This window comes from Tasmannia lanceolata, unplaced genomic scaffold, assembly GCF_043159265.1.
Source record: "Tasmannia lanceolata isolate RefF3 unplaced genomic scaffold, GAP_Taslan_0.1 ptg000018l, whole genome shotgun sequence".
In the NCBI taxonomy this organism is placed as follows: Eukaryota; Viridiplantae; Streptophyta; class Magnoliopsida; order Canellales; family Winteraceae; genus Tasmannia; species Tasmannia lanceolata.
In genome coordinates, this window is record NW_027518695.1 from 71350894 (window position 1) to 71495072 (window position 144179).

The following is a 144179-nucleotide window of genomic DNA, read 5'->3' on the forward strand; positions in this document are numbered from 1 at the left end:
GGAGATAGGAATGTACACAGAAAAAGAATCCTTTATTTCATTGAATGTTGAATCAAGTACATCAAACGATGAATTACCCACATCGGGCTTTACAGTATACTCTTGAGACACATTTACAGACTCAACAAATATGTCGACTGACTCTGGACTATGTACTGAAATAACATCTGAATCAATGATAGAAACAACATCTGACTCGATCCCGCTGGAAGAAGGGGAATCACCATAGACTTCAGGAGACTCAACCTTTATAGTACCTGCATCAAAAGAATTGTTAGAATAAACAGACTCCGAATCAGACTCAGAGACTGACGCATACTTACGGACAATCGACTCTTTTGAAGGGACACGACTGTATAGGAAAGTAACCTGAGGTATGACCTGAGAGGTCCAGTTAGTCAATGGTTCCTCTTCCGGAGTGATTAAATGAGTAGGGTTCAGAATCAAGGCCCTCCGATCAATTACGACAATAGTCTGCGAATCTTCAAGGAACATTGAATTCAGCAGGCTTGGCTCAATATGTTCTGCCCAATCAGCTTCTGACTCAACTTCTGTCTGCACACCTGTCTGCTTGTCTTCTAACTGCAGATTAAAGAAAATTTCAAAGCCCGGCAACCTCTGTCCTATACTCTCATCCATCCAAGTCTCGGCAAAGCCACAGAAAGGGAAATCTGCACCCTCTTTTCTGAATCGGCCGTTCATTGTCAAGTTAATTGGCGCCATCGGTAATTCTAATCCTCTTCGGCGACATTCAGCCCATTTCCGCACCAGATGTTTCATCACTTTGACCTCTTTCTTTGTGGGTTTGTACCCCAGCCCAAATAGACCATTGAAGGATTTAAACTCAGGGAACTCAGTCAAACCCTAATGGTATTTACCCAGCCCTGCACCTGGTATGTACCCCTGTTGGCGGATCATCTTGACGTCATTTGAGTTTGTGCTGGTCAGGAAACAAATTTCCTCATTCATAGCTTCCTCAAAGGTGATGGCAGTCACCTCTAGTGAGAACCCAGTTAGACTTATATCATCGGCCATTTCCACAGTCAAATCATGAGTAATAAGCCCTACTTCAAGGTCTGGGTCTCCCTTTACAGTTATCATTCTGTTTTTGCGAAGAAACTTCAACTTTTGATGAAGAGAGGATGGGACAACTCCGAACTTGTGCAACCAAGGGCGGCCATGTAACAACAGAAATGAGGCTTTAATATCTAAAACCTGAAACTCTATTTCAAAGTCTTCTCCTCCGATTTGTATTTCGGTTACCAGGGTTCCGATTACGTCTCTGCGAGTACCATCGTACGCCAGAATACCCTGTTCAGATGGGATGAAGTCCACAGGACCAAATCCAAGGGTTGTCGCAGTACTTAATTGGCAGACATTCAGAGCAGAGCCGTTGTCAACCAACACCTCTGGTACTCTCTTCTTGTTACAAACGACTGTGATTTTCAGAGATTTGGTGTGGTCTCGGCCCTCAGGAGGCAAATCATCATCAGTGAAAGATAGAGTCTTAGACACTTTTGTCATGACGACCAAACTCACCAGTTCATCAGGAGTAGTGTCAACAGAAACTTGCGCGGAGTTAAGCTCTCGAATGACTAACTTTCTGTGCTTAGATGAGGCCAAGAGTAAGCCCCATACTGAGATATTAGCCTGAGTCTTTTTCAACTGCTTCAGCAAGCTCTCTTCTTCTTCATCTACACTGACCTTGTTCTGCTTCGGATTCTCTGCATTTCTCACAACCTCTGCTGGATTTTCTACACTCAGCTCCGGAGGTTTGAATACACGCCCGCCTCGGGTCATGTGATGCATCTCGTCACAATGGTCATCTAACAACAGTAGCTCGTCTTTTTCCATTCGGACAACATACGGCTCTCTACTGTCTTTTTCTTCAAAGTCCTCAGCCAGCTCAGCGTCGTCAAACGAGATTACATAAGGCTGCTTCTTTTTCATTTTTTCAAACTCTTCTTCGTCAAACTTCATCACATCGGTTTTTTCTGGGGTAATGGTACAAATGAGAGTTGACGGATCAAGCGAAGGTTCATTAGTAAAGATTGCATTGGTGGTAGGAGGAGGCATGGCATGATGGTTAGGAAGTGGGTTCCGAGTGACGTTTGGTCTCTCAACTGCAAGCTCATCCTTGTCAATCATGTTCTGGATTGCATGTTTCAAGGCCAATTTCCATTCATCCGAAGAATCAACATTGCATTCTTCATCCAGATCAACAGGGCAAGTTGGTGGACCAACTGCAATCTGCAATCAAGGATGGTATGAATTTGAGCATTCATCACAAGTAAAACCAACATACAGCTGCCAAAGGGAACAGATTCAAACAAAGGAGTAACACCAAAATGTCCTTAGCCTCCATTTTCTACTTCATGCAAAGGACCTTTGGAATATAAATATAGAAAAAAAATGAATCAACTCTAAAAGCAGATAGCAGGAAAGAAATCTTAAATATTAACCATTCAGTATAAAAAATAGAAAATTTTAAGGATAACCCATTATCAAATACTTGTCAAATAAGTTCTTAATAGCGAAAAAATAGTAACTTGTTACCAAACACTTGTGAAATAAGTTATTATTAGCGAAAAAATAAAACCCTCTTTGCTGTAGAAAATGACAAATCTCTACCAGAAGACTTCATCTTCTACTCCAACAAGAAAAATAAAATAAAATAATGCAATTCAACTTAAAACCAATCGAATTTCGACATTTAACAATACCATGTTCATATGATTTCCAAAAGATCAACAGAAAAAAAAAAGAAAGAAGGAAAAGTATGAGATACAACATCATTAAAACCAGATATATTGAAAAAATCGCCCCTCTAATTGAAACTTTTTATCTATTTTATTTCATAATTTTACTCGAATGATAGAGAATATGATACATTCGAACTAAAATCACAAGTACAAGATAAGATCAACTAATAGCTAAAATATCAAAAGCAAAAACAAAAAAAGCAAAGTCGATACAAGGAAGATACTTTGTTAAGAGGCGAAAATAACAGAAACCCACGTAAGGAAATAAAGAGAAGGGATTAATGCATGTATTACCGGTATAAGAGTTGTAGATAGCGGGCGTCTGAGAAAGAAGAGAGGGGACAAGGAGAAAATAATGGAGTCCCTTTTCTAATCCAAACACGCTTTCCACCACTGTATACATAGAAAAAGTGGAGAGGATATATATTAAGAGTTAAAAATGAAGAAAGATAAACTTTTGAGAGAGGAAGGAGATGAGGAGACTAAAAGTATATTTCTTTTTCTCTCGTTACTTTTTTTGATTGCCATACATGGATATAAATAGAAGACATGAGAACATTTAGCTAGGAGTGTAAACGAGACGAGCCGAGCCGCGGCTCGGCTAGGCTATTTAAGCTCAAAAGCTCGGCTCGGGTTCGAACCAGGCTCAGGCTCGGCTCGGCTTGGTCAGGCCCGGCCATGCTCGTGAGCCTTATTGAGCTCGGGTTATATTAAGTTCACACCCCTCATCTTCTCTGGACAGCTCAATCTAATGTAATTTGACTACGCTTTTTACACTACGGGGGTGGTCCAAGTAACAAATGGGGTTCCAAAAAAGAAGTGACATATTTTGCCTCCCCCTTTCACTCCCAGGCAGGGGCGATGCCAGAAATTTTGCACAAGGGGGGCAAAAATTATAGTAATTTTTTTATGTATCTTAAAATTAAGATAGAAAAAATTTCTATCTGAAATTTTGCACAAGGGGGCAAAAATTATAGTAAATTTTGCAAAAAAAGGGAGATAAAAATGGTAAAATTAAAATTTTAAACTTATTTTCTATCTTAGGATGATTGGAAAGGGGGGCATATTTTTTTAAAAAAGGGGTAAAGCTAAAAAAATATTAAAACATGAATTAAGGGGGGCAATTGCCCCCCTTTCCTCTCATGTGGCATCGCCCCTGCTCCCAGGACAACCCTTTTAGTGTATATATTAATATATAATATATATTTAAGTATATTAAATTCTTAATGAGCCTTAACGAGCATGGCGAGCCTTTTTATATGGCGTTATGAGACGCGTTACAATAAAGAGAAAAAACCCTAATTCATGAAAGTACGAAACTACCCCAGTATAAAAATACCCTAAAAAATTAGGGTCAGGCTGCAACCCTCTTACCCGCTCAGCGGCGAGCGGGACCGCCGCAGTTGAGGTAGAGTATACAGTACTTTTCAGATTAGACTGAGATCAGGCTTCACCAATAACAAATACAATAACCCAAAGAAAGTCAAAATAAATATAGACAGAGGTTGGGTTGCCAAGGCCTCAACCCTAACCCAACCTGAAATTTAATCAGGTTAGCTTTTCCCAATAAAATCAACCATGCTCGGGAATGCCAACCTAACCCAAGCAGAATCAGGTGAAAACCGTCAGGTTTGGGTTGAACCCCCAAAAACCCTCGTCAAGTATGTGCTCGAGCTTTTTCATCTTATCACATGTACGATCTACCTTGGGAACAATATGATCAAAACAATATGTATGTCTAATCAGAAGATGATCTGGTTAGGCAATCCATATCTTGGCCTCATGGCGAATGGACATCTCCTCCGTAAGTAGGGGTGGCCAGAACCGAACCAGAACCGAAGAACCGAACCGAGACCGAAGAACCGAACCGGAACCGAACTGTAAAAAAATATTTTTGGTCCGGTTCGGTTCCACTGATGAAGAACCGAAAAATTTCGGTTCGGTTCCGGGTCTAATGTTCTCGGTTCGGTTCCGGAACCGAAGAACCGAACTTTGAATATATATATATATATATATATATATATATATATATATATATATATATATATATATATATATATAATATTTTTATATTTCTATTATACATATACTTAATAATATAAATTACTTATAATATTAATAAGTAATAGTTAATACTATTCTTATAATAAGAAAGTAACTTATATAATAACTTTAATTAAAAGTTTTTATAAATTATAATTAATAATTAATAATTAATAATTACCCATTAGAACCGAAGAACCGAACCGGACCGAACCGATTATGTTCGGTCCGGTTCGGTTTGGTCCTACTGTGTAGTACGGTTCGGTTCGGTTCTTACGGTTCATGGAACCGAGAACCGAGAACCGAAAAAAAATGAACCGAGAACCGAGAACCGAACCGGTTGGCCACCCCTATCCGTAAGATAGAAGATTGTAAAAATCAATGATTGAGTTTCTCTTGGCAGGAACCTAAACGAGGTTGATGGATCAAGTGCTTAGGATGATCCATTCAATGTCAGGTCAGTGACACTTGCAGATTTCTAGGCCGACTGGACCATTGGATCACAAAAATCAATGGTTTAGATTTTCTTCTAGTCATCTATGCATAAAGTATGGGGAAATTTGAGGGGTTGCACAAGGTTTGGTACACCTAAGAAGAAAGGAACCAGTGACCAAGACCAACTGACCATCAACTGTGAAGATGTCCAACTTGGGGTGTGATTAGATTGGTGTCTAACTACTCAGGACCACCATCACTCAAAAAACAAAAAGACTTACAGCCCTGTTTTCTTTTTCTTTTTTTTGAAAGAATAACAATTCTGATGAATTTTTTTTCCTAAAAATTATTTATTCTTTCCACAATTTCGAGGGAAATGATATGATTATAGTTAATTTATAGTTATAATCATAAATTGAAGGTCCATCTAAGTAAAACTTGAATAGGGTTGGTCCGAGCTACCTTTCTTCATGTGTAAAAAAAAGTAGAAATATTTATATATTTTTTCCTTTTCCAGAAAATTCTTGAAATCCAAACAGGGCTTGAATATGGTTGATTCAAGTCATCTTTTTTATTTGTGTACAAAATTTTAGAAATATTTTTCATTTCCAAACTTTTCCAGAAAATTCTTGCAATCCAAACATGGGCCAGATGCCTCCGATGATCGTTTGCAATCTAGTAAAAACTTGTAAGCCGATGAAATCACTTTTTGAGTCTCTATGCATTGATTTTTAAAGTGGTGAAAACACAAGAGACAATGAACACAAAATTTGACCGGAAATAAGGACTGTAATATAATGGAATGAAGTTGTCTCCTTTTGTAATCTTTCATTCTTTTGTTCCCTTCAACCAGATAAAACATACTTCCTTACCATTATGTTTTCCTCAATATGGAGTTTTTAGAAGTGATTATGTCTCTTTAGTCAGTTATAGACCGGAAGACATACGAAAATTTACCCCAGTAATTTCCATCTCCATTGCAGATGTGTAAGCCTGTCTCAAAATTTTGGCTGCAGCTTGAGCATTTTATCAAATACTTGCTGCTCCATCTCCCTTGGCTCAATGGGCCTTGAAAGAAAACTATTGACTAGTATAGAACAGAATAGGGTACTCCTCATATTATCAAATACTTGCTGTTTGTGAATTTTAATAGCATTGGCAACCATGAAAAATTACTCCGTGCAATATTTGTAGACCCAACTGTGAAAGGTTTTTTTTTTTCCTTCTGTTTTTCTAGGCTTTTCATGCTCCTCTCACTCCCACCCTCTCAGGTCTCTCCCTCTCAGCCTATATCTCAAAACTACCCCCAATAATATTCCATGGAATGTTTTTTCATGGTTGCCAAACATGCCCTTAATGTCTAAGTAGAGACGTATAACTAAACATGGTTCAAAAACTCAAGACCCAACTCAACTCAAAAGTTAGCCCGAGTCAGTTAACTTTATCAAGTTTACAAGTGAAACCCAACTTAGTTTGGCACCTTTTCCTCCGTGTTGGAGGCCATTTCTTCAACTCTCATGCACATCCTTGAATATTTTGAACCTCCCGATTCAATCCAGCGAGTTGACTCGTTTTATTGTAAACTTAGTAAACTCATCTGAGTTTTAATATTAAAAACTAAGGGGAGTGTCAGTTTTTAAAAAGAAGGGAGTGCATATATCATCTCTCCTTAGTTATTTAATCATTATAGCTCAGTTTTCTACTTAAACAAGACAAATCCAGCAAAGAAATTTCCACTGATATGTTGGCCAAAACTAGTGGCTCCACAGCGAAATGGTCGTAGCAGAGTTCTCACGGCGAGATACCAACAAAAGTTTTTCAGCAACAAGACTGACCTGCTGTCATGTACATTCTGGTTCTTATCAACGAATTCTGTTACATTTCAGAAAAAAAAGACTGACCTGTTAGAGATTTCAGGCACTACAGGCTGCAGCATCAGCATTCCTTGATCCCCCCATTACAGAAAGAAATTGCACCCTGTAGCAATTATATCCAGCTACCATATCATTTCCACTTGTTCCATTGGTGAAACTTGCCCATCACCATTCTTCTTCACTATAATGGGTCACAAGGATTAGGCCATGGCTCATAGTCATTTCTCGTGTCGGCTTCAAATGACATCAAAAGGTTAACAATGTTACCAATTAACAGCCAAAAATTGCATATATTGTTCAGTTGAGACTGTATGATTTAAAGACTTCACAAGTATGCATTATACAGATAATTTTATGCATTAACTGATTATAGTTACAGAGACGAGAATGGCATTCGAAACGACTGTTGATGAACATTCAGAGGTAAATATTGAGACAATTCAAAACTTAAAATTTGCTCATTACAGTTAATCTTATAGGAAAGCAATCACGGGGCAGCTTATTAAGAGCACTTTTGTACACTCACCCCAAGTGCCTTTCAGGATCCAAGTTATTCAATACCTCTCATATGTAGTAGCAGTTGAAAATACAGAAACCCAGAAACCTTTTCAGTTGAAACACTAACCAAGTTCTATTTATGGTAATGGACGACATCTTGATCAGTGTCATTGTTCTGAAGGGTTTCTGAGTTTGAATCCGAATTTTCTGTTGTAACAGCACCAGTACCATCATCATCTTGGTTATGAAAGAACGATGCAAAAGATAAAGGGTTGTAGGTGGAACTTGCTCTACGAAGGCCCTGTATGGTTCTCATTGCAGCCAAAGTGCTTCGATAAATGTCCATTGTATCCTCTTGAAGAGAGGGCGTCTCATTAGTACTAGTGCCATTATGCAGGTCCGGCTGATTAGGTGGAGTTGGTTCAACGACCTCGGCTTCTGATGGAAAAAGGAGCTCCAGATTGGCTTCACATTCGCGGACTAACCTCGAAAGGGGCTCCGTGGTAAAAAAGGGCTGGTGAAGGGCACGCTGTGTGAAAGGCATGCGCAACAATCCTCCCGTTCTCTTATCATACTTTTTAAGGATTTTGATGAGGCCTATTCAAATAAATGGAATGAAAGTTTCATTAATTAGCAGTTATCCTATTCAAATCTCAAATAAATGCAGAAGATTGACAACACAAAGGTGTGTGTATACCGGCAAAGTTAAGGGAGCTATAGTTTTTCAGAAGTACCATCTCCCCATGAATGGTAACAAAGTCCTTCCTGATATCCAACATTTCTTTACTGAACTCACTTTCAGATGTGGAAATACCAATTTCACTGCTCTTCTCCTTAACTCTCTCAATTTTTTCTTTCAGCTCCTGTATTAACGCAATAAGCATAAATGGAGTACAATTGTAACGACAGGCATGCCAAATAAGAGGAAAACTCAAAGTTAGGTTCGCCACATATGAAATATGTGAAACAAGAATATGAGGAAATCAATATTTTTCTGTTAATCTAAGACAAACAAATATAATGATTACAATGGTTAAGCAGCTCATAAAAAAGATACACATAATTTGACACTCAAAAGTATAATAATTAAAAAAAATCAAGCAACCTAAATCAGACTTTCCAAAGAAGGGTTACTGATGATGAAATAACTCTCTTAGGCTGCTAGGGAAGTAAACTTTCAAATATTTAAACAAATGATTGAATTTGAATCAGTTGTTCTCTGACATAACATACCACCAGTCTGAAGCCCAAAAAAATATGAAACAGAAGCGTATACATGTGCATCAATAGAATGTAGCAATTTTAATGGAGAAGTTCAACTTGGTATAGGTAGTAGCGGGGACTAAACAAAATATAAAACTAAACCATGATTGAGAAAAATCTAATACTTTACGGTGCCGTTAGGATATGCGGATTTTAGAATCTTGGATTTCCTCAAAATCCTGGGTGGGAGACGAGAGAAGAAGAAGACCGCCTGTCCTTTTCTGACTTCTTGCCTTTCTTTCAGTCGAGCAGGAGAGGAGATCGTCCCGTGTTTTCAGGTTTTAGAAATCTCAGCAGCCTATACAGGAAATTGTCAAAAGATAAAGATTGTCTTAAAACGTGCTGATGGATGTCAACTTTATTCATAACTAGGAAGTATCACCAGCATCTTCTAATTTCTAAAGGGGATTAACATGAACTTGCCGCATGCTTTTCCCAGAACAGCATTTCGTAGGAACTATGGTGGTAGGTGAGCTGTTGAATAACCAAAGCAAAGGCTGATCATGTCTGGCAAAACCATCTTTACATGACCAAGTCTGCATGACCTTTGCGTCTACATCACTTCTTTGTAAAATGTAACCAAATGTGATTACAAGCTGGTACTGTTTAGCCCTTGAAGAAGTCACATTATTGTATTCTATGATATGGTAAGATGGTGACAACCAAAGGATAAAAAATGCAAGAAACTATATAGCCTAGATATGCTGGATCATGATTACAGCACCATAGAACAGAATTTCTCATAATATCTTCACTAATATCTTCACTACGAGCTTCAAATGGCCACAACTGTTTGACAAATAAAATATTCCAAGCTCATTTTGGCAATGCAAGGATCACCTAGATAGCAGAAAAGATGACTGAAGTTTCTTCTCCTATAAATTAGATAGAATATGGGGGAAAACCAGCTGATGACCAAAAACACCTTCCTAACAATTTGATCATATAATATCAGAAGCAGAGTCTCACTCTTACCACAACAATATCCAAAAGCTCATGCGCAATAACCACGTAAATAAATACAATGAATATACAGAGACTGGTTAGAAATAGAAGCAAGAGAAAAGTGAAAGGGATGCTAAAGGTTTCACGCGGTTCACATTTTTGCCTTTATAATGAATGTTACTACTATTAATAGGGCAGTTACTATAACTCCAAAAGTGCAAAACACTGTTTAAAAATACCATAGTCGACTAGCTCAAGTCACCTTGCCGGTGTCTCGTCTGGTCAGAGTTTGGCCCTCCTAATGACTCAACCAAATCCTCCTTTGGCTCATCCGGGTTAATGAAAAATTGACCATGTATATGGGGGATGATGTATTGGATTTTTTAGCTTTGGAATAATATTACGTGCATTTTCTCCTCCTCTTACTCTATTTCCCTCTTATTTCTCTTCTTCCCTTCCCTTTCTTCCTTCTTCCCCTCTTTCCCTTTTTCCTTTTCTTCTGCCTTCCTCCCTCTTCCCCTTTTTTTTGAATGGTCCTTCCCCCCTCTTCCATTCTGCCCTGTCCTACATCACAAATCCTTGAGTGGGTATTATAGTACCCTTAAGGGCCGTGGGAAGTACACAACATATATCAAGATCTTTCTACCAACTTGGAGCTACTTAGGAAGCAGCGTGAAGAGAATGTTCCAGTTAGCTAAATTCTTATCATCAGTCGGTGAAAGGACAACTTGTGGCCAGTGACACCAATCCATATACGCATAATGTGTATTTACGTCTGCAACATGTTGGGGTGAATTACCAATCCTCCTCATCAGATTCTATCACAGCAAGGGAATCTTCAGTTCTGGTTTCTTATCTACTAATTATGGTTGTGGGTGTGTCTCTAATGGTCGTGGCAAGGGCAGAGATCCAGGGAGAGGCCGTGGTAGAGTGAGAAGCATTCGAAAATGTATTAATTGTAGGAGAACAACTCATACTGTGGATAAATGTTGGGACAAGTTTGGAAAGCCGGAGTGGGCTAACCACATACCGGTAGCGATTGGTGCTGACTCAGAATCCATTGATAATACAACACAGCCTACCTCTGGGGATAGTAGTATTGTTGTTCTTTCACAAGAGGAGTACGAGAAACTTCTTCAATGTCCTTAAGTTGCACATACCGCCACTCTCACTCACTGAGCTACTACTACTCTTCAGTTTCTCAATCCTTTTTTTTTTTTTTTAATGATAGGCAATTTGCATTAAAAATATCGGAAAGACCGACATGGTCAGAACTAATATTAACAAAAATGGCCGCAATAAATAACATAACAGAAAGAAGAACTAAAAGAGAGATAAATATCAAGGGGTAGGGAGGTAATCGAACATCTCTAGCCCCGCTTTTCTACCTCCCTCCCTAGCTAGACTGTCAGCCATCCTATCAGCCGACCTCCTGATGTCATTAGAAACGATTGAAGACGGGAAATGATAAATGCACCCCTTTTCATCACTTGGGACACACAGCTGCATTGTACGTGGCAATCAGGTCACTTCATTCCTTCAAATGTGAAGTACATCAGCCCCTTTGCAGTCATAGATACACTGTCGCTGGGTGTCCCAAGTGATGAAACGGGGCGCATTTATCATTTCCCTTGACAACCCTCCCACTCTCATCTTGGATCTCATCAAAGAACTGTGTGAATCTCCATTGGGGGATGAGGGAGGCTCTTAGCCAATGGATGACATTGAGGGAATCTCCCTCCACGACCACCTTATCCCAGCATTCTTTGTTAAAGGATTTTATTCCCTGATGAACTGCCTGTACCTCTGCCTCGATTGCATCTGCAACCCCTATGGGCCCTGTAAACACCCATGTGACTTGAATGGGATTTGGAGAGAGGAAACTGGGCCAGCTTGTTCCTGTATCCATTACAGAAGAAGATCAAGTTCTTCTTGCAACAATCTCTGTGAATCCCCAAAGCTTATAGGGCCTCTTTCACATCATATCCGCCTTGCAATAGATCTTGATATATTTCATTCCATTGTTCAATCCTATATCCACAACTGCAAGCACGTTGACGAGCTTCAATCCCAAGTATCAACACATCCCCTGGGTTGTCTTCTACCACTGCTTCTCTGTAGCTTTTCTGAGAAACCCTCCCTTCTTCTCTTCCGGCTGTGACGAATCGCCTGTTGTGAACCTCCTCATTCAGCTTTTCTTCCATCATGCTGAAACCACCTTTCAGTTTCTCAATACTCTTTTCATGGGACATTCATTCTGGGGCATCCTCACACGTGACTAGTGAGTCAAGTATTTTCTCTTCTTTTTCAAATTCAGCATCTATTACTTCTGTTACACTCTCTGCTGGGTCGCATTCCAGAGTATCTGGGCAATGAATAATTTATCCCACTACCTCCTTTTCTCTTTCCTGTATTTTATAAGTCCCAAAATTTCCATTTAACTCAATTCTTAAAGTGTTTTGTAACCTTCTATACAACAAACTATGTTTTCCAGGATTTACAAACGATGAAGAAGATTGGTGGCAGGTATGAACGGTACTACCTGGATGGGTCGTTTCACTCATCCACTACTCTAGGATCATTGGCATCTCATTTACAATCACATTCTCATCTTGGGCATCCATCCTTGGAAAAGTTGCAGCAAATGGTTCCTTCTCTTCGTCCTATTATTGTTCTAGGGCGTGACTCGTGCTAACTTGGAAAGAACCAATGGTCTGTTATCCATCCTTGAGTTGAGAAAAGGAGTCTCATACCTTTTTCATTAGTCCATTTTGATATTTCAGATCCATGTCGTGTGTCTAGTTGTTTTGAGTTTCAGTGTTTTTGTTACGGTTGATTTCCCACAGCTGACTCGGGTGTTTTTACTTAAAGACCATACTGAATTTTTTTCATGCATTCAAAGTGTTTCATAAAGAAATAATGGTGCAGTTTAGAGTACATGAAAAATACATCTCATTATAAACACGTCAAACTTCCTGCATTAACACTCCACAACAAACGGAGTTGCAAAAGGAAAATAGACATTTGATCCCCTATGATGTTCCATATGCACCTACCTAAAGGTTTTTGGGGATATGTTGTGCTAACCACATGTTATTTGATTAACTGTATGCCTTCATTTGTTTTGGACAGTCAAGTTCCCTTTTCCATATTACTCCCTTAGTCTCCCGTATGTCATCTCCCTCCGGGGATATTCGGATGTGTTTGTTTTGTCCATAATGTTAGTAGTCTTCCTAATAAATTGGCTCATCATTCTACTAAGTGTGTGTTCCTTAGGTACTCTCGCACCAAAAAGGGGATAAGTGCTCCGACCTCAAAACTAGAAAACAAATGGTTACTGCTGATGTTATCATTTTTGAGAGCATACCGAGGAAGTGAATATTTCAGATTACAGCTGCTCATTTGTCGTGATAATAAGGAATCAGAAATTGTGAAGGGAGAGGCAATTTCTGTTTCAAAAAGATTCCTAGCAAATTTCATCTTCTAAATAAACAGAAATAAAGGCCCAATTTACAGAAAATCAGAGACTGGACAAGGATAAAATGAAACCCTAAGCAGATGAGTCTGTCAATCCCATAGCTAAATAAATCACATAGACTCGACAATAACAAGATCAGAAATAATTCAATACCCGTTAAAAATCCGAAAAGAAAAAGTTGGAAGAACGAGCAAAGAAGAGGAAATTACCTGCAAACGAATTACGAACTCCTCCTCTTTGTCGACATAGAAATCATTGAACTTTTCGAGTTCCTCGTCAAGAATCCTAACAAACCATTCCTCAAGACCAATCCAAGATCGGGTTGTAGGAATGTCTGAGAGAGAGAAATCGGGGGTTTTGTATGAATCGGCAGTAGAGATCTGCTTGAGAAGCTTTTTCAAGGGTTTGTAGCAGAGGAATTTGTCTCTCCATTCCGGTAGGGTTTCTTCCAAATGGGTATTGAATTCTTTGCCGAATTTCATGGTTTTCGAAGAGAAAGAGAGAGAGAAGAGAGAGAAGAGAGAGAAAGTTGAATGGGGACGAAATGAGAAAAGAGGAGGTGTCGTTATTATGAGAGAGAGAGACGTCGTTAATGTGGCATCCCTATCCAGTCTCGCCGGCACAAAGAGGAATATTTGTGGGGTAAAGATAAGAGAGTACAGCGGTAATAGAATAAAGGGCGAATAGTTTTTCGCCCCACTTCTGATTATGCGCCCCACTCTTAACAGAATTGTGAGCAGACTAACGCTTTTTGACGTCAAAAGTGGTTAGGGGGGCGCATAATCCTACAGCGGGGTGAAAAAATCAGCTCCCAAAAATATATCGGAGAAGGCATTTCGCGATGGTCTATCACATGTCAAAACAGCCAGGCAAGTGTTTTCGAGATACCTTCAAATTATGATGACAGTTTTGAAAAAAACTCATAACTAAACCGACAAATTATAGTGATCAAGACCAAGATGATCAAAAGTAGACGATGAGCGTAAAGAGCAGAAAAAGTTTTTCCACCCATATGCTTGCCGGGTTTTTTTTGTGCCTGGGAGTTATGTGGGAGAAAAAAATACCCTGGGAGATAGGGGGAAAAAAAAGTCCTAGAAGTATCCTGGTAAAATAAAAATCTCATGTTTGGTTATGTGGGAGAAAAAAATACCATGGGAGATATGATGGGAAAAAAAAAACCTTTGTTTGGTTGCTTGAACTGTTGGGTACAAAAAAATTCTTCTCAAGCTTATTTTTGGTTCCTGAGTTTATTTTTGTTCCTGGGTTATCTTGGGATGGGATGAAAAGGCAATCATTACAAAAGTGGGATTAAAAAATTCACCCCACAAGTAATCATTACAAGAGTGGGATTAAAAAAAACCTAGTGCTAAAAGGCAACCAAACATGGGATGGGACCAAAATTTAACTTACTCTCCCACAAAACACCCAGGAACAAAAAAAACCCGGCAACCAAACAGAGCATAAATGTCTTACTGCACTTATACCGAAGGGCGAAGCCAGGAATTTGGTCCAAGGGGACAAAGAATGGTTGTTATAGCGCGTTAGGGCCTACACTATTTTACACCAATGCATAGCATGACCCAAGATCTACAGAGATATCTACACCAGCAATCCCATTGTAGATCGGACGGTTAGGATCATCTTATGGAGATTTTTCGGGAGATGCGGCCTATTTACATTCTGGCCCAGCAGACGAACAGTTTGGATCATCCTATGAAGTGGGCCCAGTACTTTTTGAAATATACTAGACTTCATGTGCACACACGCATAAAGTTGTCAAATGTGTATTCCCTTAGGCCCTTTTTGGATTGCAAGAAAAACACTCAGACATAAATCTTTTTCTTGGTATTTTTTTTTCTTTTCACGACTTAGAGGGAAATGATATGATTATTGTTAACTTAGACGAATATTATTATAAATTGAAGGTTCCTCTAAGTAAAAATTGAATAGGTGGGTTCAAATTATCTATTTTCACGTGTAAAACAAGTAAGATATTTTAGAAAAAATTTCCTTTGCAAACTTTTACAAAAAATTCTTACAATCCAAATAGGGCTTTAGGTTAAGTATAAAAGATTAAAATAATGCTTTCTCCAACAGGTTAAGCTTTTGGAGAAATCCAGGATTTTGCACTCCCGGATAATAAAATCCGTGTATCCAAACGGTTCCCTTTGTATCTTGTGAGAGAGATGATGACTGTGATCATTTTCATGTGCATTTGCTATTATTAGCATAAGAGGAAAGAGATGATGGTGATTTGATGCTAGCATATTCATTTGCATGTCCCATTATCATTAATTGAAAGAACAAAAACAAAAAAACATTCGTTGTGCATTAGTCTGACATATGCAGAGAGAGAGAGAGAGAGAGAGAGGGGCATTACCTGTGTGCGCGTTTGGGGGGGGGGGGGGGGGGGGTTGGTAATTTCATTAAGGAAATCTATAACAAGCATTTTAAAATGTTTTTTTTTTCAAATTTCAGAGGGGGCTCAGAGGGGCCAATTGCCCCCGTCGCCTCCTTATGGCTCCGCCACTGCTTATACCTATTAACATATAATATGGCTAATGGGCCCACGTATACTAACGAGTCAAATATCAGCGGGGCTTGCATATATGGAGGTTCTAATGACCAAATATGATAGATCCTATGCGTATACTAATAAGTGATCTACTACTAGTGGACTAAGATGAAGGGCAAATGCCCAAAAAACCAATAGAGCCAACATATAAAGTAATGAGTTGTTAGGCCGATCTATAGAGACTTAAGGCCAAAAAGACAGTGGATCACACATGCATGCTGATCAATGATCCCCTAGGAGTTAATGATCTACTAGTAGGATAAGGATGGAGGCTTCAATGACCAAAACCTAAAGCTGTTCACATGTACAATCATGATTATATACCAAGAAAGCTTGTATAGAGATCCTTATGGTGAAAAAAGTAGTGAAACCCAATGACCAAAAACTAATGAAGCCTGTGTATAGCATGGTTTTAAATTTCGACCAAAATCCGAAATTTCGGTGGAGACCGACACCGAAATCGATGGAAACCGAAACGGTTTATTTCGACTGAAATTTCGGTTTTCCGAAATTTGGCCCAAAAAATCTTTTTTTTAATATTAATTTAATATTTCACCGAAATTTAATATGGAATAAAATATTAGTTTCAGGTTTTGTACCAGATTTCGACCGAAATTTCAAAATTTCGGTCGAAGTCAGAAACCGGTACTGAAACCGAAATTTTAAACCTTGGTGTATAGTAGGTTTTGACTGGCAAAAAAATAATGGACACCACATTATGAGAAATCATATGGTGGCCGTCGTTTACATATAAAGGGCGGAGAGATAAAAAATCAACCTAGTTGATTTTTGACCCGGATAAAAAATCAAGGGGGGGAGGGTTTTTCTCTCTCTCTCTCTCTCTCTCTCTCTCTCTCTCTCTCTCTCTCTGCCCTTGTTGTTTGATGGTTGGCCACCATATAGAAACTCCCACATTATACTACTCAGAATCTGCTAGTGGTGCTTAGATGCCCAACGAGAACGAATAAGGACCATATATATTAAAGTGTTATATGCTAGTGGGGATTATGTAGAGAACCTAATGACTCAAAAATAATGGACACCATGTGTCAGACCGAAAATTGGTAACATGTACGGCAGTGACGTAGGAGCTGAGCTGGATGACCAGAGGAGCTGAGTCCTGATGGACCGGAGTGAAGGGAGTGAATCCTGCTGAGAGAGCTGAGTCCCATTTGTTTGAGCTTTGAACCCCTTTTTATAGAGGGAAACTCGATGACGTGTCCAGGACAGGTGGCGGCCTGCTACAGGCTGGAGTTCACCTACTCCAGGACATGTGTCCAGGACAGGTGGCGGCCTGTGATAGGCTGGAGTTTACCTACTCCGGGACAGGTGTCCCAGACAGGTGGCGGCCTGTGATAGGCTGGAGTTCACCTACTCCAGGACAGGTGTCCAGGACAGGTGGCGGCCTGTGATAGGCTGGAGTTTACCTACTCCAGGACAGGTGTCCCGGACAGGTGGCGGCCTGTGATAGGCTGGAGTTCACCTACTCCAGGACAGGTGTCCAGGACAGGTGGCGGCCTGTGATAGGCTGGAGTTCACCTACTCCAGGACAGGTGGAGGCCTGTGATAGGCTGCTGTTTTGACACCCCATCAGTCTGTTAGACCAAAAATTGGTAACAGGTATGGCAGTGACGTAGGAGCTGAGCTGGATGACCAGAGGAGCTGAGTCCTGATGGACCGGAGTGAAACGACTGAATCCTGCTGAGAGAGCTGAGTCCTGCATAGAGGCAAGCGAGGTCAGAAGACCAACCCGGGCGTTACTCCGGACAGGCCCTTCGACACTCAAGTCAGTATGAGCAGGAGTGCAGAGCTAGTTTAAGAGTTTTGGGTGGAGAGGAGGTTTTTCATTACCCATTCATTTGAGCTTTGAACCCCTTTTTATAGAAGGAAACTCGATGACGTGTCCAGGACAGGTGGCGGCCTGCTACAGGCTGGAGTTCACCTACTCCAGGACAGGTGGCAGCCTGTGATAGGCTGGAGTTTACCTACTCTAGGACAGGTGTCCCGGATAGGTGTCCCGGACAGGTGGCGGCCTGTGATAGGCTGGAGTTCACCTACTTCAGGACAGGTGTCCAGGACAGGTGGCGGCCTGTGATAGGCTGGAGTTCACCTACTCCAGGACAGGTGGAGGCCTGTGATAGGCTGCTGTTTTTACACCCCATCACCATGTGTGCACCAATCAATGCTTTAATAGCAGGACTAGGATGGAAGACCTACCAGGCTACTAGCCAAAAGCATGTGGGGCCCACATATAAAGTAGAGAGGGCTGGGATGGATGACCTACCAGTCAAAAACATGTGAGTCAATATATACAGTAGCGAGTAATATATCATGGCCATACGGCCCATACTACCCAACATTTCTTTCCAGTAGGGATGGAAAACCGCATCTGGGGTTTTAATTAAGTTAGAGAACTTTAAGTATGGCAACGAGTATTTTCCTTTCGAGACGTACATCTATTTCTACCTTACAAAGCCTCTGTCACATTGCACAACCAAAAATGGAAAATGGTAAAAACTTGGAAAATGTTTTCTTTTTCATTACTTTTCCACCATTTCCTTGTCAACCAACCAAATCCTAAGGATCCGTTTGGAGGTACACAATATAGAAGTAGAAGAAAAGGAAGATAGATTCATGAGATTTTATACGGTGCAAGCCCATATAGTCCCTTATTTTTCAAAAAGTATTGTACGGACCATACTGTACGATGATCCAAACCGTCCATATGATGGGCCATAATGTAGATAGGTTGTGCCTATAACATAATATGCAGTTCATCTATAGATCGGAGAGCTAGGATCATCCTATAGTGCGGTGTGTACAGTACTTTTTGAAAAATAAGGGACTATAAGGGCTTACACCATATAAAATCTCATAGATTCATCTCTTTACTTTCTTTTTTCCCTTAGTGAGAGGAAAGTCAAACACGGCAAAAATGGCTTGAATCTGGAAAGTTTCCTGCAGATAATTGTCCCTATTTTTGAAAAATTTACCCTTCTATCAGCTTGTTTATTATTAAATGGGTTTTGTTAACAAGTGCCACTCGTTAAAGTGCATTGAAAATGTAAATCTGAAATAAATTTAGGGCGATGATATTTTCACACCCCCCTGCGTTACGCATGCGCCCCCATTATAACTGATATGACGTAAAAAAGCGTTAAAGTTGCCCACTTTTCACGTCGAATCACATTATGAGGGGAGCGCATGCGTAATGCAGGGGAGTGAAAATATCATCTCCCTAAATTTGTAATAAAATGTAAATTTACAATAAATTTGCATGGATTTTGAGTTTTTTTTCTCAAACAAGGTGTAGATTTACATTTTCAATGCACCGGGGGCACTTGTTAACAAAACCCTTATTAAATTAATAGAAAGGAAAAAGATATAGGCACAAACATGTTTTGATAATTGGTGTGAAATCACCTTGTCTTATATGCTTAAACAGCAGTTACAGCCCCCAAAAAGCTGTAAGCAGCATTGTGGGCTGGTTAAAGCACATGGGACAATTTGACTACATGCCTATTATCAAAAAAATCATGTGAAAATGTCCAAATCGTCAATTTTCACTCCCCTCTTTATTTCCAGCATTGAATCCCTTTTTAGAACTGGTTTCTTTCATTAAGAGCTTGGTGGCTTTTCCATAATAAATGAGGCCCTGTTTGTTTAACGTTGTACCAATCGAGACGAAAACCAGACTCAAATTTACGTTTAATTTTGAATCCAATAATTGGTTTTCGACTAGATCGGTTGGCATGATCCCAAAGTGACAAATGTACCCTCATTTAAGGTACGAATGCCCCAATCTTAGGATGGGTTACACTTGTTTAAGGTACACAAGGGACATACCGTACCTTGATTTAACGGTCCCACTATCCCCCATGACACAATTGACATGATATGGATCCAATGGCCCAAAATTCAAGACACGTGTACTAGTGTCCAAGGTCCGAATATTAACGATCTAGGGTCATTTTCGTCAATTCATGTCCATAGGTTCCTTTCTCGTGATCTTCCTCGGAATCATATAATTTCCTTATCCGTGGCGTTGCCACATATACACACGCGTCAGGCAGCTGTACATCCGGCCCGTCGGGCCTAACCAATCATCAGTAATAATAACTTTTATATATGGGACTGATAAATTCGCATCCACTGTAGGATAATTCGCATAACTTTAGTTGAGTTATGTCATTTGTGGCAGACTTTAATGGTTTTTAACGTTTACAGTGGAGCGAATTATCCTACAGTGGGTGCGAATTTACCACCGCCCACTATATAAGGCAAGTAGATATTGAAAGGAAAGTGAAAAACGAAAAAATATAAGAACTGCTAATTTTACTCCATGTGGCGGGCTTTTTGTATACAAATGCTTTGTTCGCTTCGAGCGACGATCCGAAAGTCCCAGTCTATATACTCTTTCACGAGAACAAATCGGGAAACCTCTGAAACCCTTCTTCTTTTTTCTTGGCTCTTCTTTCCCCTTTCTTTTTCTTTTTTCTGCCCTTCGATTTCCGCCATTAATAGCCGCAGATTAAAAAACAGCGCTCTGAAAATTCATGACTTTTTAATCTCTCCGATCTGATCCGATTCGATCCGTTTTTCGTCTATTAATAGTAAGTATATCACATGATCTGTTCTTACTTTTTTTTTCCGCTAATCCAATGGAGAAGATCTCTGATTTCAAATCTCTCATAATCTTGTTTCTGTTCTTAGATTCATCGATTTTGTGGTTTTAGATGGTGAGATCGAGGAGACAAGGACAGATTGCAGAAGATTTAGGTAACTGTGATTTTCTCCGGCATGAAGAAGCTGAATTCTGTTAAATCAATCCGCGAAGAGGCGGAAGTCATGGAGAGGAAGAAATATCCGATCCGTGCTGAGGATTATAAGCTCTTGGAGGAGGTAGGGCAAGGTGTTAGTGCCTCTGTTCTTCGCACCCTCTGTATTCCATTCAATGAGGTTGTCGCTATCAAGATCCTTGATTTCGAGAGAAATAACTGTGATCTGGTAAATTTGCATATACTTTTTTTTCCCTTTAATTTTCGACTTATCGATCTCCTGCAGTTTTCGTGTTTCCTATCTGATTATGAATGTCACAGGTTTATGTTAGAATGTAGAGATTTATTTTAATGTTGCATTGAAGATTTATCTCAAGCAAACCTAAAGAAAAGTTCTAGCATTTCTGTAGATTTAATTTTCGGTAGATTTGGATTGTCATTGAACGTGTCTTGGAATTACTTTGATTTGAGCAGTTTCTTGTTATAGATCGTAAAATTGCTATGCTTTAGATGGCGCTCATGGTTGTAATTCCCGTTATGGAGTAATTCTGCAGGTTACAACATTTGGCCAGTACATTTCATGGTCAGTTTGCCTATAATGTTACTAGAATTTATTATGACGGTTAGAATTGGAACATTTTTTTTTTTTTTTGATTAATTACCAATGGGGGACAAACATTAGGCAAAATTATCAAGAGGACCCATGCTTTTCAAAAATTATCAATGGGGGACAAAAGAGGTCTTGTCAGTAAAAGCTAGACAAAAATGCCCTTGGCATTTACAACACGTTTTGACCTTGGTTTTTCCTTCTTCCCTCTTCTTTTACTTTTCCATTATCACCTTTTTTATTTTTTACCCTACCAGTCATCTTCCTCCTTGTTCAGTCACCATTGTTGTTGACAAATCTTGAAAACTTGAATGTTCAGTTCTTGCCATCTATCTCTTTGTATTTAGGTTTTATTATTATTAATTTTTTTATGGTTTGCACTATTTTTCATTCCTCTGTTTCTGATTTATCTTGTTTAGGGTTTAAGCTATTTTTTTTAGGGTGAATTCTGGAGATAATGCATGGATGGCTTCACTCACTTTTTTGGAAGACAAGTGGTTGTATAAGAAAAAGTTGATGTAATACATGAATGGATGGCTACACATTTTTTGATTTACTTAATTTTTATTTTTTTTGTAATACACAAATTGGGATGTAATACATGAAGCACATTTAATGAAAACAACATCCATATCTTTTGTTATTTCTATCATGAGCAGAATTGTAATGCCATTAGAAGAGTTGCTATAGCAGGGGGTTTTGTAGCAGAAGGGGTTTATCAACTCTCTGGAAGGGGGTTAGTAACTCTCAAAAGTAGGGTTACCAATTTCCGAATGGGCTTATCAAGTGCTTGAAAATTGGCCGAGAGTTCTGGAGTTTTGGAAGAGGGTTTTCAAGTCTCTAGGAATGGGGTTATCTAGTATAAAAAATGGGGTTACTAATTTTCGAATGGGGTGATCAAGTCCCTGAAAATTGGCCAAGGATACTAGAGTTTTGGAAGGGGGATTTCAAGTCTCTGGGATTGGGGTTATTTAATATCAAAAATGGGGTTACCGATTTCTGAATGGGCTTATCAAGTCCTTGAAAATTGGCCGAGGGTACTGGAGTTTTGGAAGTGGGTTTTCAAGTCTATAGGATTGGGGTTATCAAGTATCAAAATGGGGTTACCAATTTCCGAATGGGCTTATCAAGTTCCTAAAAATTGGCCGATAGCACTATAGTTTTGGAAAGGGGTTTTCAAGTATTTGGGATTGGGGTTATCTAGTATCAAAATAGGGTTACCAATTTACGAATGGGCTTATCAAGTCCCTTAAAATTGCCCAAGGGTACTGGAGTTTTGGAAGGGGGTTCTCAAGTCACTGGAGTTGGGGTTATCTAGTATCAAAATGGGGTTACCAAATTCCGAATGGGCTTATCAAGTCCCTTATGAACACGTTTTTACTTCCTGTTTTTTTTCACCCATTCATTTTCACGTTTTTTTCTTTCTACCGTACGATTCATCTTCCTCATTCTCCATTGAAAGGGAGAAGGAGATATGGAAAACCCTAAAATAAATGAAAAACAAAACCTAGATATTGAGAGATAGATGGGAATGAACTCACGTTTCAAATTTTCAAGTTTTCCCGCCTCCAATGGTGGCTAAATGATGAAGAAGATGACTGGTAAGGTAAAAAAAACAAAGTTGAAAATGAAAAAGTAAAAAAAAAAAGAGGAAAAGAAGAGAGAAGAGGGAAAAGTGGAAAAGCAAAACGTATTGCTTAAGAAAAGGGCATTTTCGTCAAGCTTTTAATGACAAGACCTATTTTGTCCCTCGTTGATAATTTCTGAAAAGCATGGGTCCTGTTGATAATTCCACCTAATTTTTGTCCCCCATTGGTAATTGATCATTAATTTTTTAATGCAGCCATTTATGTCCACATTTTCAATTAGGCGATCTAGTGCCAAACTAGTACTCACAGGATTACGAAACAAATAAGTTTCTGGCCGTATGCATTTGTAATTGTGAATCAAGAGGTTTTAGGTTATGATAGTTTTTGTTGCAACTTGTGTTATACCCTTGTTCTGTTATCTTAGTTTTTAATTCACAGTGTTTCTTTCTTATGTTTGAACTCTTAGGTTTAGTGCTCTGTCCGGAGTCTATTCTAAGTTTTGAGTCTCCCACTTTCATGTGTTCCGAGTAAGGGATCGTGTCTTGTACCCATGAATGTAACATATTTCACTGTAGGATAATTCGCACCACTTTAGTTGAGTTATGTTATTTGTGGCAGACTTTAATGCTTTTTAATGTTTACAGTGGAGCGAATTATCCTACAGTGGGTGCGAATTTACCACCGCCCACTATATAAGGCAAGTAGAAATTGAAAGGAAAGTGAAAAACAAAAAAATATAAGAACTGCTAATTTTACTCCATGTGGCGCGGTTTTTGTATACAAATGCTTCGTTCGCTTCGAGCGACGATCCGAAAGTCCCGGTCTATATACTCTTTCACGAGAACAAATCGGGAAACCTCCGAAACCCTTCCTCTTTTTTCTTGGCTCTTCTTTCCCCTTTCTTTTTCTTTTTTTCTATTTCTTTTTTCTGCCCTTCGATTTCCGCCATTAACAGCCGCAGATTAAAAAAAAGCGCTCTGAAAATTCATGACTTTTTAATCTCTCCGATCTGATCCGATTCGATCCGTTTTTCGTCTATTAATAGTAAGTATATCACTTGATCTGTTCTTACCTTTTTTTTTCGCGAATCCAATGGAGAAGATCTCTGATTTCAAATATCTCATAATCTTGTTTCTGTTCTTAGATTCATCGATTTTGTGGTTTTAGGTGGTGAGATCGAGGAGACAAGGGCAGATTGCAGCAGATTTAGGTAACTGTGATTTTCTCCGGCATGAAGAAGCCGAATTCTGTTAAATCGATCCGCGAAGAGGCGGAAGTCATGGAGAGGAAGAAATATCCGATCCGTGCTGAGGATTATAAGCACTTGGAGGAGGTAGGGCAAGGTGTTAGTGCCTCAGTTCTTCGCGCCCTCTCTATTCCATTCAACGAGGTTGTCGCTATCAAGATCCTTGATTTCGAGAGAAATAACTGTGATCTGGTAAATTTGCATATACTTTTTTTTCCCTTTAATTTTCGACCTATCAATCTCCTGCAGTTTTCGTGTTTCCTATCTGATTATGAATGTCACAGGTTTATGTTAGAATTCAGAGATTTATTTTAATGTTGCATTGAAGATTTATCTCAAGAAATCCTAAAGAAAAGTTCTAGCATTTCTGTAGATTTAATTTTCGGTAGATTTGGATTGTCATTGAACGTGTCTTGGAATTACTTTGATTTGAGCAGTTTCTTGTTATAGATCGTAAAATTGCTATGCTTCAGATGGCGCTCATGGTTTTAATTCCCGTTATAGAGTAATTCTGCATGTTACAACATTTGGCCTGTATATTTCATGGTCAGTTTGCCTCTAATGTTAATAGAATTAATTATGACGGTTAGAATTGGAACATGTTTTTTTTCTTAATTTTTTAACGCTGCCATTTAGGTCCACAATTTCAATTAGGCGATCTAGTATCAAACTAGTACTCACAAGATTACGAAACAAATAAGTTTCTGGCCGTATGCATTTGTAATTGTGAATCAAGAGGTTTTAGGTTATGATAGTTTTTGTTGCAACTTGTGTTATACCCTTGTTCTGTTATCATAGTTTTTAATTCACAGAGTTTCTTTCTTATGTTTAAACTCTTAGCTTTAGTACTATGTCCGGAGTCTATTCTAAGTTTTGAATCTCCCTCTCTCATGTGTTCCGAGTTAGGGATGGTGTCTTGTACCCATGAATGTAACATATTTCACTGTAGGATAATTCGCACCACTTTAGTTGAGTTATGTCATTTGTGGCTGACTTTAATGCTTTTTAACATTTACAGTGGAGCGAATTATCCTACAGTGGGTGCGAATTTACCACCGCCCACTATATAAGGCAAGTAGATATTGAAAAGAAAGTGAAAAACAAAAAAATATAAGTACTGCTAATTTTACTCCATGTGGCGCGCTTTTTGTATACAAATGCTTCGTTCGCTTCGAGCGACGATCCGAAAGTCCCGGTCTATATACTCTTTCACGAGAACAAATCGGGAAACCTCCGAAACCCTTCCTCTTTTTTCTTGGCTCTTCTTTCCCCTTTCTTTTTCTCTTTTTCTATTTCTTTTTTCTGCCCTTCGATTTCCGCCATTAACAGCCGCAGATTAAAAAAAAGCGCTCTGAAAATTCATGACTTTTTAATCTCTCCGATCTGATCCGATTCGATCCGTTTTTCGTCTATTGATAGTAAGTATATCACGTGATCTGTTCTTACTTTTTTTTTCCGCTAATCCAATGGAGAAGATCTCTGATTTCAAATCTCTCATAATCTTGTTTCTATTCTTAGATTCATCGATTTTGTGGTTTTAGGTGGTGAGATCGAGGAGACAAGGGCAGATTGCAGAAGATTTAGGTAACTGTGATTTTCTCCGGCATGAAGAAGCTGAATTCTGTTAAATCGATCCGCGAAGAGGCGGACGTAATGGAGAGGAAGATATATTAGATCCGTGCTGAGGATTATAAGCTCTTGGAGGAGGTAGGGCAAGGTGTTAGTGCCTCTGTTCTTCGCGCCCTCTGTATTCCATTGAACGAGGTTGTCGCTATCAAGATCCTTGATTTCGAGAGAAATAACTGTGATCTGGTAAATTTGCATATACTTTTTTCCCCTTTAATTTTCGACTTATCAATCTCCTGCAGTTTTAATGTTTCCTATCTGATTATGAATGTCACAGGTTTATGTTAGAATTCAGAGATTTATTTTAATGTTGCATTGAAGATTTATCTCAAGAAAACCTTAAAAAAAGTTCTAGCATTTCTGTAGATTTAATTTTCGGTAGATTTGGATTGTCGTTGAACGTGTCTTGGAATTACTTTGATTTGAGCAGTTTCTTGGTATAGATCGTAAAATTGCTATGCTTCAGATGGCGTTCATGGTTTTAATTCCCGTTATAGAGTAATTCTGCAGGTTACAACATTTGGCCTGTATATTTCATGGTCAGTTTGCCTCTAATGTTACTAGAATATATTATGACGGTTAGAATTGGAACATGTTTTTATTTATTTTTTTAATTTTTTAATGCCGCCATTTATGTCCACAATTTCAATTAGGCGATCTAGTGCCAAACTAGTACTCACAGGATTACGAAACAAATAAGTTTCTGGCCGTATGCATTTGTATTGTGAATCAAGAGGTTTTAGGTTATGATAGTTTTTGTTGCAACTTGTGTTATACCCTTGTTCTGTTATCATAGTTTTTAATTCACAGTGTTTCCTTCTTATGTTTGAACTCTTAGGTTTAGTGCTCTGTCCGGAGTCTATTCTAAGTTTTGAATCTCCCTCTCTCATGTGTTCCGAGTTAGGGATGGTGTCTTGTACCCATGAATGTAACATATTTCACTGTAGGATAATCCACACCACTTTAGTTGAGTTATGTCATTTGTGGCAGACTTTAATGCTTTTTAATGTTTACAGTGGAGCGAATTATCCTACAGTGGGTGCGAATTTACCACCGCCCACTATATAAGGCAAGTTGATATTGAAAGGAAAGTGAAAAACAAAAAAATATAAGAACTGCTAATTTTACTCCATGTGGCGCGCTTTTATGTATACAAATGCTTCGTTCGCTTCGAGCGACGATCCGAAAGTCCCGGTCTATATACTCTTTAACGAGAACAAATCGGGAAACCTCCGAAACCCTTCCTCTTTTTTCTTGGCTCTTCTTTCCCCATTCTTTTTCTTTTTTCTGCCCTTCCATTTTCGCCATTAACAGCCGCAGATTAAAAAACAGCGCTCTGAAAATTCAAGACTTTTTAATCTCACCGATCTGATCTGATTCGATCCGTTTTTCATCTATTAATAGTAAGTATATCACGTGATCTGTTCTTACTTCTTTTTTCCCCTAATCCAATGGAGAAGATCTCTGATTTCAAATCTCTCATAATCTTGTTTCTGTTCTTAGATTCATCGATTTTGTGGTTTTAGGTGGTGAGATCGAGGAGACAAGGGCAGATTGCAGAAGATTTAGGTAACTGTGATTTTCTCCGGCATGAAGAAGCTGAATTCTGTTAAATCGATCCCCGAAGAGGCGGAAGTTATGGAGAGGAAGAAATATCCGATCCGTGCTGAGGATTAGAAGCTCTTGGAGGAGGTAGGGCAAGGTGTTAGTGCCTCTGTTCTTCGCGCCCTCTGTATTCCATTCAACGAGGTTGTCGCTATCAAGATCCTTGATTTTGAGAGAAATAACTGTGATCTGGTAAATTTGCATATACTTTTTTTCCCTTTAATTTTTGACTTATCAATCTCCTGCAGTTTTCGTGTTTCCTATCTGATTATGAATGTCACAGGTTTATGTTAGAATGCAGAGATTTATTTTAATGTTGCATTGAAGATTTATCTCAAGAAAACCTAAAGAAAAGTTCTAGCATTTTTGTAGATTTAATTTTCGGTAGATTTGGATTGTCATTGAACGTGTCTTGGAATTACTTTGATTTAAGCAGTTTCTTGTTATAGATCGTAAAATTGCTATGCTTCAGATGGCGCTCATGGTTTTAATTCCCATTATAGAGTAATTGAAATTCCAAGGGTGGTCCCGAGATGGCAACTATGAGGAGTGAATATTAATTAGGTTTCTGCCAAGTTTTAACCTTTTGAAAACTCAAACCCAATTATGAAAGATTAAGAGATCAACAATGAAATTCAAGCACACAAGTTAAATCTAAAGTGCAAATGCAAATTAAGAGCAAGAGTAAGAGAGATTGCACCCGAGATTTAAAGTGGTTCGGTCCTCAAAAAGGGAGGCCTACTCCACTCCACCAACCAAACCCGTTGATGGCTTCACTATGTGATCTTCTTAACTTCGGCGAAGATCAATTCCGATTACAATTCCAACCGCCTTTAACCTTGGTGGCGATCTTCACCGCGGAGAGTGGGCTACGCTTCTCCGAACACTCGCCCGATACAAGTTCTTGAATAAGAAAGAAAGAACAAAAAACAATCCCTCACAAGGGTTTACAACTTTGTAGAAGATGTACAAATTGAGCCTATAGATCCAAATCCTAATCTTAGAGGATGAGAGACAAAAACAAGCATTGATCACTCTTAGGATGTTCAAGTATAGTTTTAGAGTGTTTGGGTTCTTTGTTAGAATGTTTGGAATGCCCATATATAGGAAAAGCCAAATATGACCGTTCAAGGGCATTGCTGTAATTCCTGAAAAATTCCCAACGGCTAAAAATCCGACCATTATAGTGTTCTCGGAGTTCCGAGAAAAAATCTCGGAGTTCCGGGAATACAAACAGAATTGAGAAAATGTCTACTGGACCTTTTCTCGGAGCTCCGAGGAATGTCTCGGAGTTCCGAGGTCGGAGCTCCGAGAATTCTCTCGGAGTTCCGAGAAGCCCATGTCAAGCAGTTTTTCAATTCATGTTTTTAGGCTTCCAACTTTACACCAAGTTGGGATTGCTATGAGGGTTCCAAGGTGTTGGAACACCACAAAGGCAATCTCTTAAACATTTAGGGTGTGTGAGATTAACTTAATTATGCCTCTTAAAATCTAAATTAAGATTGGATCTTTTACAATCTAAATTGACTTCAATCTTCAATGCGCTTCTTCAAGTCTTCATTTGTCTTGGACTTCGATGATGTGGTCCAATGAGATCTCCTTTGGCCTTAATCCAAGCAATGTTGTCTTAGCACCAATGTGATCTACAACTGTGGACCCCGATCCGGGAGAAAGGTGGGGGACGAGCCCCCAGCGGCCTCTTAGATCATCCACACGTGAAGGAGAGCTCTACCAAGGAACTCTCGAAACAAAAACAAAACTCAGAGTCGCCATCCATGGTATACGGTCATGGATCCCTAAAAAAAATATGCTCTGTATACCACGGATAACCAGAAATGAATGGGTTCGTGCCTGATTACGAATGGAGAAGGTCCGAAGAGCGCCTCCAATTCGTCCGAGTGCAAGCATTTGGTCTCTTATGCCATTTATTATTAAATCCAAAGAATTTTGGGTAAAAATCATATGAAATAGGAACAATTCTTAGGAATCGTCTACCTAAGCATGCATTTCCTGAGGATAAAGAAATAAGCATACACAAAATGAAACAAAAAATGTGTCACCTAAGCAAAGCTAGGTTATGAGTGACATGCCTAATGGGTGTCTAAGTTCTGGTGGACATACACATGCAGGCTACAGCTAAAGGTATAGTGTCAGTACAAGAAAGTAAGAAGACACATCAAAACATAAAGCACAAATCAATCCTATATATATGACAGGACAAGACAAATCCTAACTCTAATGCGACTTGACTCGGACCAAGATGGCCATCCATCTCAGCTGCTACGTATCCCGGCCTCGGGAAGAATCGGAGTCAACGTAGTTCGATGCTCTATTCTAAACTACGATGCCTAACCATCTAGAACTACTATCCTAGACTCGATCCACTAGACTCGATTGATTTTTTTTAAAGCTTTTTATATGACTGCTTAAATTCAAGTGAATTGTAATTTTTAGGATTCTCTATATGTCCTAAATAATGCCAGTTGATTAGCCTTAAGCTAATGCAGGTAGGTCCTACATCCTATGTGTAACTAGGCTGTGCAACCTAAGGAAAACCATGGGCTGACTATATGCTCCCTAGTCTAGCCATCGGTTCGACTAAATGTCTAACCGATCGACTCGAGGCCTCCTAACTCTAGGGACACTCACACGACAGGACATACCATATCAATACAAATCAAGACGGACTCCTAACTCTAAAACACCCCAAATATCTAGGACAAACTCCTAACTCTAGGGGAAGATCTTTTGAAAAGGTTTTGAAGAAGTTTTTTGTATTTTTGGAAGGTTTGACAAATTTACTTTTAAAGGTTTGGCTGGACCTGGGGATGTGGATCCCAAGCTGCACTACGTACCTCTTGAAAGAGGATCAAGCCAACGTAGTTCGAAACATATTCCGAAATAAAGATGCTAAACAAGTAAACAGGTGTGATTCACAAACAAGTAAACTAGCGTGCTCACAAACAGGTACACCAGCGCGGTCACAAACAAGTAAACTAGCATGATCACAAACGAGTGGAATGCCAATCAGATAAAAACATGTCAAAAGGAAAAGACACGCCTAAAACAAATGAGACAAATCATGTCTCCTATGGGGCTCCAAGTAACCTTATCATTGCCCTTGCAATGAGGGAAGGGTTCTAAATGTGATTAAAACATCTAAAAGGCTGGGTAAGCCTACTAAACAAAAGAGGGGAGTGCTACTATGACCGAGCAGGTCCCTAAAAGATGGGCTTGGGATATCACCTTCATCGCCCGATAATTCCTTAAGGCAAATAATTCAATTTAAACATGAATTCCTACAGGGCATATCAGTTCTACATAACATGCAAATTTACAAAGCAAATTTTCTTCAAATATTCAAGTAATCTATGAGACGCATCATTGTAACTACAAAAAATGGATCCAAAACAACTAAGAACGAAGATGAACTAGAGCTATTGTGATGCATGTCATCATAATTATTTTACCCTGAGATCATGTTCAATTCAATGGATGGTAAGACATACACAAATAACCACAAGAACACAAGCACATTCCTAACAGCAAATAAAGCACCATAAGAAAGAAAAAAAATCAGAAGTGACTGACCTCTTATCATCATCTTCACATGTCACAAAGACAACCTTTTCTTGCCGGGCCCTAACATTAAGATAAGACAGGTGAGGCAGCTCCTGTACAAGGGTTCCCTGAGTCGTTCCGGGGACGAGAAAATCCCAACACTGTTCTCAGGAATTCCAAGAGCTTTCCCCAGCTTCTCGACTTTATGTGGAAAAATTTGAAGAAGCACTTCAGAATATTCTTCAATCAATCTCCTGGATCTATCAAGAGTAGCCTTGAGCCTCAATCCCCAAATAGTCTTGCCTTCCTCATCACCTTCTCTTTCAGATAGACCTTTTTCTTGCCATGTGTAGACACCCCATTTTGACCGGACCCAAGTTCGTGTCGCTGGTGCGAAACCTCGCCAAACCAGTGAGTTAGGGCCTCAAATTGCACCCTAAGCTAGGTTAGGGTCCCCCATAGGTCCCTGTAAAATTTCGTCGAAATCCGAGTTGGTTTGCCCTGCGAACGGACCAAGTCAGTGTCGTTGTGTAAATGTAGAAGGGGGGCAAATTATCCGCACAGGGGGGTGTCTTTTTGTAAAATAGCTGAAGTTTTGCCTTTTGTCTAATAAGACAAAGCGGCGGAGGTGCGCTTACAAATTCGCGCGCCTTATCCGTAAGAGTAGTGCCGTTATCAACAGCATATTTTTTTTTATATATAAAAAAAATCAGAAAAATCAAAAACACTGTTCATTCTCGTTGAAAAAAAGAGAAAAGAGAGAGCGAGAGCAGAGAGGCCGGGTTTTTCTTTTCTCCGATTGTCTTTCTCCGGCCACTCGCCGGAAATCCTTCCTCCGATCGTTTGTCGGAAATTCCTCCTCCGATCCAAAGCAAAGAAAGGAGAGAAAATCATTATCGTGGAAGGCAGAAAGAGAGGAAGATCGAGATTTCCGTATTTGTTTTCTCCGATCGATTTTCCGATCGGATCGTGGTCACCGATATATCTCAGATCTAAGAAAGAGAGAAGGAGCTGGGTCTAAAACTCTTTGTCCGAAACCCTAAATTTCCGAGCACCTTGATTTTCCGATCATTTTTCCGATTGGACAGATTCCGATCATCCTCCGATCAAGCTCCGGTCATATTCCGGCAGATCTCTAACCATTTTCCGGTGAAATTCTTCTTCTCAGGTCAGATACTTTTTTATTTTTTTTTTCTACTAAATGATTTAGTTCTATTCTTATTCTTGTTCAAAACCCTAGTTAAGAGATTTGAGAGAGATTAAAAGAGAGGGAGAGAGTAGATCTGGTTCTGGAAAATCAAATTTATTATTGATCTCGCCTGAGATCCGGTCCAACCCTGATCTATTATTTTTCCCAATTTTCTACATTTGAAACCTTAGATCTGACCAATTCTCTTTTAAATCTTGTATGTTCCTTGGATTAATCATTGGATCTGTTAATTCTCTTATTTTTCTTAATTTTCAAAGCTAGCTTCATCTCAAGCTCTGTTTTCTCGCCATGTAATCATAGATCTGAGAATTTTTAAACCCTAGCTTAACCTCCCGATCATAAATCTAGGCTAAGAATACTAAACCTTGCTAATTTTTCTGTAAAATTGTGTTGCTGGATCATAAAACTGGTTATCTTCTGGTTTAGATTTAGCTCGTTCCATTATTTCAAGCTTCGATCTACCTGTTAGCAATTTGTTTGTCTGATCAAAATAGTGAAATCTAGTGGATTTCATTGTTTCTGCAAATTTGTTCACGGATTTCTTATTTTAGAGAATTTCATCGTTAATTTTGATCAATTTCAGTCGGGTAATATTCTTTCTTTCTTTAATTCTGGATTTAAAATTAGTATATTAATTCCTGTTGTAATCTCTTATTTTGATGAAATGATGTTGATATATGAAATGATTTTAAGTTTATCTGTTATTATTAGGTGATGCTAATTTTTGTAATAAAGAAAATAGGACTGGTTAGGTAGCTTGTGGTTGTTTGAATGCTTAACAAATGATGTGAATGCCTTATCACTTGAAGGAGATAAGAACAGTTTTTCATCGTTCATTGGTGTTTGAGAAATTTATTGTTTGCAAATTACTTTGGTTCGCTCAATACCTGCTGAAATGAAGGTTACTGGCATGTTCTTATACCCAGATAATCTAGTCAGATATTCTTTTATTTAGATATTTTGGTAATCTGGACATGTGGATGATGTGCATTCAATTTATCTTGTGTGAATGTGCATGACTGCTGATATGTTGATGAAAGGTTTGATATACAATTTAAGTCTAGGCCATCATGTTGTTGAAAGTTGTTTTGATCAATAATTTCTTGTGGAATTCTCTAAAATCTTTTATAATTTCTTGTGAAATTCTTTGTGGATATTTCATAAGGCAATAGCATATTGTGTCATAACAGTCATCTCAGGAATAGAACTCAAGTTCGTGTCCTTAATAAGAAATAGCCTGTTGAGTGTTCATTGATACATGATCATTAACTAAACAACCTTCAAGTTTTTTTATAGTTATATCCTTGAGATTCTATATCTCCATTTTCAAGAAGGAAGCGATAAAGTGTAGCATCTTATATTCTATTATCTGTACATAGCTATTATCCTATAGGTTGCCTGCTTTATTATTATCTTTTTGGTTGAGATAAAGGGTACATAGCTGTTGTCTTCTATAGTCGTCCATGCTAGGATATCAACTAGTTGTTTCAACCCGGCCTAGAAACTTGATCAACCAATCGATTTCTACTATGGATCAATCGTGAGATAGTCTTGCATACGGCAAGAAGGAAATAAGATCTAGCAACTTAGAACTCATGCAAAATTCTGATGTTTCTATAGAAGAGTCATCCAATGTTAAGACCTAGGCAAAAGATGAAGTTAATGGACCTGGAAGATGCTAAATTGCTAATATAATTGCTGAAATTCAAGAGAGGATTGAGATCATTACCTCATTCCATAATGAAGACAGATAGGAGCAAGAGCAACTGTGGAAGACCCTGCTAATTGCTGTTCAAAACTGGAGGTGATGGTAAAGTGCATTACAGCATTCCTCATCCAAGAATGATGAGCTTTTTCACTTCCTCTGTTCGCATATATTTTGTAATTATGATGAGGTAATATATCAGAGCAGTGCAGATCTGAATCTGGTTTGCTGAGGGCTTTTACAATATATCTGTAGCATAGTAACTTGCACTATTTGATCCGGCTATTTCTCATTATGCTCTGCATGGAATGGGTTGGACTATAATGGGTGTTTTTACTCTGCTATAATGAGCGAAAGATTACAAATCCCCATTATGCTGAGAGGGTCCAGTTTATCTTCAAAAGCTGGTTGTTAATTGGCGCTGGCCATGGGCCTCCTTATCGAGAGATTATTTTAGTCTCGTATTAGTCTTTTTTTTTTTTTTTTTTTTTTTTTTTTTTTTTTAGGAGACTAGCTAATTCTCATAGCCTTATCCTCTTTCCAGCCTTTTAGGGGACTTGCTTAGTCCGAAAAGCATTCCTCTCTCTTCTTTGGCAGACTTTCCCAGTCGTGTTGGTCATGTAACCTTATTCATTAGCTTTCTTTCATCACTAGGGCGATGAAGGCGATAGCCCAAGCCCATCCTTAGGGGACTTGCTCAGTCCTAGTAACGCCCCCCTCTTTTATTTAGGAGACTTTCTAAGTCTCTTAGATATCTTTTAGATAGAGGAACCTTTTGTTTAGGAGATCACTGTGGTCTCGATAATGAGTTGCACTAGGAGACATGCCTTGTCTCATTAAGGTGTTTCTCCCTCGGAGACAAGCCTTGTTACTTAGAGCCTCCCTTCTAAGAGTCCTTTTTAGTTTGGTAGAGAGTTTGTCCATAGGAGACAGGCTTTGCCTCATTTACCGAGTCCCTGTTTGGAGACAAGCCTGGTCTCATTTAGAGAGTTCCCCCTTTAGGAGGCTTACTTACCCTCATATTGGACCCGTCTTTGTGTTTTGGGGCTCACCGTTCTTTTTGCACTTGAATCTGCACAAGTTTATGCCACCCTGTTATGCATCAAAATTTATAAAAATCAGAAATATCATTGCATGCATTTGTATAATCTATTAATTTTTTTTTTAATATTCTTCTCTTGTACTAAACTTTGAGTTAGGTTCTGGAGATGAATGGATTGCCCAGGTGAGACTATTTTGAAAGCTTATTTTACTTAGGCTACCCAGCGGCTGGTCTGGGCTAATTAATTTTATTTCAATAAATTGTTTAATTAAAGGAGGAAATCAGATGACTACTCTATTCGATATTATCGACATGAGTACTGTCTGATTTCAAGGCGGTTTGTAGGAATATTATCCTGTGTATTTGTGATATCAGATGATTACTTTAGCATCATCTGATTTCACCCCCATATCGGGGCAGTGGTACTTGTGGTTGGACATAGAAGTGTTTAATGTTGTTTCTTGCTTTATTAGGCTATCCAGCGGCTGGTCTGGACTAATTAATATTGTTTATCATTGTATGATTGCTATTATTACAGATTGTGCACTCTTTAGTTGTAGATCATATTTTGCTGATATTTGACTTGTTTTTATAATAATTGATTGGAATTTGCGATTATCTGGTAGTATTTTCCTCTCTCTTTGATTAGACTAGCACAGTCTTTTAGATTGCTGTTAGATTTCTTTAGATACTATAACCTGTGCTAGGAGACATACTCTGTCTCGTTAGGCAATCCTCCTTTGGAGACAAGCCTCATTTGTAGGATCCTCTCTGAGATTACACCTCAGTTTGTTCATTTGTTAATTAGAGATCAATTTGGTCAATTGGTTGTCTTAGCCTTGCTTCCCCCTTTTGCAAGGGCAATGATAAGGTTGCTTAGAGCCCATCTTTGTGTGTTTAGGAGACCCGTCCGGTCTCATTCTCTCGTTAATCCTCTTTGTGCGTTTTTTTTGGTTTTGGAAGAACACCCTACTCGGCTTGGCTTCATACCCCTACCTTTATGGGTATTGGGTTACACATTTGTTGCACCCTGAGGGCTAGGTAGCTGTCCGGCCCGGTTGAGTGTTTTACCTTTGCCAAATATACACAAAGTCTCTTATTTCCTTTTAGACTCGCCCGGTCTCATTCCCTTGCTAAGCCTCCTCTTAGTGCGCCGTTTGGTTTTGGAAGAACACCCTACTCGGCTTGGCTTCATACCCCTACCCTTATGGGTATTGGGTTGCACATTTGTTGCACCCTGAGGGCTAGGTAGCTGTCCGGCCTGGCTGGATGTTTTTACCTTTGCCAAATATGCACAAGGTCTCTTATTCTTTTTGCTTGTGAGTCTCTCCTTATTCGGTAGTCCTTTCGCATAGGAGTCAGCCTTTGATTAGAGAGTCTTTGACTCATTCGCCTTTTAGGTGGTGTTATTAGGAGAGTCTTTGACTCATTTGTCTTTAATGTAGTGTTATTAGAGAGTCTTTGACTCATTTATCCTTTAATTAGCAATAGTGGAGTCTTTGACTCGTGTTCCTTCTCTTTTAGAGAGTCTTTGACTCATTTGTTTGTGTGATGTTATCAGTGGAGTCTTTGATTTGTATTGTTATCAGTGGAGTCTTTGACTCGTGTTTCCATCTCTTTTGAAGAGTCTTTGACTCTTGTATCCCTCATTTGCTATCTTTTGAAGAGTCTTTGACTCTAGTATCTCTCAGTTGCTCTTTTTGAAGAGTCTTTGACTCTTGTATCTCTCAGTTACTCTGTTTGAAGAGCCTTTGACTCTTGTATCTCTCAGTTGCTCCTTTTGAAGAGTCTTTGACTCTTATATCTCTCAGTTACTCTGTTTGAAGAGTCTTTGACTCTTGTATCTCTCAGTTACTCTGTTTGAAGAGTCTTTGACTCTTGTATCTTTCGGTTGCTCTTTTTGGAAGTCTTTAGCTCTTTTATCCTTCAGTTGCTTTTATTAGAGAGTCTTTGATTCATTTATTCGTCAGTAACTGCTATTAGAGAGTCTTTGACTCATTTGCTCTTATAATAGTACTATTAGAGCATAGTTTCCCCTGTTAATCCTAGGGTTCGTCCCTAGGGTGTTGTTGTGTATATTCCCTCCGGTCTTTGGCCAAAAAGGTGAAAACATCAGAAATTTTAAAATCCATAAACATTGAAATCATTAAAAATCTCAAAAACACTAGAAACTTAAAGCATAAAAAAATAATTGATTTGCTGTAAGTGTTTGATAGGTAGAGAGTTCGATTTTTGAACTACGTTGGCTTGATCCTCTTCCACGTGGTACGTAGTGCAGCTCGGGATTTTTATCCCAAGTCCAGCCAAACTTTTGTAAATAATATTTTAAACCTTCTTCAAAAACCTTTAAAACCTTGTTTTCAACAAGATCTTCCTCTAGAGTTAGGAGTTTGTCCTAGATAGAGAGTTTTAGAGCTAGGAGTTTGTCTTTGATGTGTTGTGTGGGTTGTTTGTGTTTGTGTTAGAGTTAGGGTTTGTCCTAGAGTAATAGGAGCGCCTCCGTCCGGTCAGTTGGCGATTCACATCGCCGACTGATGACTAGGTCTAGAATGCGCTAGTGATCCCATTGTTTTCCTTAGGAAATACAGCATAGTTACACATAGGTTGTAGGAACCACCTGCATTAGCCTAGGGCTAATATGCATTTTAGTTAGGGCATATAGGGTGTCCTAAAATCCACAATTCACTGGAATTTAAATAATCGTACAACAAACTTTAATAATTGGTCCGGTCTTTTAGATCGAGTTTAGGATAGAGGGCTAGGTGTCTTAGGCATCATAGCTTAGAATAGGCGCGAAGAACTACGTTGCCTTGATTCTCGTGGAGGCGGGGATACGTAGGCTTCTTTGGATGAATACCAGACCATCCGAGGACTCGGGCTAATAATTTAGAGTCTTAGGATTTATTATGTTGTTATTATATGTTTTGATGTGTTTTCTTACTTTCTCGTACTGATCCTATACCTTTTGCTGTGGCTTGCATGTGTTTGCACATCAGAACTTAGACACCCTTTAGGTTTGTCACTCATAACCTAGCTGTGCTTAGGTGGCACATTTTTCATTTTATTTTATGTGTTTATTATCTTTATCCTCAGGAAATGCATGCTTAGGTAGACGATTCTTGAGGATTGTTCCCATTTCAGATGATTTTTATCCAAACTTCTTTGGAGTTAATAATAAATGGCATAAGAGACCAAGTGCTTGCACTCGGACGAATCGGGGGTGCTCTCAGACCTTCCCCATTCGTAACCAGGCACGAACCCATATATATTTCTGGTTATCCATTGCACAGAGGATTTGATTTTAGGGTTCCATGGCATATCCATGGATGGCGACTCTGAGTTTATTTCAGGTATGTCTCGGTTTCGAACCTCGGTTCCGGATTGAGACATATCTCTTTCTTTTATATCGCCACTCGTGCTATGCTATGAGGGTGGCATCCGTTTTGAGAGTTCCTTGGTAGAGCTCTCCTTCACACGTGGATGATCCGGATGGTGTGAGGACCCGTTCCCTCGCCGCCTATCTCGGATCGGGGTCCACAGGCTGGCGACTCTGCTGGGGATTTCTTGAAACATTGCCTAACTCTATAAAAATGCCATTTTTACTAACTTTGGAGAAATTTGAGTTAAAATCATTTTAAATGGGAATTCTATCGTTAGAATCCAGGGGCACCAGACAGGTGCGTAATTAAAACGAGGGATTCACACACTACACATCATGCATTATCATATTTGTTATTTCTTTCATTGTTTTTCCTTCTTGGCTCCACGGGATAGATTCAATGCGTACCCGACTGGGATGTCTTCACCCTGATGGTACTGTTGAATCTATTTCCAAGCTATGCGCCAGCGCTGCAGCCGTAAACACTAGGTGTACTTGTGTTTACAGCAGCCGATGAGCAATGAAACATACTATGTATAACACTAGGTGTACTTGTGTTATATATATTAGGTATGTTTCATACGCATAGTACCCAGTAGATTGAGTCCGGAGCTCTCCTTTGTTTTATATATTATGTATATACTTACTGACCTAGTGAAATCCAACTAGGAAGTATCCTTGTTTATATGAGTATATTACATTCATATAGGGTCGAACATGTGTTGCTCACACATGTGGAGCCTAGAATTAGGAGCTTTGCCCCATTTATAGACTAGGGTAGCTCATTTTATATGGCTACAACACGGTCCTAGCACACTCATCAGTCTGTCTTGAGTCGAGATTTTCTTGACTTAGCTAGATTAAAATTAGGGCTGGTGCCCCTGGTTAGGATTTGTGTGTATATATATATGCTTATATATACTGATTATATGTATATTAGGGTTCTCCTCTTAGTTAGAGTTCCTTATTCATTTCAATTGGTTATATCCCTTCGTTATTCAGATCTAGATCTAGCCAGTGACTTTTGATCGCCATTACCTTGGCCAGGTTTAGTCCCTGATCTGTTGATTATAGGGTTTTGACCCGTTGTAGTATATTTTCACCGTTGCTCAGTCCATCAGTTGATTACCTTTTTCTGGTAACCATTGTTCATATACCTTTGGTTAAGTTATGGGGATCCCTTGTCTAGCGTCGTTATGCTGCCGAATTTTTCGCAGAATATTTTGAGCATAACCGCTATTTCTTAGAGTTAGGAAAACCGTGAGTTTGCCTTTTCTTGACTTCCTTGTCTAGCGTTGTTATGCTGCCGAATTTTTCGCAGAATATTTTGAGCATAACCGCTATTTCTTAGAGTTAGGAAAACCGTGAGTTTGCCTTTTCTTGACTTCCTTGTCTAGCGTCGTTATGCTGCCGAATTTTTCGCAGAATATTTTGAGCATAACCGCTATTTCTTAGAGTTAGGAAAACCGTGAGTTTGCCTTTTCTTGACTTCCTTGTCTAGCGTCGTTATGCTGCCGAATTTTTCGCAGAATATTTTGAGCGTAATTGCTATTTCTTAGAGTTAGGAAAACCGTGAGTTTGCCTTTTCTTGACTTTCTTATTTAGCCGTTATGCTGTCGAATTTTTCGTAGAGCATTTTGAGCATGACTGTTACTCTTTAGAGTCAGTTTACTTAGTTTAGACCTTGACCTCCTCGTATAGCCATCATGCTGCTGGATTTTATCCAAAAACATGTTAAGCATGGTTGCTATCCTTTGGAGTCGGTCTACCTTATCTGGATTCCCATGTATACATCATTCAGTAGGATTAGATCCTTATTTGTCTGTCTACTTGTTATGTCTTAGATCTGGTTGATGGCTTGTCCGTTGTCTCTATGACCATGGTCTATCATTTTGATCCTCTTGATCGCACAGTTGATGATATTCATCGCCAGATTTGGATCCGGTTAGCGACCTACTTTGTCATTTTATGGCCGTGGTCTATTGTCTGATCTCTTGATTATCTCTCATCTTTGATGAAAAATTCAAATGTCTCAGATTGTATCCTTCTCCTGTAATTGATCAGCAAATTTATCCCTTTCATTTGTTTATGGGTATCTCCTTTTTCTCATAATTTTGTCTTGTCTGGATGATTAGGTTTGATCATGGCCAATAATGTGTTGAAGAATTGGATAAAGGAGACTCTTAAAACTCTTCCTCGTGAGCATTCAGAAAGGAGTATGGCCGAAAAGTTTATCAGTACCTTCAATCATCTGAGCATACTCGGTGTAGACTGGAAATTTCTCCAAGCAGCTGCCAATCTTTGGGATCCTGATCTTCATGTCTTTAGATTCGGTTCCTTTGAATTTTGTCCCATCTTTGAGGATTGGTGTGTCCTATTAGAGCTCCCATTGGAGGGACTTTGGGTCCAACCTTTGAATCCAGATGACCCTCATTATCTTTTCTGCAAATTGTTTAAAAATTCCACGGTTGATGCTCTGTCATGCCTCACAGACACAAGCGTGCGAGTCCAGGACCTAATCAAACTTTTTTCCACAAATGTCAACCCTACCGACTCCCGCTTTCAGAATTGTCGGCGTAATGCCTTGATCTTTGGTGTCTTCGCACGTTACGTGCTTCGTAGTGATTCTTATAACGCTCCTTTGGCCCTGTTAGCTGTGGTGGATCAAATTAATGAAGGGAGGAATCTTGTTCCCACCATACTCGCAGAATCTTTCTCCGGACTGGATCTTATTGCTCGTCAGGAGGTTCATGACAATTTTTTTGGGTGTGTCAAACTCTTGTACGTATGGCTTTGTGAAAAACTCACTATCCTCCAGAGGATAAGCCACAACAAGTACACCTTGACAGATTTCTCATCTTGGCAACCAATGGCCAACCGACCACAATCCATTGATGAGTGGCGTAATTGGTTGCAGCATGTGGAGGAAACCCAATTTTGTTGTGTGAGTCATTCTTGCTTGCGAGTTATCACTAGCACTTACCCATATCCCTTTGTATATCTTATGGGGTTAGAAAAGTCAAGCTTTTATGCACCAATCCGTCTTCTTCATCAGATCACAGGGCGCCCTTGTCCCCCTGGAGCTGTAACACCTCCTTTGTGTGAAAAATTGTCTCCTGATCTCATTCAGTCCATCATAGCTGCTTGGAGAAATAAGGTCATGAAAGAGAGGTTTGCTTTAACATCTAAGGTCCGACGTGGAGAGTTACCCGGAAAGCTTGAGGCCAAGAGAGCTAGGATTACAGAATCTTGAGGATCTTCGACTTGGAATTATCATTTCTTTATCATCTTCATTTGTTTTACTTGAATATAATCGGAGTCAAAAATTGTAAATCTGATTTCATTATAGATGAAAATTTAAAGAAAGAAATTTTACTTGATACATGTTATAGACAGCTGGCAATTCAGGGTTTCATCATTTTTTTCATGTAACCAATCGCTGGTGTTGTAACCTGTCAATATAATCAATACAAAGGATGTTTGTTTTTCTTTTCTCTCTATTGGTGCAAACTATCTTATTTCATTTGTCAATCATTTAATCTAGTTTGTTAACTTCCAATCAGGATTCTGAAAGATAGCAACCATCGCTCCCAAAAAGGACTCCCAAGCTAAACCTGCCTGGTCTAGACCTACTTCAGTGTCTAGACTTGTTCGTCACTTTGATTCTCCTGTGTCATCCGCAGTACATTTACCTCCTTCACCAGAGTCTTCCGGTTCCTTTGAAGTGAACCAGATGACTGACTCGACTGACCTTCTGCTCAGTATGCAAGAGATGATGAAGAATCTCACCCGAGACATGGCGGGGATGAAAGAGGAGATGGCATGTATGAAGACCCAGATAAGTGATAAGACTTCCACCTCTAGACCGGTACTTCAGCATACTCGTGTTGCATCTCCGGAAGCGCGTAGACCTGATATCTCGCCCTTTGAGGCTGATATAGATGATGCCCAATACGCCGCAGAGTATTGCGCTCCGGGGGTTGATAGAGAAAAAGAAAAATTTGAAAAATTTGAAAAAGAGATGTCTGAGAAATTCAGTAAGATGGCTCATGACATGGAGCAAATGAAGGTGCAGGGGCCAAAGAAATTTGATGTCTCCGAATTAATACTGTCTTCAACAGTATCTCTGCCGCCCAACTTCAAAGCTCCTGATTATGATAAATATGACGGAACCGGGTGCCCGCGTAACCACATGAGGTGGTTTATCATTTTATCCCAGCAGTACGGTTTGAGCCGTGAGCAAATGGGCCAGTTGTTCCCGATTTCTCTGACAGGAATCGCAAAGAAGTGGTTCTTAAGGTTGAAACCTGAAGAAGTGAGAACCCTAGAGGACATTTCTGAGAAATTGATAGAGCAGTTCTCGATGGAAGAAGGTATTGAGGTCACAAAGAGGGACCTAAAGCAGTTGAAGCAAGGTCCTCAAGAGACCTTTACTTTCTTTATCAGGCGTTGGAGACGCAAATCTGCTCAGCTGAGCCAGAGAATGTCTGAAACAGAACAGATAAAGCTGGTTCTGAAAAGTTTGTCTCCTCAGTATTTCCATTTTCTGGCACCTCAGCATTATCCGAGTTTTGATCATCTAATCAAGACTGGTACTCAGACTGAAGATGCTATAGCAAAGGGTCTGAGAGCAAAGGTTTCTACAGAGATCCGAGATGGGAAAAGACCTATGGTCCAGCCCAAAGAAGTTCATGCTGTCAGTTACACCAGGCCTGTGGCCAGAGTTGCTGCAGAAGCTGCCAGAGCGCCAAGGAGAGGTACCTTTGACAGAAAATTTGATCCTCTTCCATATCCTATAATAATGATATTCAAGAGGCTCATGAAAGATAGAAAAATCCGGCTCCCAGACATCAAACCTCCACCCAATCCTTTGCCCGCATTCTGGAAGATGGACCAATATTGTGAATATCATAGAGGTCCAGGGCATTTGACTGAGAATTGTTTGGCCTTGAAGCACGCCATTCAAAATCTGATTGACAAAAATGAATTGGCAGTGGAGAGACCAAACGTCACTCAAAACCCACTTCCCAACCATCATGCCATGCCTCCTCCTACTATCAATGCAATTTTTGCTAGTGAGCCTTTGCTTGATCCATCAACCCTTATTTGTGCCATTACCACAGAAAAAACCTATGTCGTGAAGTTTGATGATAGGGAGCTGGAAGGGGCAGAAAGGAGAGAGCGTTACGTGATTTCCTTTGATGATGACGAAGTTGCTGAGTCATCATCATCTCAGTCTTGTGTATTTCAGACTGACAATGTCAGAAATATGAGAAGAGCTCCATATGTCCTACGGGCTGAGGATTTTGAAGAAGATGAACTGTTGTTACTAGATGACTTTTGTGACGAAATGCGTCATATGACCCGAGGTGGGCGTGTATTCAAACCTCCAGAGCTGAGTGTAGAAAATCCTGCAGAGGTTGCGCGAAACGCTGAGAACCAGAGACAGAATAAGGTCAGTAAGGTTAGCGCCGATGAAGAAGAAGAGAGCTTGTTAAAGCAGTTGAAAAAGACTCAGGCTAATATCTCAGTATGGGGTTTACTCATGGCCTCGTCTAAGCACAGAAAATTAGTCCTTCAAGAACTTAATTCAGCACAGATTTCAGTTGACACTACTCCTGATGAATTGGTGAGCTTGGTTGCCATGACAAGGGTATCTAAGACCTTGTCTTTTACTGATGATGATCTGCCTTCTGAGGGCCGAGACCACACCAAATCTTTGAAAATCACAGTAGTTTGCAACAAGAAAAGAGTACCAGAGGTGTTGGTTGACAACGGCTCTGCTTTGAATGTCTGCCCACTGAGTACAGCAACAACTCTTGGATTTGGTCCCGCAGACTTCATCCCATCTGAACAGGGTATTCTGGCGTACGATGGTACTCGCCGAGATGTGATCGGAACCCTGGTAACTGAGATACAAATCGGAGGAGAAGACTTCGAAATAGAATTCCAGGTCCTGGACATCAAAGCCTCATTTTTGCTGTTACTTGGGCGCCCTTGGTTGCACAAGTTCGGGGTTGTTCCATCCTCTCTTCACCAAAAACTGAAATTTCTTCGTAAAAACGGAGTGGTGACTGTAAAGGGAGACCCGGACCTTGAAGTAGGACTGATTACTCAGGACCTGACAATGGAGAAGTCTGAGGATGTTAGTTTAACTGGATTTTCACTAGAGGTGGCTGTCATCACCTTCAAGGAGGCTATGAATGAGGAAATTTGTTTCCTAACCAGCACAAACTCGAATGTTGTTCGGATGGTTCGCCGACAGGGATACATGCCAGGTGCAGGACTGGGTAAATATCATCAGGGTTTGACTGAGTTCCCTGAGTTTGAATCATTCAACGGTCTATTTGGGCTAGGGTACAAGCCCTCAAAGAAAGAGGTTAAAGAGATGAAGCAGCTGATGCGGAAATGGGCTGAATGTCGCCGAAGAGGGTTAGAATTACCAATGGCGCCAATTAATTTGACAATGAATGGCCGGTTTAGACAAGAGGGTGCTGATGTCCCTTTCTGTGGTTTTGCTGAAACTTGGTTGGATGAGAATTCAGGACAGAGGTTGCCAGGTTTTGAAATTTTCTTCAATCTGGAGTTAGAGGACAAGCAGACTACTCTACAGATTTCAGAAGTTGAGTCAGAAGCTGATTGGGCAGAATATGTAGAGCCGAGCCTTCTGAGTTCACTGTTTCTCGAAGATTCACAAACTATTGCCGTAATTGATCGAAGAGCTGTAATTCTGAATCCTACTCATTTAATCACCCCGGCAGAGGAACCGTTGACTAACTGGACCTTTCAGGTCATACCTCAGGTTACTTACTTAAACAGTCGTGTCCCTTCAAAAAAGTCGGTTGTCCGTAAGTCCATGTCAGTCTTTAAGTCTGATTCAGAGTCTGTTTATTCTAACGATTCTTTTGATGCAGGTACTATAAAGGTCGAGTCTTCCGAGGTCGATGTTGATTCTCCTTCTTCTAATGAGGTTGAATCAGATGCTGAGTCAGATATTCTTTTAATGCATAGTTCAGAGTTAATTGACACAAATGTCAATCTATACGTTGAGTCTGTAAATTTGTTTCAAGAGTCCATTGTAAAGCCCGATGTGGGTAATTCTTCATTCGATGTACTTGATTCAACATTTAATGAAATACAGCATTCTTCTTCTGTGTACATTCCTGCCTCTACTTTTACTTCTAATGTTTCTGCTTCAGAATCTGATAAACTTAATAATAACAATCAAGACTCCCCCTCTGATGAGGATGCCGACGACACTCCTCCTGAAATCAAATACATGATTCAACAGGATGAGAGTCGCCGAGCAAAACCACTCGAAGAGGAAATTGAAACTGTGAATATAGGTGATGAAACCTTGATTCGGGAGATTCGAATTGGCAAAATTTTATCTCCTAAAGAACGTGAGGAATTAATCACCTTGCTCAAAGAGTTCAAGGAAGTTTTTGCTTGGTCATATGATGACATGCCAGGATTAAGTGAAGAAATTGTTCAGCATCGCTTACCCTTAATCCCTGGTATTAAGCCAAAGAAGCAAAAACTCCGAAAACTCAAAACTGAATGGGAGTTAAAGGTTTATGAAGAAGTAAAGAAACTGTTAGAAGTAAAATTCATTCAAGTGGTTGAATACCCAGAATGGCATGCGAACATTGTACCGGTGCCCAAAAAGGACGGAAAAGTTCGAATGTGTGTCGATTTTCGAGACTTGAACAAGGCAAGTCCTAAAGATGACTTCCCTCTTCCAAACATTGATCTCCTGGTTGATAATACAGCTGGTCATGCTCTTCTATCCTTTATGGATGGATTCTCAGGCTACAATCAGATTAAGATGGCGCCCGAGGACATGATGAAGACAGCGTTCATTACTCAGTGGGGTACCTACTGCTACAGGGTGATGCCTTTTGGTCTGAAAAATGCTGGTGCTACATATCAGAGGGCTGCTACAACTCTTTTACATGATATGATCCATAAAGAGGTCGAGGTATATGTCGATGACATGATTGTAAAAGGCAAGACTCGACCTGAGCACACTGTTGCCCTGAGAAAGTTCTTTGAGCGAATCAGGAAGTATCAGCTTCGCCTAAATCCGAATAAGTGCGTCTTTGGTGTTACATCAGGAAAGCTCTTAGGGTTTATGGTCAGTGAAAGAGGGATCGAAGTAGACCCGCAAAAGATTAAGGCGATTCAAGAAATGCAGCCGCCAAAGACAGAGAGGCAGATCCGAGGTTTCCTTGGCAAAGTTCAATATCTGAGACGATTCATATCACATCTGACGATGACATGTGAACCTATTTTCAAGCTTCTGAAGAAGAATTCCTCGAAGAAATGGAATGAAGAGTGTCAGGAGGCTTTTGAAAAGGTTAAGCAGTGTCTATCCTTGCCCCCTGTTCTATCACCTGTCATTCCGGGTCAGCCGTTATTGTTGTACTTGTCTATCACAGATACAGCCATGGGTTGCATGCTTGCTCAGCAAGATTCAGAGTCTAAAAGGGAGAGGCCCATTTACTATATCAGTAAGAAGATGCTGGAGTACGAGTTAAAGTACACGGTGTTGGAAAAGACATGTCTAGCATTAGTTTGGGCTACCCAGAGGCTTAGACATTATTTGCTTTCGAGCAAGATCTTTTTGCTTTCGCGGATGGATCCGTTAAAATATTTGTTTGAGAAGCCGGCCCTTACAGGAAGAACCGCTAGGTGGTTGTTGTTATTGTCTGAGTTTGACATCACCTATGTCACTCAGAAATCGATTAAAGGGCGTGTCGTTGCTGAACAGTTGGCTGATGCACCCGTTGAAGAGAATGCTTTTCTGAAGGCAGAATTTCCTGACGAAGAGATAATGGATATTGAAGAAGAAGCGTCAAGTATTAAGTGGCTTATGTATTTTGATGGAGCTGTAAACAGTCGAGGACAAGGAGTAGGAGCTGTGCTTATATCCCCTCGGAAGGAGTATATTCCTGTTTCTATCAAGCTACAGTTTGAATGTACGAACAATATGGCCGAGTATGAAGCTTGCATCGCCGGGTTAGAGGCAGCCTTAGCTTTGGAAATTCAAGATATTGATGTGTTTGGGGATTCTATCTTGATCATTTGCCAGATTAATGGGCAATGGAAAACTCGAGAAGATAAATTGATCCCTTATAACACTTATTTGGAATCTTTGGTCAGAAAGTTCAAGAACATTACGTTCACTCACTTGTCAAGGACCAGAAATCATTTTGCTGACGCTTTGGCTACTTTGGCCTCGATGTTAGACATTTCTGTATCAATGGAGGTTCAGCCGCTAGTTGTCAGACTTCAGTGGGCCCCTTCGCATGTGAATGCAATAGAGATTTTAGCCAGGTGTCCAGATGGGAAGCCATGGTATATAGATATCAAGAATTTTATTGCTGGTAAAGGGCATCCTTCAGAAGCTTCAAGTAAAGAGAGGAAGACTCTTCAGAAGTTGGCTGCCAACTTCGTTATTTGTGGTGAAGAGCTGTACAGAAGGTCATTTGATGGCATACAGCTTCTCTGTGTTGATGAAGACAAAGCCGCAGAGCTTATTGAGCAGACCCATGAGGGAGTTTGTGGACCTCATATGAATGGCAAGATGTTGTCTAGAAAGATTTTGAGGCTTGGATTCTATTGGCCCACAATGGAAGCAGATTGCTTCGCATTTGTGAAGAAATGCCATAAGTGTCAAGTCTATGCAAATCTTATTCATGTTCCTCCTTCGGAGTTGCACTCTATGACTTCTCCATGGCCGTTTTCAGTCTGGGGAATTGATATAATTGGGAAGGTTTATCCGAAATCTTCGAGCGGGCATGAGTATATACTGGTCGCCATTGATTATTTTACGAAATGGATTGAAGCCGCTTCGTATGCTTCCATAACGTCGAATACAGTTGCGAAGTTCATTCGTGCCAATATTATTTGCAGATATGGAGTGCCTCATGAGCTGATTTCAGATAATGGGTCGCATTTCAAGAAAGAGGTGTTACACCTGTGTGAAGAATTTAAAATAAGACATCACAAGTCATCTCCTTACAGACCTCAAACAAACGGAGCTGTAGAGGCGGCAAATAAGAATGTTAAAGTCATTATTAGCAAGATGACTGAGACTTATAAGGACTGGTCGAATAAGCTTCCATATGCCTTATGGGCTTATCGGACATCGATCAGATCTTCAACAGGTGTAACTCCATATTCTTTGGTGTACGGAATGGAAGCAGTCCTCCCCGTTGAGGTAAGGATTCCCTCTTTGAGAGTGATGATGGAAGCTGACTTGCCAGAGTCTGATTGGGCTAGAGCCAGGCATGATGAGCTGCATATGATAGACGAGAAGAGGTTGAGAGCCTTGTACCATATTCAGGGATATCAGAGGCGAATCGAGAGAGCTTTTAATAAGAAAGTTCGTGTTCGAGATCTGAAGCCTGGAGATCTTGTTTTAAAGTCCTACAGGGCACCGGTATTTGATCCTCGAGGTAAATTCAGGCCAAACTGGTCTGGTCCTTACATCGTTGATGAAGTCTTGCCTGGAAAAGTCGTAAGACTCCTCAATGAAAATGGAGAAAAATTAAATGAACCTACAAACCTGGATCAGTTAAAAAAGTATTATGCTTAAATACACCAGGAGGCCGTCTTTGATCGACCTGAGCTTTGAGTCAGCAGCCTAAATGTTTTAAACCGTTTTGCAAACCCTTTGGGCCTATAAAACAATTTGTTTCTTTGATGAACCCAAACTAGGGGCATTTTTTTTTTATATATATAAAAAAGAAAAGAAAGTAGTTTGAACTACGTTATGACCTGATCCCTTTTTAAGGGTACGTAGGTAGCCTGATTAATTCGGGTTCGGTCATGTTTTTTGCAAAGCCAAATGGGGCGAACTACGCGGATCTGATTCCCATTTCTTCAGGGATACGTAGGAAGTCTGGAGGGTCCAGATTCGGTCCAGTAACATGCAAATACATTAGGGTTTAGCCTTTTTGAACCTAAGCCTACCTGAAAGTCCTTCTGGTGTATTTAGGCCCAGGTTTGTAGAGAAATAGAAAAAGAAAAAAAAAATGATGGAGTCTTAGACCCGCTAAGCTGAAAACCCGAAAGGGCAGTTTAGGCAAAAATCAGGGCATTGGGCCTGCTGGATGGAAAATCTGCAAGGGCAGACAATCCAGGCAAAAATTAAGGCACGCGGTCCGCTAAATCGAAAACCCAAAAGGGCGATTTGGTCATGGCAAGACTTCACGAAGGATAGAGCTTTTTGGAAGCCAGTTGAGCTTCTATTTTTCTCTTTGGATCTTCTTTAATGTCTGAGTAAGTACCATCAGAGCTTCTTTTGCTACTCTTTGAGTTAGGAAATTGAAACTAAACAATCTGAAGGGATATAACCATGACGAAGATCTTGAAAAGAGGTTGAAACATCTTAAAACATGGTATTCAAAAGACTCTAATAGTGATGAACCTTTGACCCTTTTAAAATGTTTATCAATTTAAGAAGCAGATTCAGTCTCTTTTGGAGTCTTGTTTAAAACTCGTCAAAGTCTTTGGTCATTATCTGTCAAAGTCAGTCTGTTGTCAAGTCAAAGTCAATTTCCAGAGTCCTGTTTAGTCAGTATTCTTCCCAAAGCCGGGGTGATAAAGACTCAGAGGCTCAGAGAAGCAGGGAATTTGCGATTCCTGTGAATGACGTAAAGCAGAGCAGTTTTCAGATGTCGACAAGCTTTCAGCTCAGTTCCGGTATCAGCATATGGCAGAGATAAGAAAATTTTGAATAGAACAAGTTTCTTGTACCTATTGAAAGGCCTTGTAAACCCAAGTGTTTATCAGAAAATTTGTTGTAATCTCAAATATTCAGTAATAAAAGCCTTTGGCCCATTCCCTTTTTGTTGCTCTCTAATGAATTTTGTCATGGAAGTAATCATACTAGGGGCATCTTTTATGACTTATGTCATAAAAGATATCGAGTAATCATTGATGCTTGAGATAAATATCTTTATAAAATAGAGACTAGAGAAGTTCGAACACTCTTTGTATTGAGCTTTTTAGTCAGGTTATTCTCCTTTGGAGTTAAAATTCCTGGAAAAATCTTTGTCTCAGAGGAGTTTAGAATTTACTCCAGCGATTTTTAAACTTCAATAGGATCCTTTGCGTCTTTGAAAAAGGTTTGACCTCCAAAAATTGTGTCAAGTTACTTGAGTCCGGTCTTTGATAAAAATCATGCATCTTAGTTATTCTTTGCGAAGAGATGACTGGTTTATCAATGAAATCATTAAGAGTTGATCTTTTCTTTCAGTCATTGTGAGTTTCTCAACTTCCTGCTGTCTTGAAGTTTTTCTTAATAAAGATAGAAATTACCAGAATATGTGTTACACGATCTGGTCTTTTCTTTAAGTGTTTTGAAGAGTGTTTTAATAGAATAAGAAATTATCGGATTTAGTGTTGCACTATCTGATTGTTCCTTCAATCTGTTTTTGAAAAAATTTTACAAAAAAAAAAATTACCGAACTTGTGTTACACGGTTTGGTCATTTTTGAGAGGTTTTAGATAATGGAGGTTACTGAACCTGTGTTACACGGTTTGGTCTTTTTGAAAGAGATTTTTAACAGAAATGGAAATTACCGAACTTGCGTTACGCGGTTTGGTCTTTTTGAAAGATTTTAACAGAGTTTGAAATCACTGAACCTGTGTTACACGGTTTGGTCGTTTTGAAAGAATTTAATAGAATTGGAAATTACCGAACCTGTGTTACACGGTTTGGTCTTTTTTGAAAAATTTTAATAAGGAAATATTTCCGATCCTGTGTTGCACGGATTGGTCTTTTCTTCTTTCTCCCGGGTATTTAGTACCCCGATGATTAGTATTGCAATGTCACGTAGTGACTTGCCTGATCATCGTTCCGCAATGTGCAGCTTCCTAATGTGTTAGGAGTCATGTGTATCTGCGAAGAGGTTTGTATGGGACTGTTTAGCAGGACATACGAATTTGGATTTATGTGGAACTGTTTAACAGAACCGCGTGATCCGGAGTGATTCGCTACCTTGAAAGAAATGAGTCAGAGTTACTCGGGTAGTTAAACAGATTTATTTTCAGCAATGATCTGTATATCTACCGCCGGGCTTGAGACTTAGTTTCGCCTCGGTATTAGATGTTTGAGTTTAGCTCAAATATTCGAATACCATAATAATTGGTCAAGTCTTAGACTGATCCGCATGATATAAAAAAAAAAGAACTCTTTGAGTGTTTAGTTTTGAATTTGTTTTGGACGAATTTCAATACAGTGGTCTTTAGCTTAATTTGCATGTTTCTAAAAAGGAAAAACTCTTTGAGTGTTTGGATTTATGCTTGTCTTAGACGAGTTGCATTGTGGTTTCTAAAAAAATGAAAACTCTTTGAGTGATTGAAATGATTTGTTTGTTTGTTTGGTTGGTGCTCTTTGAGCAACTGTTATGTTTACTTCGGCTTAGCCTGATAAAAAAAAAAAAGTGTTTGTGTTTTGCAATCGTTCGTTCATTTTTTTAACTAGTTTAGATAGTTGAGTCATGAGTATTAGGGAGAGACTATCTCTTTGAGATGTCTTAGTTGCCGAGTTAAGAGTCGGTGAGAGGCTATCTCCCTTTTGTTGGTAGAGTTTTACCTTTGTGAATATCGTTTTAAAACTGAAAACCCAAAAATTTGCTTTGCTTTCGGGTCAGTCAAAATGTGTCGTCTGTTCAGCTTTGCCATTCGCGTGTTACACACGCTTTGCCAAAGAGGGGCATCTGTAGACACCCCATTTTGACCGGACCCAAGTTCGTGTCGCTGGTGCGAAACCTCGCCAAACCAGTGAGTTAGGGCCTCAAATTGCACCCTAAGCTAGGTTAGGGTCCCCCATAGGTCCCTGTAAAATTTCGTCGAAATCCGAGTTGGTTTGCCCTGCGAACGGACCAAGTCAGTGTCGTTGTGTAAATGTAGAAGGGGGGCAAATTATCCGCACAGGGGGGTGTCTTTTTGTAAAATAGCTGAAGTTTTGCCTTTTGTCTAATAAGACAAAGCGGCGGAGGTGCGCTTACAAATTCGCGCGCCTTATCCGTAAGAGTAGTGCCGTTATCAACAGCATATTTTTTTATATATATAAAAAAAATCAGAAAAATCAAAAACACTGTTCATTCTCGTTGAAAAAAAGAGAAAAGAGAGAGCGAGAGCAGAGAGGCCGGGTTTTTCTTTTCTCCGATTGTCTTTCTCCGGCCACTCGCCGGAAATCCTTCCTCCGATCGTTTGTCGGAAATTCCTCCTCCGATCCAAAGCAAAGAAAGGAGAGAAAATCATTATCGTGGAAGGCAGAAAGAGAGGAAGATCGAGATTTCCGTATTTGTTTTCTCCGATCGATTTTCCGATCGGATCGTGGTCACCGATATATCTCAGATCTAAGAAAGAGAGAAGGAGCTGGGTCTAAAACTCTTTGTCCGAAACCCTAAATTTCCGAGCACCTTGATTTTCCGATCATTTTTCCGATTGGACAGATTCCGATCATCCTCCGATCAAGCTCCGGTCATATTCCGGCAGATCTCTAACCATTTTCCGGTGAAATTCTTCTTCTCAGGTCAGATACTTTTTTATTTTTTTTTTCTACTAAATGATTTAGTTCTATTCTTATTCTTGTTCAAAACCCTAGTTAAGAGATTTGAGAGAGATTAAAAGAGAGGGAGAGAGTAGATCTGGTTCTGGAAAATCAAATTTATTATTGATCTCGCCTGAGATCCGGTCCAACCCTGATCTATTATTTTTCCCAATTTTCTACATTTGAAACCTTAGATCTGACCAATTCTCTTTTAAATCTTGTATGTTCCTTGGATTAATCATTGGATCTGTTAATTCTCTTATATTTCTTAATTTTCAAAGCTAGCTTCATCTCAAGCTCTGTTTTCTCGCCATGTAATCATAGATCTGAGAATTTTTAAACCCTAGCTTAACCTCCCGATCATAAATCTAGGCTAAGAATACTAAACCTTGCTAATTTTTCTGTAAAATTGTGTTGCTGGATCATAAAACTGGTTATCTTCTGGTTTAGATTTAGCTCGTTCCATTATTTCAAGCTTCGATCTACCTGTTAGCAATTTGTTTGTCTGATCAAAATAGTGAAATCTAGTGGATTTCATTGTTTCTGCAAATTTGTTCACGGATTTCTTATTTTAGAGAATTTCATCGTTAATTTTGATCAATTTCAGTCGGGTAATATTCTTTCTTTCTTTAATTCTGGATTTAAAATTAGTATATTAATTCCTGTTGTAATCTCTTATTTTGATGAAATGATGTTGATATATGAAATGATTTTAAGTTTATCTGTTATTATTAGGTGATGCTAATTTTTGTAATAAAGAAAATAGGACTGGTTAGGTAGCTTGTGGTTGTTTGAATGCTTAACAAATGATGTGAATGCCTTATCACTTGAAGGAGATAAGAACAGTTTTTCATCGTTCATTGGTGTTTGAGAAATTTATTGTTTGCAAATTACTTTGGTTCGCTCAATACCTGCTGAAATGAAGGTTACTGGCATGTTCTTATACCCAGATAATCTAGTCAGATATTCTTTTATTTAGATATTTTGGTAATCTGGACATGTGGATGATGTGCATTCAATTTATCTTGTGTGAATGTGCATGACTGCTGATATGTTGATGAAAGGTTTGATATACAATTTAAGTCTAGGCCATCATGTTGTTGAAAGTTGTTTTGATCAATAATTTCTTGTGGAATTCTCTAAAATCTTTTATAATTTCTTGTGAAATTCTTTGTGGATATTTCATAAGGCAATAGCATATTGTGTCATAACAGTCATCTCAGGAATAGAACTCAAGTTCGTGTCCTTAATAAGAAATAGCCTGTTGAGTGTTCATTGATACATGATCATTAACTAAACAACCTTCAAGTTTTTTTATAGTTATATCCTTGAGATTCTATATCTCCATTTTCAAGAAGGAAGCGATAAAGTGTAGCATCTTATATTCTATTATCTGTACATAGCTATTATCCTATAGGTTGCCTGCTTTATTATTATCTTTTTGGTTGAGATAAAGGGTACATAGCTGTTGTCTTCTATAGTCGTCCATGCTAGGATATCAACTAGTTGTTTCAACCCGGCCTAGAAACTTGATCAACCAATCGATTTCTACTATGGATCAATCGTGAGATAGTCTTGCATACGGCAAGAAGGAAATAAGATCTAGCAACTTAGAACTCATGCAAAATTCTGATGTTTCTATAGAAGAGTCATCCAATGTTAAGACCTAGGCAAAAGATGAAGTTAATGGACCTGGAAGATGCTAAATTGCTAATATAATTGCTGAAATTCAAGAGAGGATTGAGATCATTACCTCATTCCATAATGAAGACAGATAGGAGCAAGAGCAACTGTGGAAGACCCTGCTAATTGCTGTTCAAAACTGGAGGTGATGGTAAAGTGCATTACAGCATTCCTCATCCAAGAATGATGAGCTTTTTCACTTCCTCTGTTCGCATATATTTTGTAATTATGATGAGGTAATATATCAGAGCAGTGCAGATCTGAATCTGGTTTGCTGAGGGCTTTTACAATATATCTGTAGCATAGTAACTTGCACTATTTGATCCGGCTATTTCTCATTATGCTTTGCATGGAATGGGTTGGACTATAATGGGTGTTTTTACTCTGCTATAATGAGCGAAAGATTACAAATCCCCATTATGCTGAGAGGGTCCAGTTTATCTTCAAAAGCTGGTTGTTAATTGGCGCTGGCCATGGGCCTCCTTATCGAGAGATTATTTTAGTCTCGTATTAGTCTTTCTTTTTTTTTTTTTTTTTTTTTTTTAGGAGACTAGCTAATTCTCATAGCCTTATCCTCTTTCCAGCCTTTTAGGGGACTTGCTTAGTCCGAAAAGCATTCCTCTCTCTTCTTTGGCAGACTTTCCCAGTCGTGTTGGTCATGTAACCTTATTCATTAGCTTTCTTTCATCACTAGGGCGATGAAGGCGATAGCCCAAGCCCATCCTTAGGGGACTTGCTCAGTCCTAGTAACGCCCCCCTCTTTTATTTAGGAGACTTTCTAAGTCTCTTAGATATCTTTTAGATAGAGGAACCTTTTGTTTAGGAGATCACTGTGGTCTCGATAATGAGTTGCACTAGGAGACATGCCTTGTCTCATTAAGGTGTTTCTCCCTCGGAGACAAGCCTTGTTACTTAGAGCCTCCCTTCTAAGAGTCCTTTTTAGTTTGGTAGAGAGTTTGTCCATAGGAGACAGGCTTTGCCTCATTTACCGAGTCCCTGTTTGGAGACAAGCCTGGTCTCATTTAGAGAGTTCCCCCTTTAGGAGGCTTACTTACCCTCATATTGGACCCGTCTTTGTGTTTTGGGGCTCACCGTTCTTTTTGCACTTGAATCTGCACAAGTTTATGCCACCCTGTTATGCATCAAAATTTATAAAAATCAGAAATATCATTGCATGCATTTGTATAATCTATTAATTTTTTTTTTAATATTCTTCTCTTGTACTAAACTTTGAGTTAGGTTCTGGAGATGAATGGATTGCCCAGGTGAGACTATTTTGAAAGCTTATTTTACTTAGGCTACCCAGCGGCTGGTCTGGGCTAATTAATTTTATTTCAATAAATTGTTTAATTAAAGGAGGAAATCAGATGACTACTCTATTCGATATTATCGACATGAGTACTGTCTGATTTCAAGGCGGTTTGTAGGAATATTATCCTGTGTATTTGTGATATCAGATGATTACTTTAGCATCATCTGATTTCACCCCCATATCGGGGCAGTGGTACTTGTGGTTGGACATAGAAGTGTTTAATGTTGTTTCTTGCTTTATTAGGCTATCCAGCGGCTGGTCTGGACTAATTAATATTGTTTATCATTGTATGATTGCTATTATTACAGATTGTGCACTCTTTAGTTGTAGATCATATTTTGCTGATATTTGACTTGTTTTTATAATAATTGATTGGAATTTGCGATTATCTGGTAGTATTTTCCTCTCTCTTTGATTAGACTAGCACAGTCTTTTAGATTGCTGTTAGATTTCTTTAGATACTATAACCTGTGCTAGGAGACATACTCTGTCTCGTTAGGCAATCCTCCTTTGGAGACAAGCCTCATTTGTAGGATCCTCTCTGAGATTACACCTCAGTTTGTTCATTTGTTAATTAGAGATCAATTTGGTCAATTGGTTGTCTTAGCCTTGCTTCCCCCTTTTGCAAGGGCAATGATAAGGTTGCTTAGAGCCCATCTTTGTGTGTTTAGGAGACCCGTCCGGTCTCATTCTCTCGTTAATCCTCTTTGTGCGTTTTTTTTGGTTTTGGAAGAACACCCTACTCGGCTTGGCTTCATACCCCTACCTTTATGGGTATTGGGTTACACATTTGTTGCACCCTGAGGGCTAGGTAGCTGTCCGGCCCGGTTGAGTGTTTTACCTTTGCCAAATATACACAAAGTCTCTTATTTCCTTTTAGACTCGCCCGGTCTCATTCCCTTGCTAAGCCTCCTCTTAGTGCGCCGTTTGGTTTTGGAAGAACACCCTACTCGGCTTGGCTTCATACCCCTACCCTTATGGGTATTGGGTTGCACATTTGTTGCACCCTGAGGGCTAGGTAGCTGTCCGGCCTGGCTGGATGTTTTTACCTTTGCCAAATATGCACAAGGTCTCTTATTCTTTTTGCTTGTGAGTCTCTCCTTATTCGGTAGTCCTTTCGCATAGGAGTCAGCCTTTGATTAGAGAGTCTTTGACTCATTCGCCTTTTAGGTGGTGTTATTAGGAGAGTCTTTGACTCATTTGTCTTTAATGTAGTGTTATTAGAGAGTCTTTGACTCATTTATCCTTTAATTAGCAATAGTGGAGTCTTTGACTCGTGTTCCTTCTCTTTTAGAGAGTCTTTGACTCATTTGTTTGTGTGATGTTATCAGTGGAGTCTTTGATTTGTATTGTTATCAGTGGAGTCTTTGACTCGTGTTTCCATCTCTTTTGAAGAGTCTTTGACTCTTGTATCCCTCATTTGCTATCTTTTGAAGAGTCTTTGACTCTAGTATCTCTCAGTTGCTCTTTTTGAAGAGTCTTTGACTCTTGTATCTCTCAGTTACTCTGTTTGAAGAGCCTTTGACTCTTGTATCTCTCAGTTGCTCCTTTTGAAGAGTCTTTGACTCTTATATCTCTCAGTTACTCTGTTTGAAGAGTCTTTGACTCTTGTATCTCTCAGTTACTCTGTTTGAAGAGTCTTTGACTCTTGTATCTTTCGGTTGCTCTTTTTGGAAGTCTTTAGCTCTTTTATCCTTCAGTTGCTTTTATTAGAGAGTCTTTGATTCATTTATTCGTCAGTAACTGCTATTAGAGAGTCTTTGACTCATTTGCTCTTATAATAGTACTATTAGAGCATAGTTTCCCCTGTTAATCCTAGGGTTCGTCCCTAGGGTGTTGTTGTGTATATTCCCTCCGGTCTTTGGCCAAAAAGGTGAAAACATCAGAAATTTTAAAATCCATAAACATTGAAATCATTAAAAATCTCAAAAACACTAGAAACTTAAAGCATAAAAAAATAATTGATTTGCTGTAAGTGTTTGATAGGTAGAGAGTTCGATTTTCGAACTACGTTGGCTTGATCCTCTTCCACGAGGTACGTAGTGCAGCTCGGGATTTTTATCCCAAGTCCAGCCAAACTTTTGTAAATAATATTTTAAACCTTCTTCAAAAACCTTTAAAACCTTGTTTTCAACAAGATCTTCCTCTAGAGTTAGGAGTTTGTCCTAGATAGAGAGTTTTAGAGCTAGGAGTTTGTCTTTGATGTGTTGTGTGGGTTGTTTGTGTTTGTGTTAGAGTTAGGGTTTGTCCTAGAGTAATAGGAGCGCCTCCGTCCGGTCAGTTGGCGATTCACATCGCCGACTGATGACTAGGTCTAGAATGCGCTAGTGATCCCATTGTTTTCCTTAGGAAATACAGCCTAGTTACACATAGGTTGTAGGAACCACCTGCATTAGCCTAGGGCTAATATGCATTTTAGTTAGGGCATATAGGGTGTCCTAAAATCCACAATTCACTGGAATTTAAATAATCGTACAACAAACTTTAATAATTGGTCCGGTCTTTTAGATCGAGTTTAGGATAGAGGGCTAGGTGTCTTAGGCATCATAGCTTAGAATAGGCGCGAAGAACTACGTTGCCTTGATTCTCGTGGAGGCGGGGATACGTAGGCTTCTTTGGATGAATACCAGACCATCCGAGGACTCGGGCTAATAATTTAGAGTCTTAGGATTTATTATGTTGTTATTATATGTTTTGATGTGTTTTCTTACTTTCTCGTACTGATCCTATACCTTTTGCTGTGGCTTGCATGTGTTTGCACATCAGAACTTAGACACCCTTTAGGTTTGTCACTCATAACCTAGCTGTGCTTAGGTGGCACATTTTTCATTTTATTTTATGTGTTTATTATCTTTATCCTCAGGAAATGCATGCTTAGGTAGACGATTCTTGAGGATTGTTCCCATTTCAGATGATTTTTATCCAAACTTCTTTGGAGTTAATAATAAATGGCATAAGAGACCAAGTGCTTGCACTCGGACGAATCGGGGGTGCTCTCAGACCTTCCCCATTCGTAACCAGGCACGAACCCATATATATTTCTGGTTATCCATTGCACAGAGGATTTGATTTTAGGGTTCCATGGCATATCCATGGATGGCGACTCTGAGTTTATTTCAGGTATGTCTCGGTTTCGAACCTCGGTTCCGGATTGAGACATATCTCTTTCTTTTATATCGCCACTCGTGCTATGCTATGAGGGTGGCATCCGTTTTGAGAGTTCCTTGGTAGAGCTCTCCTTCACACGTGGATGATCCGGATGGTGTGAGGACCCGTTCCCTCGCCGCCTATCTCGGATCGGGGTCCACAGGCTGGCGACTCTGCTGGGGATTTCTTGAAACATTGCCTAACTCTATAAAAATGCCATTTTTACTAACTTTGGAGAAATTTGAGTTAAAATCATTTTAAATGGGAATTCTATCGTTAGAATCCAGGGGCACCAGACAGGTGCGTAATTAAAACGAGGGATTCACACACTACACATCATGCATTATCATATTTGTTATTTCTTTCATTGTTTTTCCTTCTTGGCTCCACGGGATAGATTCAATGCGTACCCGACTGGGATGTCTTCACCCTGATGGTACTGTTGAATCTATTTCCAAGCTATGCGCCAGCGCTGCAGCCGTAAACACTAGGTGTACTTGTGTTTACAGCAGCCGATGAGCAATGAAACATACTATGTATAACACTAGGTGTACTTGTGTTATATATATTAGGTATGTTTCATACGCATAGTACCCAGTAGATTGAGTCCGGAGCTCTCCTTTGTTTTATATATTATGTATATACTTACTGACCTAGTGAAATCCAACTAGGAAGTATCCTTGTTTATATGAGTATATTACATTCATATAGGGTCGAACATGTGTTGCTCACACATGTGGAGCCTAGAATTAGGAGCTTTGCCCCATTTATAGACTAGGGTAGCTCATTTTATATGGCTACAACACGGTCCTAGCACACTCATCAGTCTGTCTTGAGTCGAGATTTTCTTGACTTAGCTAGATTAAAATTAGGGCTGGTGCCCCTGGTTAGGATTTGTGTGTATATATATATGCTTATATATACTGATTATATGTATATTAGGGTTCTCCTCTTAGTTAGAGTTCCTTATTCATTTCAATTGGTTATATCCCTTCGTTATTCAGATCTAGATCTAGCCAGTGACTTTTGATCGCCATTACCTTGGCCAGGTTTAGTCCCTGATCTGTTGATTATAGGGTTTTGACCCGTTGTAGTATATTTTCACCGTTGCTCAGTCCATCAGTTGATTACCTTTTTCTGGTAACCATTGTTCATATACCTTTGGTTAAGTTATGGGGATCCCTTGTCTAGCGTCGTTATGCTGCCGAATTTTTCGCAGAATATTTTGAGCATAACCGCTATTTCTTAGAGTTAGGAAAACCGTGAGTTTGCCTTTTCTTGACTTCCTTGTCTAGCGTTGTTATGCTGCCGAATTTTTCGCAGAATATTTTGAGCATAACCGCTATTTCTTAGAGTTAGGAAAACCGTGAGTTTGCCTTTTCTTGACTTCCTTGTCTAGCGTCGTTATGCTGCCGAATTTTTCGCAGAATATTTTGAGCATAACCGCTATTTCTTAGAGTTAGGAAAACCGTGAGTTTGCCTTTTCTTGACTTCCTTGTCTAGCGTCGTTATGCTGCCGAATTTTTCGCAGAATATTTTGAGCGTAATTGCTATTTCTTAGAGTTAGGAAAACCGTGAGTTTGCCTTTTCTTGACTTTCTTATTTAGCCGTTATGCTGTCGAATTTTTCGTAGAGCATTTTGAGCATGACTGCTACTCTTTAGAGTCAGTTTACTTAGTTTAGACCTTAACCTCCTCGTATAGCCATCATGCTGCTGGATTTTATCCAAAAACATGTTAAGCATGGTTGCTATCCTTTGGAGTCGGTCTACCTTATCTGGATTCCCATGTATACATCATTCAGTAGGATTAGATCCTTATTTGTCTGTCTACTTGTTATGTCTTAGATCTGGTTGATGGCTTGTCCGTTGTCTCTATGACCATGGTCTATCATTTTGATCCTCTTGATCGCACAGTTGATGATATTCATCGCCAGATTTGGATCCGGTTAGCGACCTACTTTGTCATTTTATGGCCGTGGTCTATTGTCTGATCTCTTGATTATCTCTCATCTTTGATGAAAAATTCAAATGTCTCAGATTGTATCCTTCTCCTGTAATTGATCAGCAAATTTATCCCTTTCATTTGTTTATGGGTATCTCCTTTTTCTCATAATTTTGTCTTGTCTGGATGATTAGGTTTGATCATGGCCAATAATGTGTTGAAGAATTGGATAAAGGAGACTCTTAAAACTCTTCCTCGTGAGCATTCAGAAAGGAGTATGGCCGAAAAGTTTATCAGTACCTTCAATCATCTGAGCATACTCGGTGTAGACTGGAAATTTCTCCAAGCAGCTGCCAATCTTTGGGATCCTGATCTTCATGTCTTTAGATTCGGTTCCTTTGAATTTTGTCCCATCTTTGAGGATTGGTGTGTCCTATTAGAGCTCCCATTGGAGGGACTTTGGGTCCAACCTTTGAATCCAGATGACCCTCATTATCTTTTCTGCAAATTGTTTAAAAATTCCACGGTTGATGCTCTGTCATGCCTCACAGACACAAGCGTGCGAGTCCAGGACCTAATCAAACTTTTTTCCACAAATGTCAACCCTACCGACTCCCGCTTTCAGAATTGTCGGCGTAATGCCTTGATCTTTGGTGTCTTCGCACGTTACGTGCTTCGTAGTGATTCTTATAACGCTCCTTTGGCCCTGTTAGCTGTGGTGGATCAAATTAATGAAGGGAGGAATCCTGTTCCCACCATACTCGCAGAATCTTTCTCCGGACTGGATCTTATTGCTCGTCAGGAGGTTCATGACAATTTTTTTGGGTGTGTCAAACTCTTGTACGTATGGCTTTGTGAAAAACTCACTATCCTCCAGAGGATAAGCCACAACAAGTACACCTTGACAGATTTCTCATCTTGGCAACCAATGGCCAACCGACCACAATCCATTGATGAGTGGCGTAATTGGTTGCAGCATGTGGAGGAAACCCAATTTTGTTGTGTGAGTCATTCTTGCTTGCGAGTTATCACTAGCACTTACCCATATCCCTTTGTATATCTTATGGGGTTAGAAAAGTCAAGCTTTTATGCACCAATCCGTCTTCTTCATCAGATCACAGGGCGCCCTTGTCCCCCTGGAGCTGTAACACCTCCTTTGTGTGAAAAATTGTCTCCTGATCTCATTCAGTCCATCATAGCTGCTTGGAGAAATAAGGTCATGAAAGAGAGGTTTGCTTTAACATCTAAGGTCCGACGTGGAGAGTTACCCGGAAAGCTTGAGGCCAAGAGAGCTAGGATTACAGAATCTTGAGGATCTTCGACTTGGAATTATCATTTCTTTATCATCTTCATTTGTTTTACTTGAATATAATCGGAGTCAAAAATTGTAAATCTGATTTCATTATAGATGAAAATTTAAAGAAAGAAATTTTACTTGATACATGTTATAGACAGCTGGCAATTCAGGGTTTCATCATTTTTTTCATGTAACCAATCGCTGGTGTTGTAACCTGTCAATATAATCAATACAAAGGATGTTTGTTTTTCTTTTCTCTCTATTGGTGCAAACTATCTTATTTCATTTGTCAATCATTTAATCTAGTTTGTTAACTTCCAATCAGGATTCTGAAAGATAGCAACCATCGCTCCCAAAAAGGACTCCCAAGCTAAACCTGCCTGGTCTAGACCTACTTCAGTGTCTAGACTTGTTCGTCACTTTGATTCTCCTGTGTCATCCGCAGTACATTTACCTCCTTCACCAGAGTCTTCCGGTTCCTTTGAAGTGAACCAGATGACTGACTCGACTGACCTTCTGCTCAGTATGCAAGAGATGATGAAGAATCTCACCCGAGACATGGCGGGGATGAAAGAGGAGATGGCATGTATGAAGACCCAGATAAGTGATAAGACTTCCACCTCTAGACCGGTACTTCAGCATACTCGTGTTGCATCTCCGGAAGCGCGTAGACCTGATATCTCGCCCTTTGAGGCTGATATAGATGATGCCCAATACGCCGCAGAGTATTGCGCTCCGGGGGTTGATAGAGAAAAAGAAAAATTTGAAAAATTTGAAAAAGAGATGTCTGAGAAATTCAGTAAGATGGCTCATGACATGGAGCAAATGAAGGTGCAGGGGCCAAAGAAATTTGATGTCTCCGAATTAATACTGTCTTCAACAGTATCTCTGCCGCCCAACTTCAAAGCTCCTGATTATGATAAATATGACGGAACCGGGTGCCCGCGTAACCACATGAGGTGGTTTATCATTTTATCCCAGCAGTACGGTTTGAGCCGTGAGCAAATGGGCCAGTTGTTCCCGATTTCTCTGACAGGAATCGCAAAGAAGTGGTTCTTAAGGTTGAAACCTGAAGAAGTGAGAACCCTAGAGGACATTTCTGAGAAATTGATAGAGCAGTTCTCGATGGAAGAAGGTATTGAGGTCACAAAGAGGGACCTAAAGCAGTTGAAGCAAGGTCCTCAAGAGACCTTTACTTTCTTTATCAGGCGTTGGAGACGCAAATCTGCTCAGCTGAGCCAGAGAATGTCTGAAACAGAACAGATAAAGCTGGTTCTGAAAAGTTTGTCTCCTCAGTATTTCCATTTTCTGGCACCTCAGCATTATCCGAGTTTTGATCATCTAATCAAGACTGGTACTCAGACTGAAGATGCTATAGCAAAGGGTCTGAGAGCAAAGGTTTCTACAGAGATCCGAGATGGGAAAATACCTATGGTCCAGCCCAAAGAAGTTCATGCTGTCAGTTACACCAGGCCTGTGGCCAGAGTTGCTGCAGAAGCTGCCAGAGCGCCAAGGAGAGGTACCTTTGACAGAAAATTTGATCCTCTTCCATATCCTATAATAATGATATTCAAGAGGCTCATGAAAGATAGAAAAATCCGGCTCCCAGACATCAAACCTCCACCCAATCCTTTGCCCGCATTCTGGAAGATGGACCAATATTGTGAATATCATAGAGGTCCAGGGCATTTGACTGAGAATTGTTTGGCCTTGAAGCACGCCATTCAAAATCTGATTGACAAAAATGAATTGGCAGTGGAGAGACCAAACGTCACTCAAAACCCACTTCCCAACCATCATGCCATGCCTCCTCCTACTATCAATGCAATTTTTGCTAGTGAGCCTTTGCTTGATCCATCAACCCTTATTTGTGCCATTACCACAGAAAAAACCTATGTCGTGAAGTTTGATGATAGGGAGCTGGAAGGGGCAGAAAGGAGAGAGCGTTACGTGATTTCCTTTGATGATGACGAAGTTGCTGAGTCATCATCATCTCAGTCTTGTGTATTTCAGACTGACAATGTCAGAAATATGAGAAGAGCTCCATATGTCCTACGGGCTGAGGATTTTGAAGAAGATGAACTGTTGTTACTAGATGACTTTTGTGACGAAATGCGTCATATGACCCGAGGTGGGCGTGTATTCAAACCTCCAGAGCTGAGTGTAGAAAATCCTGCAGAGGTTGCGCGAAACGCTGAGAACCAGAGACAGAATAAGGTCAGTAAGGTTAGCGCCGATGAAGAAGAAGAGAGCTTGTTAAAGCAGTTGAAAAAGACTCAGGCTAATATCTCAGTATGGGGTTTACTCATGGCCTCGTCTAAGCACAGAAAATTAGTCCTTCAAGAACTTAATTCAGCACAGATTTCAGTTGACACTACTCCTGATGAATTGGTGAGCTTGGTTGCCATGACAAGGGTATCTAAGACCTTGTCTTTTACTGATGATGATCTGCCTTCTGAGGGCCGAGACCACACCAAATCTTTGAAAATCACAGTAGTTTGCAACAAGAAAAGAGTACCAGAGGTGTTGGTTGACAACGGCTCTGCTTTGAATGTCTGCCCACTGAGTACAGCAACAACTCTTGGATTTGGTCCCGCAGACTTCATCCCATCTGAACAGGGTATTCTGGCGTACGATGGTACTCGCCGAGATGTGATCGGAACCCTGGTAACTGAGATACAAATCGGAGGAGAAGACTTCGAAATAGAATTCCAGGTCCTGGACATCAAAGCCTCATTTTTGCTGTTACTTGGGCGCCCTTGGTTGCACAAGTTCGGGGTTGTTCCATCCTCTCTTCACCAAAAACTGAAATTTCTTCGTAAAAACGGAGTGGTGACTGTAAAGGGAGACCCGGACCTTGAAGTAGGACTGATTACTCAGGACCTGACAATGGAGAAGTCTGAGGATGTTAGTTTAACTGGATTTTCACTAGAGGTGGCTGTCATCACCTTCAAGGAGGCTATGAATGAGGAAATTTGTTTCCTAACCAGCACAAACTCGAATGTTGTTCGGATGGTTCGCCGACAGGGATACATGCCAGGTGCAGGACTGGGTAAATATCATCAGGGTTTGACTGAGTTCCCTGAGTTTGAATCATTCAACGGTCTATTTGGGCTAGGGTACAAGCCCTCAAAGAAAGAGGTTAAAGAGATGAAGCAGCTGATGCGGAAATGGGCTGAATGTCGCCGAAGAGGGTTAGAATTACCAATGGCGCCAATTAATTTGACAATGAATGGCCGGTTTAGACAAGAGGGTGCTGATGTCCCTTTCTGTGGTTTTGCTGAAACTTGGTTGGATGAGAATTCAGGACAGAGGTTGCCAGGTTTTGAAATTTTCTTCAATCTGGAGTTAGAGGACAAGCAGACTACTCTACAGATTTCAGAAGTTGAGTCAGAAGCTGATTGGGCAGAATATGTAGAGCCGAGCCTTCTGAGTTCACTGTTTCTCGAAGATTCACAAACTATTGCCGTAATTGATCGAAGAGCTGTAATTCTGAATCCTACTCATTTAATCACCCCGGCAGAGGAACCGTTGACTAACTGGACCTTTCAGGTCATACCTCAGGTTACTTACTTAAACAGTCGTGTCCCTTCAAAAAAGTCGGTTGTCCGTAAGTCCATGTCAGTCTTTAAGTCTGATTCAGAGTCTGTTTATTCTAACGATTCTTTTGATGCAGGTACTATAAAGGTCGAGTCTTCCGAGGTCGATGTTGATTCTCCTTCTTCTAATGAGGTTGAATCAGATGCTGAGTCAGATATTCTTTTAATGCATAGTTCAGAGTTAATTGACACAAATGTCAATCTATACGTTGAGTCTGTAAATTTGTTTCAAGAGTCCATTGTAAAGCCCGATGTGGGTAATTCTTCATTCGATGTACTTGATTCAACATTTAATGAAATACAGCATTCTTCTTCTGTGTACATTCCTGCCTCTACTTTTACTTCTAATGTTTCTGCTTCAGAATCTGATAAACTTAATAATAACAATCAAGACTCCCCCTCTGATGAGGATGCCGACGACACTCCTCCTGAAATCAAATACATGATTCAACAGGATGAGAGTCGCCGAGCAAAACCACTCGAAGAGGAAATTGAAACTGTGAATATAGGTGATGAAACCTTGATTCGGGAGATTCGAATTGGCAAAATTTTATCTCCTAAAGAACGTGAGGAATTAATCACCTTGCTCAAAGAGTTCAAGGAAGTTTTTGCTTGGTCATATGATGACATGCCAGGATTAAGTGAAGAAATTGTTCAGCATCGCTTACCCTTAATCCCTGGTATTAAGCCAAAGAAGCAAAAACTCCGAAAACTCAAAACTGAATGGGAGTTAAAGGTTTATGAAGAAGTAAAGAAACTGTTAGAAGTAAAATTCATTCAAGTGGTTGAATACCCAGAATGGCATGCGAACATTGTACCGGTGCCCAAAAAGGACGGAAAAGTTCGAATGTGTGTCGATTTTCGAGACTTGAACAAGGCAAGTCCTAAAGATGACTTCCCTCTTCCAAACATTGATCTCCTGGTTGATAATACAGCTGGTCATGCTCTTCTATCCTTTATGGATGGATTCTCAGGCTACAATCAGATTAAGATGGCGCCCGAGGACATGATGAAGACAGCGTTCATTACTCAGTGGGGTACCTACTGCTACAGGGTGATGCCTTTTGGTCTGAAAAATGCTGGTGCTACATATCAGAGGGCTGCTACAACTCTTTTACATGATATGATCCATAAAGAGGTCGAGGTATATGTCGATGACATGATTGTAAAAGGCAAGACTCGACCTGAGCACACTGTTGCCCTGAGAAAGTTCTTTGAGCGAATCAGGAAGTATCAGCTTCGCCTAAATCCGAATAAGTGCGTCTTTGGTGTTACATCAGGAAAGCTCTTAGGGTTTATGGTCAGTGAAAGAGGGATCGAAGTAGACCCGCAAAAGATTAAGGCGATTCAAGAAATGCAGCCGCCAAAGACAGAGAGGCAGATCCGAGGTTTCCTTGGCAAAGTTCAATATCTGAGACGATTCATATCACATCTGACGATGACATGTGAACCTATTTTCAAGCTTCTGAAGAAGAATTCTTCGAAGAAATGGAATGAAGAGTGTCAGGAGGCTTTTGAAAAGGTTAAGCAGTGTCTATCCTTGCCCCCTGTTCTATCACCTGTCATTCCGGGTCAGCCGTTATTGTTGTACTTGTCTATCACAGATACAGCCATGGGTTGCATGCTTGCTCAGCAAGATTCAGAGTCTAAAAGGGAGAGGCCCATTTACTATATCAGTAAGAAGATGCTGGAGTACGAGTTAAAGTACACGGTGTTGGAAAAGACATGTCTAGCATTAGTTTGGGCTACCCAGAGGCTTAGACATTATTTGCTTTCGAGCAAGATCTTTTTGCTTTCGCGGATGGATCCGTTAAAATATTTGTTTGAGAAGCCGGCCCTTACAGGAAGAACCGCTAGGTGGTTGTTGTTATTGTCTGAGTTTGACATCACCTATGTCACTCAGAAATCGATTAAAGGGCGTGTCGTTGCTGAACAGTTGGCTGATGCACCCGTTGAAGAGAATGCTTTTCTGAAGGCAGAATTTCCTGACGAAGAGATAATGGATATTGAAGAAGAAGCGTCAAGTATTAAGTGGCTTATGTATTTTGATGGAGCTGTAAACAGTCGAGGACAAGGAGTAGGAGCTGTGCTTATATCCCCTCGGAAGGAGTATATTCCTGTTTCTATCAAGCTACAGTTTGAATGTACGAACAATATGGCCGAGTATGAAGCTTGCATCGCCGGGTTAGAGGCAGCCTTAGCTTTGGAAATTCAAGATATTGATGTGTTTGGGGATTCTATCTTGATCATTTGCCAGATTAATGGGCAATGGAAAACTCGAGAAGATAAATTGATCCCTTATAACACTTATTTGGAATCTTTGGTCAGAAAGTTCAAGAACATTACGTTCACTCACTTGTCAAGGACCAGAAATCATTTTGCTGACGCTTTGGCTACTTTGGCCTCGATGTTAGACATTTCTGTATCAATGGAGGTTCAGCCGCTAGTTGTCAGACTTCAGTGGGCCCCTTCGCATGTGAATGCAATAGAGATTTTAGCCAGGTGTCCAGATGGGAAGCCATGGTATATAGATATCAAGAATTTTATTGCTGGTAAAGGGCATCCTTCAGAAGCTTCAAGTAAAGAGAGGAAGACTCTTCAGAAGTTGGCTGCCAACTTCGTTATTTGTGGTGAAGAGCTGTACAGAAGGTCATTTGATGGCATACAGCTTCTCTGTGTTGATGAAGACAAAGCCGCAGAGCTTATTGAGCAGACCCATGAGGGAGTTTGTGGACCTCATATGAATGGCAAGATGTTGTCTAGAAAGATTTTGAGGCTTGGATTCTATTGGCCCACAATGGAAGCAGATTGCTTCGCATTTGTGAAGAAATGCCATAAGTGTCAAGTCTATGCAAATCTTATTCATGTTCCTCCTTCGGAGTTGCACTCTATGACTTCTCCATGGCCGTTTTCAGTCTGGGGAATTGATATAATTGGGAAGGTTTATCCGAAATCTTCGAGCGGGCATGAGTATATACTGGTCGCCATTGATTATTTTACGAAATGGATTGAAGCCGCTTCGTATGCTTCCATAACGTCGAATACAGTTGCGAAGTTCATTCGTGCCAATATTATTTGCAGATATGGAGTGCCTCATGAGCTGATTTCAGATAATGGGTCGCATTTCAAGAAAGAGGTGTTACACCTGTGTGAAGAATTTAAAATAAGACATCACAAGTCATCTCCTTACAGACCTCAAACAAACGGAGCTGTAGAGGCGGCAAATAAGAATGTTAAAGTCATTATTAGCAAGATGACTGAGACTTATAAGGACTGGTCGAATAAGCTTCCATATGCCTTATGGGCTTATCGGACATCGATCAGATCTTCAACAGGTGTAACTCCATATTCTTTGGTGTACGGAATGGAAGCAGTCCTCCCCGTTGAGGTAAGGATTCCCTCTTTGAGAGTGATGATGGAAGCTGACTTGCCAGAGTCTGATTGGGCTAGAGCCAGGCATGATGAGCTGCATATGATAGACGAGAAGAGGTTGAGAGCCTTGTACCATATTCAGGGATATCAGAGGCGAATCGAGAGAGCTTTTAATAAGAAAGTTCGTGTTCGAGATCTGAAGCCTGGAGATCTTGTTTTAAAGTCCTACAGGGCACCGGTATTTGATCCTCGAGGTAAATTCAGGCCAAACTGGTCTGGTCCTTACATCGTTGATGAAGTCTTGCCTGGAAAAGCCGTAAGACTCCTCAATGAAAATGGAGAAAAATTAAATGAACCTACAAACCTGGATCAGTTAAAAAAGTATTATGCTTAAATACACCAGGAGGCCGTCTTTGATCGACCTGAGCTTTGAGTCAGCAGCCTAAATGTTTTAAACCGTTTTGCAAACCCTTTGGGCCTATAAAACAATTTGTTTCTTTGATGAACCCAAACTAGGGGCATTTTTTTTTTATATATATAAAAAAGAAAAGAAAGTAGTTTGAACTACGTTATGACCTGATCCCTTTTTAAGGGTACGTAGGTAGCCTGATTAATTCGGGTTCGGTCACGTTTTTTGCAAAGCCAAATGGGGCGAACTACGCGGATCTGATTCCCATTTCTTCAGGGATACGTAGGAAGTCTGGAGGGTCCAGATTCGGTCCAGTAACATGCAAATACATTAGGGTTTAGCCTTTTTGAACCTAAGCCTACCTGAAAGTCCTTCTGGTGTATTTAGGCCCAGGTTTGTAGAGAAATAGAAAAAGAAAAAAAAAATGATGGAGTCTTAGACCCGCTAAGCTGAAAACCCGAAAGGGCAGTTTAGGCAAAAATCAGGGCATTGGGCCTGCTGGATGGAAAATCTGCAAGGGCAGACAATCCAGGCAAAAATTAAGGCACGCGGTCCGCTAAATCGAAAACCCAAAAGGGCGATTTGGTCATGGCAAGACTTCACGAAGGATAGAGCTTTTTGGAAGCCAGTTGAGCTTCTATTTTTCTCTTTGGATCTTCTTTAATGTCTGAGTAAGTACCATCAGAGCTTCTTTTGCTACTCTTTGAGTTAGGAAATTGAAACTAAACAATCTGAAGGGATATAACCATGACGAAGATCTTGAAAAGAGGTTGAAACATCTTAAAACATGGTATTCAAAAGACTCTAATAGTGATGAACCTTTGACCCTTTTAAAATGTTTATCAATTTAAGAAGCAGATTCAGTCTCTTTTGGAGTCTTGTTTAAAACTCGTCAAAGTCTTTGGTCATTATCTGTCAAAGTCAGTCTGTTGTCAAGTCAAAGTCAATTTCCAGAGTCCTGTTTAGTCAGTATTCTTCCCAAAGCCGGGGTGATAAAGACTCAGAGGCTCAGAGAAGCAGGGAATTTGCGATTCCTGTGAATGACGTAAAGCAGAGCAGTTTTCAGATGTCGACAAGCTTTCAGCTCAGTTCCGGTATCAGCATATGGCAGAGATAAGAAAATTTTGAATAGAACAAGTTTCTTGTACCTATTGAAAGGCCTTGTAAACCCAAGTGTTTATCAGAAAATTTGTTGTAATCTCAAATATTCAGTAATAAAAGCCTTTGGCCCATTCCCTTTTTGTTGCTCTCTAATGAATTTTGTCATGGAAGTAATCATACTAGGGGCATCTTTTATGACTTATGTCATAAAAGATATCGAGTAATCATTGATGCTTGAGATAAATATCTTTATAAAATAGAGACTAGAGAAGTTCGAACACTCTTTGTATTGAGCTTTTTAGTCAGGTTATTCTCCTTTGGAGTTAAAATTCCTGGAAAAATCTTTGTCTCAGAGGAGTTTAGAATTTACTCCAGCGATTTTTAAACTTCAATAGGATCCTTTGCGTCTTTGAAAAAGGTTTGACCTCCAAAAATTGTGTCAAGTTACTTGAGTCCGGTCTTTGATAAAAATCATGCATCTTAGTTATTCTTTGCGAAGAGATGACTGGTTTATCAATGAAATCATTAAGAGTTGATCTTTTCTTTCAGTCATTGTGAGTTTCTCAACTTCCTGCTGTCTTGAAGTTTTTCTTAATAAAGATAGAAATTACCAGAATATGTGTTACACGATCTGGTCTTTTCTTTAAGTGTTTTGAAGAGTGTTTTAATAGAATAAGAAATTATCGGATTTAGTGTTGCACTATCTGATTGTTCCTTCAATCTGTTTTTGAAAAAATTTTACAAAAAAAAAAATTACCGAACTTGTGTTACACGGTTTGGTCATTTTTGAGAGGTTTTAGATAATGGAGGTTACTGAACCTGTGTTACACGGTTTGGTCTTTTTGAAAGAGATTTTTAACAGAAATGGAAATTACCGAACTTGCGTTACGCGGTTTGGTCTTTTTGAAAGATTTTAACAGAGTTTGAAATCACTGAACCTGTGTTACACGGTTTGGTCGTTTTGAAAGAATTTAATAGAATTGGAAATTACCGAACCTGTGTTACACGGTTTGGTCTTTTTTGAAAAATTTTAATAAGGAAATATTTCCGATCCTGTGTTGCACGGATTGGTCTTTTCTTCTTTCTCCCGGGTATTTAGTACCCCGATGATTAGTATTGCAATGTCACGTAGTGACTTGCCTGATCATCGTTCCGCAATGTGCAGCTTCCTAATGTGTTAGAAGTCATGTGTATCTGCGAAGAGGTTTGTATGGGACTGTTTAGCAGGACATACGAATTTGGATTTATGTGGAACTGTTTAACAGAACCGCGTGATCCGGAGTGATTCGCTACCTTGAAAGAAATGAGTCAGAGTTACTCGGGTAGTTAAACAGATTTATTTTCAGCAATGATCTGTATATCTACCGCCGGGCTTGAGACTTAGTTTCGCCTCGGTATTAGATGTTTGAGTTTAGCTCAAATATTCGAATACCATAATAATTGGTCAAGTCTTAGACTGATCCGCATGATATAAAAAAAAAAGAACTCTTTGAGTGTTTAGTTTTGAATTTGTTTTGGACGAATTTCAATACAGTGGTCTTTAGCTTAATTTGCATGTTTCTAAAAAGGAAAAACTCTTTGAGTGTTTGGATTTATGCTTGTCTTAGACGAGTTGCATTGTGGTTTCTAAAAAAATGAAAACTCTTTGAGTGATTGAAATGATTTGTTTGTTTGTTTGGTTGGTGCTCTTTGAGCAACTGTTATGTTTACTTCGGCTTAGCCTGATAAAAAAAAAAAAGTGTTTGTGTTTTGCAATCGTTCGTTCATTTTTTTAACTAGTTTAGATAGTTGAGTCATGAGTATTAGGGAGAGACTATCTCTTTGAGATGTCTTAGTTGCCGAGTTAAGAGTCGGTGAGAGGCTATCTCCCTTTTGTTGGTAGAGTTTTACCTTTGTGAATATCGTTTTAAAACTGAAAACCCAAAAATTTGCTTTGCTTTCGGGTCAGTCAAAATGTGTCGTCTGTTCAGCTTTGCCATTCGCGTGTTACACACGCTTTGCCAAAGAGGGGCATCTGTAGACACCCCATTTTGACCGGACCCAAGTTCGTGTCGCTGGTGCGAAACCTCGCCAAACCAGTGAGTTAGGGCCTCAAATTGCACCCTAAGCTAGGTTAGGGTCCCCCATAGGTCCCTGTAAAATTTCGTCGAAATCCGAGTTGGTTTGCCCTGCGAACGGACCAAGTCAGTGTCGTTGTGTAAATGTAGAAGGGGGGCAAATTATCCGCACAGGGGGGTGTCTTTTTGTAAAATAGCTGAAGTTTTGCCTTTTGTCTAATAAGACAAAGCGGCGGAGGTGCGCTTACAAATTCGCGCGCCTTATCCGTAAGAGTAGTGCCGTTATCAACAGCATATTTTTTTATATATATAAAAAAAATCAGAAAAATCAAAAACACTGTTCATTCTCGTTGAAAAAAAGAGAAAAGAGAGAGCGAGAGCAGAGAGGCCGGGTTTTTCTTTTCTCCGATTGTCTTTCTCCGGCCACTCGCCGGAAATCCTTCCTCCGATCGTTTGTCGGAAATTCCTCCTCCGATCCAAAGCAAAGAAAGGAGAGAAAATCATTATCGTGGAAGGCAGAAAGAGAGGAAGATCGAGATTTCCGTATTTGTTTTCTCCGATCGATTTTCCGATCGGATCGTGGTCACCGATATATCTCAGATCTAAGAAAGAGAGAAGGAGCTGGGTCTAAAACTCTTTGTCCGAAACCCTAAATTTCCGAGCACCTTGATTTTCCGATCATTTTTCCGATTGGACAGATTCCGATCATCCTCCGATCAAGCTCCGGTCATATTCCGGCAGATCTCTAACCATTTTCCGGTGAAATTCTTCTTCTCAGGTCAGATACTTTTTTTTTTTTTTTTTCTACTAAATGATTTAGTTCTATTCTTATTCTTGTTCAAAACCCTAGTTAAGAGATTTGAGAGAGATTAAAAGAGAGGGAGAGAGTAGATCTGGTTCTGGAAAATCAAATTTATTATTGATCTCGCCTGAGATCCGGTCCAACCCTGATCTATTATTTTTCCCAATTTTCTACATTTGAAACCTTAGATCTGACCAATTCTCTTTTAAATCTTGTATGTTCCTTGGATTAATCATTGGATCTGTTAATTCTCTTATTTTTCTTAATTTTCAAAGCTAGCTTCATCTCAAGCTCTGTTTTCTCGCCATGTAATCATAGATCTGAGAATTTTTAAACCCTAGCTTAACCTCCCGATCATAAATCTAGGCTAAGAATACTAAACCTTGCTAATTTTTCTGTAAAATTGTGTTGCTGGATCATAAAACTGGTTATCTTCTGGTTTAGATTTAGCTCGTTCCATTATTTCAAGCTTCGATCTACCTGTTAGCAATTTGTTTGTCTGATCAAAATAGTGAAATCTAGTGGATTTCATTGTTTCTGCAAATTTGTTCACGGATTTCTTATTTTAGAGAATTTCATCGTTAATTTTGATCAATTTCAGTCGGGTAATATTCTTTCTTTCTTTAATTCTGGATTTAAAATTAGTATATTAATTCCTGTTGTAATCTCTTATTTTGATGAAATGATGTTGATATATGAAATGATTTTAAGTTTATCTGTTATTATTAGGTGATGCTAATTTTTGTAATAAAGAAAATAGGACTGGTTAGGTAGCTTGTGGTTGTTTGAATGCTTAACAAATGATGTGAATGCCTTATCACTTGAAGGAGATAAGAACAGTTTTTCATCGTTCATTGGTGTTTGAGAAATTTATTGTTTGCAAATTACTTTGGTTCGCTCAATACCTGCTGAAATGAAGGTTACTGGCATGTTCTTATACCCAGATAATCTAGTCAGATATTCTTTTATTTAGATATTTTGGTAATCTGGACATGTGGATGATGTGCATTCAATTTATCTTGTGTGAATGTGCATGACTGCTGATATGTTGATGAAAGGTTTGATATACAATTTAAGTCTAGGCCATCATGTTGTTGAAAGTTGTTTTGATCAATAATTTCTTGTGGAATTCTCTAAAATCTTTTATAATTTCTTGTGAAATTCTTTGTGGATATTTCATAAGGCAATAGCATATTGTGTCATAACAGTCATCTCAGGAATAGAACTCAAGTTCGTGTCCTTAATAATAAATAGCCTGTTGAGTGTTCATTGATACATGATCATTAACTAAACAACCTTCAAGTTTTTTTATAGTTATATCCTTGAGATTCTATATCTCCATTTTCAAGAAGGAAGCGATAAAGTGTAGCATCTTATATTCTATTATCTGTACATAGCTATTATCCTATAGGTTGCCTGCTTTATTATTATCTTTTTGGTTGAGATAAAGGGTACATAGCTGTTGTCTTCTATAGTCGTCCATGCTAGGATATCAACTAGTTGTTTCAACCCGGCCTAGAAACTTGATCAACCAATCGATTTCTACTATGGATCAATCGTGAGATAGTCTTGCATACGGCAAGAAGGAAATAAGATCTAGCAACTTAGAACTCATGCAAAATTCTGATGTTTCTATAGAAGAGTCATCCAATGTTAAGACCTAGGCAAAAGATGAAGTTAATGGACCTGGAAGATGCTAAATTGCTAATATAATTGCTGAAATTCAAGAGAGGATTGAGATCATTACCTCATTCCATAATGAAGACAGATAGGAGCAAGAGCCACTGTGGAAGACCCTGCTAATTGTTGTTCAAAACTGGAGGTGATGGTAAAGTGCATTACAGCATTCCTCATCCAAGAATGATGAGCTTTTTCACTTCCTCTGTTCGCATATATTTTGTAATTATGATGAGGTAATATATCAGAGCAGTGCAGATCTGAATCTGGTTTGCTGAGGGCTTTTACAATATATCTGTAGCATAGTAACTTGCACTATTTGATCCGGCTATTTCTCATTATGCTCTGCATGGAATGGGTTGGACTATAATGGGTGTTTTTACTCTGCTATAATGAGCGAAAGATTACAAATCCCCATTATGCTGAGAGGGTCCAGTTTATCTTCAAAAGCTGGTTGTTAATTGGCGCTGGCCATGGGCCTCCTTATCGAGAGATTATTTTAGTCTCGTATTAGTCTTTCTTTTTTTTTTTTTTTTTTTTTTTAGGAGACTAGCTAATTCTCATAGCCTTATCCTCTTTCCAGCCTTTTAGGGGACTTGCTTAGTCCGAAAAGCATTCCTCTCTCTTCTTTGGCAGACTTTCCCAGTCGTGTTGGTCATGTAACCTTATTCATTAGCTTTCTTTCATCACTAGGGCGATGAAGGCGATAGCCCAAGCCCATCCTTAGGGGACTTGCTCAGTCCTAGTAACGCCCCCCTCTTTTATTTAGGAGACTTTCTAAGTCTCTTAGATATCTTTTAGATAGAGGAACCTTTTGTTTAGGAGATCACTGTGGTCTCGATAATGAGTTGCACTAGGAGACATGCCTTGTCTCATTAAGGTGTTTCTCCCTCGGAGACAAGCCTTGTTACTTAGAGCCTCCCTTCTAAGAGTCCTTTTTAGTTTGGTAGAGAGTTTGTCCATAGGAGACAGGCTTTGCCTCATTTACCGAGTCCCTGTTTGGAGACAAGCCTGGTCTCATTTAGAGAGTTCCCCCTTTAGGAGGCTTACTTACCCTCATATTGGACCCGTCTTTGTGTTTTGGGGCTCACCGTTCTTTTTGCACTTGAATCTGCACAAGTTTATGCCACCCTGTTATGCATCAAAATTTATAAAAATCAGAAATATCATTGCATGCATTTGTATAATCTATTAATTTTTTTTTTAATATTCTTCTCTTGTACTAAACTTTGAGTTAGGTTCTGGAGATGAATGGATTGCCCAGGTGAGACTATTTTGAAAGCTTATTTTACTTAGGCTACCCAGCGGCTGGTCTGGGCTAATTAATTTTATTTCAATAAATTGTTTAATTAAAGGAGGAAATCAGATGACTACTCTATTCGATATTATCGACATGAGTACTGTCTGATTTCAAGGCGGTTTGTAGGAATATTATCCTGTGTATTTGTGATATCAGATGATTACTTTAGCATCATCTGATTTCACCCCCATATCGGGGCAGTGGTACTTGTGGTTGGACATAGAAGTGTTTAATGTTGTTTCTTGCTTTATTAGGCTATCCAGCGGCTGGTCTGGACTAATTAATATTGTTTATCATTGTATGATTGCTATTATTACAGATTGTGCACTCTTTAGTTGTAGATCATATTTTGCTGATATTTGACTTGTTTTTATAATAATTGATTGGAATTTGCGATTATCTGGTAGTATTTTCCTCTCTCTTTGATTAGACTAGCACAGTCTTTTAGATTGCTGTTAGATTTCTTTAGATACTATAACTTGTGCTAGGAGATATACTCTGTCTCGTTAGGCAATCCTCCTTTGGAGACAAGCCTCATTTGTAGGATCCTCTCTGAGATTACACCTCAGTTTGTTCATTTGTTAATTAGAGATCAATTTGGTCAATTGGTTGTCTTAGCCTTGCTTCCCCCTTTTGCAAGGGCAATGATAAGGTTGCTTAGAGCCCATCTTTGTGTGTTTAGGAGACCCGTCCGGTCTCATTCTCTCGTTAATCCTCTTTGTGCGTTTTTTTTGGTTTTGGAAGAACACCCTACTCGGCTTGGCTTCATACCCCTACCTTTATGGGTATTGGGTTACACATTTGTTGCACCCTGAGGGCTAGGTAGCTGTCCGGCCCGGTTGAGTGTTTTACCTTTGCCAAATATACACAAAGTCTCTTATTTCCTTTTAGACTCGCCCGGTCTCATTCCCTTGCTAAGCCTCCTCTTAGTGCGCCGTTTGGTTTTGGAAGAACACCCTACTCGGCTTGGCTTCATACCCCTACCCTTATGGGTATTGGGTTGCACATTTGTTGCACCCTGAGGGCTAGGTAGCTGTCCGGCCTGGCTGGATGTTTTTACCTTTGCCAAATATGCACAAGGTCTCTTATTCTTTTTGCTTGTGAGTCTCTCCTTATTCGGTAGTCCTTTCGCATAGGAGTCAGCCTTTGATTAGAGAGTCTTTGACTCATTCGCCTTTTAGGTGGTGTTATTAGGAGAGTCTTTGACTCATTTGTCTTTAATGTAGTGTTATTAGAGAGTCTTTGACTCATTTATCCTTTAATTAGCAATAGTGGAGTCTTTGACTCGTGTTCCTTCTCTTTTAGAGAGTCTTTGACTCATTTGTTTGTGTGATGTTATCAGTGGAGTCTTTGATTTGTATTGTTATCAGTGGAGTCTTTGACTCGTGTTTCCATCTCTTTTGAAGAGTCTTTGACTCTTGTATCCCTCATTTGCTATCTTTTGAAGAGTCTTTGACTCTAGTATCTCTCAGTTGCTCTTTTTGAAGAGTCTTTGACTCTTGTATCTCTCAGTTACTCTGTTTGAAGAGCCTTTGACTCTTGTATCTCTCAGTTGCTCCTTTTGAAGAGTCTTTGACTCTTATATCTCTCAGTTACTCTGTTTGAAGAGTCTTTGACTCTTGTATCTCTCAGTTACTCTGTTTGAAGAGTCTTTGACTCTTGTATCTTTCGGTTGCTCTTTTTGGAAGTCTTTAGCTCTTTTATCCTTCAGTTGCTTTTATTAGAGAGTCTTTGACTCATTTATTCGTCAGTAACTGCTATTAGAGAGTCTTTGACTCATTTGCTCTTATAATAGTACTATTAGAGCATAGTTTCCCCTGTTAATCCTAGGGTTCGTCCCTAGGGTGTTGTTGTGTATATTCCCTCCGGTCTTTGGCCAAAAAGGTGAAAACATCAGAAATTTTAAAATCCATAAACATTGAAATCATTAAAAATCTCAAAAACACTAGAAACTTAAAGCATAAAAAAATAATTGATTTGCTGTAAGTGTTTGATAGGTAGAGAGTTCGATTTTCGAACTACGTTGGCTTGATCCTCTTCCACGAGGTACGTAGTGCAGCTCGGGATTTTTATCCCAAGTCCAGCCAAACTTTTGTAAATAATATTTTAAACCTTCTTCAAAAACCTTTAAAACCTTGTTTTCAACAAGATCTTCCTCTAGAGTTAGGAGTTTGTCCTAGATAGAGAGTTTTAGAGCTAGGAGTTTGTCTTTGATGTGTTGTGTGGGTTGTTTGTGTTTGTGTTAGAGTTAGGGTTTGTCCTAGAGTAATAGGAGCGCCTCCGTCCGGTCAGTTGGCGATTCACATCGCCGACTGATGACTAGGTCTAGAATGCGCTAGTGATCCCATTGTTTTCCTTAGGAAATACAGCCTAGTTACACATAGGTTGTAGGAACCACCTGCATTAGCCTAGGGCTAATATGCATTTTAGTTAGGGCATATAGGGTGTCCTAAAATCCACAATTCACTGGAATTTAAATAATCGTACAACAAACTTTAATAATTGGTCCGGTCTTTTAGATCGAGTTTAGGATAGAGGGCTAGGTGTCTTAGGCATCATAGCTTAGAATAGGCGCGAAGAACTACGTTGCCTTGATTCTCGTGGAGGCGGGGATACGTAGGCTTCTTTGGATGAATACCAGACCATCCGAGGACTCGGGCTAATAATTTAGAGTCTTAGGATTTATTATGTTGTTATTATATGTTTTGATGTGTTTTCTTACTTTCTCGTACTGATCCTATACCTTTTGCTGTGGCTTGCATGTGTTTGCACATCAGAACTTAGACACCCTTTAGGTTTGTCACTCATAACCTAGCTGTGCTTAGGTGGCACATTTTTCATTTTATTTTATGTGTTTATTATCTTTATCCTCAGGAAATGCATGCTTAGGTAGACGATTCTTGAGGATTGTTCCCATTTCAGATGATTTTTATCCAAACTTCTTTGGAGTTAATAATAAATGGCATAAGAGACCAAGTGCTTGCACTCGGACGAATCGGGGGTGCTCTCAGACCTTCCCCATTCGTAACCAGGCACGAACCCATATATATTTCTGGTTATCCATTGCACAGAGGATTTGATTTTAGGGTTCCATGGCATATCCATGGATGGCGACTCTGAGTTTATTTCAGGTATGTCTCGGTTTCGAACCTCGGTTCCGGATTGAGACATATCTCTTTCTTTTATATCGCCACTCGTGCTATGCTATGAGGGTGGCATCCGTTTTGAGAGTTCCTTGGTAGAGCTCTCCTTCACACGTGGATGATCCGGATGGTGTGAGGACCCGTTCCCTCGCCGCCTATCTCGGATCGGGGTCCACACCATGCAATGAACTCATGTTCAATAGCCGTACATTCCTCTGGCTTCCAACCAGAAAGTCCCACATGGCGAATGCCATTGATAAGAGTACCGAGTGGATGGTTCCAAGAGCTAACATTCTTTGATGTGGAATTTTGTGCAAGCCAAGATGACCCTCCCATAGCTTCTAGTGCATTGAGGTATCTGCTTAACAAAACAAACGAATAGTCCTCAAGGCCAATCTCACATAGACGCCACTTTTGACGCATTGTTATTGCAGCATCAGGAGTATCATTTCTAAGACCACTTTTGACACTTTCTCCAATCACTGCTCTTAGAGCCGCCAAAGAATGTAATGTTTCCATAATAAAGTCATGCCATTACTTCTTAAGGAACCATTTGATTCTTTGAAATTGTCCAAACTCTTCTTGGACTCCAAAAATTTACTAAGACTTAGTAAGCTCTGTCCATCCAAAGATTCCCTAATTGACTCAAGTTGCTCGGCGAGGCTGCCAGCATTAAAAAAAATCTTTAAGCTCATTGTGAAATATCCTGAATTGTTGCACGAATGGTTCAGAATATTCCCCAGGATTCTTGGTAATTCTGGCAAGCATGGCCTCTGTGGCAATCAAATCCTCTGGGCCCGCATTCCGATGAAGCCTGTTCTGTATTGTATGTTTGATTTCTTGCTTGAGATCATGAGGGATATCATTTTGGTGAGCAATATCTCTTATTCGAGTTAGAGGAACAGATGCAGTGAATTCTGACTTAAATGATGGCAAACAGGGATGAATTTTGCGAATGACAAGTATATCCTGGGGAGATGCATTTTTCCCATAGGAAATTCTTTCCAGTTCACAAAATATGAGCCTGGAAATCTCAGCATGCCTATTGGGCTTGTGATGGCCTCCATCTTCAAAAAATGGAATCTGCCCTGTGTTGATCCATTTCAAGTATATAGCAGAATATATGAGACCCTCCAAGTGATCAGCCTTTTCCAGATTTCCTTCCAAGAGCTCACGGATAACTTCTAGCTTTCGCCACCAGTTCCTAGCATTTTGATCACCTTCAACTAGTTTTAATGCCAACCCTTCAAGACCTTCAGTGTTCCAACTCCTTGTCGTTTGTCTATTTCTATGGAATTATCAATGGTGATGGTGAATAGGGGAACAAATTAAAGGTTGGAGCTCAGGTCTCTCATGTCCATGGCAGCGGAGAAGATAAGCTTGCCTGAGATGATTAGCCGGAGAAGAAGACCGGAGGAATCAAGGACAAAAGCTAAGGCAAAAGCTAGGCTTTGCAGATCTCTTTATATGATAATGAAATTGAAAAAATCTAAGTGACATTTGAGTGAAGGGAAGAAAAAAAGAAAAAAAAAGAAAAATAGTCGGAGCTTGCACAGATTCCGACCGGAATCCTGTCGGAGAAGATAACGGAAAAGGTAGGTGATGCTCGGTGATGATGATAACTAGTTGAGAAGACCGGAATTCATGGAGAAGATGATCAGAATCAAGCCGTAGACGAAGGTCAGCCCAGATCCCCTTTTCTCTTTGTTTTTCTCTACGAAAATGAAAAATCCTCCCTCCCCAGAAGCCTTGGTCGATGGTGTATATATAAAAAAAATGACATTTTCATCCCCCCCTCGGACAGCCCTCATTTGGATAAGTTGCACCCCTATTTGCATCTTTAAACTTGTTTTTTTATAAGAAAAAGGGGCCCATTGGTAAAAGTTTTTTAATGAAAAATTAAAGAAATAAAATTAGGCCTTTTAGCTGCCCAGGGACACCCCTCTACTTTTTAACACATTGATTTTCTTTCTTTCCAGGCCACCCCCTAAACTAGGTAGACTACTCCCCTTATGGATTTGCACCACGCTCATTGCTTCGGTTCGTTCGCTAGGCAAACAAATTCAGATTTTGATGAAATTTTGCAGGGACCTTGCTGGGACCCTAACCTACCTTGGGGTGAAATTTGGAGTTTTAAAACATTGGTTTGGTGGGGTTTTACTCAAACAAGTGAGGTTTAGGGTACGGTCAAAATGGGGTGTCTACAACAACTTAGACAATCAAACACATTAGTGATCATAAATCACTTGTGTATTGGAATCATCAAAATAAGATGGGAATACCAAGGTGGAAACCATTGGGCTTACAATCTCCCCCTTTTTTTATGATGACAAGCACAAGAGATTTTCCAATAAAAAGCACATTTATTTCCTTACACTAGAATTCTCTCCCCCTTTGGCATCAATAAAAAAGATTGGGGTAAAAGAGAAACAAAGGGATGAAATATGCAATTTTAAAACTCCCCCTTTTTCAAGGAAAAAGACAAACCTAGAACTCCCCCTATTTGGAAAACAAATTCAATACAAGAGGGGGTATTAAATTAACCATAAAAAGATATTCAAAATTAAGCATAGGCCCCTAATCTAAGCACATATGAAGATGATCATATGGGGGCTTTTGGAACCCAAGATTTCTTGGTTCCACCATAATCCCTAATCTTACATGCACATTGGAATTGGTAATGACCATTTATTCCACAATAATGACATCTAACATGAGGATTAGATAAACTTGTCCTATCATAAAATGCATGAGTAGGTTTATGACTAGCCTTTTTTAGGATTATGTCAATAATTTTGTCACCATTTAAGAATCCATGGAGACATAATCTTAACCGTTCATTTTCATTATGAAGATGGGTTATTTGATTTAAAAAATCATTAGTTTCATCTTCATAAGATTTGGAAGAGCTTGCCATATTTTGAAATTGTGCTAATTGGCAAGTTTTCTCATCCAAAAATACCCTTAAGGGTTTCAATCTCAAGTTTAAAATTTTCAAGTTGAGCTTGAAATTTGGAAGAAGATTCATTTATCAAAAAATTAAATTCATTTTCTAATTTTGAAATAGATTTCTTTTGAACTTTAATTTTAGAAATTTGAGAATGTAAGGTTGAGCATAATTCATCATAAGATATTTTTTCACTATCACTACTTGATGAAAAACAAGAGGGGTTAGAATTTACCTCAACTTCATGGGAGAGTGCCATGAGGCAAAGATCATCTTTTTTATCTTTCCCTTCGCTTGAACTCTTGCCCAACGTGCTTAATGCATCCCAACCGGCGGCAAGAGCCTTATGCTTCTTCCAATCCTTCTTTCCCTTGTACTTTGATGAGGATGAGTTGAGAAGAGGGCATTCCGGTCTTTTGTGTCCAGTTTTCTTACAATTGTAACATCTTATAGCTCCCTCAACTTCACTTTCTTCTTCTTTTTGTCCTTTTTATGCTTCTTTCTCCATAAGCTTTTAAATTTTCTTAAGGCTTCTTCTTCATCACTATCCGCCTCACTTGAGGATGATGAGTCTGCTTTTACCTTGAGTGCTAAGGATTTACTCTCTTTTTCTTTCTCTTTTGGCTTCTTCTCCTCTTGTCGGCTAGTGAGGAGCATCTCATGAGTGATAAGAGATCCTACAAGCTCCTCCATGGTTAGCATCTTGAGATTCTTTGATTCTTGTATGGCGGTTACCTTTGGATCCCAATATGGAGGAAGAGACCTAAGCAACTTATTTACAAATTCATCAGTAGGATAAGATTTACCAAGATTAGCTAATTCATTAGAAATTTTAGAAAATCGGGTATACATTTCGGAAATGCTTTCATGTTGATCCATTCTAAACATTTCATATTTGCTCTTTAACAAGTTTATTTTGGAGTCCTTGACTTGAGATGTTCCCTCATGGGTAACGGCAAGTGTATCCCAAATAATCTTGGTGGAATAAAAAAGAGCAACTCGATTAAAATCCTCAGTACATAAGGCGCAAAACAAGGAATTTATAGCTTTGTAATTCAAATTAGCATGCCTTTTCTCTACCGTATTCCATTCTTCAAATGGTGTGGAAGGCAAAATGTATCCATTTTCAACAATATGCCAAAGTTCCACATCTATCGAAAGAAGATAGATGCGCATCCTTGTCGTCCAATGTCCATAGTTGGACCCATTAAAGAAGGGAGGTCTAGTTGTGGAATGGTCCTCCGGAAGTCCGGTTCCATTTTTGTCTGCCATTTCACAATTAGAAAGTTGCCAAAGATCTTATGATCTTTCCCTTATTGAAATTTTAAAAAAAATTTACCAAAGATTTTGAGAAAAGAAAATCTTTAAGAGCCAAGGCTCTGATACCAAGTGAAATTCCAAGGGTGGTCCCGAGATGGCAACTATGAGGATTGGATATTAATTAGGTTTCTACCAAGTTTTAACCTTTTGAAAACTCAAACCCAATTATGGAAGATTAAGAGATCAACAATGAAATTCAAGCACACAAGTTAAATCTAAAGTGCAAATGCAAATTAAGAGCAAGAGTAAGAGAGATTGCACTCGAGATTTAAAGTGGTTCGGTCCTCAAAACGTGAGGCCTACTACACTCCACCAACCAAACCCGTTGATGGCTTCACTATGTGATCTTCTTAACTTCGGCGAAGATCAATGCCGATTACAATTCCAACCGCCTTTAAGCTTGGTGGCGATCTTCACCACGGAGAGTGGGCTACGCTTCTCCGAACACTCGCCCGATACAAGTTCTTGAGTAAGAAAGAAAGAACAAAAAATATTCTCTCACAAGGGTTTACAACTTTGTAGAAGATGTACAAATTGAGCCTATAGATCCAAATCCTAATCTTAGAGGATGAGAGACAAAAACAAGCATTGATCACTCTTAGGATGTTCAAGTATAGTTTTAGAGCCTTTGGATTCTTTGTTAGAATGTTTGGAATGCCCATATATAGGAAAAGCTAAATATGACCGTTCAAGGGCATTGTTGTAATTCCTGGAAAATTCCCAACGGCTAAAAATCGTCCGTTTAGTGTTCTCGGAGTTCCGAGAAAAATTCTCGGAGTTCCGAGAAAAATTCTCGGAGTTCCGAGAATACAAACAGAATTGAGAAAATGTCTACTGGACCTTTTCTCGGAGCTTCGAGGAATGTCTCGGAGATCCGAGCTCTGAGCTCCGAGGAATCTCTCGGAGTTCCGAGAAGCCTATGTTAAGCAGTTTTTCAATTCCTGTTTTTAGGCTTCCAACTTTACACCAAGTTGGGATTGCTATGAGGGTTCCAAGGTGTTGGAACACCACAAAGGCAATCTCTTAAACATTTAGGGTGTGTGAGATTAATTTAATTATGCCTCTTAAAATCTAAATTAAGATTGGATCTTTTATAATCTAAATTGACTTCAATCTTCAATGCGATTCTTCAAGTCTTCATTTGTCTTGGTCTTCGATGATGTGGTCCAATGAGATCTTCTTTGGCCTTAATCCAAGCAATGTTGTCTTAGCACCAATGTGATCTACAACTTAGACAATCAAACACAATAGTGATCATAAATCACTTGTGTATTGGAATCATCAAAATAAGATGGGAATGCCAAGGTGGAAACCATTGGGCTTACAGTAATTCTGCAGGTTACAACATTTGGCCTGTATATTTCATGGTCAGTTTGCTTCTAATGTTACTAGAATTTATTATGACGGTTAGAATTGGAACATGTTTTTTTTTTAAATTTTTTAATGCTGCCATTTATGTCCACAATTTCAATTAGGCGATCTAATGCCAAACTAGTACTCACAAGATTACGAAACAAATAAGTTTCTGGCCATATGCATTTGTAATTGTGAATCAAGAGGTTTTAGGTTATGATAGTTTTTGTTGCAACTTGTGTTATACCTTTGTTCTGTTATCATAGTTTTTAATTCACAGTGTTTCTTTCTTATGCTTGAACTCTTAGGTTTAGTGCTCTGTCCGGAGTTTATTCTAAGTTTTGAATCTCCCTCTCTCATGTGTTCCGAGTTAGGGATGGTGTCTTGTACCCATGAATGTAACATATTTCACTGTAGGATAATTCGCACCACTTTAGTTGAGTTATGTCATTTGTGGCAGACTTTAATGCTTTTTAACGTTTACAATGGAGTGAATTATCCTACAGTGGGTGCGAATTTACCACCGCCCACTATATAAGGCAAGTAGATATTGGAAGGAAAGTGAAAAACAAAAAAATATAAGAACTGCTAATTTTACTCCATGTGGCGTGGTTTTTTTATACAAATGCTTCGTTCGCTTCGAGCGACGATCCGAAAGTCCCGGTCTATATACTCTTTCATGAGAACAAATCGGGAAACCTCTGAAACCCTTCCTCTATTTTCTTGGCACTTCTTTCCCCTTTCTTTTTCTTTTTTTTCTGTTTCTTTTTTCTGCCCTTCGATTTCCGCCATTAACAGCCGCAGATTAAGAAACAGTGCTCTGAAAATTCATGACTTTTTAATATCTCCGATCTGATCCGATTCGATCCGTTTTTCATCTATTAATAGTAAGTATATCACGTGATCTGTTCTTACTTTTTTTTCCGCTAATCCAATGGAGAAGATCTCTGATTTCAAATCTCTCATAATCTTGTTTTTGTTCTTAGATTCATCGATTTTGTGGTTTTAGGTGGAGAGATCGAGGAGACAAGGGCAGATTGCAGAAGATTTAGGTAACTGTGATTTTCTCCGGCATGAAGAAGCTGAATTCTGTTAAATCGATCCGCGAAGAAGCGGAAGTCATGGAGAGGAAGAAATATCCGATCCGTGCTAAGGATTATAAGCTCTTGGAGGAGGTAGGGCAAGGTGTTAGTGCCTCTGTTCTTCGCGCCCTCTGTATTCCATTCAACGAGGTTTTCACTATCAAGATCCTTGATTTCGAGAGAAATAACTGTGATCTGGTAATTTTGCATATACTTTTTTTCCCTTTAATTTTCAACTTATCAATCTCCTGCAGTTTTCATGTTTCCTATCTGATTATGAATGTCACAGGTTTATGTTAGAATGCAGAGATTTATTTTAATGTTGCATTGAAGATTTATCTCAAGAAAACCTAAAGAAAAGTTCTAGCATTTTTGTAGATTTAATTTTCGGTAGATTTGGATTGTCATTGAACGTGTCTTGGAATTACTTTGATTTGTGCAGTTTCTTGTTATAGATCGTAAAATTGCTATGCTTCAGATGACGCTCATGGTTTTAATTCCCGTTATAGAGTAATTCTGCAGGTTACAATATTTGGCCTGTATATTTCATGGTCAGTTTGCCTCTAATGTTACTAGAATTTATTATGACGGTTAGAATTGGAACATGTTTTTTTTTTTTTTTTTTTTTTTAATGCTGCCATTTATGTCCACAATTTCAATTAGGCGATCTAGTGCCAAACTAGTACTCACAGGATTACGAAACAAATAAGTTTCTGGCCGTATGCATTTGTAATTGTGAATCAAGAGGTTTTAGGTTATGATAGTTTTTGTTGCAACTTGTGTTATACCCTTATTCTGTTATCATAGTTTTTAATTCACAGTGTTTCTTTCTTATGTTTGAACTCTTAGTTTTAGTGCTCTGTCCGGAGTCTATTCTAAGTTTTGAATCTCCCTCTCTCATGTGTTCCGAGTTAGGGATGGTGTCTTGTACCCATGAATGTAACATATTTCACTGTAGGATAATTCGCACCACTTTAGTTGAGTTATGTCATTTGTGGCAGACTTTAATGCTTTTTAACGTTTACAGTGGAGCGAATTATCCTACAGTGGGTGCGAATTTACCACCGCCCACTATATAAGGCAAGTAGATATTGAAAGGAAAGTGAAAAACAAAAAAATATAAGAACTGCTAATTTTACTCCATGTGGCGCGCTTTTTGTATACAAATGCTTCGTTCGCTTCGAGCGACGATCCGAAAGTCCCGGTCTATATACTCTTTCACGAGAACAAATCGGGAAACCTCCGAAACCCTTCCTCTTTTTTCTTGGCTCTTCTTTCCCCTTTCTTTTTCTTTTTTTCTTTTTTTTTCTGCCCTTCGATTTTTGCCATTAACAGCCACAGATTGAAAAACAGCGCTCTGAAAATTCATGACTTTTTAATCTCTCCGATCTGATCTGATCCGATTCGATCCGTTTTTCGTCTATTAATGGTAAGTATATCACGTGATCTGTTCTTACTTCTTTTTTCCCCCTAATCCAATGGAGAAGATCTCTGATTTCAAATCTCTCATAATCTTGTTTCTGTTCTTAGATTCATCGATTTTGTGGTTTTAGGTGGTGAGATCGAGGAGACAAGGGCAAATTGTAAAAGATTTAGGTAACTGTGTGTGGACCCCGATCCGAGAGAGGCGGGGGACGAGCCCCACACGAGTCTGTCTCAGGGTCATCCACGTGAATGGAGAGCTCTACCAAGGAACTCTCGAAAGAAGTGCCTCTCACCGCATGAGTGGCGATAAAAGGTGAGATACCTCTCGATTAGAGGACTAGCCCAGATTCGAGGCGTACCTTAATCAAAGAAGAGTTGCCATCCAAGGAAGTGGGCCATAGATGGCATACTATGCTCTGTTGCAACGGATAACCAGAGATATAAAAAGAAGGTTCGTGCCTGGTCACGAATTTGGAAGGTCCGAAGAGCACCTCGTCCGCCCAAGTGCAAGCACCTGGTCTCTTATGCCATTTACTTATTGATTTTGAAGAATTTTGGGCGAAAGTCATATGAAATGGGAACGAATATCTCCGAGAAGACGTGTTTCTAATCATGCATGTCTCGGAGATGATTAATAAGCACACATAAAAGAAATGAAATAAGTGTCATCTGAGAATAACTAGGTTATGAATGTCATACTTAATTGGTGTCTGAGTTCTGGTGTGCAAACACATGCATGCTACAGCTAAAGGTATAGGATCTGTACATGAAAGGAAGAAAACATAGCAAAACACACAACACAAATCAATTCTATACATGACTGGACAAGACAAATCCTAAAACTTTAATGCAGGACTTGACTCAGACCAGAATGGCCATCCACTCTGGCTGCACTACGTATCCCGGCCTCGGGAAGAATCAGAGTCAACGTAGTTTGATGACCTATTCTAAACTACGATGCCTAACCATCTAGAACCGCTATCCCAGACTCGATCCACTAGACTCGACTGATTTTTAAAGCGTTTTGCACAATTGTTTAAATTCCTGTGAATTGTAATTTTTAGGACTCTCTATATGCCCTAACTAATGCAAGTTGGTTAGCCTTAAGCTAATGCAGGTGGGCCCTACATCCTAAGTGTATCTAGGCTGTGCAACCTAATGAAAACCATTGGCTGACTATATGCTTCCTAGTCTAGCCATCGGTTCGACTAAAAATCTAACCGATCAGCTCGAGGCCTCCTAACTCTAGGGACACTCACACGACAGGACACACCATATCAATACAAATCAGGACAGCCTCCGAACTCTAAAACACCCCAAACAGCTAGGACAGACTCCTAACTCTAGGGGAAGATCTTTTTGAAAAGGTTTTAAAGAAGTTTTGTATTTTTTTGAAGGTTTAAATATTTATTCTTAAAGGTTTGGCTGGACTTAGGATATGAATCCCAAGCTGCACTACGTACCCTGCGGAAAGGGATCAAGCCAACGTAGTTCATAAAATATTCTCCTAACTACTCTGAATGACTCAAGATTTTTAAGATTTTTGGTTTTTGAATTGTTTTTGTTGTTTTGACACAAGAGGACAGAATCCTATCATCATAAGGGGAGGACAAACTCCTAATATCCCGCAAAGGTTGGACAGCATCCTATGCTTTGCGGGGGAAAAAGACAGAATCACGACTCTGCAAGGGTTGGACAGCATCCTATACCTTGCAAGACTGGATAAAAACACATGATTTGATTAGAGGTTGGAAAGAATCCTAACTCCTATGATGATAGGACTGACTCATGAAAGACTGACTCTCTAACTAAGCACAAACTCCTATGCTAAAGAACTGACTCTCAAACTGGTGACTCTAAGAGAGGTACTAAAGAGACATGGCATGTCTCTTAGGGATGGACTTACTAATGAGACAAAGCTTGTCTCTAAAGGATATAACTTTCTTTGCATGAGACATAGCCTGTCTCCCTGAGGGTAAGCTTTTCTACGAGACAAAGCATATCTCTCTGAAATAGTTTGACTTTCTATGAGACAAACCATGTCTCCTAACAAGATAAGACGTTTCTGCACGAGACATAGCTTGTCTCCTAATAGGGTAAGACATTCATGTTGAGACATAGCTTGTCTCCCTAAAAGGGTTTGATTTTTCTGTTGAGACATAGCTTGTCTCTCTAAAATGATGATAACCACTCAAATAAATGAGACACGACCTGTCTCCTAAGAAGGCTCTAGATAGATCTTTCATTGCCCTTGCAATGAATAGGGGAACCTAAGGTCTTAAGGGATATACATCTTAAAAGACTTGGGCAAGTCTTTTAAACGAGAGAGGGGAGTGCGACTTGGACTGAGCAAGTCCCCTAATAATGGGCTTGGGCTAACGCCTTCATCGCCGTTGCAATGAAAGGGCTACTAATGTCTAAAGGTCCAAGCAAATCTCTACCTATCTCTACCTAAAGAGGATGGAGGAAAAAGAAAGAGGGTACTACCATGACATAGTGAGTTCCTCCAAGGATGGGCTTGGGCTAACGCCTTCATCGCCACTGCAATGAATAGGATATTGATGTGCAGGGGTAGATGTCTAAAACACTAAAAAGGCTTCTTCCTAAAGAAAGAAAAGGAAGAGGGTACTACCATGTCCTGATAAGTCCCTCTAAAGAGTGGGCTTAGGCTAACGCCTTCATCGCCCCCTTTCTTATTATTATTAAATGGATAAAGAGATATATGTATGTAAAAAATGAGATGAAAATCTGGATGATGACAACAATGACTGAGAGTGTGATCTCGAAGATGCAAGAAATATAATGATGCAGGGAGTGGTATGTAACTTTTGCCTCATTCAAGAGTAAGCTGAGTGTGGGGAATGAACTATTGACATTATTATGCTAAGGAAATTTCATCATCTACACTAATTCATTAAAAGTATGAATTTGGCAGCCAAAACCTTCATGAGCATTCACACCTACATGTACTGGGCATGTGAGGAAATCTCTTTTCCTACTTCAATTAAATGAGAAGACATAACTGCCATAAAGAGGTCATGAACTCCACTTAGTCAAGAACCCAGATTACATTGTATTGATAGAGTATAATGATAGAATCACTTTGATGCTCTCAAATATAAACACTACCAAACATGTACAATGTTGATACTGCTCCTAAGTTCATAATCTGACCTCTCAAAGAAACACATAAAATTTGAATTAATGGACTGAGAATCGATGAAGAACTACATTAATCTTCATTTAGAAATTCAACTAAAGATTATCAATATGAACTCCAATCACTGAAGCAAATTGAGTTATGACTGAAGTGATCTGCTCCATGTGACTCCGAAACATCAACTAAAAAAAGAAAAAAAAAACCACAATACTCACAGAAAATGGAGAGTAATTCAGTGACTACACACATCATCCATGGGTTCAATCAAAACAGGGATAGATACTGAACTGAAATTTAACCTTTATCCTTTCTCAGACAGTTTCTGTTATAATTCTATAAGAATCTTAGAAACCTTTAAGGGAATCAATCCTCATCCTAAATTTTCATACAGTTCACAAATCAAAGATCAAAATTATGTCTCAGCCACAACATTAAAGTCTAAACTTTCAATCCAATCAATTTCCAATAGTAACATTTTTCATTAAACAAGATAAAAATGAGATAAATACCTGGCTCTGATGATACCTGAACCTTATTATCTCCTCCAATGCTCTACTGCAGATTTTTTCTTTGGACGCTTACTACTTCAACTGACTTCAAACAAGGCGATGACTTGATTCCAGAACAATCAGATCTAAGCAAAGGTTGATCAGATCTGAAGCGCAATCTGAGGTGGAATCAAGATCTACTCTGTAAAAACCTTTTGCCGGCATTGCACAAGGTAGCTGACCGAGCTTATTGCTGAAATCACTGATAGAGGCCCCCTAAACCGTCACTCCTTCGATCAAATCCAACGAGAAAATGTTGTAGCAACTGGATCTGATCACCTATTTGATGTTTGATCGGAAAGCTAGGGTTTCAAATATGAAAAATTGCAGATCTGAAGGTTTCATAACTAAAAAAAGAAAAATGAAATTTGAAAGGAAATGAAGATCTGTAATGAAGAGAAAGTTGATCGGTGATTTGCCTAATCTCAGCCGAAACCTTGGCCGGATCTTGAGCTCACCGGAGAAGAAAAATCAGCCGGAAAATTGGCCAGAATCCAATAACTGTCGCCGGAGAAGAACGGAAAATCAAAATTAGGGTTTGAATTAAGAAAATCAAAATGAAGATGATCAAATCAAGCTCGGCCGGAAGATCGACCGGAATAATACGGCCGAAGCTTGGAGAAAACAGCCGGATTCCGACGAAGACTTGTCGGAGAAGACGAATCTTGCGATGGATTTGTATCCCCTCTCTTTCTTTTTTCTCTCTTCCTCTCTGCTCTCTCTCTCTCTCTCTCTCTCTCTCTCTCTTTTCTGCTCGGCAAAAAACCCAAACGAAAAAAATATATAAAAAAATGAAATCCTCTTTTATTGCTGACCCTTGCTGCCTTTTATAGGCATATAACGAATTTTCATGCCCCCCTTCTTACCTCATTGGACAGCCACCTTGTAATGTATTTGGTAGTCAATTTTGCTCTTAAGGTAGTCTGAGCAAGAACAAGGGTTCCAAAAAAAAATGACATATAATCTGCCCCTTTATATCTTCCATGGACAGCCCATTTTAGGTGATTCATCCCCCTTCTGTGGTTTACACTACGGACACTCTCTGGGTTCGTTTGCTAGGCAAACGAGCTCGGATTGGGCAGAAATTTTGCAGGGACCTTGGTGAGACCTTAAGCTAGCTTAGGGTGAAGTTTGGGACCCTAATTCATTCATTTGATGGGGTTTTGCATAAAATTGGAAGGTTAAGGGCATGGTCAAAATGGGTTGTCTACAGATGCCCCTCTTTGGCAGAGCGTGCCTCTCACGCGAATGTCAAAGCTGAACAGACAACACATTTTGACTGGCCCAAAATTGATTGGAGAGAAAGAAGAATGAAGAAGATGATTTTGTGAATATTGGACTTTTGGAATAATCAGATACCTCAGGGGTTGTGATATGGAATGGATGCCTCAGGGGTTTGAAAATGGAACGGGTGCCTTAGGGGTCTTGAAATGGAAGGGATGCCTCACGGGTCTTGAATGAAAAGGATTTTGATTATTTGCTTGATGCTCTCAGAGATGCTCTCAGAGAGACTTTGGTTCTTTCTACGCTCGGGGCGAATATTATCCAGGAGAATTTGGTTTGACACTCAGGACGAATGCTCTTGAAAAGAATTTGGTTTTACGCCCAGGACGAATGCTTTCAAAAAGAATTTGGGTTCTACGCTTGGAGCAAATGCTTTCAGAAAGAATTTGGATTCTATGCTTGGAGCGAATGTTTTCAACGAGACAAAATTGATTTTACGCTTGGAGCGAATGCTTTCAAAGAGACAAAATTGATTTTACGCTTAGAGCGAATGTTTTCAGGGAAAAACTGGGTTCTACACTTAGAGTGAATATTTTTAAAGAGAATTTGGATTCTACGCTTGGAGCGAATCCTTTCTGGAAGAATTTGGGTTCTACGCTTGGAGCGAAATGCTTTCAGGAAGAATTAGGTTCTACGCTTGGAGCGAATGCTTTCAAAGAGACAAAATTGGATATTTTGCTCAGGGTGGATGCTTTATGGGATAATTCGGCTTCTTCTCTCGGGGTGGATACTCTCAGGGAGAATCTGGTTAGGAAATTTCTCATTCAACATGACTTATGGGTAATTTGGTGAAACACTGGACACATAACTCAACATTCAAAACATATTGGTGAAATAGCCTCCCACCAGACAAATAACTCGAGTAACACATCGGTCACACAGGTATTCCTGACTCCGCACTTGGGTGACGGTACACTGTGGAACGACGGACCATGACTTGACTTTTCATTGCTAACAACAAAATAACTAGATAGAGCTGCGGTCTAGCCTTTCATCAAATTAGACAAGAAAGAACAACAGTTGAATGAAAATTTTGATCAAGGGTTTATGGCAATAACCCACAAAGAGCCCAGGTAATCGGGAATCGAGGGTCCACGGTGGTAAGCCGTGAAGAGCCTCGCAAGCAAGAATCGAGGGTCCACGGTGACAGGCCGTGAAGAGCCACGCGGAACAAATACATTTTTTTTAGGAAACTAAAAATCGAGGGTTCACGGCAACAAACTGTGAAGAGCCAAGCCATAATCTGGGGTCCATGATGTAATAAGCCACGAAGAGCCCAGCAAGAAGAAATCGAGGGTCCATGGTGGTAAGCCACGAAGCACATCGCAAGAAAGATATTGGGTGATTGATGGATTAGAAAACTGAGAATCAAGGGTCCATAGCCATAAGCTATGAAGAGCCAAGAAGTAATCGAGGGTCCACGGTGACAAGCCGGGAAGAGCTATGCAATGAATCTAGGGTCCATGGCAATGAACCATGAAGAGCCCAGCAGAAAGGAATCAAAGGTCCATGGCAATACTCCATGACGAGCCAAACATTGAATTTGGGGTCCATGGCAATAAGCCATGAAGAGCCCAACATGCAGAAACAATGACATGTAAAAGATATGAATGGAATGACTATGAATAGTGGGCTCATGATATTTCTGGAAAGACATATCACAAAGAGCCACTCAGGAAGCAAGGGTCCATGGTGTACCCGAATGGTAGACCACGAAGAGCCTTGGAAGGACAAGGATGGTGGGTCCATGATACAGCATAGAAGACAGATCACGAAGAGTCACTTAGGAAACAAGGGTCCATGGTATACTTGAATAGTAAACCACGAAGAGCCTTGGGGACCAATGGGTATTGCTGAGAATTGATTGATTTTGAATGATTTTTTTTAGACTGATTGTTTCTTGCCGAGGAAATTGGGCGTACGAGTTCCTTGCTGAGAATTGGACTCAGATAACTTGCAAGGATTTGGATATTGGCCCTTCTTTGACAGGTGAAAAGCATTCTGCTGAGGTTTTGAAGGTTGTGGGAGCAAATTCTAGACTCCGTTGGGAAAATTGATTTTCTTTGGAAATTAACTCTTTTAGAAAGAGTCTTTTAGAACGAGGGCTCATTTGAAGAGTTCAGAGATTTGGCTTAAGACGTGCTCGTATCTCTCTTATCTCAACTTGTTAAAAATATTGGCACTGATTGCTTTTTCTGCTTGATATCTTTTATGACGCAAGTCATAAAAGATGCCCCTAATGTATTGTACTTCCATGACAAGAGTCCCAAGGAAAGTAGAACAGGGTAAGTAGGAAAATTTGGGTTTGCATTGGTTTTTCTTTGGAATCAAGATAGGATGATGACTGAGCCAGAAAAATTTCTTATTCCATTGACCATTATTTGAGGTTCACTCTTTCTACTACCTACTGCTTAAAATTTGTCATCTTCATCATGTCAGAACATGATATTTCTTGCCTTTCTCTGATACGTAAACCAGGGTCTATTTATTTTTTATCACTTCAGAATGTATACACCCATTCTTCCAGTGCCAGACAACTTTGGACCTTGGAAGGAAAATGGATAAAAATGAGGAACAGACTTCCAAGACTCTATCAAAGAAGATGTACATTATTCAAGGGACTTGACTAACTTTTGGTTCACCCTTAGACCTGATGTATTTTTTTTATAGTAAGGTTAGCCACTCTCAAAATAATTTCGAAAACCATGTCAAGAGGCACTAATTTCCTCCATCAGGATTTCCGTCATGGTTATTACCCATTTTGGATTGCTCAGTTTTAATGCCCCTAGTTTAGAAAGGTGTGAAAGTAAATCTCACTGACACTACTTGGATTCCAAGATCTCGGCCTGTGTAGTGATGGCTTCTTCATCTCTTCGAGTCTCCATTGGTGGGAACTCATGATTATTGCATTCCAGATTTTTGTTCTAGCAAACCATTTGCCTCAGCTTTTGCCTGGAATTCTCACACTATTCAAACGTCAGAGTTCTTCATAACCGAGGAACTCCTTCCATGTCTTATCAGCTCTTCAAGTTTTCAATCCAGTAGATCGCTACCCTCATTTTGCATAAGCCGGCTCCTTTGGTTATCGACTTAGCAAGTACATGACTTTATCTAGGCCACCCTTTCGGGTTTTCAACCTAGTGGGTCTTCGGACTCTCGTTTTTCTCTTTTCTTTTTGTTTTATTTTCATTTGCCTTGAACCTTTGCTTGTTTTACCAGAAGGACTTTCTAGGTGGGCTCGGGTTCCAAAGGGTTAGAAATCAAAAGTTCAAACCATTTGGACCGAATCTGGTCTTGCCAGATTTCCTATGTACCCCAAAAATGGAGGATCAGGTCCGTGTAGTTCGCTTTGGGATTTATCAAAGAATGGTTTAGCTTTTTAGCTTCAAAATTTTAAAAGAGGGATGATTTAGCTTTTATCCCAAAGGTTGACCGAACCTGAATTGATCAGGTTGTCTACGTACCCCTGAAGAGGTGGGGATCAGGTCCGCGTAGTTCGGGTGCATAAAATGCCCCTGGTTTATAATGTGGTTGAAAGAATTGTTTGGCTTAACTTTTGGCTCAAAAATTTGCAAGCGGTTTTTCTGACTTAGGATTTTGGCTATAACGGCTCAAACGTCCAAGGATGGCCTCCTGGTGTTTTGACATACAAGCTTTTGACTGTTTAAGGTTCAAGACTTTGAATGTTTTTGTCGAAGAGTCTGGCGGTATTTACAAGTAAGACTTCAACCACGGTGCTCCATTTGAACTAATGCGATTCTCGAATATATTGAATTTATGCTCAAGGTTATACAGCTCTCAATAGTCTCCAAATGTTGGAGACAATTCTGATATTCAATCTATCTTATAGACTCCATCACTTGGGTCTTTGATTTTTCTAAGATGTTGTCTTAGGGACACATTCCCTTCTCATTTTTGTCTTTCTTTCATTTTTTTTTTTTTTTGCTTTTAGACATTAGGAATGTCCTTACTCTTGAAGTATTCCACCTCAGAATCTCCTTGAAAACATGTAGCCCAAGTGCTCTTTTCGGGCTCGAATTGATGACTTCATTTTCTGAAAGTCTTCTCTAAACTTTTCATCAGCTTGACTGGATGTCTGATGCTTCACTCTCTTGAATTTTGCTTTTCGATTGATATCTAAAGCCGATGGAGTCTTGCTTTTCATTACAACAGGACGTTCACTTGGTTTATCCTTATAAGATCAAGCAAGACTACCTCAAACCCCTATAAACAAGTTTATCAATTCCTCGCTCTCCTCTGAAGATAAAGTTTTGCCAATCCATCTTTTCCGAGTTTTGGATTTCGATACCACTATCAACAGCTTTGATTTCTTCTTTGAGTGGCTATGCTCGACCCTCTTACTCTCAGTTGATCATGTTTCAGATCTCGAGGGGAATTTCGTCTGTATTCTCATCTGAGAAGGGTGTCTTTAGTTGTTTTAAACATTAGATCTGAGAGTTAATCATAAGACATTGAAGATACAAAAGAAAATGCTTTATTGAATTGAAAACTCCAAGTACATTAATGATTCTTGGAATGCCTCTATAGGCTTTACATCTGCTTGACAGAAAACAAAACACTGACTGTAAATGAGAAAGACTGACAGACACGACACACTTTTTTTTTAACATTGACACTATGACTTACCAACTCTGAGAGAAGAAAGTTGGTGTACACTCAACGAAAGACAAACATCTGTGGACCCCAGATCCCGAGGACGAATGTGGGCGTGGGACACGAGGTCCCCGCGTGCGGTCCTCTAAGATCTCCACAATGTGAAGGAGAGCTCTACCAAGGAACTCTCGAAATAGTGCCACTCACAGCATGGGTGGCGATGTAAATGAGATACATCTCGATTCAAGGACCAGCCCGGAACCGAGATGTACCTATAACAAAGAAGAGTCACCATCCAAGGAAGTAGGCCCTGGATCCCATGAAATACTCTGTTGCAACGGATAACCAGAGATACAAAAGTCCGTGCCTGATGACGAATGGGGAAGGCGTTACGCGCCCCCAATTCGCCCAAGTGCAAGCACCTGGTCTCTTATGCCATTTTTAATTAATTTTGAAGAGTTTTGGGCTAAAATCATGTGAAATGGGAACGAGTATCCCCGAAGAAACGTCTATCTAAGCATGCATGACCCGGGAATGGGCAAAAGAAAATAAACATCCAAATCCTAACTCACCGCATCTACTCCTAACCCATCACATCTAGGAAAGCAATAACATCCGCATGCACAGCTACAGCTAAGCAAGTAATGGCAAATATGATAAGCAGAAAAGCAGTAAATATCTACAGCTAAGCATGTGAGACTAAACGCACAAAGAATAAGCAAGCTGAAAGTAAACACACAAGGAACCAAAGACAAACACACAATAAGCTAAAAGATGCGAGGCAAAGAAAGGATCAGAAAATAGACGGTGTGCGCAAACCCAAAATGCCAGGGAAAAGAAAGTGGGACATACGATAGACTCAGGGAGCGATTCTAAAGGAATCGAGCTCAGTGATCCTGATCCGCTAAAGATCGGACAAGTCTCGCGATCGTCATAGCCTATCGTTGGGCTCAGCGAGGACAATCCCTGTGGAGGGGCCACACTACGTCATCGCCCATCCCAAAACCCGATAGAACGTCGGAAAACCGATAAAACCGGCAAACCACGATCAAAATCGGAAATGAAATGAAAAGAAGGCTCCGAGTGACCTGGCAATCACCATCCTTGCCCATTTTAATTTTTGTATTTTTGAGAAAGGCTTGAAAGATATTTTTAGATACTGAAATGATTTTTTTGAAGGGTTTAAATGATTTTATTGAAAAGTTTGACTGAACTTGGGATGACGATCCCAAGCTGCCTACGTACCCTGTAGAAAGGGATCAAGCGGACGTAGTTCGAAACAGCTTTTCGAAAAACGCTTTGAGTGTTTTTTTTTTATGTTATTTGATTTTTATCCCTTTTGATCGAAAGGGGGTTTTGGCTCAAGAGGTTGCCGTCCGTCATCGCCTAAACCCGATGGAAACTCCGAAAATCGATGAAGATCTCGAAAACCGAATGAAATCCCGAAATGCAGGAACTCGAAGGAGAAAACGGAACGGAAGGAGCCCCAAAATGGAAGAAAATCCCAAACTCTAAGGAAAGTCGAAAGCGAGGCAAAGGAAGAGTATTACCTGTTTGGAGGGAAATTGCCAATCCAGAGGATTCCTTGGAACTTTAGTGTCGGCACCGGAAATGGTGGCCGAGCATCTCCCGGATTGTGACGGTGCCGGATCTAAGCTGGAATTGTCGAAGTTTCTGATCCGATGGCAAGGTTGATGAATCGATTGCCGGAATTTTCAAGGATTGTTGGAATAAATGGCGAGGCGGCTTCGATGGTACAGTTGAAATAGAGAGTTAGATTTGATGGGGAGATGAGACTCAAGTCACTGGAAATGAAGGGAACGGAGGTGAATAAAGCAATAGAGCCGGGTTTTGGTGGTACCGACGGGAGAAATAAATGGTGGAGAAGTGGGTTTTGAAGTGGGTCTGATAGGGGTTTGGATTAGGTGAATGGGGCTTCCAGGTTTGGGGTTAGAAAGGATGGTGGTTGAAGCAATGGTGAAAATGGGTTTAGATTTTGTGGGAAAAAGAGAAGAGGATATGATAAGGATGGCTGCCGGTGGAAGAAGTGGTGGCTGGAGATTGGGAAGTGTGGCAATGGGTGTCTAAGTGGGTATAGAGGTAAAGGTAGGGTCGGATTTTGGGTTAAAATAGAGGTGTGGATGAGATGGTTTTTTTTTGAAATGAAGGGAGAAGGGGTTGCAAATGGAAGAAAACCCAAGTGGGTTTAATGGGTAAGAGAAAATGGTGGTGGATGGTGGCCGGAGCAGACGGTTGGCAGGACCGAGGTTGGGGAAAATGACCCCAAACCTCCCTCTATCTCTCTCTCTCTCTCTCTCTTTGTTTTTCCCCTTTTTCTTTTGAATGGGGTAATGGTGGTGGAGGGAGGAGAAGAGATGGGTTTTCGAAGTGGGTTTCGGTTTTTGGAGGTGGGGAAGATGGGTTTCGGCTTTGGGGGTTGAGGAAGGTGTAGGTGGAGGACGGTGGGGGATTTTCAAAGGGTTGGGTGGCGGTGGAGCTGGAGGTGGAGGATGGTGGAGGTGGGTGGAGGATGGTGGATGGGTTTCAGATTTTTTAAGGTGTAAAAAAAAAGGGTTTCGATTTTGGGTTTGGAGGAAGGTGGAGGTGGAGATGGAGGTAGAGGACGGTGGTGGTGGTGCCGGATTTTCGAAATACAGAAATGGGTTTCGGTTTTTGGGGTTGGGGAAAATGGGTTTGGGCTTCGGTGGTTGGGGGAGGTGAAGGTGGAGGATGGTGGAGGACTTTCGAAGGGTTTTGGTGGCTGTTGGTGGTGTGGGTGGTGGTGGTTGTTGATGATGGTGGTTGTGGATGACGGTGGTGGCAGAGATGATGGCCGGAGGTGGCTCGGCTCCCTCCCTCTCTCTGCTTTTCTCTTGCGGCTCCCTCTCCCTGTTACTCTCCCCCTCTCTGTTTTGCAGAGAAATGGGTTTTCCCTTCTTTTTTTTTTAGAAGGGTTTTGAAGGGAGGCTGAGGGTGGTGATTGGGAGATTGATGGTGGCTGTTGAAGGAGAAATGGTGAGGGTGGTGGCGGTTTGGAGAAGATGGAGAGGCGGTGGTGGCCGGCCGGTGGTTGGCCGGGAAATGGATTTGGGGGTGGTGGCGGTTTGCAGGTTTTGGGTTACCGGATTCTGGGTTGAAGGCGGGGGAAGATGAAGGTCATGGGTTTGGCCGGAGGTGGTGGTGGTTAAGGCTAGCAGTTGCAGAGGGTTTGGGTTTGGGGAGATGGTGGAGGTGCGGTGGCCGGGAGGATGCCGGAGAAGGTGATTGGAGATGGTGGCTCGGGTGGAGGCCGATGGTGGAGCTTGATGGTGGTGGAGATGTGATGGTGGATGGTGGAGGTTGGTGGCGGTAGAAGGAGGAGAAGATGAGGTGGCTGCCAATCCCTTTCTCCCTCTCCCTCTCTCTCTTGCTGCCCCTTTTCTTGGAAAATTGGGCTCCCCCTCTTCCCTACGATTCATTTTTTTTATAGCTAGGGTTGAAACCCTCTTTCAATCTTAGCCATCCATTCCCTTTTTTGATGAATTGGATCATCCCCACCCTTGATTCCTTATCCCTCTTGCCCTAATTCTATCTTAGAAACCCTAAAACCTAGAGTGCCTAGCTGATCCAAACCCTACACCTAATCTCTTTAATCTAATGGCCTATGTTTGTGGCTTGTAGAGAAAGAAATACAAGCTTCCAAAAATGCCCTCCTGAGAGGAGGATTTTACACTTTTATCAACATCCCTATTACCCCCTTTTTCTTTTTCTTCTTTTGCTTTAATGGGCACCCATGCTCGGCTATCCCACCCCTTTTTTATAAAGAGCAACATATATTTGCCCTCTCTTTCTTCCATGGACAACCTTTTTTAGCGTACTTTCTACGCTTAAAGGGGGGAAATGATATTGACAAAACCATATTTTGATTTTTGCACAAACTCGACTTGTCTTTTCTTCATGATATCCCTTGGGAACTGTGATGACCATTGACGAATTTTTTTGAACACCGAGACGAGAAACAAATGGGCTAGCGAAAATGCTATTTGGAGCTTAGTGGAACAAATGGGAGAACGCTAATACCAAAACTCACGGGTATTTTGTAACTCTTTCAATTTTTTGCGAAAATGAGATAGAAGATCAGGGCAATTGAACAGAGGATGCCGATGGGGTTCAGAGATCACCCAGGCTTTCAAACGATTTCCAAAATATATGGAAATGGGCATTTTTAGGGTTTTCGGGTTTGATTTTTTGAAAAATTTTGAGATTCGGTTCCGGGATCTCGACTCAACTTCGGGATTGGGATTTTATTCGATTTCGAGAATTTATTCAATTTTGGGGAAAATGGTCCGGTCAAAATGGGGTGTCTACAGATGCCCCTCTTTGGCAGAGGGCGCTTGTCGCACGAATGCCAAAGCTGAAGAGACAACACATTTTGATCGGCCCAAAATTTCAAATGAAAAGATACAAAAGGGATTAGATTTTTTTATTGAATGGCAATTTGGACTTTGAACAATCAGGCGGAACCCACTCGCACTGAAAATGAGGTTGGAATAATCAGGCGGACCCTTCACGCCCTGAAAATAGAATTTTTAGTTAGGCGGGACTTTCGCGCACTAATGGGAGATTTGGTTAGGTGGAACCTTCACACGCTAACCACAGGGAAGATTTGTTATGCGGAACCCTCACGCAGTAACAAGCAAGAAAAATTTGTTATGTGGACCTTCACACAGTAACAAAAGGGGGAATTTTAATTAGGCGGAACCCTCACGCACTAATCAAAGGGGAGAGCGTTGTTATGCGAACCCTCACGCAGTAACAAGTAAGAAAAATTTGTTATGTGGACCTTCACACAGTAACAAAAGGGGGAATTTTAATTAGGCGGAACCCTCACGCACAAATCAAAGGGGAAAGCGTTGTTATGCGGACCCTCACGCAGTAACAAGCGACGGAAATTTGTAATGTGGAACCCTCACACAGTAACAAAAGGTGGAATTTTAATTAGGCGGAACCCTCACGCACTAACCAAAAGGAAAAGCGCTGTTATGCGGAACCCTCACGCAGTAACAAGCAATGAAAATTTGTTATGTGGAACCCTCACACAGTAACAACAGATGGAATTTTAATTAGGCGGAACCTCACGCACTAACCAAAAGGGAAAGCGTTGTTATGCGGAACCCTCACGCAGTGACAAGCAGATGAAAATTTGTTATGTGGAACCCTCACACAGTAACAAAAGATGGAATTTTAATTAGGCGGAACCCTCACGCACTAACCAAAAGGGAAAGTGTTGTTATGCGGAACCCTCACGCAGTAACAAGCAATGGAAATTTGATCGAGGAATAAAACTCTTATGAAAAGATTGATACTCTCCTGCCTTTGATTGAGTGATTGATTTGAATTGATTGATTTGGATAGAGGGATTTGGATTGATTTCTTTGGAGATTACTTTGTCTCTCCAAAGAAGCGGGAACTTTTTTTTTTATATACTTGATTCAGATTGATCATTTTAAGAATTGCTTTGTCTCTTGCCGAGAAAACGGGAGTGCGAATTCCTTGCTGAGGACCGGACTCACATGATTTGCTGGGATTTTGGATATTGACCCTTTTTTTTAAAGAATTTGATTTTGCTGGGGATTGAATGCTTTGAGCAGTTGACAGCGAACTCTCTGGGAGGTAGATGCTAGACTCCATTGGGGACTAGCCTTGCTGATGAGCTGACTATAGAGTAGGCTTAGCCGGGGAATTTGGAGGTTTGATTCGAGATGTGCTCGAGCTTCTCTCATCTCAACTTGCTGGAGACATTGGTTTATTCTGATTGTCCTCGTGAATTTGACAGCTTTTATGACTTGCGTGATTTGCCAAGTCATAAAAGATGCCCCTAGTGCATTTCATACTTCCATTACTAGAGTCTTAATAAAGCAATACAAATGCAGGGAAACAAATATTTCATTTCATGAATATTGGATTTACAAAACTCTGTGTGTAGAGGAAACATGAAAACCATAAGATCAATTCTGCCTAAAAGGTCTCTTTCAAATCTGCCAGCTGACAAAATCTCAATAGGCCTGATAGCTTGCTATTCTTCTGAACCTTGCTCTGATTTAATCTGTCTTCCGGAGAAGCAACTTCTTGCTTTGGTGCCTGCCACCCCAGCTCTGGGAAAGGTACAGACCATACAAGATCGGGGAGATTTTGACTTGACACGCGACAGACATCGACAAGTGACAAGTAAAAGACATTGACAAGCACAAGACTTGGATTTCAAGAAAGACTCAACTTGCTTCTTGACCTGACAAATATTTTAAATGGTGAAGGTCAACCACTCTTAGAGTGAATCGAATACTATGCTTAAAAGTGATTCATTCCCTGCTCGGTATTACCGTCATGGGCATTAAACCCCTTTGATTGCTTAGTCTTAAATGCCCCTAATTTAGAGGAATATCAAAGTAAGTCATGCTGGCACTATTCAGACTTTGATGATGCCATTATTGAGTTACCAGTCTTGTCTGCCTCCAATTGTTCAGCTCCTTGAGAAGTCACTGCTACTGACCAGATTGCCATTTTCAAGTTTTCAATCTGGCGGACCGCTTGCCTTAATTTTTGCCTGAATTGCTCTTGCGAGTTTTCAATCCAGCAGGCTCACACCTTGATTTTTGCCTAAGCCGCCCTTTCGGGTTTTCAACTTAGCAGGTGAATGACCCTAACTTTTGTTTAGATCGCCCTTGCGGGTTTTCAATCTAACGGGTCTTCAGACTCCATTTTTTTTCTTTTACTTTTTTTTTTAGCTACAAACCTTTGCCTATTGCACCGAAAGGACTTTTTAGGTAGGTTAGGGTTTGAAGGGACGAAATTTTGATAAGTTCTCCAAGGTTTCGACCGAATCTGGACTAGCCAGACTGTCTACGTACCCCCAAAGGATGAGGATCAGGTCGCGCGTAGTTCAAGGCACAAATGCCCCTAGTTTATGGGTTATGAAAATAGAATGTTTTGATTTTGTGTAAGCTCAAAAGGGTTTTGCAAAGGATTCTTTTGATATGTTAAGTAAGGATTTTTAGTTTGAAGCTCTGGTCGGCCAAGGAAGGCCTTCTGGTGCCTTAAGCATAGTATTTCTTGAGTTGGTCAAGGTTTGTTGGCTCTGTTAGTTTTTCTCCATTTTCATCGAGGAGTCTGACGGCTTTTCCAGGCAGGACTTCGTCAACAATGTATGGACCTGACCATTTTGGCTTGAATTTACCCCTGGGATCATATACCGGTGCCCGGAAGGATTTCAGAACAAGATCTCCTTTCTTGAGGTCCTGAACTCGAACTTTCTTGTTGAAGGCTCTCTCGACGCGGCGTTGATATCCCTGAACATGGTACAATGCTTTCAGCCTCTTTTCGTCAATCATTTGTAACTCCTGATATCTGGCTTGAGCCCAAACAGATTCTGGCAACCCAGCTTCCATCATCATTCTCAGGGAGGGAATTCGCAGTTCAACAGGCAAGACCACTTCCATTCCGTAGACCAGAGAATACGGAGTCGCACCTGTAGAGGATCTGATCGACGTCCTATAGGCCCATAAAGCATACGGGAGCTTGCTCGACCAATCTTTATAAGTCTCGGTCATCTTGCTGATGATTATTTTGATGTTTTTATTAGCAGCTTCAACAGCTCCATTTGTTTGAGGTCTATAAGGCGACGACTTATGATGTTTAATCTTAAACTCCTCACACAAGCGCGCTACCTCCTTCTTGAAATGGGACCCATTGTCTGAAATTAGTTCATGTGGTACTCCATATCTGCAAATGATATTCGTTCTGATGAACTTCGCAACAAAAGCCGAGGTCAATGATGCATACGAAGCAGCTTCTATCCATTTTGTGAAGTAATCAATGGCAACCAGGATATACTCATGCCCACTAGAAGACTTCGGACTTATCTTCCCAATGATGTCAATTCCCCATACCGAGAACGGCCACGGTGAAGTGAGAGAATGCAACTGAGAAGGCGGCACATGGATGAGATTGGCATAGACCTGACATTTGTGACATTTCTTCACATAGGCGTAGCAATCTGCTTCCATTGTCGGCCAGTAATAACCAAGTCTGAGAATCTTCCTTGATAGCATCTTTTTGTTCATATGCGGTCCACATACTCCTTCATGTGTTTGCTCTATGAGTTCAGCTGCTTGATCCTCATCTATACACAAAAGTTGGATTCCATCGAATGACCTTCTGTACAACTCTTCACCACAGATGATAAAGTTAGCGGCCAATTTCTGAAGAGACCTTCGCTCTTTTCCAGAAGCTTCCGGTGGATGCCCCTTGCCTGAGATGAAGTTTTTGATGTCTGTGTACCAAAGCCTGCCATTTGGACACCTTGCTGCTATTTCAATGGCGTTAACATGTGACGGGGCCCATTGAAGTCGTACTTCTAATGGTTGAACCTCCATTGTTGCAAAAATATCAAGCATCGAAGCCAGAGTAGCTAATGCATCCGCAAAGTGATTCTTCGTTCTGGACAAATGAGTGAATGTGATATTTCCGAATTTTCTGACCAGAGACTCTAGGTATGTATTATACGGGATCAACTTATCGCCTCTTGTTTTCCAGTTTCCGTTAGTTTGACAGATAATCAAAATTGAGTCCTCGAATACATCTAGGTCCTGAATGCGCAAGGCTATGGCTGCTTCCAAACCTGCGATACACGCCTCGTATTCTGCCATATTATTTGTGCACTTGAACTGAAGTTTGATGGATATAGGGATATACTCTTTTCTTGGTGACACCAACACCGCCCCTACACCTTGGCCTCGATTGTTGACTGCCCCATCAAAGTACATCAACCACTTTGTGTCTGGAACTTCATCTTCCACAGTCATTATCTCCTCATCTGGAAACTCTGCTTTCAAAAATTCATTATTTTCTGTTGGTGAATCGGCTAACTGTTCAGCTATCACACGCTCCTTAATTGACTTCTGCATGACATAAGTGATATCGAACTCAGACAATAACAACAACCACCTGGCGGTTCTTCCGGTGAGAGCTGGCTTCTCGAACAAATATTTCAATGGGTCCATTCGTGAGAGTAGAAGAACCCTATTCGATAACAAATAATGCCTCAGCTTCTGAGTAGCCTAAACCAGTGCCAGACAGGTCTTTTCGAGGATGGTGTACTTCTGCTCGTACTCCAACATTTTCTTGCTAATGTAGTAAATGACTCTTTCTCGCTTTGACTCCGGGTCTTGCTACGCTAACATACACCCCATCGCTGTGTCAGTAACAGACAAGTACAGCAACATCGGTTGTCCTGGTATGATTGGTGACAATACTGGTGGTAAAGCCAAACACTGCTTGATTTTCTCGAAAGCTTCTTGACACTCTTGGTTCCATTTCTTTGAAGCATTCTTCTTTAAGAGCTTGAAAATCGGTTCGCAAGTCGTTGTCAACTGTGCAATGAACCTTCTCAAGTACTGGACCTTTCCTAAGAACCCACGGATCTGCTTCTCAGTCTTTGGCGGAGCCATTTCTTGAATAGCCTTGATTTTCTGCGGATCTACTTCAATCCCTCTCTGGCTGACCAAGAACCCCAGCAGCTTTCCTGATGTAACCCCAAATACACACTTATTCGGGTTGAGACGGAGCTTGAACTTTTGGATTCGCTGGAAGAACTTTCTCAATGCCCCTGCATGCTCTTCCCTGGTCTTCGCTTTAACGATCATGTCATCAACATATACTTCGACCTCTTTGTGTATCATGTCATGCAGTAAAGTGGTAACAGCTCTCTGATACGTTGCTCCAGCATTTTTGAGTCCAAATGGCATAACTCTGTAACAATATGTCCCCCATTGAGTGATGAAAGCCGTCTTGATCATGTCCTCAGGAGCCATCTTGATCTGGTTGTATCATGAGAATCCATCCATAAATGAAAGGAGAGCATGGCCCGCTGTGTTGTCCACCAAGATGTCAATGTGTGGCAAAGGAAAATCATCTTTCGGACTTGCTTTGTTCAGATCTCTGAAATCCACACACATTCTGACTTTTCCGTCCTTCTTGGGCAGCGGTACTATGTTGGCTAGCCATTCAGGGTATTCAACAACTTGTATGAAGCCAACATCCAATTGTTTCTGAACTTCATCTCTGACTAGCAAGTCCCACTCTGGTTTCATTTTTCGAAGTTTTTGCTTTTTTGGTCTGGCACCCGGGATTAAGGGAAGTCTATGTTGAACAATGTCTTCACTTAATCCCGGCATGTCATCATAGGACCAAGCGAAAACTTCTTTGAATTCCTTTAACAGGGCAATTAATTCCGCACGCTCTTCGGGAGTTAATGTTTTGCCAATTCGAATTTCTCGAATCAGGGTTTCATCACCAATATTGATGGTCTCGATTTCCTCTTTGAATGGTTTTGCTCGACGCTGCTCCTCCTGCCTAATCATGTGTTTGATTTCAGGGGGAGTTTCGTCGGCATCCTCATTAGAGGGGGAGTCTTGATTATTATTATTATCAATTTGATCAGATAAAGAAGCAGAAATTGAAGTAGAGACAGGCGAATAAAAAGAAGAGTCTTTTATTTCATTCAAATAAATCGAAGTTACATCTGTTGACGCGCCTTCAATGGGCTCAGTATTGAAATCTTTAAAGATCTTTACAAACTCATCAGACTGGACTATCGTATGAACAGACTCGACAGACTCAGTAGACTCAACGGAAGATGCAACGGACTCTGCATCGGACTAAACAACGGCATCAAAAGACTCCTCATCAACGGGCTCGATCATGACTGTACCTGCATCAAAAGAAACATCAGATAAAGCAAACTCTATTTTTGACTCGGAAATGGACATATAGCTAGAGACAAGGTTCTCGTGATGAGATTAGAGAAATGAGAAATTACATGCGGAAATGGTCCGAGCTCCGACGCCGGGGTCTAGAGCTGCCGATGAAATCATTCAGTCTGATCAGAAATGGTAAATACCGCGGAGAGGGTGATGACTTTGCATTCTGTGGATTCGCAGAGCCGTGGGTTGATGAGCTGACAGGGCAGGAGCTGCCGGGGTTTGAGATATTTTTCGATATGGAGCTGCCAGATGAATACCTGAGTTTGCAGATTCATGAGATCGAACCAGAGGTTGATTGGGCTGATATCCTTGAGCCGTGTCTTCTGAATTCCCTGTTCCAGGTTGAGTTACCGATTGTAGCCATGATCGGAGGAGATGCGCTGATCCTTGATCCTGAAAGCCTTATCACCCCAGCCGAGGGACCTCTCACGAACTGGAGTTCTCAGGTCATACCCCGAGTCGTCATCCAGTACAGTCCGAGTCCGAACAACCCTTCATTCTTTCTCATTACAGGCCATTCGACTATCCCCTGATGATTGCGACCCAGACCTGCACCGGGAAGGTACCCCTGTTTACGCATCATCTTTACAACCCGGGGATTAGTGCTGGTGAGGAACAAAATCTCTTCATTCTTTGCTTTCTCAAATGATATGGCTGTGACTTCTATAGAGAACCCGGTCAGACTAACGTCACCTTTCTTTTCTGAGGTACCCTCCTGCGAAATTTGGCCTACCTCTAAATCAGGATCACCTTTGACTGTTATCACCCTGTTGTTTCTGATGAACTTCAGTTTCTGGTGTAGTGAAGAAGGGATAACTCCAACCTTATGGAGCCAAGGTCGGCCAAGCAAGAGAAGGAAAGACGCTTTGATATCGAGCACTTGGAACTCTACTTCAAAGATTTCTCCTCCTATCAGAATTTCGGTTGCTAGCGTTCCAATAACATCGCGTCTGGTACCGTCATACGCCAAAATTCCTTGCTCAGAAGGGATAAAGTCATTCGGCCCAAATCCCAGGACAGTAGCAGTGGCTAACGAACATACGTTCAGTGCGGACCCGTTGTCAACTAATACATCTGGGACCTTCTTCCCGTTACAGACAACAGTGATCTTCAGCGGACGCGTATGATTGTGACCCTCAGGTGTCAGATCTTCATCAGTGAAAGAAAGAGTCTTGGACACCCTAGCCATTGCTACTAAACCAACCAGCTCATCAGATGTAATATCCACAGATACATGTGCAACATTCAACTCTCTTAGTACAACTTGACGGTGCTTTGGGGAAGCCATAAGCAAACCCCAAATTGAAATATTAGCCTGGGTCTTTTTGAGTTGCCGTAAAAGACTCTCATCCTCTTCTTCGCAACTCGGCTTGTTCTGCTTCTGCGCTTCTGCGGCCCTTACGACTTCAGCTGGGTTCTCAGCTCTTAACTCGGCGGGTTTGAAAATTCGCCCACCTCGAGTAACATGGCGGACTTCGTCACATTGATCGTTCAAGAAATCAAAGTTGTCATCATCAAAGCATAGAACATACGGAGCGACATCTGCAACTTCCTCTTCATCACATTGGAGAATATACGGACCAACAGAAGACTCGGCATAGTCATCTTCATCTCCGCCTAGCACATAAGGCTTCTCTTCCTCTACTTCTTCAACTTCCTCGCCAAATGCCAAGACAGTCGGTGAATCGGAAGCGATAGCACAAATCAAGGAAGCGGGGTCAAGGATAGGCTCTTTAGTAAAAACCGCCCCAACTGTAGGTGAAGGGCGCGCAGCATGAGCTGGTAATGGATTCCGGGTAGTGTTTGGCATAAATACAGCAATTTTTTTCGCTTCTATCATGTCCTGAATTTTATGCCTCAATGCCATGCAGTTATCTGTTAGGTGCCCTGTCCCTTGATGATATGCACAATACTGATCTTCAAGCCAATATCTGGGGGGAATAGGTGGGGGAAGTTTTGGTTCTAAGAGAGTGATCTTTTTGTCTCTTAGTAACTTCTTGAGAGCGACAGATAAATGGTAAGGTAGCGGATCAAAATGCCTTGGCGCTTTCCTCATGGGCTGCTCTGTTTCTGCTACAACTCTTCTCATAGGGTGCGCAACAACCACATTGCTAACTTCAGGCTTTGAAACTACCATTGGCTTCTTTCCATTCCTCGGATCAAAAGATGACTTCGCCAGAGAACCCTTCAGCAACGCATCTTCAGTTATGGTTCCTGTCTTGATCAAGTGATTGAAATTAGAATAATACTGCGTCGCCATGAAGTGGTAATACTGCGGAGACAGGTTCTTGACCACAATTTTGATCTGATCTTCTTCAGAAGGGCGGTTAGTCATCTGGGCCGCTTTTCTCCTCCATCTTCTTACAAAAGACGTAAATGTTTCCTGGGGCCCTTGCTTGATCGCTTTCAGATCCCTCTTCGTAACCTCAATTCCTTCTTCCATCGAAAATTGCTCAACAAACTTGTTAGCAATTTCATCTAAAGTTCCAAGTTCTTCGGGTTTCAGATGAAGGAACCACTTCTTAGCTACTCCTGTCAGAGACATCGGAAATACCTTAGCGATCTGCTCTGGAGATAGCCCATACCCTTCTAGATTTGAAATGAACGACCTCAGATGACTCCACGGGCACCCCGTTCCATCATATTTATCAAAGTCTGGCATTCTGAATTTTGGAGGAAGGGTGACACCAGGGAAAAGGGAAAAGTCAGACATATTGATCTTCTTTGGGCCCTTAACCTGCATGCTTTCAACTTGCTGAGTCAACTTTTCAACTTTATCGACCAATTCTTTCTCTTTGCTTGGCTTGACTGGTTGCAGGAGACAGTTCTCCTCTACATACTGCTCGTCATAGAAATCATCTTCGGGGGAGATGACAGACTGAACATGACCTGGAATCACATTGGGAGGGTTTTGGACGACCGGCTGCTTCGAGGTAGCGGTCCTTTCACTTTTCAACTGAGTAACCTCTTCCCTTAGGGTAGATACCTCTCTTGTAAGGTTCCTCATCATGTCTCTCATTTCAGCCAGCATCTCATTTGACTCGGCCATTTGGTTAAGACTAGGGGAGATAAGTGGAAATAAAGCTGGTGGGAGAGGTGAAGAAGATCTACGACTTAGCCTCGACGTAGAAGATTGCCGGGACCAAGTAGGCTGTGAAATGGTAACTTTTTTCGAAGCAATGGCTATTGCTTAACTCAGACTCCTGAAATGGAAGTAAGAACACTAATTTAAATTAAGATAATCGGAAATAATGTTATGCACAAATTGAAACAAAGAATAATACAAACACATCTCTCCTCTGGGTAAGAACCAGCAGTACAACAATTGTAAGAAGGGTCATGACGGCCCATCAGACCTAAACGGATAACCATCACCCTTAGGGTGTTTCAGATAAAAAACCACAGCATAACGGCCTTACAAAAAGGATCATGGCACGGTAAACTCATGGTTTATCACTAACCCTAAAGAATAGTGGTCACACTCAATATTCTGGGCAAAATCCGGCAGCATAACAACTGTACAAGGAGGGTCTCGGCAACCAAGCATAAAGAATATGCCGATAAGGTCAAGATGAAACAGGGCTCTCAGCAAGAACGCACACTCTGGTAGTGATAATGGCAAAGTAGACTCATAATCGACAAGCGGAGCGATCTGATCAAGATCGATCAAAGGATCAAGCTCAGGAAAGATAGATCATGGCTATAAAGATAATGATGTGAAACCAATGATCTGATCATAATCCAAAAGACGGATGGATAAGAAAAATGGATTAGATTAGGAAAGAAAACATAACTATGAAGCAAGCCCTAATCTAGTAATAAATATATATATATATATATATATACATATATATACATATATATACATCCTAACCAGGGGCACCAACCCTAGTCTAATCTAGAGGAGTCAAGGAAGTCTCGACTCAAGACAGACATGTGAGTGTACTAGGACTGCGTCTGTAGCCACATAAAGTGAGCTACCCTAGTCTAAAAAATGGGATAAGGTCCCTAACTCTAGGCTCCACATGTGTAAGCAACACATATGTTCGTCCATAAATGCAAACAAAAGGACCATGCAATATATAGAGAGAGTAATGTCGCGAGGTCCACCTGGCCGGGTGCATAGTTACTTATATGCTGTGACTATCGCCCAGCATACGAACTATGTCCGTTTTACACACAAGGTGTCCAAGTGTTGAGATACTACTGGTGCGGTGGCACTAGAAGGCGGGTATAGCCCTCACGGCTCCTACTTATAGTATCTCTCCGAGAGTAACCTGATAGCATATCCACAGCAGAAAAGTAACCACAAAATAGATAATATATGCAATGGATGAAAGTGAGTGTGTGAGCCCTTGTTTTATTTACGCACCTATTTGGTGCCCCTGGCATTCTAACGGAAAAGATTCCCATTTAAAACGATTTTAGTCCAAATTTCTTCAAAATTAGTACAAATGACATTTTTACAGAGTTAGGCAATGTTCCAAGAACTCCCCAGCAGAGTCGCCAGCCTGTGGACCCCAGATCCCGAGGACGAATGTGGGCATGGGACACGAGGTCCCGCATCCGGTCCTCTAAGATCTCCACAATGTGAAGGAGAGCTCTACCAAAGAACTCTCGAAATAGTGCCACTCACAGCATGGGTGGCGATGTAAATGAGATACATCTCGATTCAAGGACCAGCCCGGAACCGAGATGTACCTATAACAAAGAAGAGTCGCCATCCAAGGAAGTAGGCCCTGGATCCCATGAAATACTCTGTTGCAACGGATAACCAGAGATACAAAAGTCCGTGCCTGATGACGAATGGGGAAGGTGTTACGCGCCCCCAATTCGCCCAAGTGCAAGCACCTGGTCTCTTATGCCATTTTAAATTAATTTTGAAGAGTTTTGGGCTAAAATCATGTGAAATGGGAACGAGTATCCCCGAAGAAACGTCTATCTAAGCATGCATGACCCGGGGATGGGCAAAAGAAAATAAACATCCAAATCCTAACTCACCGCATCTACTCCTAACCCATCACATCTAGGAAATCAATAACATCCGCATGCACAGCTACAGCTAAGCAAGTAATGGCAAATATGATAAGCAGAAAAGCAGTAAATATCTACAGCTAAGCATGTGAGACTAAACGCACAAAGAATAAGCAAGCTGAAAGTAAACACACAAGGAACCAAAGACAAACACACAATAAGCTAAAAGATGCGAGGCAAAGAAAGGATCAGAAAATAGACGGTGTGCGCAAACCCAAAATGCCAGGGAAAATAAAGTGGGACATACGATAGACTCAGGGAGCGATTCTAAAGGAATCGAGCTCAGTGATCCTGATCCGCTAAAGATCGGACAAGTCTCGCGATCGTCATAGCCTATCGTTGGGCTCAGCGAGGACAATCCCTGTGAAGGGGCCACGCTACGTCATCGCCCATCCCAAAACCCGATAGAACGTCGGAAAACCGATAAAACCGGCAAACCACGATCAAAATCGGAAATGAAATGAAAAGAAGGCTCCGAGTGACCTGGCAATCACCATCCTTGCCCATTTTAATTTTTGTATTTTTGAGAAAGGCTTGAAAGATATTTTTAGATACTGAAATGATTTTTTTGAAGGGTTTAAATGATTTTATTGAAAAGTTTGACTGAACTTGGGATGACGATCCCAAGCTGCCTACGTACCCTGTAGAAAGGGATCAAGCGGACGTAGTTCGAAACAGCTTTTCGAAAAACGCTTTGAGTGTTTTTTTTTTATGTTATTTGATTTTTATGTATTTTTATCCCTTTTGATCGAAAGGGGGTTTTGGCTCAAGAGGTTGCCGTCCGTCATCACCTAAACCCGATGGAAACTCCGAAAATCGATGAAGATCTCGAAAACCGAATGAAATCCCAAAATGCAGGAACTCGAAGGAGAAAACGGAACGGAAGGAGCCCCAAAATGGAAGAAAATCCCAAACTCTAAGGAAAGTCGAAAGTGAGGCAAAGGAAGAGTATTACCTGTTTGGAGGGAAATTGCCAATGCAGAGGATTCCTTGGAACTTTAGTGTCGGCACCGGAATGGTGGCCGAGCATCTCCCGGATTGTGACGGTGCCGGATCTAAGCTGGAATTGTCGAAGTTTCTGATCCGATGGCAAGGTTGATGAATCGATTGCCGGAATTTTCAAGGATTGTTGGAATAAATGGCGAGGCGGCTTCGATGGTACAGTTGAAATAGAGAGTTAGATTTGATGGGGAGATGAGACTCAAGTCACTGGAAATGAAGGGAACGGAGGTGAATAAAGCAATAGAGCCGGGTTTTGGTGGTACCGACGGGAGAAATAAATGGTGGAGAAGTGGGTTTTGAAGTGGGTCTGATATGGGTTTGGATTAGGTGAATGGGGCTTCCAGGTTTGGGGTTAGAAAGGATGGTGGATGAAGCAATGGTGAAAATGGGTTTAGATTTTGGGGGAAAAAGAGAAGAGGATATGATAAGGATGGCTGCCGGTGGAAGAAGTGGTGGCTGGAGATTGGGAAGTGTGGCAATGGGTGTCTAAGTGGGTATAGAGGTAAAGGTAGGGTCGGATTTTGGGTTAAAATAGAGGTGTGGATGAGATGGTGTGGTACCCGATCCCGCGAGAGGGGTGGGGCGCGAGCCGCCGCGCTCTCTCTCTTGGTCTCTCGTATCCACGCGATTGGCGTGTGCATTTTAATATTGATTTGAATTCATCTTTCCTGTGAACTTGGGATCACTAAGGCAATCTGAATTCCACACGAAAGAGACTGACAGAGTCGCCACCTAGATATGGGATCTAGGACCCATAATTAACCAGAAATCTAGACTCGCTACCTGGTTACGAGAATGGAAGGTATGGGGAGTTATCCACCACATGCACCATCCCTGCCCGATAATCGGTCTTCGATTCCAAAAGCTAACTCTTTTAAATTTATTTTAAATGGCTCATTCAACTCTATGTTAATGTGCGAACTAAGTGATATGCATCCTATGATCTAATTTCAATGTGAATCCTAGATGTGTATCTTGATTTATTAATTTGTCTGGATTCATTCTAAGTGAAAGTTCTCCTAGAATTCTAATTTCATGGAAAGCCCTAAATGATTTGATTAAGCATTTACAAGAAAATTAATATCCAAAACACCACAATTTGTTGTGGTGCCGACTCGCGGGTGGTATGCCGTCAGACATCCAAGCTGCCTACGTACCCAAGCCTCACTGGGATCAGAGTCGACGTAGTTCGGTGCATTTAAGCTAAGCTACATATGCCTAACTCAACTAGGACACCGATCTAGACGGGATTGACTGTTTCAACAGTTTTAAGAGAAGTTATTTAATTCAAGTTGAGGATTTTATTATCTTAGGATTTCATCGAAGATGCTATATGATCATATCTAAATGCAAGTTGTCCCTTAGACTAATGCAGGTTAGCCTACATCCTAGTTTACTAGGCTTGTCCTAGGGAAAAACTGGATGACTAGTGTAACTTGACCTATGGCACGGTTGCTATACATAGCAAGCGTCCGTGATGAGGCTGGACTCCTAACTCTAGGACTCCCTAAAACTTAGGACACAACACGACACGACACCATTGTTCCTAAATTGGGCTCTAAGGGTTCTTACGACGGAAACCATAATCCAATGGTTCCGAGAGACACGAGATGAATCGAGATGATGAATAGTGTGAGGGAATGGGAAAGATAGAGAAAGGTGCGACTGAACTTGGGAGTGCCAAATTGCCTACGTACCCCGTGATGGGGATCAAGCCACACGTAGTTCCACTGGCGAGGTTGCTTGGATTTTGGAAGACAGAATTGGTATTTGTATCTGGAATCGGGTTTGCATTTGAGCATTGGACTTGAGATTCAGAAACATTGATCTAGCAATGGGATTTTGGAATTGGGAATTTGCATCAAAGAATTGAGCATATAGGAATCATCAAGGGTTTGAATTTTCGGAATTCAAAGTGGGCGGGCTTATGAGATTCGGCCAAATGGATTCAGACATGCGACTCGGATTGTGTTGGGATATTACTTGGTTGGATTGGGTTAATGGTTAGGGTCAAGTGAGTCGGGTCTAAGTTAGGAGCAAACCCGAGACTAGCCATGGTCTAACTAGGAGGAAGCAGGGTACAAACCAGGGTGCGGACCAGGGTGCACCAGGGTGCGAACCAGCAGGGAACCAGGGTGCGAACCAGCAGGGGAACCAGGGTGCAACCAGCAGGGAACCTGGGTGCAACCAGCAGCGAACCTGGGTGCGAACCAGCAGGGAACCAGGGTGCGAACCAGCAGGGGAACCAGGGTGCAACCAGGAGGGAACCTGGGTGCAACCAGCAGCGAACCTGGGTGCAACCAGGGTCTAACCAGAGTGCGAACCAGCAGGGAACCAGGGTGCGAACCAATATCGAACCAGGGTGCGAACCAGTAGGGAACCAGGGTGCAACCAGCAGGGAACCAGGGTGCAACCAGTAGGGAACCAGGGTGCAACCAGCAGGGGAACCAGGGTGCGAATCAGTAGGGAACCAGGGTGCAACCAGCATCGAACCTGGGTGCAACCAGCAGCGAACCTGGGTGCAACCAGGGTCTAACCAGAGGCTAACCAGGGGGAAAACGGACCCTACATGCTTCCTAACATGGTTTTTCTTTTAAAGTAAAAGATATGCATGAAAACAGACCCTACATAGAATTGAAATAAATGCCTACCTCTTTGGAAACCCACTTTGTGTTTGATTTTTCTTTGATGTTAATTCCTTGAAGATGATTCCTTGCTTGATAATGACTGCTTTTGATATATATCACCCAACGTATAAAATCACCCGATCCGGCAAGGATGGCCGAACCCTTGAAGAGATGAGGGAGAGGGATGAATTTTCTAAGAGAGGGGTTCTTTTTTCTTCTCCTGGATGGTGGGATGAGAGGGTATTTATAGGAGAATGGGATAGGAGGTTAGGTGAGGTTAGGTGGTTTTGGATGGTTAGGATGAGAGGATGAGGTTAGGTAAGGTTAGGTGGGGTTAGGTAAGGTTAGGTGAGGTTAGGTGAGGTTAGGTGAGGTTTGGATGGTTAGGATGAGAGGAGAGGTTATGTGAGGTTAGGTGAGGTTTGGATGGTTAGGATGAGAGGAGAGGTTAGGTGGTTTTGGATGGTTAGACCCAGGTCAAGATCTACCATTGATCTAACGATTTACGGAAATCGGGTCTCGGAATGGAATCAGGGTCCGGGCTATGAAGTGACCCTAGCTTATTTTGTCCTGATTGATGATTCGTGAAGTCAGATCAAGATATTAATGACCTAAAACATATAAATCAATGATAGAGGGGGTTCTCACATGGATTTAACACACTAATTTCTTTGTTGATTAAAACAAAACAAAATGGGGTGTCTACAGATGCCCCTCTTTGGTAGAGATGACGTAGTCATTGAATACCAAAGTTAAAAATGACAGAACCATTTTGCGTAGCTTTAATCGACAAAGGACTCTCTAGACACAACGCACCTTAACATAATGCAAAACCTTAGATGAAACCCTAGAACTTGAATAATAATAAAAAAAACTCGATGCGGCGCCGTTCACAAACGGGCAATTAGAGAATGAGATATCATTTTCGAATGGATTCTGAAGGGAAAGGACAAAGATCGCTCTCAAACAGTTTTTAGAAGGAGATGAGATGCCGCTCACAAGCGGGTTCAACGAGGATAAGAAGCATTCCCAAATGGACTTGGATAATGAGGCACCGTTCACAAACGGCCTCAAGGAGGATAGAAAACCATTCACAAATGGACTCGAGAAAAGAGGCACCGTTCACAAACGGGCTCAAGGAGAAGACAAGACCATTCACAAATGGACTCGAGAAATGAGGCACCGTTCACAAACGGGCTCAAGGAGGACGATACCATTCACAAATGGATTCGAGAAAAGAGGCACCGTTCACAAACGGGCTCAAGGAGAAGACAAGACCATTCACAAATGGACTCGAGAAATGAGGCACCGTTCACAAACGGGCTCAAGGAGGACGATACCATTCACAAATGGATTCGAGAAAAGAGGCACCATTCACAAACGGGCTCAAGGATAAGACAAGACCATTCACAAATGGACTCGAGAAATGAGGCACCATTCACAAACAGGCTCAAGGAGAAGACGAGACCATTCACAAATGGACTCGAGAAATGAGGCACCGTTCACAAACGGGCTCAAGGAGAAGACGAGACCATTCACAAATGGATTCGAGAAATGAGGCACCGTTCACAAACGGGCTCAAGGAGAAGACAAGACCATTCACAAATGGATTCGAGAAATGAGGCACCGTTCACAAACGGGCTCAAGGAGAAGACAAGACCATTCACAAATGGACTCGAGAAATGAGGCACCGTTCACAAACGGGCTCAAAGAGGACACGAGACCATTCACAAATGGACTCAGAAAATGAGGCACCGTTCACAAACGGGCTCAAGGAGAAGATGAGACCATTCACAAATGGACTCAGAGAATGAGACACCTGTTCACAAACGGGTTCGAAGAGAAGACGAGACCATTCACAAATGGACTCGAGAAATGAGGCACCGTTCACAAACGGGCTCGAAGAATTTAGGGATTTTTTTATGAACTTGAATTTGACGTAGGAATGGATTTTTATTTTTATTTTTTAATTAAGGATTTGGATTTGATAAATTTTTTTATTTTTGGAAAATGAGGTACCGTCCGCAAACGGGCTCAAGGAGAAGATGAGACCATTCACAAATGGCCTCGAGAAAAGAGGCACCGTTCACAAACGGGCTCAAAGAGGACATGAGACCATTCACAAATGGACTCAGAGAATGAGAAACATGTTCACAAACGGGTTCAAGGAGAAGACGAGACCATCCCCAAATGGCCTCGAGAAAAGAGGCACCGTTCACAAACGGGCTCAAAGAGGGCATGAGATTTTTCATGAACTTGAATTTGACGTAAGATTGGATTTGTTTGAATCGGGGATTGGTTTTGATGAATTTTTTATTTTTGGGAAATGAGGTACCGTCCGCAAACGGGCTCAAGGAGAAGACGAGACCATTCACAAACGGCCTCGAGAAATGAGGCACCTTTCACAGAAGGGCTCAAAGAGGACATGAGATTTTTCATGAACTTGAATTTGACGTAAGATTGGATTTGTTTGAATCGGGGATTGGATTTGATGAATTTTTATTTTTGGGAAATGAGGTACCGTCCGCAAACGGGCTCAAGGAGAAGACGAGACCATTCACAAATGGGCTCGAGAAATGAGGCACCGTTCACAAACGGGCTCGACGACACAAGATAGCTTTGATTGATGAATTCAACAATGAAAAATTTAGAGATTTTTATGAATTTGAATTTGACGTAGGATTGGATTTTTTGAATTGGGGATTGGATTTGATAAATTTTTGATTTTTTGAGAAATGAGGCACCGTCCACAAACGGGCTCAAGGAGGACATGAGACCATTCATAAATGAACTCAGAAAATGAGGCACCGTTCACAAATGGGCTCAAGGAGAAGACGAAACCATTCACAAATGGACTCGAGAGATGAGGCACCGTTCACAAACGGGCTCAAGGAGAAGACGAGGCCATTTGCAAATGGGCTCGAGAAAAGAGGTACCGTTCACAAACGGGCTCGAAGAATTTAGAGATTTTCCATGAACTTGAATTTGACGTAAGATTGGATTTGATGAATTTTTTATTTTTTTGAACTCAATGAAATCGGGGATATTATGGATCGTGCCCGACAAAGATGTTGGAAACTAGGACTTTGACGAATGATGAAACGGCAAACCTTTGGAACGAAGAACCATTACTAGCAAGAATGGATTAGGAACATTTTTATGAAACTTCAACAAGATTTTTCTCAAAGAGACTGCTGGTCTTGTCTTCTGGGGATTTTGATAACTGAAACCTTGAACAAGACATTTGAGATTGGTAATTTAGAACAACGACTCTCTTGGATATTAACATGGAAAAGCGGGATCTGCTTCTTGACAGGTGTTTAGATAAACATTTCTTGACCAGGATAACTAACCGGAAGGGAATTATGAATTTGAATGGTTCATCTTTCTGAGAAATTGGCTCAACCACCATTGCATCTGAGGTTCTTCCAAGCTTAAGGTGCCTTCCTGGGGTATGATCTTTTTACGGAAGCTGGGCTTTCTGATGTTTCTACTTCTGAATTTTTCTGAGCTGATCTTCTTTGAAATGAAGTTGTTTGACTAAATTCTCGAGCTCTTTCAGGTATAATTGCAGGGAGCTACCTAGGCCTGGCCTCCTTCACCAAGACAGTTACATCATTTGGACATAGGAACGACAATTGACTCTTTCTAAAGAGAAAACTTAGATGAAAGGCACTACTCAAAGGATTGAGCAGCCCTGAAGGAGTGAACTTAGAATAATAAAGATTGACTGACTATACTGACAAACATAGTGATGCTTCTGACTTAGTTAATGTTTTGTTTGGTAAGTCTATCCTTTCAAGGAATAGTTTTTCAATTGGTAAACACCGGACTTCTTCCTCGAAACAGTAATGCCTCAAGAATTTAATTACGACCCCTAAGATTGCTTAGCTTCAATGCCCCCAGTTTTGAGGATATCACTTGAATTTGCTTGAACTTCAGTTGATCTTCAGTCTTGATACCGGCTGTTGCCTTCTTATACTGATTCTCTTACCGTGACCAAGTCACCTCTTCAGGGTTTTTAACTTGGCGGACCGCGCTAGCCTTAACTTTTGCCTGAACCACCTTTCTAGGTTTTCGATCCAGCAGGCTATCCCCTTAGCTTTTGCCTAAGCCGCCCTTTCGGGTTTTCAACTTAGCAGGGGAATGATCTTAAATTTTGCCTAGACCGCCCTTTCAGGTTTTCAGTCTAGCAGATCTTCAAACTCCGTTATTTTTCTTATTCATCATCATTTCATTTTTTTATTGTATCTCAGGACCTAGCTCATTAGTTCTGAACACCAGAAGGACTTTTATAGGTAGGATAGGGCTTTTCAAAGAATGGCTTAAGGCTCAACAAAGATTTCGACCGAACCTGTGAACAGGTCGCCTACATATCCCAAGGTAGGAATCAGGTCGTGTGTAGTTCAGGGCGAATGCCCCTAGTTTGAAGATAAATTGTTTGATTTTTTTTTTCCTTTTTTCTTTTCTTTCTGGAACAATTAACTTCTCTTCTTTTGGAACTTGTCCCTCTCTTTTTTTTTTTTGAAAGGATTGAATTTCTTTTCCTTTTTGAATCGACCGAACTCGGTTCAACCGAGTTGCCTACGTACCCCAGTATAGGGATCAGGTCTCGCGTAGTTCGGGGAAATGCCCCAAGTTTGATGGGTTTTCAAGAAAATTTGATTTAGGCTCGAAGGGTTTGCAAATCGGTATTCTTTTGACATTGGGTTTTGATTTTGGGATTTAATCGGCCAAAGGAGGCCTTTCGATGTTCAGATTGGGAATCGATCTAGGTTACTAGAGTCCCTCTGGTACTGATTATTATTTTTTTCTCTTTTGTTTTTTTTTTTTTTCGCGGAGTTTGACGGCATTTCCAGGTAAGAGATAATGGATCTTCTTCTTTCAAGATTCTAATACGTGCTTTTGACTTTCATAGAGCGAAACTTGTTCTTTGACATCCTCCATCTATGGATTCGTACTCTCGATATCTGATGATCACTTTTCATTGTTTGCTTTTGAACTTTTCATCTTGAATTTGTTGGCTTTTTGTTATGAATTTGAGAACCAAGGTCATTGATTGGAAATATGAAAGTTGTTTCCACTCTATGCCCCTTGTATAGCATATATCTTCTCACTTTCTTCCTTTTCTTTGAGCTTTCCATCTATGTCTTGCCCCTGGTATCGGTTGTAGCTTTTCTAGACAATCTTCTTATTCTTGAAATAATTTTATCAATTCTTCACACTCTTTAGAGGGTAATGTATTTTCAATCGGCATTCAATGAATCAAAGTTTCAGTGCCAGTGTTTATCATTTCAATTTCATCTTTGAAAGGTTGGGATTGGCGCTCCTCCTCTCGTTCAAGTAATTGCTGTGACTCAAGTGGAGTTTCATCAATTTTGTCCTCATTTGAAGAGGGAGTCTTATTTTAAGATCAGAAGCACACTTAAGAACAGACACAAGTGAACTTTTTGGAACTGACTGAAATTTTATTTAAACAAAAGCTATTACATCAGACGACCTATCCTGAACATGCTCAGGATTCACAACTCTAAATAAGAAAGGGAAACAGAAGATAACTTGCCTGGACTAGGCATTGACCTTTAACTGTAAGACCGGACTCAACAATTATACTGACCATGATGACTGACTCAACATAAAATAGTAAGTGACTAAAACTTTAACTGCTGCAACTGTTTGGCGTTGAAGGCTCGGCGAAGGCTGGTTCGTTCTGAACATCATCATGGCTGATACTTTCAATTTTGGACAATGATGACTGATTCGCATAGGGAAATGCCCCTAGCTCAATGATTCTGAGAGTGAACTCTGAAGGACTTAGCAAAATAATCTTGAAAAAGGTAGCCCCTAGAGGAGGAACAGACCAGGGGTACAAGCAAGATTGGATTATCTGGACCAGGCATGATCAGATCATGAGAACGCATAATCGAAAGATTGTGAGATTCTGCATCTGCCAGTTAGGGGATGGCATGAAGATACGATCGAATCGTATGACAGAAGAACGAAAGACGCACGATCAAAAGATTAGATGAGATAGCATAAGATTGCTTTCAACGGATAGATCATGAATGACTAATCCTATGAGATCTTTGAAAATTATGGGATTTATATCCTAACCCAAAGGGAAATTTTTTTTTTTTTTTTTCACATTTTATCAGTGTTACCTGAAGGCATCAACCCTAATCCTAATCTATCGGAGTGGAGAGAGAATCTCGACTCATGACTTTGTTCGTGTATCTAAGGACCGATCGTGACCATTGGAAGATGGACCACGGCCTAATCTAGACACCAATGGGTAGGATATCCTAAACTAGGCTCACACACATGATGCACATGTGTTCGTATACTACATGCATGTGTGGGTTAATCTAGGGGTAAGGCCAAGAGTTCCCTTAGCGCGAATCCCTGTTCGATATACTGTACCAGTGTCCGGCGTATCAGTACGTGAACAAGAGATCCGTTTACGTACCATAAAGGTACTAGGCTAAGGGTGGAATGCTTCTCTAGCACAGAGGCACCAGGTGATGAAATCCCAGTCAACCATGCTAGATAACACTCCGTGTTCCTAAAATAGGACGTGTGTGCACGTGAGATGCAAGAGTTTAGATGCAAGTGATGTAAGTGTGTGCAATATGTTTGCGCAATCTATGATGCCCTCAGGTTTTGTTAGGTTAAGTTCGAGTAAAATGTGATGAGAAAATAAAACAAGACAAACTAATCTAACAAGTATAGAGTTTTTATGAGCCAGTTAAATTAAATTCAAATGAATTATCTTTTGAAATTTTAATGAAGTTAGGTGGTCCCCAGCAGAGTCGCCAGACTGTGGTACCCGATCCCGCGAGAGGGGTGGGGCGCGAGCCGCCGCGCTCTCTCTCTTGGTCTCTCGTATCCACGCGATTGGCGTGTGCATTTTAATATTGATTTGAATTCATCTTTCCTGTGAACTTGGGATCACTAAGGCAATCTGAATTCCACACGAAAGAGACTGACAGAGTCGCCACCTAGATATGGGATCTAGGACCCATAATTAACCAGAAATCTAGACTCGCTACCTGGTTACGAGAATGGAAGGTATGGGGAGTTATCCACCACATGCACCATCCCTGCCCGATAATCGGTCTTCGATTCCAAAAGCTAACTCTTTTAAATTTATTTTAAATGGCTCATTCAACTCTATGTTAATGTGCGAACTAAGTGATATGCATCCTATGATCTAATTTCAATGTGAATCCTAGATGTGTATCTTGATTTATTAATTTGTCTGGATTCATTCTAAGTGAAAGTTCTCCTAGAATTCTAATTTCATGGAAAGCCCTAAATGATTTGATTAAGCATTTACAAGAAAATTAATATCCAAAACACCACAATTTGTTGTGGTGCCGACTCGCGGGTGGTATGCCGTCAGACATCCAAGCTGCCTACGTACCCAAGCCTCACTGGGATCAGAGTCGACGTAGTTCGGTGCATTTAAGCTAAGCTACATATGCCTAACTCAACTAGGACACCGATCTAGACGGGATTGACTGTTTCAACAGTTTTAAGAGAAGTTATTTAATTCAAGTTGAGGATTTTATTATCTTAGGATTTCATCGAAGATGCTATATGATCATATCTAAATGCAAGTTGTCCCTTAGACTAATGCAGGTTAGCCTACATCCTAGTTTACTAGGCTTGTCCTAGGGAAAAACTGGATGACTAGTGTAACTTGACCTATGGCACGGTTGCTATACATAGCAAGCGTCCGTGATGAGGCTGGACTCCTAACTCTAGGACTCCCTAAAACTTAGGACACAACACGACACGACACCATTGTTCCTAAATTGGGCTCTAAGGGTTCTTACGACGGAAACCATAATCCAATGGTTCCGAGAGACACGAGATGAATCGAGATGATGAATAGTGTGAGGGAATGGGAAAGATAGAGAAAGGTGCGACTGAACTTGGGAGTGCCAAATTGCCTACGTACCCCGTGATGGGGATCAAGCCACACGTAGTTCCACTGGCGAGGTTGCTTGGATTTTGGAAGACAGAATTGGTATTTGTATCTGGAATCGGGTTTGCATTTGAGCATTGGACTTGAGATTCAGAAACATTGATCTAGCAATGGGATTTTGGAATTGGGAATTTGCATCAAAGAATTGAGCATATAGGAATCATCAAGGGTTTGAATTTTCGGAATTCAAAGTGGGCGGGCTTATGAGATTCGGCCAAATGGATTCAGACATGCGACTCGGATTGTGTTGGGATATTACTTGGTTGGATTGGGTTAATGGTTAGGGTCAAGTGAGTCGGGTCTAAGTTAGGAGCAAACCCGAGACTAGCCATGGTCTAACTAGGAGGAAGCAGGGTACAAACCAGGGTGCGGACCAGGGTGCACCAGGGTGCGAACCAGCAGGGAACCAGGGTGCGAACCAGCAGGGGAACCAGGGTGCAACCAGCAGGGAACCTGGGTGCAACCAGCAGCGAACCTGGGTGCGAACCAGCAGGGAACCAGGGTGCGAACCAGCAGGGGAACCAGGGTGCAACCAGGAGGGAACCTGGGTGCAACCAGCAGCGAACCTGGGTGCAACCAGGGTCTAACCAGAGTGCGAACCAGCAGGGAACCAGGGTGCGAACCAATATCGAACCAGGGTGCGAACCAGTAGGGAACCAGGGTGCAACCAGCAGGGAACCAGGGTGCAACCAGTAGGGAACCAGGGTGCAACCAGCAGGGGAACCAGGGTGCGAATCAGTAGGGAACCAGGGTGCAACCAGCATCGAACCTGGGTGCAACCAGCAGCGAACCTGGGTGCAACCAGGGTCTAACCAGAGGCTAACCAGGGGGAAAACGGACCCTACATGCTTCCTAACATGGTTTTTCTTTTAAAGTAAAAGATATGCATGAAAACAGACCCTACATAGAATTGAAATAAATGCCTACCTCTTTGGAAACCCACTTTGTGTTTGATTTTTCTTTGATGTTAATTCCTTGAAGATGATTCCTTGCTTGATAATGACTGCTTTTGATATATATCACCCAACGTATAAAATCACCCGATCCGGCAAGGATGGCCGAACCCTTGAAGAGATGAGGGAGAGGGATGAATTTTCTAAGAGAGGGGTTCTTTTTTCTTCTCCTGGATGGTGGGATGAGAGGGTATTTATAGGAGAATGGGATAGGAGGTTAGGTGAGGTTAGGTGGTTTTGGATGGTTAGGATGAGAGGATGAGGTTAGGTAAGGTTAGGTGGGGTTAGGTAAGGTTAGGTGAGGTTAGGTGAGGTTAGGTGAGGTTTGGATGGTTAGGATGAGAGGAGAGGTTATGTGAGGTTAGGTGAGGTTTGGATGGTTAGGATGAGAGGAGAGGTTAGGTGGTTTTGGATGGTTAGACCCAGGTCAAGATCTACCATTGATCTAACGATTTACGGAAATCGGGTCTCGGAATGGAATCAGGGTCCGGGCTATGAAGTGACCCTAGCTTATTTTGTCCTGATTGATGATTCGTGAAGTCAGATCAAGATATTAATGACCTAAAACATATAAATCAATGATAGAGGGGGTTCTCACATGGATTTAACACACTAATTTCTTTGTTGATTAAAACAAAACAAAATGGGGTGTCTACAGATGGTTTTTTTTTGAAATGAAGGGAGAAGGGGTTGCAAATGGAAGAAAACCCAAGTGGGTTTAATGGGTAAGAGAAAATGGTGGTGGATGGTGGCCGGAGCAGACGGTCGGCAGGACCGAGGTTGGGGAAAATGACCCCAAACCTCCCTCTATCTCTCTCTCTCTCTCTCTCTCCCTCTCTGTTTTTCCCCTTTTTCTTTTGAATGGGGTAATGGTGGTGGAGGGAGGAGAAGAGATGGGTTTTCGAAGTGGGTTTCGGTTTTTGGAGGTGGGGAAGATGGGTTTCGGCTTTGGTGGTTGAGGAAGGTGTAGGTGGAGGACGGTGGGGGATTTTCGAAGGGTTGGGTGGTGGTGGAGCTGGAGGTGGAGGATGGTGGAGGTGGGTGGAGGATGGTGGATGGGTTTCAGATTTTTTAAGGTGTAAAAAAAAAGGGTTTCGATTTTGGGTTTGGAGGAAGGTGGAGGTGGAGATGGAGGTAGAGGACGGTGGTGGTGGTGCCGGATTTTCGAAATACAGAAATGGGTTTCGGTTTTTGGGGTTGGGGAAAATGGGTTTGGGCTTCGGTGGTTGGGGGAGGTGAAGGTGGAGGATGGTGGAGGACTTTCGAAGGGTTTTGGTGGCTGTTGGTGGTGTGGGTGGTGGTGGTTGTTGAGGATGGTGGTTGTGGATGACGGTGGTGGCGGAGATGATGGCCGGAGGTGGCTCGGCTCCCTCCCTCTCTCTGCTTGTCTCTTGCGGCTCCCTCTCCCTGTTACTCTCCCCCTCTCTGTTTTGCAGAGAAATGGGTTTTCCCTTCTTTTTTTTTAGAAGGGTTTTGAAGGGAGGCTGAGGGTGGTTTTTTATATAGCTAGGGTTGAAACCCTCTTTCAATCTTAGCCATCCATTCCCTTTTTTGATGAATTGGATCATCCCCACCCTTGATTCCTTATCCCTCTTGCCCTAATTCTATCTTAGAAACCCTAAAACCTAGAGTGCCTAGCTGATCCAAACCCTACACCTAATCTCTTTAATCTAATGGCCTATGTTTGTGGCTTGTAGAGAAAGAAATGCAAGCTTCCAAAAATGCCCTCCTGAGAGGAGGATTTTACACTTTTATCAACATCCCTATTACCCCCTTTTTCTTTTTCTTCTTTTGCTTTAATGGGCACCCATGCTCGGCTATCCCACCCCTTTTTTATAAAGAGCAACATATATTTGCCCTCTCTTTCTTCCATGGACAACCTTTTTTAGCGTACTTTCTACGCTTAAAGGGGGGAAATGATATTGACAAAACCATATTTTGATTTTTGCACAAACTCGACTTGTCTTTTCTTCATGATATCCCTTGGGAACTGTGATGACCATTGACGAATTTTTTTGAACACCGAGACGAGAAACAAGATGGGCTAGCGAAAATGCTATTTGGAGCTTAGTGGAACAAATGGGAGAACGCTAATACCAAAACTCACTGGTATTTTGTAACTCTTTCAATTTTTTGCGAAAATGAGATAGAGGATCAGGGCAATTGAACAGAGGATGCCGATGGGGTTCAGAGATCACCCAGGCTTTCAAACGATTTCCAAAATATATGGAAATGGGCATTTTTAGGGTTTTCGGGTTTGATTTTTCAAAAAATTTTGAGATTCGGTTCCGGGATCTCGACTCAACTTCGGGATTGGGATTTTATTCGATTTCGAGAATTTATTCAATTTTGGGGAAAATGGTCCGGTCAAAATGGGGTGTCTACAACATCACAAAACAGGACACTTCTTCGTCAGTAATACACTGGCACTGAAAGTTTATGGGTAGCACCCCTTCCTCTATGATGTATGACTGGGGAGTCCAATCCTGGTATAGGTTCTGTTGACCTGGCTGGGTGAAATGAAAGGAAACTGGTTCAACAAATGGGTGAAGTCAGTTAGGTCTGACTCCTGTCATGGAAATGACAAACACTAACTTTAGTGTGAGGCAATCTTGTTGAATGTTATAGACAAGTTGAAACAAGAGATAATACAAACACATCTCTCCCTGTGGTAAGAACCAACAGCATAACAAATGTAAGAAGGGTCATGAAAAGATAAACACATGATTTATCAATAACCCTAAACGATCGCAATCACACTGAAAATGTGTTTGGTAAAATTCGGCAGCATGACGGCCACACAAAGGGACCCCACAAGTCATCATTAGGGTATATGGATAAACTCGGTAGTATAGGACTCCCATCAAGGATACTTGCACTCAAATGATGGTGGCAAAATAGGCTCAGGAGTGAAAAACAGAATATGGTCATCAGAGGGATGTGAGGGACTGACCATGAATGACGACATTTAGAGATGGGTTGAATTTGCAACCAAAAGATCGAAGGATAGATCGTGACCATAAGAATGATGATTAGAAGCCATCGATCTGATCATAATCTAAAAGAACGAATAGATACGGATAATTGATTAGATTAGGAAGGAAAACCTAACTAAGAAGTAAACCCTAATCTAACAATGAAAAACACGGATCAATTTTAAAGACCAATAGATCAAGGAATAGATTATGGATAAAGAACCAATAATCTAATGATAATCCACAGAATGGATAAATAGAAAAAAATGATTATATTACGAAAGAGAACCTAACTAAGGGGTAGGCCCAAATCTAAATATCAATGTATAGGATATAGATCAATGATACAAGATACGAGTCAAATGTATAGTAAAAGGAGTCAAAGGATAGACTATAGCCATAATGATGGCGAGTAAGAGCTATAGACCAGATTTATATCGGAAAGATGAATTGATATAATTGATTGGATTAGATAGAGAGTCTCCACTAAATAAGAAGGCCCTAATCTAATAATAAATAAATAAATAAATATATATATATATATATATATATATAAATATATATATATATATATATATATAAATATATATATATATCCTAACCAGGGGCACCAGCCCTAAATATAATTCCTCAGAGTCAAGAAGCTTGACTCAAGACAGACATGTGAGTGTACTAGGACCGCGTTGTAGCCACATAAGGTGAGCTACAATAGTCTAAAAATAGGATAACGCCCCTAAATTTAGGCTCCAACATGTGTAAGTAACACATGTTCGTCTTTATATGAATGCAATATATATATATATATATATATATATATATATATATATATAAGCATATGCAGATCCTAATTGGGTTTCACTGAGTCACCAAATATATCCATATACATAATATATGAAAAATGAAAGTAGGGCTCCGGACTCAAGGTAATGACATCCCATCTGGCATGTACTGTATCTATCCCATGCATAATAAAATCAATAAAAGAAAAATAAAAATAAAATGATGTACGTTGTGCAGTGTGTGAATCCCTTGTTTTAAACACCTATTTGGTGCCCCTGGATTCTAAGCGATTAAATTCCCATTTATAATGATTTTAGCCCAAAATTCTTCAAAGTTAGTAACAAATGGCATTTTAACAGAGTTAGGCAATATCTTGAAAGAATTCCCCAGCAGAGTCGCCAGCCTGTGGACCCCGATCCGAGAGAGGCGGGGGACGAGCCTCACACGAGTCTGTCTCAGGATCATCCACGTGAATGGAGAGCTCTACCAAGGAACTCTCGAAAGAAGTGCCTCTCACAGCATGAGTGGCGATAAAAGGTGAGATACCTCTCGATTCGGGGACTAGCCCAGATTCGAGGCGTACCTTAAACAAAGAAGAGTCGTCATCTAAGGAAGTGGGCCATGGATCCCATACTATGCTCTGTTGCAACGGATAACCAGAGATATAAAAAGAAGGTTGGTGCCTGGTTACAAATTTGGAAGGTCCGAAGAGCACCTCGTCCGCCCAAGTGCAAGCACCTGGTCTCTTATGCCATTTACTTATTGATTTTGAAGAATTTTGGGCGAAAGTCATATGAAATGGGAACGAATATCTCCGAGAAGACGTCTTTCTAATCATGCATGTCTTGGAGATGATTAATAAGCACACATAAAAGAAATGAAATAAGTGTCACCTGAGAATAACTAGGTTATGAATGTCATACCTAATTGGTGTCTGAGTTCTGGTGTGCAAACACATGCATGCTATAGCTAAAGGTATAGGATATGTACATGAAAGTAAGAAAACCCAGCAAAACACACAACACAAATCAATTCTATACATGACTGGGCAAGACAAATCCTAAAACTATAATGCAGGACTTGACTAGGACCAGAATGACCATCCACCCTGGCTGCACTACGAATCTCAGCCTCGGGAAGAATCAGAGTCAACGTAGTTCGATGACCTATTCTAAACTACGATGCCTAACCATCTAGAACCGCTATCCCAGACTCGATCCACTAGACTCGACTGATTTTTAAAGCTTTTTGCACAATTGTTTAAATTCCTATGAATTGTAATTTTTAGGACTCTCTATATGCCCTAACTAATGCAAGTTGGTTAGTCTTAAGCTAATGCAGGTGGGCCCTACATCCTATTGTAGACACCCCTTTTGACCGGACCCAAGTTCGTAGTGTTCGTGCGAGACCTCGTCAAATTAGTGAGTTGAGGTCTTGAATTCTGTCCTAAGCTGGGTTAGGATCCCACCGAGGTCCCCGTAAAGTTTCGGCAAAATTTGCCGAAAAATGGCAAACAGGACGAGCCGAGAAGGAGGCGTAGTATAAGTGTATAAGGGGGTGAGTTATCTGCAGAGTAGAATATCCAGGTAAGAAGGGAGTGAGTTATCCTATGATGGGCACGCCCAAGCCGAATAAGACAAATCTGGCCGGCGCGCCTCATCAATTCCCGCGCGCTTTATCAAGTGGGGGTGCTGTGGGACCCGATCCCGCGAGAGGGGTGGGGCGCGAGCCGCCGCGCTCTCTCTTGGTCTCTCGTTTCCACGCGATTGGCGTGTGCATTTAATTTTTGATTTGAATTCGTCTTTCATGTGAACTTGGGATCACTAAGGCAATCCGAATTCCACACGAAAGAGACTGACAGAGTCGCCACCTAGATGTGGGATCTAGGACCCGAAATTAACCAGAAATCTAGACTCGCTACCTGGCTACGAGAATGGAAGGTATGGGGAGTTATCCGCCACATGCACCATTCCTGCCCGATAATCGGTCTTCGATTCCAAAAGCTAACTCTTTTAAATTTATTTTAAATGGCTCATTCAACTCTATGTTAATGTGCGAACTAAGTGACATGCATCCTATGATCTAATTTTAATGAGAATCCTAAATGTGTATCTTGATTTATTAATTTGTCTGGATTCAATCTAAGTGAAAGTTCTCCTAGAATTCTAATTTCATGGAAAGTCCTAAGTGATTTGATTAAGTATTTACAAGAAAATTAATATACAAAACACCACAATTTGTTGTGGTGCCGACTCGCGGGTGGTTTGCCATCAGACATCCAAGCTGCCTACGTACCCAAGCCTCACTGGGATCAGAGTCGACGTAGTTCGGTGCACCTAAGCTAAGCTACTTATGCCTAACTCAACTAGGACACCGACCTAGACGGGATTGACTGTTTCAACAGTTTTAGGAGAAGTTATTTAATTCAAGTTGAGGATTTTATTATCTTAGGATTTCATCTAAGATGCTATATGATTCTCATCTAAATGCAAATGGTCCCTTAGACTAATGCAGGTTTGCCTACATCCTAGTTTACTAGGCTTGTCCTAGGGAAAGATTGGGTGACTAGTGTAAGTAGACCTATGGCACGGTTGCTATACATAGCAAACGTCCGTGATGAGGCTGGACTCCTAACTCTAGGACTCCCTAAAACCTAAGACTCCCTAAAACTTAGGACACGACACGACACCGGTGTTCCTAAATTGGGCTCTAAGGGTCCTTACGACGGAAACCGTAATCCAACGGTTCCGAGAGACACGAGGTGAATCGATTTCAGTTCTTGAGGTTAGTGAAAAAAGGGATGGAAGAGATGATGAAATAGTGTGAGGGAATGAGAAAGATGGAGAAAGGTGCGACTGAACTTGGGAGTGCCAAATTGCCTACGTACCCCGCGATGGGGATCAAGCCACACGTAGTTCCGCTGGGGAGGTTACTTGGATTTTGGAAAACAGAATTGGTATTTGGATCAGGAATCGGGTTTGTATTTGAGCATTGGACTTGAGATTCAGAAACATTGATTTAGCAATGGGATTTTGGAATTGGGAATTTGCATCAAAGAATTGAGCATATAGGAATCATCAAGGGTTTGAATTTTGGGAATTCAAAATGGGCGGGCTTATGAGATTCGGCCAAATGGATTCAGACATGCGACTCAGATTGTGTTGGGATATGACTTGGTTAGGCAAAAGGGAGGAAGTTCTATTAGGTGTAAACGGGCATTAGTAGAATAGGGGAATGACTCGGTTGTGACATGGAAGGCCGCCACTTGGTCGAATGCGACTCGGTTGCATTGGGATGGGTTGATTAAGGAATTGGATTGAGTCAACTAAGGGGAGAGTCCAATCGGTTAAAGAGGTTGAGCATACTCGACTAGAGAGTTGGGTCAACTCGACTAGGGAGGTTGGCTAGAGTTGACTCAGTTGAGCTGGGTTGGGATCCCACTTGGTTGGATTGTATTGGGGCGATTTGACTTAAGCTGCAGGTGGCCTGGCTGGGTTAGATTTAATGTAACCAGATTTATGGATAAATGGTGTGCCTCAGTGAGTGGACAAAGGTATGGCTTGGGTTGATGTGACTCGGTTATAGGGTTTAAGGCTTATGGGTATGGGGTTTAGTGAGTTGGGTCTAAGTTAGGAGCAAACCCGAGACTAGCCATGGTCTAACCAGGAGGAAGCAGGGTACAAACCAGGGTGCGGACCAGGGTGCACCAGGGTGCGAACCAGCAGGGAACCAGGGTGCGAACCAGCAGGGGAACCAGGGTGCAACCAGCAGGGAACCTGGGTGCAACCAGCAGCGAACCTGGGTGCAACCAGGGTCTAAACAGAGTGCGAACCAGCAGGGAACCAGGGTGCGAACCAGTATCGAACCTGGGTGCAACCAGCAACGAACCTGGGTGCAACCAGGGTCTAACCAGAGGCTAACCAGGGGGAACCAGGGTGTGAACCAGGGTACGAACTAGAGTACAACCAGGGGCTGGCCAGGGTGCGAATTAGTAGGGAACCAGAGTGCGAACCAGCAGGGAACCAGGGTGCGAACCAGCAGGGAACCAGGGTGCAACCAGTATCGAACCTGGGTGCAACCAGCAGCGAACCTGGGTGCAACCAGGAGCTAACCAGAGGCTAACCAGGGGGAAAGCGGACCCTACATGCTTCCTAACATGGTTTTTCTTTTAAAGTAAAAGATATGCATGAAAACAGACCCTACATAGAATTGAAATAAATGCCTACCTCTTTGGAAACCCACTTTGTGTTTGATTTTTCTTTGATGTTAATTCCTTGAAGATGATTCCTTGCTTGATAATGACTGCTTTTGATATATATCACCCAACGTATAAAATCACCCGATCCGGCAAGGATGGCCGAACCCTTGAAGAGATGAGGGAGAGGGATGAATTTTCTAAGAGAGGGGTTCTTTTTTCTTCTCTTGGATGGTGGGATGAGAGGGTATTTATAGGAGAATGGGATAGGAGGTTAGGTGAGGTTAGGTGGTTTTGGATGGTTAGGATGAGAGGATGAGGTTAGGTAAGGTTAGGTGGGGTTAGGTAAGGTTAGGTGAGGTTAGGTGAGGTTAGGTGAGGTTTGGATGGTTAGGATGAGAGGAGAGGTTATGTGAGGTTAGGTGAGGTTTGGATGGTTAGGATGAGAGGAGAGGTTAGGTGGTTTTGGATGGTTAGACCCAGGTCAAGATCTGCCATTGATCTAACGATTTACGGAAATCGGGTCTCGGAATGGAATCAGGGTCCGGGCTATGAAGTGACCCTAGCTTATTTTGTCCTGATTGATGATTCGTAAAGTCAGATCAAGATATTAATGACCTAAAACATATAAATCAATGATAGAGGGGGTTCTCACATGGATTTAACACACTAATTTCTTTGTTGATTAAAACAAAACAAAATGGGGTGTCTACAGGTGCTGATATCAGCACCCTTATTTTGATATAAAATAAAAATAAAAAAGAACGAAGGGGGATCTCATTTTTTTTAAAGAGAGAGAGAGATTGCCGGAGCTCCGATCGCTCTGCACCACCATCTCTCCATTCCAATCCCCGACTCCTCTTCTTTCTCTTCTTCTTCCAGCTTCCTCCACCTCCATTAAACCCAAATCCTCATCGAGAACCTCCAAACTCCGGCCGATCATTGCTACCTCCGAGATCTGAGATTTGAGATCTGAGAAGAGAAAAACGGAGAAGAAGAAGGAGATTTTGAGAGAAAATCTCAGATCTGGATCTGAGATTTTCAGAAATTAAGGAGGGTTTTTCTTGATTTTTCGTGAAGAAGGGCAGAGGGGAGAAAAAGAGAAACGGAGAGGGAGAGAGATAGAGAGAGATTTTTTTTACCACCTCCGACCACCTTCTTCCCCGGCACCCACTCCGGCCGACCACCACCTTCATTGCCCCACCACCAACCTCCATTTTTTTTTTTTACAGCCACAACCATCATCCACCCCTATTTCGGCCATCTACACCTCCACCTACCCACAACCACCATCTCTGTTGCATCTCAGATTTTGGACCTCTCATTTTCGTTTTCTCAGAGAGAGAGAGAGAGAGAGAGAGCAAAGAGGAGAGAACCGAAAACCTAACCCTACTTTTCTTTTTATTTCTCCGGCAAGGACTCTTCTTCTCCAACCGATATTGCCGGAGCTCCGGCGTGCAATATTTCTCCTCCAAAGTGTCTGTTCTTCCTCATTCAGTTCGGATTTGTTAATTTCTCTATCTTAAACCCTAAGTATTCTTCATCTCAAGCTTTTGAAACCCTACTTTTCCTTTTCCCTTTCTTCTCTGATCCATCACCGGCGAGATTCCGGCCGGATTCTAGCCGGCATTTTCCTCTGATTTTCTTTGTAGTTGAGCTTTTAAGTTGCTGATTACCTCCATTAGGGGCTTTGGATCTATTGTTTTACTCCTTTCGCAAACCCTAACTTCGTTTTCTTTATTACCTGAAAATCTAGATCTGGTGCTTTCTATTTTGATCTGTAGTCTTCAAAGGTTTTTATCATCATATTCTACAAGATTCAGGTGGTTACGAAAGAATAAGAAGCTATGGAAAATTCTCAAGGGATTAGGCTGTTGATTTCAAAAGCAAAGGCAAAGAGAGAAAAAGGGTAACGTAGAACAGAGAACAAGGTAATTTTCAGTCTATTTGGCATTTAAAAAGTTTTGCCATTCTTTTTGTGTGGCTACTGTTGATTATTTTCAGAATTGTATGATTTTTGCGTGTTTTTTTTATCTTCTATGATTTCTATTGCTAAGTTTTGTTTATTCTGATTGAAATCTTCTCGTTATGACACATATTCTGAGTGATCGGATCTGGATCCTGAGTCATTATAATTAGAATTTCCATGTTATTCTTCATCTTTGTAATGTCAAGATTTGGACAGAGGTTCATGTAATTTGGTTTTTGGCTTACCTAGTGTGATAATCGAGGTTTAAGTCATCAAGGAGACATACACGGTCTCATTAGTGGTAATTGCTTCCCCTTTGTGAATAGGAGGCACACCTTGCCTCATCTTATGCCCTCAATCGCGTTAAAATTGTTGTTCTTTCTTTTGTTTATATTGAAATCTGCAATGAAAAGGATGAGTGTGGTGTTTAAATTTGATTTGTGTTGAGGTCGTGGTTTCAGTTCCCGAGGAGAGTTTTGGGGCGATGAAGGCGTTAGCCCAAGCCCATCATTAGAGGGTCTTACCTGGTTGTGGTAGTACCCTCTTCTCTCTTCTTCTCCTTTCAGGTACCTTTAAATCTTAGATGACTCTTTCTCTTGAAAGGGCGATGAAGGCGTTAGCCCAAGCCCATCCTTAGGGGACTTGCTCAGTCCAAGTAGAGCTCCCCTTCTTTCATCGTTAGCCCAAGCCCATCATTAGAGAGACTTACCTGGTTGTGGTAGTACCCTCTTCTCTCTTCTTCTCCTTTCAGGTACCTTTAAATCTTAGATGACCCTTTCTCTTGAAAGGGCGATGAAGGCGTTAACCCAAGCCCATCCTTAGGAGATTTGCTCAGTCCAAGTAGAGCTCCCCTCCTTTGTATAGTAAACTTTACTAGTCTTTTAGACACTGATAGAAATTAGACCCCTACGAGGAGACATGCTATGTCTCATTAGGCCATGCTCCTTTGGAGTCAAGCCTCATTTAGAGCCTACCCTCAGGGAGGTTGCCTTGATTTTGATAGATAGTGTACCCCTAGGAGGCATGCCTTGCCTCATTTGTGGAACCCCTATTTGGAGACAAGCCTTGTCTCATTTGAGGGTTTCCTTTTTTTAGAAGGCTTACCTAGCCTTATATTAGAGCATCTCCTTTTAGAGAGTCCTCGACTCATTGCCCCTTTAAGTTGTAGTATTAGAGAGCCTTTGGCTCATTTGTCTTCTTTAGTGATTTTTATTAGAGAGTTGTTGACTCACTCATCCTTCAGATAGTGTTATTAGAGTCTTTGACTCAGTTGTCTTTAATAGTCTTGCTAGAGAGTCTTTAACTCATTTGTTTTTCTTAGTGGCTTTATTAGAGAGTCCTTGACTCATTTGTCCTTTTAGGAGTATTATTAGAGAGTCTTTGACTCATTTACCTTTGCTCTTGATAATGTTTTTAGTAAGGAGTTTCTCTTTAGTTTCGTAGTCATTTCTTCTTCTTTAGAAACTAGCACAGTCTCATTAGAGCTTTACCTTTCGGGATCTTAGATCGTTTTCTCGTCTTTGGCGTTAGTTTACCTGGTTTATGGGTTTTCCCTATTAGCCATAGGGTTTGGCCCTAGGGTTTTGCTTTGTATATTCCCTTAGTCTTTGACCAAAAGGGTGAAAACTCTTTAAACTTCAAAAACATTGGAAAAAGCTTTAAAATCCAAAAAACATTGAATATTTTAAAACTCAAAAACATTAGAAATTTAAAACATAAAAAACATTTGAAAAACGTTTAAAAAGCCTAAAGTGTTGAGTGTTTTAGAAGTAATAATTAGGAGAGTTCGTTTCGAACTACGTTGGCTTGATCATCTTCTACGAGGTACGTTGTGCAGCTTGAGATTCATATCCCAAGTCCAGCCAAACTTTTGTAAATAGCATTTTAAATCTTTTTGAATAAACGACCTTTAAAACCTTGTTTTTAAAAGATCTTCCTCTAGAGTTAGGAGTTTCTCCTAGATAGAGAGTTTTAGAGTTAGGAGTTCCTTTTGATAGGTTGTTTGATTGTTTGTTTGTTGTGTGCTTGTTTTAGAGTTAGGGGTCTGTCCTAGAGTTATAGGAATGCCTCCGTCCGGTCAGTCAGCGATCCACATCGCCGAGTGATGACTAGAGTAGGATACGTTAGTTCACCCTTTGTTTTCCTTAGGAAACACAGCCTAGTTACACATAGGTTGTAGGAACCACCTGCATTAGCTTAGGGCTAATCTGCATTTAGTTAGGGCATATAGGGTGTCCTAAAATACACAATTCATGGAAATTTAAATAATCGCTCAAGAAGCTTTAATAACTAGTCCGGTCTTTTAGATCGAGTCTAGGATTGAGGTCTAGGTGTCTTTAGGCATCATAACTTAGAATAGGCGCGAAGAACTACGTTGTTCTGATTCTTGCGGAGGCGGGGATACGTAGGCTTCTTTGGATGAATACCAGACCATCCGAAGACTCGGGCTAAATCGTTTAGAGTCTTAGGATTTGTTGTGTTGTTATTGTATGTTTTGATGTGTTTTCTTATTTTTTTGTACTGATCCTATACCTTTAGCTGTAGCTTGCATGTGTATGTCCACCAGAACTTAGACACCAGTTAGGCATGTCACTCACAACCTAGTTGTCATTAGGTGACACATCTTTTATCTTACTTTATGTGTGCTTATTATTTCATCCCCGAGTCATGCATGATTAGGTAGACGTTCACTCGGGGATATTTGTTCCCATTTCACATGATTTTTACCCAAACTTCTTTGGAGTTAATGAAAATGGCATAAGAGACCAAGTGCTTGCACTTGGACGAATTGAGGGTGCTCCTCGGACCTTCCTCATTCGTAATCAGGCACGAGCCCATATATATTTCTGGTTATCCATTGCACAGAGGATTTGATTTTAGGGCTCCATGGCATATCCATGGATGGCGACTCTGAGTTATTTTAGGTACGTCATGGTTTGGGGATTTATCCTTGGATCAAGAGGTATCTCTTTCTTTTTATGTCGCCACTCGTGTTATGCTATGAGGGTGGCATCCGTTTTGAGAGTTCCTTGACAAAGCTCTCATTTACGTGGATGATCCAGAGGATGTAGGGACTCGTTTCTCATCCTTCTCGGATCGGGGTCCACACTTATGTGTATCTAGGCTGTGCAATCTAATGAAAACCATTGGCTGACTATATGCTTCCTAGTCTAGCCATCGGTTCGACTAAATGTCTAACTGATCGACTCGAGGCCTCCTAACTCTAGGGACACTTACACGACAGGACACACCATATCAATACAAATCAGGACAGCCTCCTAACTCTAAAACACCCCAAACAGCTAGGACAGACTCCTAACTCTAGGAGAAGATCTTTTTAAAAAAGTTTTAAAGAAGTTTTGTATTTTTTTGAAGGTTTGAAATATTTATTTTTAAAGGTTTGGCTGGACTTAGGATATGAATCCCAAGCTGCATTACGTACCCTGTGGAAAGGGATCAAGCCAACGTAGTTCGGAAAAGATTCTCCTAACTACTCTGAATGACTCAAGATTTTTAAGATTTTTGGTTTTTGAAATATTTTTGTTGTTTTGACACAAGAGGACATAATTCTATCATCATAAGAGGAGGACAGACTCCTGATATCCCGCAAAGGTTGGACAACATCCTATGCTTTGCGGAGGAAGAAGACAGAATCACGACTTTGCAAGGGTTGGACAGCATCCTATACCTTGCAAGAGTGGATAAAAACACATGATTTGATTAGAGGTTGGAAAGAATCCTAACCCCTATGATGATAGGACTGACTCATGAAAGACTGACTCTCTAACTAAGGACAGACTCCTATGCTAAAGAACTAACTCTCAAACTGGTGACTCTAAGAGAGGTACTAAAGAGACATGGCATGTCTCTTAGGGATGGACTTACTAATGAGACAAAGCTTGTCTCTAAAGGATATAACTTTCTTTGCATGAGACATAGCCTGTCTCCCTGAGGGTAAGCTTTTCTACGAGACAAAGCATGTCTCTCTGAAAGAGTTTGACTTTCTATGAGACAAAGCATGTCTCCTAACAAGATAAGACATTTCTGCACGAGACATAGCTTGTCTCCTAATAGGGTAAGACATTCATGTTGAGACATAGCTTGTCTCCCTAAAAGGGTTTGATTTTTCTGTTGAGACATAGCTTGTCTCTCTAAAATGATGATAACCACTCAAATAAATGAGACACTGTAGACACCCCATTTTGCTCTGCTTTGATTAAAAAAGAAATTAGGGTTTCGCTGTCAATTTTTCAGTGTTTTCTATTCCGGTGTTCGTCCCTTACGCTTTCTCAAATCTTTCTGGTCATTTCTGCAATGTTCTGATTTTTTCCGCTAAAGTGCGGAGAAGGGTTATTCGTGAGAATCCGAGCAAGGGAGAATTTGTACCCGTTTGGTGGGCCCGCATTGAACATTTGTTTAAAATTGAATCAACCGGGGGCCCACATTGAGGGGCCCACATTGTGGGGCCCACGTTGTGGGGCCCACGTTGTGGGGCCTCAATGGGGCCTCTTGTGAGGCCTCTTATGAAGAGCAATGATGGTAGCTCTCCACTAAGACAACATGATGGGCCCTCCACTAAGAACAATAATGATGGATTCTCCACTAAGAAACATGATGGGCCCTCCACTAAGAACAATAATGATGGATTCTCCACTAAGAAACATGATGGGCCCTCCACTAAGAACAATAATGATGGATTCTCCACTAAGAAACATGATGGGCCCTCCACTAAGAACAATAATGATGGATTCTCCACTAAGAGGGACAACATGATGAGCTCTCCACCAACATATCTCTCTCTCTCTCTTTCTCTCCCTATATATATCTTCCTTCCCATCCATAAAAAAAAAAGAGAGAAATTTATCTTCCATTATCTCTTTCTCTTCCATTATCTCTTCTAATCACTCCCTCCAATCCCTTTCCTCAATATATTCTTCCATCCCTCTCCCTAATATTCTTCTTCCATTATCTCTTCACTCCCTCAATCACTCCCTCTAAACACTCCAGAGAAAGCGAAAGACGGCAGAGCGGATCGGCGGCGGCAGGATTTTTTATATTTTTTTGGATTGGGCGGAGATCTTCACCACAGGTAGGTGCATTGTTCTCAAAATATTTCTGTATTTTTCCGAATTTTTCTGATCTTTTCTGCAAATTGTGTTTTAAAAATGGAAAACTCTTCAAAAAACATCTTTTGACGAAGAAAAATTAAATTATATAACAAACAGATTCTAAAATTAATGAAATTTCGTGGAAAAATAATATGTTACTGATTCATTTTACCATGAATTTATAAAGATTTTTGGAGTTTATTTGGTATATTATTTAATATTTTCTTTGAAACTTATCAGATTTTAGGAGAATTTTTACTAACATCAGATCATCATTAAAATTCATAAAATTTTTACAGTAGTCTTATCTTCCATATTACTTGTTACTGTAAACTTTTCGTGTTATTTGGATCTGTTTTAATATGGGATGTAGTGTTAATTTATAATCTGGTCTGGAAATTGTAAAATCCGAAATTGGTAGTAAATAATTTCTAAAATTCATGAAAATCTCACTGCATGCTATTTTGATTCATATAGTATTTCTGTAGAAATTTCATAGAATTTAGAGTTGTATTTCTACTAGTTTATGTGTTAATTGTGCAATCTGGACATTTAATGGATTAATCAAGATTAAATGTGAATTTAATGTAAAAATATGCAAAACTCATCCTGTAAGCTACATACATTTTCATCTTGCTGCTGTAGAAATTTCAAATCATTTCGAATTTATTTGCAACAATTTCACTTGTAAAACCGCTCATATGCTTAAAATTGATAAAATCCATGGAAAATTCGAAATTAATTGAAAATCATATAAAAATTCCTAAAGAACTTTAAAATTCTGTCACATGTTCACTCCTTAATCCATTAAAACAGAAATTTTAGGATCTTTAGATTTTCCTGGAAAAATGGCCAGTGCATCCATAATCGTATCCCAATTGCAACTTGATCTTTGACAATTTGAATATTTAAGTTATAGCATGTTGTTGGCTCCGAGGTTATTGTCCACGGAAATCCTGAGATTCTGCCAGGCAATAAGATGTTATAACCTAAGTATTAAATTGCACAAGGAAAGAGCGCACGATTCCCTCCTTTGGATGCCATTCAAGGCCGAAATTGGTGAACCCTAGAACCATTGGTAATCCTTAAATGTCTAGAAACTGAAAATCTTCGAAATCTGAAACTCATTAACCTCGAGAACTTAAATCGATTTATCTTGTGTCTTTCGGAACCATTGGATTATGGTTTCCAATCTAAGAACCATTAGAGCCCAATTTAGGAACACTGGTGTCGTGCCGTGTCCTAGGTTTTAGGGAGTCCTAGAGTTAGGAGTCCAGCCTCATCACGGACGCTTGCTATGAATAGCAACCGTACCATAGGTCTAGTTACACTAGTCACCCAATCTTTCCTTAAGACAAGCCTAGTAAACTAGGATGTAGGCAAACTTGCATTAGTCTAAGGAACAACTTGCATTTAGATAAGAATCATACAGCATCTTAGATGAAATCCTAAGATAATAAAATCCTCAACTTGAATTAAATAACTACTTTTAAAACTGTTGAAACAGTCAAATCCGTTTAAGTCGGTGTCCTAGTTGAGTTAGGCATAAGTAGCTTAGCTTAGGTGCACCGAACTACGTCGACTCTGATCCCAGTGAGGCTTGGGTACGTAGGCAGCTTGGATGTCTGATGGCATACCACCCGCGAGTCGGCACCACAACAAATTGTGGTGTTTTGTATATTAATTTTCTTGTAAATACTTAATCAAATCAGTTAGGGTTTTCCATGAAATTAGAATTCTAGGAGAACTTTCACTTAGAATGAATCCAGACAAATTAATAAATCAAGATAGACATCTAGGATTCACATTGAAATTAGATTCTAGGATGCATGTCACTTAGTTCGCACATTAACATAGAGTTGAATGAGCCATTTAAAATAAATTTAAAAGAGTTAGCTTTTGGAATCGAAGACCGATTATCGGGCAGGAATGGTGCATGTGGTGGATAACTCCCCATACCTTCCATTCTTGTAACCAGGTAGCGAGTCTAGATTTCTGGTTAATTACGGGTCCTAGATCTCACATCTAGGTGGCGACTCTGTCAGTCTCTTTCGTGTGGAATTCGGATTGCCTTAGTGATCCCAAGTCCACAGGAAAGACGAATTCAAATCAATATTAAAATGCACACGCCAATCGCGTGGGAACGAGAGACCAAAGGAGAGCGCGCGGCGGCTCGCGCCCCACGCCCCTCTCGCGGGATCATGTCCCACAGTCTGGCGACTCTGCTGGGGACCACCTAACTTCATTACAATTCCAAAGGATAACTCATTTGAATCTATTTTAACTGGCTCATGAAAACTCTATCTCTTTTATGCTTGTTAGATTAGTTTGTATGCTTTATTTTCTCATCACATATACTCAAACTTAATCTAACAAAACCTGAAGGCATCATAGATTGCGCGAACTTATTGCACACACTTACATCACTTTCATCTAAACCCCTGCATCTCACATGCACACACGTCCTATTTTAGGAACCCGGAGTGTTATCTAGCATGGTTGACTGGGATTTCATCACCTGGTGCCTCTGTGCTAGAGAAGCAATCCACCCTTAGCATAGTACCTTTATGGTACGTAAACGGATCTCTTGTTCACGTACTGATACGCCGGACACTGGTACAGTATATCGAACAGGGATTCGCGCTAAGGGAACTCTTGGCCTTACCCCTAGATTAACCCACACATGCATGTAGTATACGAACACATGTGCATCACGTGTGTGAGCCTAGTTTAGGATATCCTACCTATTTGTGTCTAGATTAGGCCGTAGACCATCTTCTAATGGCTACGATCGGTCCTAGGTACACAAACAAAGTCATGAGTCGAGATCCTCTCTCCACTCCGCTAGATTAGGATTAGGGTTGATGCCTTCAGGTAACACTGATAAAATGTGCAAAGATTAAAAAACTTTCCCTTTGGGGTTAGGATTTAAATCCCATTCATTTCCAAAGATCTCATAGGATTAGTCATTCATGATCCATCCGTTGAAAGCAATCTTATGCTATCTCATCTCATCTCGATCGTACGATTTTTAATCTTATATTATCTGATTCGATCGAGTATCCATACTTCCTTTATATTGGTAGGAACTCATCCTAATCTCATGTTCATGTAATCCTGATTATCCCTGTATCCTTTCTCCTGGCTTACAGACACCATGTCTACTCGTACAATTCTTGATTGGATCCGTGGTACATTAAGAGAATCCCATATCTATGCCATAAGTGAGCAAGAGAAAAATCTCTTCGGTTACGTGGCCACCATCAAGCTCGATTGGGGATTACTCTATGCTGCATCAGAGTGTTGGGATCCCGATCATCATGTCTTCCGTTTTGGCAACCAAGAAATGTGTCCCACCTTTGAAGAATGGTGTGCCTTA

The 144179-nt window shown here is 40.6% G+C and overlaps 2 protein-coding genes and 2 long non-coding RNA genes across 4 annotated transcripts; 1 reads left to right on the top strand and 3 right to left on the bottom strand.

The window, feature by feature from the left end:
- Window positions 1-410: 410 nt before the first annotated feature.
- Window positions 411-3187, bottom strand: LOC143851897 (uncharacterized). The gene is made up of 3 exons (XM_077361392.1): window positions 3057-3187; window positions 2306-2386; window positions 411-2250 (listed from the first exon to the last, which is right to left on the bottom strand). Exons 2-3 carry the CDS (start codon window positions 2363-2365, stop codon window positions 865-867), a joined length of 1446 nt encoding a protein of 481 aa, XP_077217507.1. The 5' UTR covers window positions 2366-2386; window positions 3057-3187; the 3' UTR covers window positions 411-864.
- A 4197-nt stretch (window positions 3188-7384) lies between these two features.
- LOC143850738 (SPX domain-containing protein 4-like) lies at window positions 7385-13835 on the bottom strand. The gene is made up of 3 exons (XM_077359976.1): window positions 13508-13835; window positions 8310-8475; window positions 7385-8209 (listed from the first exon to the last, which is right to left on the bottom strand). The coding sequence occupies exons 1-3, from the start codon at window positions 13778-13780 to the stop codon at window positions 7746-7748; spliced, it is 903 nt and encodes a 300-aa protein (XP_077216091.1). The 5' UTR covers window positions 13781-13835; the 3' UTR covers window positions 7385-7745.
- An 11808-nt stretch (window positions 13836-25643) lies between these two features.
- On the top strand, window positions 25644-86327 carry LOC143851912 (uncharacterized). The gene is made up of 3 exons (XR_013236560.1): window positions 25644-25905; window positions 27246-27516; window positions 86265-86327. It is a non-coding gene; the product is annotated as an uncharacterized LOC143851912 (long non-coding RNA).
- A 35950-nt stretch (window positions 86328-122277) lies between these two features.
- On the bottom strand, window positions 122278-125938 carry LOC143851579 (uncharacterized). Its single transcript, XR_013236411.1, has 2 exons — window positions 125748-125938; window positions 122278-122777 (listed from the first exon to the last, which is right to left on the bottom strand). It is a non-coding gene; the product is annotated as an uncharacterized LOC143851579 (long non-coding RNA).
- Window positions 125939-144179: the final 18241 nt, after the last annotated feature.

Coding starts and splice junctions, on each gene's coding strand:
- LOC143851897 (XM_077361392.1), bottom strand. CDS start 2,365: ATGGAGGCTAAGGACATTTTGGTGTTACTCCTTTGTTTGAATCTGTTC. Junction 2,251..2,305: donor ATCTGTTCCCTTTGGCAGCT/GTATGTTGGTTT, acceptor CCTTGATTGCAG/ATTGCAGTTGGTCCACCAAC.
- LOC143850738 (XM_077359976.1), bottom strand. CDS start 13,780: ATGAAATTCGGCAAAGAATTCAATACCCATTTGGAAGAAACCCTACCG. Junction 8,476..13,507: donor AGTTCGTAATTCGTTTGCAG/GTAATTTCCTCT, acceptor GCGTTAATACAG/GAGCTGAAAGAAAAAATTGA. Junction 8,210..8,309: donor TAGCTCCCTTAACTTTGCCG/GTATACACACAC, acceptor TTATTTGAATAG/GCCTCATCAAAATCCTTAAA.